General features: G+C 42.9%; 2 protein-coding genes and 7 long non-coding RNA genes across 12 annotated transcripts; 4 read left to right on the top strand and 5 right to left on the bottom strand.

Moving 5' to 3' along the window:
- Positions 1-35,249: 35,249 nt before the first annotated feature.
- On the bottom strand, positions 35,250-57,470 carry pex12 (peroxisomal biogenesis factor 12). 3 transcript variants are annotated; one of them, XM_029159384.3, is made up of 4 exons: positions 57,300-57,470; positions 56,938-57,062; positions 55,646-56,172; positions 35,250-43,053 (listed from the first exon to the last, which is right to left on the bottom strand). In XM_029159384.3, the coding sequence occupies exons 2-4, from the start codon at positions 57,058-57,060 to the stop codon at positions 42,618-42,620; spliced, it is 1,086 nt and encodes a 361-aa protein (XP_029015217.1). In that variant the 5' UTR covers positions 57,061-57,062; positions 57,300-57,470; the 3' UTR covers positions 35,250-42,617. The 3 variants fall into 3 exon arrangements, with proteins under 3 accessions (XP_029015217.1, XP_055366643.1, XP_029015216.1); XM_055510668.1 differs by having other exon boundaries at positions 56,938-57,064; positions 57,306-57,470; XM_029159383.3 differs by having other exon boundaries at positions 56,938-57,470.
- Positions 57,471-64,426: 6,956 nt separating this feature from the next.
- On the bottom strand, positions 64,427-66,168 carry LOC129604431 (uncharacterized). 2 transcript variants are annotated; one of them, XR_008695279.1, is made up of 3 exons: positions 66,033-66,168; positions 64,970-65,071; positions 64,427-64,734 (listed from the first exon to the last, which is right to left on the bottom strand). It is a non-coding gene; the product is annotated as an uncharacterized LOC129604431 (long non-coding RNA). The 2 variants fall into 2 exon arrangements; XR_008695280.1 differs by lacking the exon at positions 66,033-66,168 and adding an exon at positions 65,695-65,853.
- Positions 66,169-66,560: 392 nt separating this feature from the next.
- LOC129604436 (uncharacterized) lies at positions 66,561-69,711 on the top strand. The gene is made up of 3 exons (XR_008695285.1): positions 66,561-67,903; positions 68,100-68,225; positions 68,966-69,711. It is a non-coding gene; the product is annotated as an uncharacterized LOC129604436 (long non-coding RNA).
- A 15,997-nt stretch (positions 69,712-85,708) lies between these two features.
- Positions 85,709-86,991, top strand: LOC129604435 (uncharacterized). The gene is made up of 2 exons (XR_008695284.1): positions 85,709-86,191; positions 86,632-86,991. It is a non-coding gene; the product is annotated as an uncharacterized LOC129604435 (long non-coding RNA).
- A 19-nt stretch (positions 86,992-87,010) lies between these two features.
- Positions 87,011-88,951, bottom strand: LOC129604429 (uncharacterized). Its single transcript, XR_008695277.1, has 3 exons — positions 88,613-88,951; positions 87,553-87,654; positions 87,011-87,298 (listed from the first exon to the last, which is right to left on the bottom strand). It is a non-coding gene; the product is annotated as an uncharacterized LOC129604429 (long non-coding RNA).
- A 189-nt stretch (positions 88,952-89,140) lies between these two features.
- On the top strand, positions 89,141-91,885 carry LOC129604430 (uncharacterized). The gene is made up of 2 exons (XR_008695278.1): positions 89,141-90,283; positions 91,242-91,885. It is a non-coding gene; the product is annotated as an uncharacterized LOC129604430 (long non-coding RNA).
- A 19-nt stretch (positions 91,886-91,904) lies between these two features.
- On the bottom strand, positions 91,905-93,524 carry LOC129604433 (uncharacterized). The gene is made up of 2 exons (XR_008695283.1): positions 92,705-93,524; positions 91,905-92,264 (listed from the first exon to the last, which is right to left on the bottom strand). It is a non-coding gene; the product is annotated as an uncharacterized LOC129604433 (long non-coding RNA).
- Positions 93,525-106,191: 12,667 nt separating this feature from the next.
- On the bottom strand, positions 106,192-125,586 carry col1a1a (collagen, type I, alpha 1a). Its single transcript, XM_029159346.3, has 49 exons — positions 125,337-125,586; positions 123,325-123,516; positions 123,034-123,056; positions 122,770-122,805; positions 121,617-121,709; positions 119,845-119,913; positions 119,714-119,758; positions 119,112-119,165; positions 118,972-119,025; positions 118,845-118,898; positions 118,709-118,762; positions 118,541-118,594; positions 118,091-118,135; positions 117,929-117,982; positions 117,787-117,831; positions 117,387-117,440; positions 116,448-116,546; positions 116,301-116,345; positions 116,088-116,186; positions 115,800-115,853; positions 115,602-115,709; positions 114,841-114,894; positions 114,616-114,714; positions 114,464-114,517; positions 114,285-114,383; positions 113,973-114,026; positions 113,823-113,876; positions 113,577-113,684; positions 113,441-113,485; positions 112,883-112,981; positions 112,675-112,782; positions 112,392-112,553; positions 112,237-112,290; positions 111,807-111,914; positions 111,625-111,678; positions 111,344-111,397; positions 111,096-111,257; positions 110,848-110,955; positions 110,456-110,563; positions 110,285-110,338; positions 109,962-110,069; positions 109,763-109,816; positions 109,553-109,660; positions 109,349-109,402; positions 109,109-109,216; positions 108,694-108,973; positions 108,392-108,582; positions 108,003-108,245; positions 106,192-107,788 (listed from the first exon to the last, which is right to left on the bottom strand). Exons 1-49 carry the CDS (start codon positions 125,416-125,418, stop codon positions 107,642-107,644), a joined length of 4,344 nt encoding a protein of 1,447 aa, XP_029015179.1. The 5' UTR covers positions 125,419-125,586; the 3' UTR covers positions 106,192-107,641.
- LOC114860651 (uncharacterized) lies at positions 123,440-125,367 on the top strand. Its single transcript, XR_003786650.3, has 3 exons — positions 123,440-123,548; positions 124,267-124,344; positions 125,229-125,367. It is a non-coding gene; the product is annotated as an uncharacterized LOC114860651 (long non-coding RNA).
- Positions 125,587-144,179: the final 18,593 nt, after the last annotated feature.

Below are 144,179 nucleotides of genomic sequence, written 5' to 3'. Positions count from 1 at the left end.
GACGGTTCCTGGCCTGAGGGTGGAAAGTGGATGAGACCACCCGCGGAGGATGAGAATAGAGTGTATATATAAAAGCTTAGATAAATTGCAGGTCATTTCTTAAGAAAGATTTAGGGGGCGTTAACAAGGCAGCTACGCATTAAGTACGTCACTGTGTGGGGTCATGACTGGTGTAGGGTGGCTTGGTGGAATAGTACATAAGTATTGCTAATGTCATTACGAGATCAGGGTGAAATCCGGCAGGAACGTTACAGCGAAAATTTGCTGCTCCATCTGTATAGACTGAGGCTTGGTTCAGTATTGGTACTCCAAAGCTAATCCTTCTTTATATAGAGGATTTGTGGACTGGAAACTGAAACTGGAATCTCATCAACAAACAGGATTTAAACCATTCCAGTGCTTTTCCTTTAATTCCAATGCTATGTTCTAATTTTTGTAATAAAATGTTAAGATCAATTGTATCAAATGCAGCACTAACCTCTAATAGGACAAGGACAGAAACTACAGTAGACCATTGTCTGAAGATAAGAGAAGATCATTAGTGACTCTAACCAGAACTGTTCCTGGGCTATGTTTTCCTGACTGAAAATCTTTGTACAGGTTATTTCTACTCAGGTGGTCAGATAATTATTTAGCCACGATTTCTTCAAGAATCTCAGAAATAAAGGGTAAATGGGCCTATAGTTTGCTAGTTTTCCAGGGTCCAGAGGTTTTTTTCAAAAAATGTTTGGCCACAGCCATCTTAAATAAAAGCCTGCGGTACATAGCCTTTATATAGACTGGTTGATTTTGTAGTATATTTATGTATCATATCATATATTATTATATAGGTAGTGAACAATCTGTTCGGGTCAGGTTAAGATGCAGTGACTGTTCCTCAACCCTTGCAGTTTGGCAGGGTCGTTGTCTGGGGAGCATCTGGGATAGACTCCAGGAAACAGACATTTACATTTACTTTTAGCAGTAAAATTGATCATTGCTTATGAGAGAAGTACAGAGAGTAGATGGGTTCGTGTGAGGTGGGGTGAAAGAGTTTGCGTAAACTGGGTTCGCAGAATCCGTGTTCGCAGAATCTGTTGTTGTTAACAATGTTTATCCGAGCTGTTCCTAAGGAAATATTCAAAATGTCACGCCGACCTGGGAAAGGAACTGGGAGGTTGATGGTGGGCCAGATGCAGCTGGAGCTGGACAGATAACACGGCCCAGCGCCAGGACTTTCCAAGTAGCCGAGAAAAACATCTACATGTCCTTATTTGGACATGTGGAAAGATTTTAGGTGGTGGTTAAAAGCAGGCCTTCACAGGCTGGGGTTTTCAGAGCGCTTCGCAGAGGGTCCGCTGGTAGCACACAGCGGACCTTTTCCGACCTCTCAGTTCTCTCTGCAGAGGAACAAGCAGGTGAATTCGGTCTCTGCCTCTCTTGCTATTACTCTTTTGTAATCATTATCTGATTGTTTTAAGTTGACATGTATAATAAATATGTATGCTATTGATTTAAACTTCAAAGATGAGTTCTTGTGAAATCTCTGTCGTGGTTGAAGAGAATAGAAATACACGACAGAAATTTGCGTCACTCCAAGCAGGCAGGTCATAGCTGGGTCTGGAACCGACAGGTGCCCGACTGCACCCAGCCCGAGACGACTCGTCACTGGTGGCCACAGGTGAGATGCGCTTAAAGCTCTTACATGACGATTCTCTGTGTTGGGGGCAGTGTGGGCAAATGTTGGTTACATTAGAAGATTCTAAATTCTGATTCGGCTGTTTCTAGAAAACAATCTGTGTGGGAATAAGCAGAGAGAGGCAGTGTAGAATTTGCTTGTATAATTTGCTGTATATAAATATAACTAACCAACTGCTTTAAGTGTGTGCTGTGCTTTGCTTTCATTGTGGGGAAATAAAAAATGACATGGCCTATTGACCCCTAAATGTTGACTTACATGTTAACTCTTTGACAGACGACGTTGTGAATTAAGGCGCGGTCTCTGAATTGGGTGTGGAGGCGTCAGCCGTGTGCCTCTTCTGTTGTTTACGCTCCAGAGAGAGAGAAGAGTGTGTGTGTATGTGTTTCACTGCTCAGAGCATTAAGCTCAAGGGTGTGTGTGTGAGTGTGCATTGGAGAGACATAGACACATAGTTGACAGACTGCAGTAAAGCCTTAGTTTTGTTCCTATTATTACTATTATTTCAACGGACAGCAGCTAAACTTCAAAACGTTTACTACGTCGGTTGAAGAGGAAGGAATTTTACTGTAACGCTAACGCTTCTAAATTGGCTCAGAGCCGTCAGCCGTGTGCTTCTCTAAGAGCAGAATCAGACTGGAAGTACAAAGACAAACAGAGTACTTACGAGCCTCCATCTGTCTGAGGCTCCGCCTCACCCCTCCCCTGAGTTTTCACCAACTTTTCAGATCAGATGTATGTATGTATAGACTATTAGTGCCTGGTTAGTATTAGGTGAGAATAAATGTTAGTAATACAGTAGGTGAGAATAGAACCACAGGGGTATGCGATATACATGCTAGTGGACTAGTAGTGGTCTGCAGCGTGTTGGTTATACTTTCTGTCAGTGTGTATTGGTGGGATTTAGCTTCTATTTTTTCATTTTCAGTTTCCATTTTTGTCTGGTTCTAGGTTAACTAGGTTATTTGGGCAAAGTTAATAAACATTCCTCCATTTATATCAAAGGTCTTTCTGCTCACGCGTCTGTAGCACCTGCATTCTCATGAGCAAGACCACCATTTGTGACCTAATGTGGGTTAGGCACAGCATGTGACATCACTATCACGTTAAATCAAGTGTTTCAATTATGCTGATTTTGTGTAAACCTAGTAATATAAACAAAGCACATGATCAGCTCCAATAAGACGCTTATAATTTTTCTTCAGCAGTTGCTCTGAAGTGGGCGTTTCTGCAGTGGTTTGGTTTTTCTTTGCATCAGACTTACTCTTTTATTCAGAACAAATCAAAACTCATCAGCTCAACAGTCACTAGGAATGATTATCGGGCCAGTTGCTTAAAACAGAGGTAAAACCAAGATACCCAGAAAGGAGGAGCGTCTAATTACAATTTAACTGGTTAATATTTATGTTGCTTTTCACTAACTATGGGTTGTAAAGACAGGGAACTTACTTCAGTTATGAACACTTAGTTCATAACTGAACAGATTAGTTCAGTTACAAGTATAATTAGGTGTAATTAGGGGTTGAAATCATATCTTCAGTAAAGATACATATTTAATAATGAGATCTGTGGATGGGAACATGTCTCCAGTCGAGGTGTTGATTAAGGAAATTCAGAAATGCTCAGACAAATGGAGCAAGCGGACACATGAATCCACGTCGCCCTGGCCTTCAGAGGGGACATTTGATCTGAGGCAGTGTGCAGAGATGCAGGGTTTTATAAAAACCTATAAGATAAAAGACAAATCTGTAAAGCGAGGCCTTAAACGGGAAAAAGAAAATGCAGTGTTGCAATTGTTTATTAACTGTGCAAAAATGATGGGCAAAAAGACGACTCAATGTGGTGATAATCAATTTAATCAGATCTCTATAACTAAGACTCTTTCAGATGCGTCCCAGATGGATGCAGAAGAAACAAAACCTTTACGGACAAAGAAGCCAGTTCACCCTGTAGCTGATCTAGAAGGGACAGACAGGGCAGTGAAAAGGGATGAGTTGTTAGAACTGCCCGACATTTATTTAAAAACAGAGAAAATCTCAATTGGAAATTCCTGCAGTGAAAGTGATCTGCGTGACAGAGCAGTTAGATCACTGTGGGCTGAGTCAGATGAGGAATCAGTGTGTGTGGGTGACGAATGGGTAAATGAGGTTTCTGATGGACTTCCTCTGCTGTCAAAGGGCAAAGTGTCAAAATCTGCCCTGGCCTTCAAACCGGAACAGAATGATCTGACTGACACTGTGGGACTTTGCAACTTGTCACTAGAACAAATAACTGAGCATGTGATTCATGCTGTTGAGCTGCGTCAGAAGCAGGCAAAGGAGGCAGTGAAAGAAGCAACACGCCAGCAGCAGCGAACAGAGGGGGAGAAAAGAGAGAGGAGGATGGTGTCTGCTCAACCAGCCAGCGTGCCTCAGACCCCACCTACACCACCAGGCATGGCCACACCTCAGGTGATGTACATTCTACCAGGAGGGTGGACAAGACGACCTCCTATGAGGAGAGGAGGGTTCCCTGCAGACAAAGGCAGAGGAACAGGAGGCAGCCACAAAGGAGGCGTGAGATGCTACTGCTGTGGGAAGACTGGTCACGTAAGAAGCCATTGCTTTGCTTGCCTACGAGGCTCACGAGGAGTGCCCAGACCAAAGGGGTCCGCTGATCAATGTGGAGTCCACTCAACTGGGTACTAGAGAGGACCAGACACCTGCAGGATTCATGAACTTTGCTGATGGGCTCCATCAAAAGCCAAAAAGCCAGATGCCTCTGAATCTGTGACTTCACCTTGATGCACACTTTAGTACTTTGAGGCTCAGACAAATATCTAAAATTTGGAAACAAAATAAACAAGTCGGCTGGACAGAATGACTTAGTCCTTAAACCTGCCAAAAGATTCAAAAATTAAAAATATGCCAATTTTACTAGGCATGGGAAAGACCAAGGTATAGAGAATATTTCAAGATAAAGTTCCCAATTCAATCACTCTGCTGACAAATGCTCCACCTGATGCTCAGTGGTTGACGGTGTTAAAAACAATGTGAATGTGAAGTATGTGGATGAAGAGACTGTGTGCACCAGACTTTGAGACATGCCTCATTCCATCTCTCCAACTAACACTAACTGTAGACAGTTGTCTCATCATATTGATAAAGACTCATTCTCATTATTGAGGGAAGGAAGTTTCACTAGACAAGCCTTAATTGGAAGTGCCTCCCACATACCATAAAGTGAGTGAAGTATCTGAGGAGGTCAATCAGCTAAAAAGGGAATGAGGAGAGTGTACATGTTTCCCTCATACAGTAAACAGCAGTTTGATCCCTACAGTATGTAAGCTAGTATAACGCATCATGCTCTCATGTGTTACAGAAAACATTAAACTTCAAGGTGACTAAAACCAGGTGTGCCTTTCACTGCTACTGTGCCAGTTCCCCAATAGATAGAAAAACCAAACCATTCGGAACCTGCAAGGTGTAACTGTTGCAACAATGCTTAGCCTTCTATAGTACTGTATTGTAATGCTACGGGTTGTGGTGCTGCAAGCAGCTACAATTCACTACACTACATTTAGGATTTGCACAGTCCGTCTACTGTTTAAGCGAGGCTGCAGTTTTAATGATCATCTTGACATGTTTTGATGAGGTTCCACTTAGTTCTTATCATCATTATCATTAATATATTCCAGCAGAGCAGAAGACACATTTAGCAAATGTGTAAACCAGGTCTCAGTTAATTTTTTCTTTCCATCCTTTTGCTAAACAGTTAACATAGATGTCATCAGTCTGCAGGCCTTAAACAAATGTGACAGGGCTGTGGTGTTCTTTACGGCATAGAAGGAGAAGGTCTGGGGAAGAGACTGAGTAGCAACAGTGACGGTGCTTTATCCTCCAAGAGGGGTGACTGTATATGGGTTTATAGGGACTTTCTTTAATAGCTTACAATACTTTAGTTATCGTCCACAGCTATTTTGTTATCACTACAAATTCTGACAGTCAAATTATAATTAGATGTAACAATAATTGTGGGGTTGTTTGAATTTCTAGGGTATAGCTTTGCGTTTCCAACAGTTAACTAGGTTGTGTTATGTCCATGTGTCATTTCTGATAGTTTGTGAGGATTCAGCTTATTTAGTCTTTACGTTAATTTTGTCATAAAGTCACTTAATGCATGCATCGCATGCTTCTTGAATTAAAAAGGTTTCCTACAACGCAATGATTCTGTGTTCATAATGAGATTAGTTGGGTTGATGTTATAGTTATTAAGGTCTAAACATTCTTGTTCCTCTATTGACATCCTTAAGTTCACTCAGTTTATTCAGGGATTGATGATATGATCCCTGGTAAGGATAAATACGTAGGATAAATAAGAGTAGGAAATTACTTTTAAGGGTTTTGCTAGTGTTCTTTTATCCATCCATCTTAATTTAATGATTTAATCGGCTTCAAATTCAATGGACAGTTATCTGTCTATTGAGGGGGGAAAATGTATTGTAAAAAATTGTTTTGATTATTGCTTTATGACGGTCCCTAGTAACTGGGGAACTTGTGTGTGTGGCATCTGCTGTGAGAATGGACTATTCTGTTTCTGTTGTGTTTTATCCCAAGTTGGTGAACTTAATCCATGGGAGAAAGGTTGTGGTCGAGTTGGCACAAAATTTGATTTGGTATATACTGTAAATAGCGCTACAGAGGAGTATGATCTTACAGCGGGACTCATTGTGGAGTGATAGGAAAAGTGACAGGAGCAGGTATGTGAGGGAGGAAAGGAGTTAAGGGAAGTCAAGGAGTGAATGAAAAGGAAAGTGTAAATATGACAATGACAATAGAGGGATGAAAAAGTACTGTGAACATTGCATTTCAGTGTGTAGCTTGTAAAAACATGCCGAACGTGTAGACTAACATTGCATGAAGCTTTGCTTGACGAAATAGTGTTCAATGCATCAACCAAGTTTCTATGTGAAACAGATGATTAATATACACAGGAAAGCTGTGTTGTTCCATTTCAGGAAAGAAGAGGACAAAGAAGATCAAACTCCGGATCGCTGATGGGCCCTGAGTGACTCATTTAGCAGAACAAGGTCACAGGCTAGCCTTTCTAAATTATAGTTCTCATAGAGCAAGAGGTTTCTCTCTTAGCTCACGTGCACGATAAAAAAAAAACAAACAAACAAACCCTGAGCTCATGACATGACTGACTGATACTGTATATGCTCTACGGACTGACCATGACACGTGTCGATGATGTTTTATTTTTGTTGATTTTATATAATGAGGGTTTAACCATTTTCATTCTGCATCTCAGTGTGTTGTTGTACACAGGAAGCTCACATTAACAACTTCAGCCCTTCTCTACACAGAGCAGCAGTGGAGAAACTGTGTCAACTAATTTTCTAAACTAATTTTTTTCCCTAACCAACTTCTCTCCTACTTAACCTCCATCCACAGGTTACTTCAGTATCAGAGGAGGGTGTGTCTTATGATCTGCTACAACTGTGGGTTTTTATATTCTCTGATCTTTTGATTTCTACAGCGACGACCTGGAACAAAAAGCAAACTATATGTTCTATTCAGCCTAACCCTAACCCTAGCTCTGTAGGATGGTTTATGCTGCACTATAGTGCAGATCTTTCTGCCTCTCAGCTATCAGCTCTCAGGTCACAGCTGGAGCACCAGTCTGAGGGGGACAGAGGATGGTGCAGCAGAAGTGTGCAGGAGCCCTGAACGGTCCAGAAAAGAGGGACTCTGTGTTCAACGTGAAGGCAAGCTGGGCCAACTGGGTCGCTAGCAGAAAGGCAGGGCATCAGATGAGGTTCCTAGGACAACGCAGAGGGTGCAGTGCCACAGCTTCCAGTACAACCGTGACGGACGAAGGAGGAGTCGATGGAGCCGAAGGAGCTGATGGAGAGTCCAATTATTCCACTTCCAGCTACACTCCTCAAACAATCCTCACCCACCTAATATTGTGGGGCTGCGCTGACCAACACGGCTATAGGGTGTGGGCGGAGCGCCGCCCTTAGCTGCATCGTTGATATACACTGATGTTTGAATTTGCCCGTGCATGAGCTGAATTGCAGATGCTGGATGACGTGGGATCACAGACCTTCATGATTGACTGTGGTTGGTGTGGAGTCTGTGAAGAATCTGTTGTGATAAAGAGGACACTTATGTAGAATGAAAACTGTGAGGTTTGTTACTGAATGTACTTGTTTACAGGCAGCGTGGGAGGATCACCTGTTGGAGCTGAAAGAAGAGCTTAGGTGTTCTATTCACCACAGATTTTGTGAATCTTTAACTTTGCTGTGTCATCTTAATGTTGAAGTTCATGTCTATTTAATATAATGCAGCATGATGAGTCAAAGAGGAGCTTTCTTGGCCGCTCGCTTTCAAGATTGATGGGCATTAAAATGCCCATGAGGAGGGGATTTGTAGTATATTTATGTATCATATCATATATTATTATATAGGTAGTGAACAATCTGTTCGGGTCAGGTTAAGATGCAGTGACTGTTCCTCAACCCTTGCAGTTTGGCAGGGTCGTTGTCTGGGGAGCATCTGGGATAGACTCCAGGAAACAGACATTTACATTTACTTTTAGCAGTAAAATTGATCATTGCTTATGAGAGAAGTACAGAGAGTAGATGGGTTCGTGTGAGGTGGGGTGAAAGAGTTTGCGTAAACTGGGTTCGCAGAATCTGTTGTTGTTAACAATGTTTATCCAAGCTGTTCCTAAGGAAATATTCAAAATGTCACGCCGACCTGGGAAAGGAACTGGGAGGTTGATGGTGGGCCAGATGCAGCTGGAGCTGGACAGATAACACGGCCCAGCGCCAGGACTTTCCAAGTAGCCGAGAAAAACATCTACACGTCCTTACCTCCGCTGGTAGCACACAGCGGACCTTTTCCGACCTCTCAGTTCTCTCTGCAGAGGAACAAGCAGGTGAATTCGGTCTCTGCCTCTCTTGCTATTACTCTTTTGTAATCATTATCTAATTGTTTTAAGTTGACATGTATAATAAATTTGTATGCTATTGATTTAAACTTCAAAGATGAGTTCTTGTGAAATCTCTGTCGTGGTTGAAGAGAATAGAAATACACGACAACTTAATAAGGGAAAGATGAAATAAAGGTAGAACTTCTTTGAGTAATTTGGTTGGGATTGGGTCTAAAAGACAAGTTGACGACTTGGAACATGTAATTATTGAAGTTAACTCCATATGAGTTATAGGAGAAAAGCTTTTTTTTTGCTGTTCTGTCCAGCAGTTCAACAAGCAGCATGATGGACAGCTTTGCTTTTACAAGAGGAGTATGTAAGAAATATATAAACTCTTCTTGATTAATGGTTTATTTAATGTTTTATTTAGTCAACCCTAAGTTGAGTTTTTGATTTGGGTTGTGTGTGCAGGAGAGGGGGCACAACCAGTTGCTGAAAACAAGCAAATCAGTTAAGCAAACAATCGGTGCAAAAAAAAATAAGTAGGGATGTACCTTACGCTGACACATTAATAAAATTCAAGTTTTATTTACAGATTTTATAAACATCCAGTTCATTTGACCATTTTCTAAACCAAGTTGTCTGAAAGTTGGGTCACTACATTCTTTTAGAGCAGAAATGTTTCTCAAGGAGCTTCTACATTATATGTCCTCCATGGGGGACATGGTCTTCACACCTTCTCACAGTCCTTTGTTCAACCGATGAGCCAGTTCTTTACAGGTGTGAAGTGAAGCCTATTGTAAATAGAGGATAGTGCCTAACTTTACTCAGACTGAAGGTTCCTGCACTTTTGGTAATGTTTTTGCTTTAAGAAAAGTCTGTAAGTTAACTTGAAAATACTGAGCAGTCACAATCAGCCGATTGCGGTGACATTTGGCAATAAAAGGTGACATAAATGACACAGAACTGAAAGAATATCAGCTGGCATAACTCATAACACATATGTATGCAGATCTCTGTATTTTGTGTCACTTGAATTTGTGTGGTAAACAAAAGACACCAGAGGCAAGTTTACACCAGGAGTCTCTAGCTGGGAGCTTCTGTGCCTTAACCACTAGGCTGTTGGTCCTCTGAGGGAGACCTACTGTATGGACAGTAACTAAATTCCTTCATACAGCATTATTTTAACAGAGCCTTGATTTGAGTTAAGGATCCATGAATAATTTTCTTTTTAAGCACTTTACAAATATATCTGGTTTTCATGGCTCAGGTGAAGTTGTGTGGAAGTTGAGTCATGTCAACTCTTTCAGTCTGGTGTCCTTCTTGGGGGAGGGTTCATCACACCTACTCACTTTTGTGTCTTTTGTTCACGTAAGGAGCCAGTTCTTTGCAAGTGTGAAGTGAAGTCAAACTGGAGGATAATATGGAACTTCCCTCAGACTGAGGAAGCTTTTGGTTCCTGGTCAGTTGACAAAAAAAGGCCAGTAAATTTAGTGCTAAACATTACAATACAGTAATCATACAATACAGTATAATTAAAACAAATAAAATATCCACGTGGATGTTGACTGAATGTTTGACTAAAGGGCATTGTATTCATAATAGCTGTAATTTTCTACTTGCTTAGACATAAATAACTTTAAGTTCAGTTATAAACTACTTTACATTTAAGACGCTAATTTCTGTTCTCTTTCTCTCTCGCTCTCTGTCTATATATATATATATATATATATATATATATATATATATATATATATATATATATATATATATATATATATATATATATATGTGTGTGTATGTATGTATATATATATATTAGAGAACGTATATATATATTAGAGAACGAGCGAGCCAAGATCCTGTGGGACCTCCAGATCCAGACTGACAGAATGGTAATGGCGAACCAACCAGACATTGTGGTGGTGGATAAAGAGCAGAGGAAAGCCGTAGTGGTGGATGTGGCAATACCAAGCGATGGCAACATCAGGAAAAAGGAACATGAGAAACTAGAGAAATACCAAGGGCTCAGAGAAGAACTGGAGAAGGCTTGGAAGGTGAAGGCCACAGGGGTGCCTGTGGTGATCGGAGCACTAGGGGCTGTGACCCCCAAACTGGAGGAGTGGCTACGACAGATCCCTGGAAAAACATCCGAAATCTCAGTCCAGAAAAGTGCAGTCCTAGGAACAGCAAGGATACTGCGCAGAACCCTCAAGCTCCCTGGCCTCTGGTAGAGGACCCGAGCTTGGAAAGTGGATGAGACCACCCGCGGAGGGTGAGAATAGAGTGTGTGTATAGACACAAACCTCATGCACTTCCAATCTACCTGTGGGCCTGGATTACACATCACTGCTCCACCTGGTGCATGAATGTGCAATTGCAGGTCATTTCTTAAAAAAGGTTTAGGGGCCGTTAACAAGGCAGCCACGCATTAAGTACATCACAGTGGGGGGTCATGACTGGTGTAGCGGGGCTTGGTGGAATGGTACCTAAGTCATGCTAATGTCATGACAAGATCAGTGTGAAATCCTGCAGCAACGAGGCAACGAAAATTTGCCGCTCCATCTGTATGCTGTTGCTTTAATCGGGAACTGAACCTATAACTCCAAGCTTTTGGGTCAAGTGACTTGACCACTCAGGCACAAGAAATCCTGCTTTCTCTACTCTGACCTGCATAATAAGTACTAATGGCTGAAACTCTGTCAAGAAGTACTAAAACATTTAAACATAGCTGAATGTGTCTCAAACATTGAAAATACTGCTAAATGTACCTGACCAGAAAGATTAATATTTTTGAAAGAAAAGTCCTGAGGGTGAATTGAACCCAAAACTTTAAGATAAAGAGTGAAGCACCTTAACCACTCAGCCACAATAGCTGGTAATGTTAACCTTCAACAAGGGCAGGTAGGAGCTAATGTTAAAGATCCATGCACATGCTTTTTTCATGCTCCATTTTTTGCTATCTTGCTAAAGAATTGGACCTTGATGTCTCAATAAGGTGTCTGTAACCTTTCATGCCAAAAAGCGCTGTAGATCGCCCACACGGCCCATCTAAAATGTGTGTTTTTAGCTGTTGCTAGCTTTTGTTTTTTTTTTGGCAATACCTCAATAAAAGCTGAAATATTATAAAAACATTGTCTGTTTTCCCTCATTAGGTATATACATAGAAAAATAGTTCAGTGAAACAGCAATAGTCAAAGCCAACTTTATTTTTAACCAATGCACCAGCACTATATTGCTGGATAAGTTACCGCCACAGTTCAATTAGCGGACCACAAAATGAACGGGTAGGATTCATAGTTATGTTGAAAGCATAGTTTCTGGAGTGGAACAGGTACAGTCATGGGCAGTTGGCTGGGGAGATGTGAGGATCTTTTTTGTCTTCACGTGTTGGAAGACATCGGAAGCAGTGCAGCTGCTGTACAGATGGAGGATGCAGCTGTTTTCCTTGACACCACTCTAGAAGGTATAAAGAATAGAATAGCAGATTAATGAAATGACCATTATTTCCCATGTATCTCACAACCTTTACAGACCTAAACAATAAATAGAGGTAGTTAGATCAGTTTTAATGTTGTTTGGAGCAAACACGTTTTCAACTTAGCTTTTATAGTGCCGGTTTGTTAAATCTTAGCATGATATTAATGACTCAGAAGGCCGGTAGGACAGGGATGTTTACAAGGTCCTCCATAGAACAACCCAGTTGTCCAGCAGGACTTTATTGAAGATGGTCTCCATCACATTTTCCACATAATCTGCTCCAAACCACTAGAGACTACAAATTACCCGTCAACAGACTTAAATATCAAAATAAGTTGACCAACTGCATACAGAGTCAATACATAGACAATAATATAGATCAGATTATGAATACCACAAATACTGAAATGTGAAATGCAAAATCTCTGTCAAAAAAACTGCATCTTGGCCAACAAATGATTATACTGCTGTTAAATGTACATACCTTTGCTTCTGAGGTGAGCACTCTTCTATAAGGTAGCCGCGTGTCAGTTTGAGAAGCAACCTCCTCGCTTTTCGGTAGCTGGCATGAGTCAGCCTGTATAAAAAAAATGTCACGTTTACAGCTAAAGTAGCTGACTAGATAAGCAACAACACACATGTTACCCAAATTCATGGGTCTACTCGGGCTACAACATACACACGACAGGCTCGGTAGTAATTAGAAACACAGCTGACTCTCACAACTTACTAGTGCTAGCCGCTAACGCGCTAGCAGCTATAATGTGAGCTGAGTGAATGACCTCAGTACCATATATCACACGATTCGAACCAGACAAATGCTGGAGAGGCTTGGACTCATCCAAATTGCGTGACAATGCAACGGTTCTAGCAATTAGCATTCCTTACACAGGAGGGAAGCTACATTATAAACAGAGAAACTTCTGGAGTAGATACATCAAATAAGTATCAAGCATGTACTTACGTTTGGGGAAGCAGCAAGTGGGCGCTTCTTCAACCTGAGTGACTTCTTCTTCTTTTGTCTTTTAAATGTCGGGTGGCAACCAACTGAAAGGTGCATTAGCGCCACCTCCTATGGTAGACTGCGCAGTGAGTGGCTTCTTCTTTTGTCTGTGACTGGAGGGACTGAAACGAAATGTTTCAGGTACATTTAGGGGTCTAGGTTTGTCTGGGGGGGGCGGAGCTGGTTCTGTGATTGGACAGCACAAATGCAGACGTATCCAGGCCGCCAAATTTGAAACGATGGTTCTTGAACCGGATTGGATAAACTCTCAAAAATGTGAAATAAGTAGGGGGCGTACTTCTAATACACCAGGAGTGTCTTAATATGTCCCAGGGAGTCAAATAAACGTACCAGAATGTCCAAAAAGTGAATTTTGCATGTGCATGGACCTTTAATTACAAATAAAATCACAGTAGCTGAAATGCCACGTTTCCCAAAGATAAAATAAAAAAAGGAATACTAACTAAGGTTACACTACTACAATTAAAAAACAAAAAGTAAATAAGGATGATCTAGACCAGAGGTCGGCCACCGGTAACACCCACGTTTTTAATGAAAAAAACAAACACTGGAAGCCGCGGAGGGCGGCAATATTATATTATTTGAGAACATACAACATTTGTTTTTTAATCTAAAGAAGACATAAAAGTCAGGGCTCAGAGATTTTATTTTATATTTTCTTGACAGAAGATCGTAGCAATTAGCAGCATACCTATTCAGTCCTCGTTCTCTTTTATATGGAATACGAGCAACGATCAAACGTAAGAGTGATATTATGCCTTGTAAAACCATAAAAATTGTTCAGATCGTTTACAGACGATAAAACATTGTCAAGGCATCGACAAGGACAACTAACTCACTTTTCCCTGCTTCAAACAGCTGCTGTAACTGTGAGCAACCAGTGTGGCATCGCCAGTCAATCTGCAAACGTATTCATTGGTGATTCATATGACACTTTAGGTGTGTGAACTGGGGAGGAGATGGCAGCAGCGACTGAAGAGCGACTGAATAGAGTTGATGTCTTCCCCGCTGACAGGCGCATTCATTTTATAATGCACGTACCTTGGCTGACAATTCAGTTGAAAAACACACTGAATCTTTATCAAACCGTCCCTGAATAACATCTATGAACTGCAGTTTCTTACTTGATTATGATTATTATGGAAGAAGCGCAAATCATCGCCAGTCCAAAATGTGCAATTAATACTGTGTTTACAATAAAGGTAATAAATAATAATAATAGTATTTTCAATTTAAAATGCACTGCATATTTTAAATGAATGTCGAAGTGCTACAAATAAATTAGACCAGAAAGCTACGATAAATACATACGTTTACTCTTGCAGAGTAAACATGTAGAACAAACTACTTGCTGTATTAATGAGTCTTAGACCTGCAGCTGACCTTGCCGCCCGATGCTGCCCAGTCTCCCACGGAGCTTTGTAGTATTTCTCACCTGCTGATTGAGTAGTAGCAACACATTAGCATGTCTAGGCACCTCTACGGAGGAGGGGGATGAATGTGAAGTTTGCCTTTGCGACTGTGAGCAAACAAGCTTGGTCGAACTCAGATCCAAGTCATCTGAGTACAAAACACATCACATATCATTTGATCTCGTGTTTCATTCCAGCGGCAGTCTGGAGCTCTCTGACTGCTGCCCCACGACCCATCCACGGATAAGCTAAGATTAAAAATTAAAAGCAGAGGTTTTTTGTTTTTCTCTAAACGAAAAAACTGTTTTAAATCCAATTCCGTGTGTTTTTGTTAAAAAATATTTTTGCTCAGTTTATTGGTTTGTAAGGCGGTGCTTTTATTCAAATCTGTTTGCCGCCCATAGCAAGAGAAAGGAGAAGCCGGTCATGTGTCTGTGTAACTTTGAAGACCAAAACAAATTACAGTATAAGCAGAGAGAACGACTTTTTCTGTTTTCCGTTTGTCTCTAAACAATAGAACATATTTTTATTTTTATTATATTTTTTTCATATTTTTACGGTTATTAACGTAAAATCTACGACTATTGGAAAACATTCATTACCAAACTGGAAGTTTAAAACCTAAATAAGCGGTGGTAGTCGCAGATGGAATGCGCTCTACGTCTTTACTTGGCCATGTTGGCGTTCAAATTATATTAATTAAACCGCGACGCATAACCACGGAATTATTCTACCACAGGTAGAAATGAACAGTCGGACCTCAGTTACGCTGTAGTGCTTTGGCGGCTTCTAATCAACGCTGCGCCACCTGGTGGTTAAAAACGAGACTAGCGTCCCGATTTTTTCCGGGTGGCTGCAGGATTGAAAATCTTCAGTCAGCGACGCACCCGCTGCACCGTGGCGACGCGCAGGTACTGCAGTCAAAACGCTAGTCACTTTGAACGGCTACCACTGTACATACTATAGGAAAAGCTTAATTTTTTTTTTTTTGGTTCTGTCCAGCAGTTCAAAAAGCAGCATATCTTATGCTGAGTGCCATATTGTGATGGACAGCTTTGCTTTAACAAGAGGGGTATATATAAAATATTAATACTCTTCTTGATTAATGGTATATTTAATGATTTATTTAGCTAATCCTAAATATGTGTGATGTTGCTGTGTTGGTGGACAGGTTAAGTTTCTGCTTTGGGGTGTGTGTGCGGGAGGGGGGGTGGGGGTGCAACCAGCTGCTGAGACCAAGCAAATCTGTTAAGTAAACAATCGGTGCAAAATAAATGAGCAGGAATGTACCTTAGGTTAACACATTCATAACTAAAAAACTGCTGTACTGTGGTTTACCTTGGAGACTAATACTAATACCAATAATAGTGTTAAGGTATGTGCACATACACATATGCATTATTATACATATCCCATACTACCTAATAATAGTCATGACATAAAACACCACAATTTCCATATTTACACATTATTTATATTGGTAGTGATAAGTATCAGTAATACGTACAGTTGGGTTTGGAAAAGTGTCCCACTACAAGGTTAGTAAGGCTGTAGCTTAATATTATTCACCCAAAGGGTGAGGCAGACGTTGGTGCATGAACAATGCCACTTGTGGAAGCCAGGGTGATGTGAGGAGCTCGGCCACTACGCCCATTCAACAAGCAGAGGAAAGAATCCTAGAAGCCAGGGAGCCCACACACCTTTAACTCAGGAGGGCAGGTGTTGCGACCTCCTGAGCTGAAGGTGGAGCCCGAGGAACCAAGGTCCGTAGGCAGCCCGCTAGCAGATGCCCCCGCACCTAGAGTGGGGCCCACCCCCAGTCCACCACCCCTACACACCCCTACATGAGCGGAGCAGGGCAGGCAGACAATCAACATACAGTGGCAGCGGTTCAAAGTGACTAGGGTTTTTACTGCAGTACCGCCGCGTCGCCACGGTGCAGCGAGTGCGTCGCTGACTAAAGATTTTTAATCCTGCAGCCGGCTGGAAAAAATCAGGACGCTAGTCTCGTTTTAACCACCAGGTGGCGCAGCGTTGATTAGAAGCCTCCAAAGCACTACAGCGTAACTGAGGTCCGACTGTTCATTTCTACCTGTAACACACATATATTACACCAGACCTATTTTACTATTAAGTATCTGTTGTGTGCTAAAACATGGGGAGTATGAAGGGCAACAACTTGTTGATGGCTTAGTTATTTTCTGACTGCAAAGTTATAATCGTTCTGTGTGGTTTAAAACAGGCAGCGCCACAGCAGCAACACATTCTTGTTTTCATTCTCCTCAGCTTTTTCGTGTCTTTAAATGGAAGGCGTCTCTTAAAAATATGTACACACCCACCGCTCTAACATCCGATACAACATATTGGCTTCACATAATACCATGATTATGCGTCGCGGTTTAATTAATATAATTTGAATGCGCAAGTAAAGACGTAGAGCGCAGTCAATCTGCGACTAAAGCCGCTTATTTAGGTTTTAAACTTCCACGACTTGTTAATGAATGTTTTCCAATAGTCGTAGATTTTACGTAAATAACCGTAATAATCATAGGAATTTGTTTTACAGCAGTTGTCGATCGTAATTTTGACAGGACGCCAGAAATCAGCAGATCTACAGCGACGCATTACAGCAACATGTTTGGTCCTACGTGTTTACTCTGTGTCTGCAGAACTGCAGTTTGACTTGTTTTGACTGTGCGTGTCATTGTAACTGAGGCTGAGAGCACTTATTCGACCCGTGTACGTTTCAACATTTTCATTTCCCATCCGTCCATCCAGCCACTTTCACCGGCGTTTTCGTTTCTCTTTCGATGAGCGGCAAACAGATTTTAATCAAAGCACCGCCTTACAATCCAATAAAACAGGCAAAAATATTTGTTTTTTACAAAAAGACACGGAATTGGAGTTAATATGTTTTTATTGTTTAGAGACAAACGGAAAACAAAAAGTCGTTCTCTCGTTACCTCTGCTTATAATTTGGTGGAGACATCAATCTCTTACACAAACACGTGACGTGTTTCGGAGTCATGTGTCCAGACAGAGAGTGACCAATACACAAATGTATGGATGTGCAAATGCGGGCTACGAGAGGAACGGGGCAGTGGCGCACTAAATGTAGCGAGAATTTGTTTTGACTGTGCGTGTCATTGTAACTGAATGAGTGGCTGATGTGACTTATTGGGCCCGTGTACGTTTCAAAACTTTGATTTCCCATCCGTCTATCTATCCTGAATAAAAGCACCGCATTACAAACCAATAAACCGAACAAAAATATTTTTAACAAAAACACACGGACTTGAATTTAAAGCTGTTTTTTCGTTTAGAGAAAAGCGAAAAACAATAAAAAACTCTGCTTTTAATTTTTAATGGAAGCTCATCCGTGGACGGGTCGCGGGGCAGCAGTCGTAGCAGAGAGCTCCAGACTGACGCTCAATGAAACACAAGATGAATGATATGTGATGTGTTTCGTACTCAGATGACTGAGTGTCATGTCTCATGTTTGCTCACAGTTGCAAAGGCAAACTACACACCCCTCCCCTCCCCCGTAGAGGCGCATAGACATGCTAATGTGTTGCTACTACTCGATCAGCAGGTGAGAAATACTTCAGCTTCAGGACAAAGCTCCGTGGGAGACTGGGCAGCATCAGGCGACGTGATCAGCTGCAGGTCTAAGACTCATTAATGCAGCAAGTAGTTTGTTCTACATACGTTTTCTCTGCAAAAATAAACGTATGTATTTATCGTAGCTTTCTGATCTAAGTTATTTGTAGCACTTCGACATTCGTTTAAAATATGCAGTGCATTTTAAAATGAAAATACTATTATTATTATTTATTACCTTTATTGTAAACACAGTATTAATTGCACAATTTGGACTGGCGAAGATTTGCGCTTCTTTCATAATAATCATGGATAATCAAGGAAGAAACTGCAGTTCATAGATGTTATTCAGGGACGGTTTAATAAAGATTCAGTGTGGTTTTCAACTGAACTGTCAGCCAAGGTCGTGCATTATCAAATGAATGCGCCTGTCAGCGGGGAAGACATCAACTCTATTCAGTCGCTCTTCCGTCGCTGCTGCCGTCTCCTCCCCAGTTCACACACCTTAACACTAGGACTATTGGGTTTTCTAAATATACCAGTTCCTACTACAAGGTGTTCCTACGAAGTTAACCAGCTGTTTATTTCGTTATCAGTCCTTTCACCTGTACCACATGAAGTCATTGCAGAGCTACAGCCGTGTACCTATGAAGTTAACCAGCTGTTTATTTCGTTTTTCCCTCTTTCATGTCCGTCTGGTGAATGAAAGTGGGCGGGGCCATCCACGTCTCAGAGCAGGGACACTGGGGGAAGGGGAAACGCGCATCAACGTGCAGGACAAAGATCTGCATTTCTCTGCTGCTACAGCCTCGGCTGCGTTGGGTTGTTAGTCTTCCTTTCACCTGTACCATATGAAATGTGTTCCTACGAAGTTGCTCAGCCGCTTTCAGAATCGCCTTTTCCCCTGGTTTGAACAGGGAAAGCATTATTTTTGCACTGTAACGACACCAAAAATTACAAAAAAACGAGACCCATCTAGTTTTAACAAATATGCAATAATAATTATAAACAGAAAACGCTTGAAAGCGTTTCCGTTTTATATTCCGTTTATTTCGTTATTACTCCTTTCACCTGTACCACATAAAGTCATTGCAGAGCTATAGCCATGTTCCTACGAAGTTAACCAGCTGTTTATTTCGTTATTCCCTCTTTCATGATCTGCGTTTCTCTGCTGCTACAGCCTCGGCTGCGTTGGGTTGTTAGTGTTCCTTTCACCTCTACCATATGAAATGTGTTCCTCCGAAGTTGCTCAGCCGCTTTCAGAATCAGAATCTTTTTTATTCACCATGCAGGTTTGAACAGGGCAAACATTATTTTTATTTACAAAAAAAATTAATACGTTTACAGATTGACCGGTGATGCCGCACGGGTTGCTCTCAGTTAAAACAGCTGTTTGAAGCAGGGAAAAGCGAGTTAGCTGTCCTTGTCGATGCCTTGACAATGTTTTATCATCGGTTAGATCTCTGAGCCCCGACTTTTATGTCTTCTTTGGATTAAAAAACAAATGTTGAATGTTCTCAAATAACAAAATATTGCTGCCCTCTGCGTGTTTTTTTCCTTGAAAACGTGGGTGTTACCTGTGGCAGACCTCTGGTCTAGATCATCCTTATTCACTTTTTTAAATTGTAGTCCTGTAACCTTAGTTAGTATTCCTTTTTATTTTTTTATTTTATGTTTGGGAAACGTGACATTTCAGCTACTGTGATTTTATTTGTCATCAACATTAGTTCCTACCTGTCCTTGTTGACAGGGGACAGGAAAAAGGTGACGCGCGTTGGGTAAGAGCGGCGTAAAGAAAAAAGTGCCGTACTGTCTTGCCGCGTGGTGCATTAAAGAAGCATTCCACGTAAAGAAAATTGCCCTACCAACAGCAAGAAATCAGGGTTACAGTAGCTTGTCTGCCACAAATCAAACGCTGCACGCGGGAGGGCGCACCGTTCAGCTTCTTATTTTCGGTTTTAAACTGTCATAATTTGCCATAATTTACTTACGTTCATAACTTCATACTATAACGCGACCAGCGGTTCATGGTCTTGGCGATCCATGCACTAAGTAATACAACGTTGTCATCTCGTGATCACATGATGATGATGAGACGCTGTTTTTCCAATAATTAAAATAAAAAAACTGCTTCCACTCAGACTCGAACCCCGGACAAAAAGTTTTATCGCCATGCACGTTAACCACTAGGCCACCCAAGACCTGATCATTAGTTGTTCTACAAGAGGCTATATGACGTAAGCAACTACGATGTTTTAGGACCAAAAGTGGGAGTCAATCGCCACCTACAGGCCAGAAGGACGCAACACACTCCTCCCGCAGTACAAACCCGCCACTGACGCGGCAGTTTTGAAACCCAAACACGGTGGGGGTAGACACTTTTACCGGCTGCCTCTGTACCCCTAGCGGAAAACCAGGCACCCCACACTCCAACTGCACCACACGCATACAGACTCACTCAAACACAGACGCACACACACAACCACACGTACATCAACACACACACACACGCACACGCACACATACACACACACACACACACACACACACACACACACACACACACACACACACACACACACACACACACACACCATAAACTCTCTCACAACAAACTAGTCAATCATACGTGAACCAATGCACTCTCAGACACATTCTTGCACCCACACTATTCGCTTGATCACATTCGTGGGGAGCGTAGGTCTCTGGCCTGCCGCCCATGTGGCCCCAGGCAGGGACCGCAGCTCCTCCCACACCCCGCCCAACCCCCCTAACAGAAGCAGAGGGCAGCGAAAAAGGCACCCCAGAACCCTGCAACCCAACTTGGACGTGAGTGTGTGGAACTAGAGTGCACTGAAAGTGGGTGACACCTCCAGGAGCATGATCGCTGGCTGAAGATGTGACCCCCGGACAGTGCCACCCTAAATGTCTTTTTTGCAGTTAAAAGTGGGTGGTTATCTCTAAGTATGAGGAACTTTGGGGGAACGCCAATTCTCCAAGGGTCCAGCAGACAGAGCCATCAATGTGAAACAGGCTCGAGCAGTTACCAGAGGGTGTCAGACCGCTAGGGCAGGCACACGCCAACCCCTTAAAAAGGCCCTACTCCGACACAGGACTGCTGGTCTCAGCAGCCACCACAACCCCACTGTAGGGGACCCATGCGGCCAGCCCAGAATCCACCAGCCCTGTTGTCCCGGTTCCTTAGGTAGGCAGGCACTCCCAACCACCATTCACCCCCCCACCACTGTGCCAGACATGACGCAGCACCCGAGCTCCACGCATCCCTACCTGGAAATGGAATCAACCAGAGTATAGTTTTGGTCATTGATTTGACGAAGCAGACAATGTGTCTAAGGTGGTGTAATCTAACAAGCTGTTCAGGTACTGAATATTACTTAATTTGTTTTAGTTTTCCAGTTCATGAGGATAATTTTCTTTGTGACAGAGAGGGCAGAAAGAAGTATGTGTGATGAGTTTGTCTCTAGGTCAAACCCACTTAGATCTCCTAGAAGACAAGTGCAGGGGCCTCTGGGATTGGACAGCTTAACCAGGTTGACAGGTGTTCACATACTATTTGCCACAATTGCTGCACAGGTGAACATGACCAGAATGCATGTAGGAATCTATCTGCTGTGTTATCTGTACAATGAGGGCAAATATTTGAGTTTGTGAGACCTATTTGGAACATCCTTTGTCCTGTATAATGTGTCTTATGAAGAATTTTTTATTGTATTAGTTGCAAATTTGTATTTTTTGTCATTCTGAATAAATTAGAACATATATTATTCCAGAACGTGTAATTAGTGGTGATGTTGAGATCAGCTTCCCATTTAGAGATCGGAAGGCTCACTGTCTGATCTACATTGGAAATAAAAAAAGATAAAGGTCATAAATAAAAAAGATATCTGTCATGGATATCTGTCAGTGACGACCAGCAGCTGGTCGTCACTGACAGATATCATTATTTTCCACCTTGCTTTCCGGTTTTATTTTGACACTCCTTTGTTTAGTTTCCTGTCTGTTCTGGGTTCTGTTTTACCACTCTGTCAAAGGCTCCACCAACTGTCATTCGTCACGTGATCATCAGCTGTTTTGGGTTAATCATTAGTCACCCTATTTAGCCTCAGTATGCACCTTATTCCGTTGTCAGATCGTTGTGAGAATCCCGTCATGCCACGTCCCATCGCTAGTTAGTAAGTTTCTGTTTTTGCTTTGTACTTGTTGTTATTCTCTCCTTGTCGGTTCTTTTGTCAGTTTTCGTTATTGCCGGTGTCTGACCGTGCGATTACTTTATGTTCCATGTTTTGGCGTTAACCAGTCCGGCTATTAAATAAATTACTAGACTGAGTTTGGCCTGGCTGTGCATTTGGGTCCTGCATCACGATCGCGACCCGATGGTCCGTGACAGTACGATCTGACCAAACCTGGACCCAGCCAGCTCCCCGTTTTGCGGGCCTAATTTTGTTTTCGTCCAGCATTTTTTGTTTCCCTTTGCGGTTAGGAGGATCATTTAGTGGCGATGTCCATGTCTCGGTGGCCGGATCTGCCCGAGGACTTCCGGAGGTGCTACGGATGGCTCCTGGATAGAGCCATGGGAGCACCCACCGTCGAGGCTCGGCTGGCGGCTGTTGACGAACTGGAGGACGTGATAATGGAGGACGAATGGTGGCTCGACTACCCCGGGGTGGAGGAGTGGTGGTACAGCTTGGGCGACATCGGCCAGGAGCTGGAGCACGCGCAGGGCACCGCACCCACCAACACACCGGCCTCCCGGCGAACACCAGCCTCTGCACTTCCTCCATCGTCCAAGCCATCAACAGGACGAGCGGCATCCCATGCTCAAAGTCGGTCTCCAGTTCCCGGTTGGTCTCGTAATCTGGTTCAGAAGTCTGTTCCTGCTTTGCTGCGATCTCCTGTTACGACCTCGGCTCCAGCGCTATAGCAGCCGCCAGAGGAGGCGCTGGCTCCATCTGCTGGGGAACAGCCGTCATTGGACTCTGCCGTAACCCCTCTGCTCACCGGAGGGGTTTTAATGGACTCCATCCCCTCTGGTGCTATGACCCAACCACTGACCGTTGTGTTGGCTCCTGGTGAGGGACGCCAGATCTGGAAGGAGCTGAAGGCTCAGAGTGGTCCTGACGTTATTGGCTCGCTTTGGGCTCCCGCCTTGACGCCTGAGTGGGAGGGGCCTGGACCAAGCCATCGGCGTTCTAGCCAGCAGTTTTTGCCCCAGCTCCACCTCTCTCAGCCCCAGCCCCAGCCGCGGAACCACAGTGTGCTCCGGCCCCAGAACCAAAGTCGGCCACAGAACCGCAGTCTGCTCCAGCACCGCAACCGGCTCCTGCTCCCAGGGCCCAGCCCCGTCTGAACCCTGCTGCACCGGTCGCCCAGCCCTGTCTGAACACTGCTGCACCGGTCGCCCAGCCCCGTCTGAACCCGGCTGCACCGGCCGCCCAGCCCCGTCTGAACCCGGCTGCACCGGCCGCCCAGCCCCGTCTGAACCCTGCTGCACCGGTCGCCCAGCCCCGTCTGAACCCTGCTGCACCGGTCGCCCAGCCCCGTCTGAACCCGGCTGCACCCGCCGCCCAGCCCCGTCTGAACCCGGCTGCACCCGCCGCCCAGCCCCGTCTCGTCCAAGTCCCTGTGCTCCAGTCTGCGCCTGTCCCTGTGCTCAAAGGAGGAGGTCGCGCCACCTGGAGTTCCTGCCGCAGTCCCCGCCGACCTCCAGGGGAAGGTCGCGCCAGCTGGAGTTCCTGCCGCAGTCCCCCACGACCTCCGGGAGGAGGTCGCGCCTTCCGCGGTTCCTGCCGCGGTTCCCCACGACCTCCAGGAGGGGGTCGTTCCTGGTGCAGTTCCTGGTGGTCTTGCAGAGACTTTTGTTTTTGTCTCTTTGTGCACAGGAGCCGTTCCGGGAGGTGCAGGAGGTTCTTGCGGAGCATCGGCTCCTGGTGATCCGGCACCGGCCACGTGCGCCTCTACATCTGGTGGCCTGGCACGGATCACGTCTGCAGGTGCAGCTCCCGGTGGTCCGACCAGGTCCGCACAGGCAGCTCCCGGTGGTCCGACCACGACCGTCTTAACTCTTGTCGTCTCAGCTCCTGGTGGGCCGGTCCCGGCCACGCTCGTCTCAGCTCCTGGTGGCCCGGTCCCGGCTACGCTCGTCTCAGCTCCTGGTGGGCCGGTCCCGGCCACGCTCGTTTCAGCATCTGCTATTTTGTTTAGTTTCCTGTCTGTTCTGGGTTCTGTTTTACCACTCTGTCAAAGGCTCCACCAACTGTCATTCGTCACGTGATCATCAGCTGTTTTGGGTTAATCATTAGTCACCCTATTTAGCCTCAGTATGCACCTTATTCCGTTGTCAGATCGTTGTGAGAATCCCGTCGTGCCATGTCCCATCGCTAGTTAGTAAATTTCTGTTTTTGCTTTGTACTTGTTGTTATTCTCTCCTTGTTGGTTCTTTTGTCAGTTTTCGTTATTGCCGGTGTCTGACCGTGCGATTACTTTATGTTCCATGTTTTGGCGTTAACCAGTCCGGCTATTAAATAAATTACTAGACTGAGTTTGGCCTGGCTGTGCATTTGGGTCCTGCATCACGATCGCGACCCGACGGTCCGTGACAATATCGATTTTGGATACTGTCCTTTTCCCTGATATATCAATAAATCACTCTATGGTGGTGGTTGCATGTGGATGGGAGTAATCTGACTTTTTGCATTAAAGATTGACAGTACTTCTTGGTATTCTAAGAAATTGGCACTAGTGGTTTCATAGTGGGACACTAATTCTTCGAAAGAGGTAAACTTGTCTCTTGTGAAAACATGTTTCAGATGTGTTATCCCTTTGATATGCCAAGTTGGAAAGTGTATTGCCTTTTTGTTTTGTATGATGTCTGGATTGTTCCAGAGAGGTGTGTTTTGGCAAAGAGTAAGCGAAGACCCATTAATTTTAAGAAAATCCCACCAGGCTGTCAGAGATGCTTTTATGCTAATGCTCCGGTAGCAACTATGGTGTTTGATTTTGGTGCTGATAAAGGGCAGATCTGCAAGTTTAATAATTCCACAAAATGTTTGTTCAATGTCTATCAAGGAGGAGTCTGCTGGCATGGGTTTTATCCATTTGTGGATATTGTTCAGTCTATTGGCAAGAAACTACTGGTGGAAGTTAGGTAGTTCTAGGTCGCTGTGGCGTCTGGATTTCTGAAGAGTTTTTAAACTAATTCATGGTGGCTTGGTTTTCCACAGAAACTGTGAGATTTATGAGTCAATGTCTTAAACCACACCTGGGCGTAGTCTTGTCTTCTAGACTATCTAGAAGCCCTAAAGGGCTAAATCTAAATCTTTTGCTTTAATAGGGCTATTCTTGCTATTGAATGATAAATTATGACTATCTAATGACTATTTTATAGTTTAGTAATCGCCCACACACAACCTCTAAATCCTTTCAAAATAAAAGCACCAATGTAATTTATTACCTTAAATGGCAAATTTTTGTTTCTGACTGGTAAATTTCTACTAGTTATTAAACTATTACACGGTTAGGTAATTATTTACAAATACTTTCTTCAAATCAAAAAGATAGTCATCTTATTTATGATTGTCAACAATGCACCTTGGTCAACTTTTTAATCTTTGACATCTTTTAACCTTGGTCAACTTTTGAATCATTGTCATGTCTTTAATATTGTCATAGTATGACCTTGGTCATCTTTTTAATCATCATCTTTTTAATCGCCATCTTTTGTCATCGTTTTAATCTTTGTCAACGTTTTCTCGTTTTCATCGTTTTGCCGTAGTCAACTTTTTGACGTCAGCAGCTTAATCAGCGTTTGTCATCGTTGCGGCAGCAGATCAGCTCTCCCACGTAATTTCTCGAGAAATTACTTTTTCTAGTTAGTGGGAGAGCTAAACAGCTCTCACACTATTGAGATCTTCGCTCTTTATTAGTGGGAGAGCTGAACAGCTCTCACACTATTGATATCTTCGCTCTTATTCTTCTTATTTCGCCCCGTTTTTCGGTCGCTTTCATCGTCTCAACGCTTCGTCGTAGAATCGCCGTTCAACTTTCTAAACGTGTGTCGTCTTTAGGGGATGGGGGCTATTACTTTTCACATTTTCAGCTTTTCAACTTTTAACGTTATTCAACGTTTTTCGTCGTTTTTTTATAATGGTCGTCTATGGGAATCATCGTTCAACTTTTTGTCAACTTGCCTCTTTTCGTCAGCTTCTGTCATCGTCATACTTTGGCGTAGAAACGTCATTTCAACGTCAAAAGCGTCTATCATCTTTCAGCGTTCTCCGTGTAAATCAGCGTCCTCGTACCTTTTATAGTTTTCGACTTGTGAGCGTTTAAATATGGTGTGGTTTTTGTTAAATTTTCAGCTTTTCCATTAGTGTGTATTGGGTCAGTTAGAGTGCGTGATGTCACAGCTACAGTGAGAAGGTGCGCTTTTTTAAGACAGAACTTCTGTCTCTAACTCGTCACTACAGCCACAATTTTTATTCTATCAACGTAATTACTTCACTAAATCGTAGTCATAATTGTCTTCTTTCTAATGATGTGTCTGGATATACCCTCAGACCTATACTTTAGTCGCTATCGACCTCAAAGTGCAGAGAGATCCTGAAATTCTCCCATTGACTCTAATGATAATTTTTGGCAGACGTCTGGGGAGAAAAACAGAGGAGACATATTTTGAAATTGCGACTGTGGCTACAAGCTTTTGTCCTTAAACATAAAATTCACACCATTTGCTCTTTGAAGCCTTGGGACTCGTAAAATGAAATAATTGTTATGATAACTATCATGGTTTAGCTGGAACAAGCCTGTTTATACAGGGTGAAACTCTGCTTTTACAGAGCAGAGTGAGCCTGATTTTCCCGCCTTTCGTCTCCATGGCGACGGCGCAGCTGCAGATTTCACTGACAGCTCAAACTCCTGATGCTCAGTGTAGACAGCAGTTCCACGCTTATTACTGATTACTCAACTACACTATTGGATTGTGTAGTAATTAAGCACACACTTCCTCTAAATCCTTTCAAAATAAAAGCACCAAGCCAAAAAATTAGCTTTAATAGCAATATATCTGCTTTTAGATGGGTAATTATGACTGTTTAAATATAGATTAACAGTTTAGTAATGACCCACACATGCTTCCTCTACATCCTTTCAAAATAAAAGCACCAATGCCAATTATTAGCTTTAACTGCACTGTTCTTGCCTTTGAATGGGTAATTATGATTATTTAAAGACTAATTGACAGTTACGCTATTACCCCCACACATTTCCTCTAAATCCTTTCAAAATAAAAGCACCAATTACAATTTATTACCTTTAATGGCAAGATTGATTAGAAAGTTTGTGGTTCTGAATACTAACCAATCGTTAATGAGACTACTTTAGAGTTCAGTAAATAGCCACTCAAACTTATTAGGGTGCTTTTATTCTGAAAGGGCTAAATCTAAATCTTTGCTTTAATAGGGCTATTCTTGACTATTGAATGATAAATTATGACTATCTAATAACTATTTTATAGTTTAGTAATTGCCCACATACAACTCTAAATCCTTTCAAAATTAAAAGCACCAATGTATTTATTACCTTAAATGGCAAGATTTTCGCTTCTTGACTGGTAAATTCTACTAGTTATTAAACTATTACACAGTTAGGTAATTATTTACAAATACTTTCTTCAAATCAAAAAGATAGTCAACTTATTATGATTGTCAAACAATGCACTCTGGTCAACTTTTTAATCTTTGACATCTTTTTACCTTGGTCAACTTTTGAATCATTGTCATCTCTTTAATATTGTCATAGTATGACCTTGGTCATCTTTTTAATCATCATCTTTTGTCATCGTTTTAATCTTTGTCAACGTTTTCTCGTTTTCATCGTTTTCATCGTTTTGCCGTGGTCAACTTTTTGACGTCAGCAGCTTAATCAGCGTTTGTCATCGTTGCGGCAGCAGATCAGCTCTCCCACGTAATTTCTCGAGAAATTACTTTTTCTAGTTATTAGTGGGAGAGCTGAACAGCTCTCACAGTATTGATATCTTCGCTCTTTATTTTCCTTCTTATTATTATTATTTCGCTCCGTTTTTCGGTCGCTTTCATCGTCTCAACGCTTCGTCGTAGAATCGCCGTTCAACTTTCTAAACGTGTGTCGTCTTTAGGAGATGGGGGCTATTACTTTTCACGTTTTCAGCTTTTCAACTTTTAACGTTATTGAACTTTTTCCGTCGTTTTTTTTATAATGGTCGTCTATAGGAATCATCGTTCAACTTTTTGTCAACTTTCCTCTTTTCATCAGCGTCTATCATCGTCATACTTTGGTGTAGAAACGTCATTTCAACTTCAAAAGCGTCTATCATCTTTCAACTTTATCAGTGTAAATCAGCGTCTTCGTATCTTCTATACTTTTCGACTTGTGAGCGTTTAAATATCGTGTGGTTTTTGTTAAATTTTCAGCTTTTCTATTAGTGTGTATTGCGTCTGCTAGAGTGCGTGATGTCACAGCTACAGTGAGAAGGTGCGCTTTTTTAAGACAGAACTTCTGTCTTTAACTTGTCACTACAGCCACAATTTTTACTCTATCAACGTAATTACTTCACTAAATCGTAGTCATACTTGTCTTCTTTCTAATGATGTGTCTGGCTTTACCCTCAGACCTATACTTTAGTCGCTATCAACCTCAAAGCGCAGAGAGATCCCGAAATTCTTCCATAGACTCTAATGATAATTTTCGGCAGACGTCTGGGGAGAAAAACAGAGGAGATGTATTTTGAAATTGCCACTGTGGCTACAAGCTTTTGTCCTTAAACATAAAATTCACACCATTTGCTCATTGAAGCCTTGGGACTCGTAAAATAAAATAATCTTTGTGATAACTATCATGGTTTAGCTGGAACAAGCCTGTTTATACAGGGTGAAACTCTGCTTTTACAGAGCAGAGTGAGCCTGATTTTCCCGCCTTTTGTCTCCATGGCGACGGCGCAGCTGCAGATTTGACTGACAGCTCAAACTCCTGATGCTCAGTGTAGACAGCAGTTCCATGCTTATTACTGATTACTCAACTACACTATTGGATTGTGTAGTAACTAAGCACACACTTCCTCTAAATCCTTTCAAAATAAAAGCACCAAGCCAAATAATTAGCTTTAATAGCAGTATTTCTGCTTTTAGATGGGTAATTGTGACTTTTTAAAGATAGATCAACAGTTTAGTAATTACCCACACATGCTTCCTCTAAATCCTTTCAAAATAAAAGCACCAATGCCAATTATTAGCTTTAACTGCAATGTTTTTGCCTTTGAATGGGTAATTATGATTATTTAAAGACTAATTGACAGTTACGCTATTACCCCCACACATTTCCTCTAAATCCTTTCAAAATAAAAGCACCATTTACAATTTATTACCTTCAATGGCAAGATTGATTAGAAAATTTGTGGTTCTGAATACTTGCCAATCGTTATGACTATCTAATGACTATTTTATAGTTTAGTAATCGCCCACACACAACCTCTAAATCCTTTCAAAATAAAAGCACCAATGTAATTTATTACCTTAAATGGCAAGATTTTTGTTTCTGACTTTGTTGTTGACAATTTATGATTGTCAACAATGCACCTTGGTCAACTTTTTAATCTTTGACATCTTTTCAGCTTGGTCAAATTAGGAATTTTTTTAAATCGCCATCTTTTGTCATCGTTTTATTCTTTGTCAACGTTTTCTCGTTTTTATCGTTTTCATCGTTTTCATCTTTTTGCCGTAGTCAACTTTTGGACGCAGTCAACTTTTTGACGTCAGCAGCTTAATCAGCGTTTGTCATCGTTGCGGCAGCAGATCAGCTCTCCCACGTAATTTCTCGAGAAATTACTTTTTCTAGTTTAAATTGTTTCTCCTTCTTATTGATTTCACGTACATTCCAAGTGCCAATCTTCAGTGGTGTCATAACTTACCTGACTGCTGTGGATCACTAGTCTTGTGTGTATGTAGTGTGACAGACTTTAGGTGTGTGGCCAACCTTAAATAAGTGTGTATTTTGAGTTGTGTGTTAACTATGTATGTGCATGTGTTTCCCCTGTGCAGTAGATGTTTGTGTGTGGCTGCTGGAGGGCTACATAGCTGGCTGACTACGTGGGAAAAGAATAGGAAAGAGAAGGATGTACACAGTGTGGAGTGAAAGTAAGTGATGGAAAAAGAGTAAAGTGAAGGAAAATTAAAGTAAAAGGAAAGTGAGTGATTAAGCATGACAGCACAACAGTCAGCCGCTCTCCTTTGAGGATCTCCTTGGGGAACTGATCGTTGACGCTGTAGTCAGTTCCCTTCAGGTGTTTGCCTCAGCTCTTAATCAGTTCCTTCTGCTTAAAGTAATGAAACATGAAACGATGCGTCGAGGGCGCTGGCCATCCGGTCGTCTTCCTCCAAGTCGGTGGGAACGATGAAACGCAATGTTGTCCACTACGTCCGCTGGGAGATTCATCTGTTCTTTAAGAAAGTTTTTAACTGTGGTTGCCGTGTTTTCCTTCGCCTGCTCGGGAATCCCCGAGAACACCAGGTTGTCCCTCATGCTGCAGGTCTGCAGATCGATAATGCCTTATTTTATTTTATTTTTTTCGGCCGCTAGCTGAGCCACATCCTCCATCAGGGACTGCACCGTTCCCTTCAGGGGCTCGTTCTCGGTGGTGAGAGAAACCACCTGCTGCTGGCTAAATTCCAGGGATTTGCGTAGGGCCATAAACTCTTTGTGGATGAGTTCCACTAGCGCCAGACGCGCGTAGAAGCTTGTTATTTTTTTTCTCTATGGACTCCAGGATGTCCGTGATGTTTTTGTCCACCGAGCTAGCTTCAGGTGACTCAGGTGAGTAAGACAGATATTTTGTTTTCCATTAAAAGTCACACTTTATTTACCAGCATGATTAACCTTGCTCTTGTCAAAGAATCCTCCATTTGCAGCAATTACAGCATTGCAGGCCTTTGGCATTCTGGATGTTATTTTGTTGAGGTAATCTGGGCCTTCTGACCCAATGAGCAGAAACATTGTACCATTACTACACTACAGTGACAGTTGCTGGAAATGGGCCTCTATACACCCAAGTAAATATTTCAGCAAAAATCAGACATTTGCAGCTAGAATAGTAATTTACCACATTAGTGATGCAAAGAGTGAATTTATTTATTTGCAATTTGAAATTGTAAAAAAAAGTCTTTTTTTTTCAAAAATAACGACATTTCTTAGTGACCCTAAAGTTTTGAACGGAAGTGTAGCTTGTTGTTTAAAATACATCAAATCCTGGATGTTCCAAAATGTCCTTCAACTAAATTCATATGAACAAGAAATTCTTATCGTTCGAGAAGCTGACACAATGGTGCAGAACCCTTAAGATCAGGCTTAAACCTTCCTTTTTGAATAAGCTTAGAGTTAGAGATGGTTCAGGTCACTGACAATCATTGTTAGTCACAGGAACCATCTCTTACTTAAGCTGCAATAGACATAGACTGCTGGGGGACTTAATTTACACACTTAGCTAATCTGTTTCCTTCTCATCTCATCTCTTGTATCCAATAACAATAACATAACCTCCCATCATTGTTTTTTGTTTACCTAACCTTTTCTCTATCTCTCCAGAGTACTTCTCCCTGGTCTCTCTCTCTCTCTCTTCCCCATTCTATCCTCACCTACAGGAATCATCAGACTCAGAGTTATGTGTCTGTGATGGGCAGCTGTAGATCCAACCATCCTGCCTGTTTCCAGTCTCTGGTCCAACCATCCTGCCTGTGTTCTGTTGTTGCTGTGCTGTTCTCAGCGGATCACGGGTATGCGCTTCCTCAAAGGGGTGTGGCGATCAACTTCGCTTGCGACACAGCCCTAAAACAGAGCGTTGTGGATGAGAGCTTAAAACACCATTTTCAGACGGGCCGTGTGGGCGATCTACAGTGCTTTTTGGTATGAAAAGTTAGACACCTTACTGACACATCAAGGTCCAATTCTTTATCATTGTGTAGCATGAAAAAAGTGTGTGCATGGACTTTTAAGCTACTTTCAGCAATTCTTCAGCAATACATTCTGCATGAAGGCATTCACTGTATATTTTCTTATGTAAATGCTTTATTTAGTTACGTATATTTTACGGCATCTAGTCCTGAATACTTTCAGCCACAGAAACCATTCAACTTTTCACATTCATATCTTTCATACTTTTCAAATTATTAGGCTTTTTTCAACTTTTTATTCCCATTGAAATTAACGGGAAACCATTTTAAAAATCCTCTTCAGCTTTGTCCATTTTCAGCTTTAACTACTTCAACATACTTATACTTTAAGCTACATACACTTTTTAAACTACAAAACAATCTTCAACTATTAATCTATTGTTCCAATTTTTCATATTTTTAACACTTTCTGAGTTATAGCAGTTTAAATACAAGGTCATTTTTGTTGAATTCTCAGATTTTCCATTAGTGTGTATTGTGTGAGGTAGAGTGCGTGATGAGTGTGTAGCAATCCACGTCTGGACTGAGGTAACCTAAACTACTTGTGAACTTAACTCCCTCATTGAAAAGCCTCTACGTCCTTTCCATTCCCCAGAGATGAGGAACCCGTGAATGTGACTCTTAACGTAATTAACATACATATGGAACACAGGACTCTCTTACATTCCCACAGGAGACTGGCTTCTATCACAACAGGCACCAATTGGTGCCAACATCTCACATGCCCATATCAAAGAACCATGAGCCCACTTTGTTGATCTACCTGTAAATCACACAGGATTCCACCTCTGCTTATCATGCCAAAAGGATAGGCTGTCACATTTATCACCGAGAAGCTGTCTCTCCCAGAACTGGGACCACCAGCCATTAAATGTGGAATGTGCTCATTAAGAGAACAAGAAACTTCATTTGGACACAAGTTCTGGTTCAGATGCACCAGAACTTACAGCTTCCATGAAACTGATGCCATTGTATTCTGTGGACAAAATGTTATCATTTGATATTAGATTGGTTTCTGTGTGATGTTTTATGCCTGATCTACAGATTTGCCAAGAAAATTCCTCAAGTTACAAAGGGACTTTAACTTATCACCATGCTTTCCTTTGTATGAACGTACAAAGTTGAAATACAGATACTCACATTCTTTACTTCTTTTAATCTGTGCAACATACACATAGACTATGTCCACCAGCTACAATTAGGTCCTCATTATTGGATTACATTTTTAGTGTTAAAATTGTTTAATTAGTAATGTCTAGATTAAGCCATTTATAATTTGATTTTGCTTGCACTTATTATTTGTATATGTTTTAGTGTTTACTTGATGTTACATAAGACAAGACCAGTCACCATGTATAACATTTCATTTGTTACAGCGTTTTAAGGGACCACGTATAAAACCTTAATATTCTATGCATTTAATATTGCTGTTTAACCATTCTGACTTTCCTGCTTATTTGAGTACCAAAGTGATCGTTACATGTGTACTGTGTTATGGTGTGATGGAACTTTGAGCTTGATGAAAAGAGGAAAGCTTAGTTATCGCAGAAATCAGTTTGATTTCTGATCTGAAGAGATGGAACTCTTCACCACTGGTGGAACTCATTTCTCCGCCCTGAAGTGACCACTGCCCCAGGGGTATTTAAACCAGTGACATCCTAGTTGAATCGGATTTCCATTTATCTTCAAACCTTATCTTTTTGCGTCACATTATTTTTCTTTAATTTTCCTTTGTTTTTAAATTTGTAAACTTAAGTTAAACTTAGAAACACGAACGAACAATGAATCTTGTTACGTTAGAAAGTCATCAAGAAACTCTGTGAAACGGAAACTATCACAAACAGTCTTTAATTGACTCGCTATTATGGTTGACTGTTACTTTGCTGAACCCGAGCTGTCATCATCAACGCGGGCGACGATTCCTGGCCCAGAGGCCGTAGCACCTGGACCAGAGAGGGCACGCCTGCTCAACCAAGCTGGTAACGGGAGACGCTGCACAGCGGCCTACAGCTCCAAACTAAGGTAAAACAAACATCTCTAATCCTCTGGGAATTCTGGTGTTTCTCAAAGCGCTAAAATTGAATAACCAGTATTTCCATATTGTGTTATTCATATATCCAGCAGTGTTAGATTAACAAAAAAATTAAAAGGAATCTGTTTTTTTGTGCATTGTTCCTCAGATTTAAGCAGAGGTCACTGAACCGCGACAAGAATTCACGGCATAAGACTGATTTGGTTTTATCACGAGAAAGTTGTTATTGTTGTTCATAACTGGTAACTCATTGAATTGACATCTGGCATTGACTAGATTGATACAAGCGTGGTTTCAGCTTTAAAACAAACCTGGTGCCCCAACTTCTAGGAATATTAATGTTTCTGCATTAATATCAAACTATTATTTTGAATCCGCTACAAGTGTGAGAACACGTTTTTTTAAGACAGAACTTTTCTATTTAACTCGTCACTACAGCCACAGTTTTTACTCTATGAACATATTTCTTTTACTAAGTCGTAGTCAAACTCTAGTCTTCTTTCTAATGATGTGTCTGGTTAAGCCCTCAGAGCTATAATTTAGCCTTTATCTGCCTTAAAGTGCAGGGAGTTCCAGAAATCCTCCCATAGACTTCAATGAAAATGTTTCGCTGACTTCTGGCGAGAGTCGTAGAGAACTGGCATTTTTTTAATTGCGTCTGTGGCCACAATTTTTACTCCTCAATCATAAAATTCACACTGAAGACTTGGGATTCATAAAGAGCAGTTATTTTTGTGATAACCATTACGCTTTTGCTGTAACATCCCAGTTTACACTAGGACTACTAGGTTTTCTATATATACCACCTTCACCTACTAGGTGTTCAAATGATCTGCTCGGCTAGCTGACACCCTGAATTATCTGTGAACACCTGTTTTTGTTACGTAAAGAGGGCCATTACTGACGCACTCCATGGGGTGGGATGCATGGGCTGGCTTACCCTTCTAATGCTTGCAAAGCTGAACAGTTCCTATGAGTCTATGAGTGACATCCACTGTTACAATGTTCCACCGCTATGTGCTTGGATTTACAACGTGAAAGGACGGGTGTCATTGTTGCGGTCTCACCGAAGGAAGCAATAAAAGACATAAACAATACAATAAGACAGTTTCAGATCTTTCTCAAACGTGGTTAAACTTTGTTTATTTACAAAAAAAAATAAATAAAGTTCACATATTGTTTGCACTGTAACGTCACCAAAAAGTACAGAAAATACGTCAGTACACCCATCTAGTTTTAACAAATGTGCAATAAAAAATTAAACAGAAAATGCTTGAAAGCATTTCCATTTTATATTCTGTTTATTTCGTAATTACTCCCTTCCTCTTGGGACCTGGTGAACACATGCCTGTACATAACTTTTTGGGTTGTATTACCATAGTAGTTAGTTCTGCTTAATTGAGACATTTTGCCTCAGCATTTATACGTATGTGCATTTCAAACGAGGGTGCGTACAATGCTTGATTTGTCTCATGGCTCCTGTTGAAAAAAAAGGATCTATTCCCACAGTCCGTCATTCACTCACAGAAGTAAGTACATGCTTGATACTTATAATGTGTTTAAATGTTAGTTTGTCTGTTTAAAATGTAGTAACCTATGTGGGAGGCAAGTTAGCAGCTAGCTATGCTAACGGCTACAGCCAGTCGACAGAGCCTTTGTCCCCTTCAAATGTGCTCATGTGGGCTCCTGCAGCCACACACCTGTGTGGAGAAAAGCTAATGGCTATCGTCATTCAAGCAGCTACAGGCAGGAAGCGGTGGGTCTAGCTCGCTGTAGTAAGTACGTGCTTGATACTTAATATGTTGGTTGGTCTGTTTAAAATGTAGTTACCCACATGTGAGACAAGCTAATGGCTATTGGCATTGAGCGGCTACAGGCAGGTAGCGGTGGGTCTAGCTTTTGGCCCTTTTCTGTAATCGCATACACCTGGGGGGAACAGCTGATTGTTATCGCCCTTCCAGCGGTAACAGGCAGGGAGCGGTGGATCTAGCTCGCTGTAGTAAGTTTGTGGTTGATACTTGTGATGTCTTGATATGTTAGTTGGTCTTTTTAAAATGTGGTAACCCACATGTGAGACAAGCTAATCGCTAGTGTTGCCAACAGCTACAGCGAATCAACCGAGCCTCTGTCCCTTTCAAATGTGCTAATCTGAGTTGGTGCAATCACACACCTGTGTGCAAAACTGCTAATAGCGATGGGCCTGCAATCAGCGACAGGCAGGGAGGAGGTGGTGTATGGTGCTGCCGCTCCTATTTGTGTGTTGCGTTAGCTGTTAGCATGCCATTAGGCCTTTGCACTGTAGAGCTACAGCTGGTCGATCGCTACAAAAAGAACCTGCAGATGAACGCGGTTATGTTTATTACCCCGTCCTGTGTCACAGCCTAAATCAACTTGTGATTTTGGGTTATGTCATTGTTCTATCAAATTCTAACATGATTACTTGGAATGATTACTGTGTTGTGATGCAAGCTTAGTTGCTTATTAGTCACATCTCTACAAAAACTGCTGCTTATCTGGTCAGTTACCTATAGCTTGTACCATGGCGACCCGGGGCCGGGTCGCGGGGGCAGCAGTCAGAGCAGAGAGTTCCAGACTTCCCTCTCCCCAGACACTTCCTCCAGCTCTTCCGGTGGGACCCCAAGACGTTCCCAGGCCAGCCGAGAGACGTAGTCTCTCCAGCGAGTCCTGGGTCTTCCTCGGGGCCTCCTACCGGTGGGACATGCCCGGAACACCTCCCCAGGGAGGCGTCCAGGAGGCATCCGAACCAGATGCCCGAGCCACCTCAACTGGCTCCTCTCGATGTGGAGGAGCAGCAACTCTATTCCGAGCTCCTCCCGGGTGACAGAGCTCCTCACCTTATCTCTAAAGGAGCGCCCAGCCACCCTGCAAAGGAAGCTCATTTCAGCCGCTTGTATCCGTGACCTTGCCCTTTCGGTCATGACCCAAAGCTCATGACCATAGGTGAGGGTAGGAACGTAGATTGACCGGTAAATTGAGAGCTTTGCCTTTTGGCTCAGCTCCCTCTTCACCACGACGGACCGATACACCGACCGCATTACTGCAGCCGCCGCACCAATCCGTCTGTCAGACTCACGCTCCTTCCTTCCCTCACTCGTGAACAAGACCCCAAGATACTTAAACTCCTCCACTTGGGGCAGGAACTCTCCTCCAACCTGGAGAGAGCAAACCACCTTTTTCCAGTCGAGAACCATGGCCTCAGATTTGGAGGAACTGATTCTCATCCCAGCCGCTTCACACTCAGCTGCAAACCGCACCAGCGCACGCTGGAGGTCCTGGCCTGATGAAGCCAACAGGACAACATCATCTGCAAAAAGCACAGATGCTATCCTGTGGTCCCCAAACCAGACCCCCTCCGGCCCCTGGCTGCGCCTAGAAATTCTGTCCATAAAAATAAAAAAAAGGGCAGCCCTGCCGAAGTCCAACATGCACCGGGAACAGGTCTGACTTATTGCTGGCAATGCGAAACAAGCTCCTGCTCCGGTTGTACAGAGACCGAACAGCCCTTAGCAAAGGGCCCTGGACTCCATACTCCCGGAGCACCCCCCACAGGATGTCAAGAGGGACGCGGTCGAATGCCTTCTCCCGATCCACAAAGCACATGTAGACTGGTTGGGCAAACTCCCACAAACCCTCAAGCACCCTGCTGAGGGTATAAAGCTGGTCCAGTGTTCCACGACCAGGCCGAAAACCACATTGTTCCTCCTGTATCCGAGGTTGACTATCGGACGAATTCTCCTCTCCAGTACCCTGGCATAGACTTTCCCAGGGAGACTGAGAAGTGTGATCCCCCTATAGTTGGAACACACTCTCCTGTCCCCCTTGTTGTGAAGAGGGACAACCACCCCGGTTGTCCAGTCCAGAGGAACTGTCCCCCTCGTCCACGCGATGTTGCAGAGGCGTGTCACCCAAGACAGCCCCACAACATCCAGAGACTTGAGGTACTCGGACGGATCTCATCCACCCCCGCTGCTCTGCCACTGAGGAGCTTACTAACTACCTCAGTGATCTCAGCCTGGTTGATGGGCGAGTCCGCCTCTGAGTCCCCTGCCTCTGCTTCCTCAGCAGAAGGGGTTGAGGAGATCCTCAAAGTACTCCTTCCACCGTCCAATAACATCCCCAGTTGAGGTCAACAGCTCCCCACCTCCACTGAAAACAGAGTTGGTAAAGAACTGCTTTCCCCTCCTGAGGCGCCGAACAGTTTGCCAGAATCTCTTTGAGGCCGAGCGATAGTCCTCCTCCATGGCCTCCCCGAACTCTTCCCAGGCCCGAGTTTTTGCCTCCGCAACGGCACGGGCTGCAGCACATTTGGCCTGCCGGTACCCATCAGCTGCCTCAGGAGTCCCACAGGTCAACCATACCTGGTAGGACTCCTTCTTCAGCTTGATGGCGTCCCTTACCTCCGGCGTCCACCACCGGGTTCGGGGATTACCACCATGACAGGCACCGGAGACCCTGCGTCCACAGCTCCGAACGGCCGCGTTGACGATGGAGACAGAGAACATGGTCCACTCGGACTCTATGTCTCCAACCTCCCTCGGAATCTGGTCGAAGCTCTCCCGGAAGTGCGAGTTAAAGGTCTGTCTGACAGAGTGTTCAGCCAGGCATTCCCAACAGACCCTCAAAATACGTTTGGGCCTGCCAAGTCGTTCCAGCCTCCTTCCCTGCCAGCGGATCCTACTCACCACCAGGTGGTGATCAGTTGACAGCTCAGCCCTCTCTTCACCCGAGTGTCCAAAACATATGGCCGAAGGTCAGGTGAAACGACTACAAAGTCTATCATCGACCTCCGGCCTAGGGTGTCCTGGTGCCATGTGCACCGATGGACACCCTTATGTTCAAACATGGTGTTTGTTATGGCCAAACTGTGCCTAGTACAGAAGTCCAATAACATAACACCATTCGGGTTCAGATCAGGGAGGCCGTTCCTCCCAATCACCCCAACCCCGGGCCTGGCTCCAGGGTGGGGCCCCGGCTGCGCCATACCGGGCGACGTCTCTGGCCTTGGTCGTCCGCCTTTCATAGGGGGGTTAGTGAACCGCTCTTAGACTGGCCCGTCGCCCAGGAGCTGTTTGCCTTGGGAGACCCTACCAGGGGCTTTTAGCCCCCGACAACATAGCTCCCGGGGTCATTCGGGCACACAAACTCCTCCACCACGGTAAGGCGGCGGTTTAGGGAGGAGCAAGGACCAATACAATTTACAGTAAATTTAATATTGTCTTTTCGATACTGTAGGGCACATCCCAGTTACGCACATGCGAGGAGGCTATCAAACAGAGAAATCACTGCAGACTGTTGATACACAGACATCTCCTGCCCAGCTCAGTATGATCAGTCTCCTTTAAAGCTGAACATTGGCAGTGAAATAAATTAACAATTAAATAAATACATATATAGATTAATTATTAATTTAACTTTTTTCATGATTTTTTTTTCAGAGCTTTATTCTTTGCAAAAAGTGCTGGAGTTACTCGGGCTAATCCATGGAGACAAGTCGGATTTGGAACATTTGTCTGACAATGATGATACTGTCTTGGATGCTGATTATGTACCCACACCATAGGTGCAAAGCAGCAGTTAGGATGGCAGTAGTGATGAGGACCCCATTCCAGAGCCCATTGAGCATAGAAGGGGACATAAACGTCTCCATGGTAAAAAAAAAATAGTTAGCCAAGACCCAGTGATATTTGTTTATCTTAGTTAATTAGGACTTAAGGGTCATGTGAAGGATATATTTAGACATTGCAACATTCAATGTTTGTAGCAAAATGCTAATTTACAACACAGATTCAGGGACAGAGTCAGGGACAGTTTCAGATTATGATACTGCCAAATCCCACACCGCCAGACATGGCCACCAAACTCAGCAGACAATACTGAGCATGACAGACATGGCAAAATAGTTCAGTGGGGTCCCACTGAACTATTTTGAACAGTACATGGATAAAGATTTTATGAAAACTATTTCAGATTGCTCTAACGCTATATCACTGTCAAGGAGTGGGGATCTACTCAATACTTCAGTAGATGAGATATACCATTAATTTGGTGCCTGTATTTTGATGTTTTGCGGTCCAATACCCAAAACTCAGGATGTACTTGTCTTAAACCTTGAGATTTACTTCCATCACTAACACATTCGCCCGCGATAGATTCTTCAAACTGAGGCAATCAGTAAAAGTGGTGATTGATGATGACGTGCCAGAAGACTTGAAGAAGAGGGACAAATTCTGGAAGGTTAGGCCTTTTCTGGATTGGATTCTGCAAGGCTGCAGTTGCTGCAGAGATGTACTGCTTGATCAAGTGTAAGAAACGGTCTGGGTTTGGGAAGCTTAGTCATTGCTTGTCTGTGTCAAACTGAATTGTGGCACGAAGGTCAAATTATGAAGAAAGCTATACATGACTGGTACAGTAATGAAGAACAGGGTCGCTGCAGCAGTGCAGAAATTACCCACTGACAAAGCCATGAAAAAAGCAGGAAGAGGTACCTCAACAGAGGTTTCCACTGAAGATGGAAAGATGTGTGTAGTCAAATGGTACGACAACAAACCAGTACTATTGATGTCTGTTGTTTACAGTGCACAGCCTGAAGACACCTGTCAACGCTGGGACAAGAAATTGAAACAATATATGGCTGTCTCGCGACCAAGCATTGTCCGTGAGTACACCTTTAAGATGAGTGGAGTTGACTTGGCTGACAGAATGATGAGTTACTATCACGTGAGCACTCGTACTGAGTACAGCGCGCATGCTAATGCACTTCACGGATCTGGCTTTAGCCAACAGCTGGCTACTCTACCGTAAGGACCTAAGAAATATGTGGTCAAGAAGACAATGCAGAGCTGTCAGAATATGACAACCATTCAAAACAAGGGAAGACATGTTCATGTACTGCTGTTCAGGTTGGAAATAAAGACATTTAATTAAATTCAGACTGTCCATTTTTTGTGTACACCATGTTTTTTTCTAAAACTACATCACTACATCAAAAGATGATGCTTAGTTTTCATACTTATTCCATAAGCCCAAATAGCAGAGAGAAAACAAAAAAAGACTAACAAATTAGAGCTTGGGTCTTATTGGTGCTGGGCAACAATTAAACTCCTTAATCACAGTACTTGCATGAGTTTTTTGCGATAATAATTGCGATTAATGTATCAATATCAGAGGCATTTAGTAACACCCATTTTAATTTTAAAACTACTATTCTCAGTTGATACATGTATCGCCGTAAATTTTACAGTCCATTCTTTTTCATATAACTTGTTTATTCTTCCTGTGATGGTGCGTCATGAGGGGGGCTAACAAGTGCCGTCATTCGTTAAGATTTGTTACTATTAACGTTCAGACCGACATCTTCCAACACTAATCCGCCTGCAGTTTGTACGTAGCTAATCACTTACCTATGGCATTTGTTAGCTTGCCTTGCTTTTGTTTATACTTCTCCCACACGCTACATCCAATGTAGTCTGCCGAAGTCTCCCTCCGCTGTTTGTTCAGGTGGGTGATTTGTTGGTGTCAACAGTGTGTATTGCATTTAAGTGATACCTCAGACTTAAAGTACTATAGTGATTCAGCTAATTCATATTCAGCTGTGTCCACGAACTCCACCATTCGGAATAGAATTAAATTGATAATGTCCACTTAGGACACCTTTATTCTGTTTGGTTCTAGTTCAGTAAGAGCTGCAGCGGTCTTAGGCCCCGCCCCCAAAGGCTTTGTTTGGTTGAGAAGCATATCGCAGGCCAGTATTGATTAACAGCTCGCTCCTGAGACCTACAGTTTGTCTGCATGAGTATTCAGACCCACTGAGCAACGTAATTTCCAAATATTAATAATGAAACTAAACTGTGTTAATGCACGATTAACGCGTTAACGTGCAAAGCACTAATACATACATATATGTGTGTGTGTGTGTTTACAGATGAATGCAGCATGATTGTAGCAGACAAACTGATCAGGAGGGCTGGTTCTTTTCTAGGGGTGCAGCTGGACTCCCTACATGCTGTAGCTGAGAGGAGGATCTCTATCCTAAACAACACAATTGTTGTCCCCTACACAGTGTGCAGTGACGCACCTTCAGCCAGAGGCTGATCAGTATCAGATGCTCCACAGAACACCGGAGATCCTTCCTGCCGGTGGCCATCAGCCTGTACAATTCCTCCTCTCAACCAACTTTTTAATGTTGGTCATCTGTTAAATCTTTGACATTGTTTTGTCGTTATCAGCGTTTTGAGCCTTTTCAGCAACATAACTGCTCTCACACGGAATTTCTCTCAAGAAATTACTTTTTCTAGTTGGAATAGTGTATCTGCCCCGATTAGTTTACTACATTCAAGATATGGAGAAATATTAACTGCAGTAATTCAAAATGGAATTTAACATTTTTATTAGCAAAGTAAGTTTATTACTGAACTGTTTAAACCAATTTTTTGTGACAGTGGTTACACAATAAACCTTAAACCTCCTCTGGGTATATCTTAATGAGGTGCTGCAATTCAGTGGGGTAACCAGTGACCGGGCAGCAGTGGTTGGCCTTTACATAAATATAGATGCAGTGGTAACAGAAGACAAAGCCAGAGGTTGACAGCACCGCGGCGTTACCGCATGTCCTCCTGCACAGGGAACAGTTGTTGTTCTCAGACCTAAACTGCATTTCTTTCCTGTGACTGGATGAAAAAGATGAAAAATCCATGCAGCTGTACTCCTGCAGGTGCAGAGGGGGCAGAGGAACTGGCAGGGAGGTCAGAGTTTTTACAGCGCTCTGGTTCTCAGCGGAGTACCACCAATCTACAAACTGCAGGAAGAAGACGCCCAAGGACAGGGAGGTAGATAGGGAGGACGCCAAGACCCTCGTAGCTTGTGACACCAACCACCACATTCTCTGCAACAGGCTGCAAACAGAAAAGCAATTTATAATACTAGATGTCAGACTTATGTTCATCTTCAAACAACATATGTAGATCTGCCCACTTCAAACATGAGGGAGCTAAACTAGCTAGTATTAGCTACACTTGACGGTCATTCTACACTTCTACAGATACCACATATCCTGATTCCTGGTATACTGTAATCAGGGAGCAAATATTTATATGCAGAACACTCAACCAAAGTAGCACTGAAATGAATAATGCACCAATGGTTTACAGTGTTGGGAGACCTCGTGTATAATCTGTTATTAACAGAATTATTATTAAGGTCCCAGGTGCTCAAACAAAGGAGGTACTGCAGCCTGTATGTAATGTCTTCATCCTGATAACACATAATAAACATTTAAATAAGCCACAGGTTGTGTCACCTGTGCACCACTACTCTAGCTGTAGTTGTAAATCACATCGCTCCTCAGAAACAAAATGAGCAGGGTGAATCTTTGGAGATCCTATGCTGAACGTTTCCCCAGGCAGGGAAACTTAGACTTTCAAGGAGTTGTTGTGAAGATCTTAAAAGTGTCAGTAACACAATTAGAAGACCTCAATAGTTATACTATTGATGACTGTGAAGCTGAATTGCAAAGGTATTTATCTTACATGGCCAAACCCTCAACGGAAACTCACCTGGCCCAAGAGGTAATAGGTGATTTGGCTCTACTGTGCCACCGCAAGGCGCAGCTGAAGGCTGCAGAGTATGAAAAGAAGCTCTTCCTTGTGTGCAGTGGCTACAGAGCTGAGATGGAGACCGTTTCGCACCTCGAGCAGAGTCTCTGGGTAATGAAACAAGAGCTGTAGCAGCTCCGGGAGGACAAGGAGAGATTGCAGCAGGACCAGGGCGCCCTACAATCTAGTCTCCTTGCGGCCCACCAAGAACTTGAGAAAGCAAGGAGGAATGGCCAGAGTGATCAGGTAGATATGGCAGCCAGTCCAAGGAGACCAGATCTGACCAAGTCAGGCTTAGGTGGTGAGAGTAGGCTAGCTCCCAGGAAGGCTGAGAAGCCCCCGCCTATTGACAGCCAAACAAACCGATGCAAAGCTGCAGATGCCCCAAGCATGCGCAGTGGCTCTCGCCCAAAGGCTAGAGACCCCCCAGCCACCTCCTTACGAGCACCGGCTCAGTCCAGCCACTTGTGTAACCAGTGGGATAGTCAACTGCAAAGGTTTTCAGACCACTACAGTGGCTGAGTACAGGAACACTAGTACTCCACTGCACCGGAAAGCATCCAGAGCAAACTTGATTTACTCCCCCTCATGCACTGAGGACAGGGAAGCCCCCACTCTGGGGAGGGAAACCCAACCTGAGAACCAGAGTGACAGGGACAGGTTAAGCCCCTGTGGTAGGAGAAAGCACCCCGTCCCAAACGCAGGAAGCAGTGTCGGGTTTACCCCAGTTACAGCAACCAGTGGGAGGACACAAGCTCAAGTGACTCTGATAGTGCTTATCCTTCCCAAAACTTAGGTTTGCGCCTACGCCAGCTTGAATCCAGGCCAGGCGCCAAGCTGGGGAACCATACCTGGCAACCCCGCTGAGACGTCCGCCTGGAGCCTCCACCGCAGCCAGCAGCTGAACCAACATGGACGTCATCACAGAGAACGGGCCTGATCACCCATCTACTCCCAGCCACCCGGCGGGGAACCGCCAGCTTAATCATCTCACCTGCTGCCGCCTCAGTTGATCACAACGCGATCACCGCGCCGCACACCTGGACCGGACCACAACAGCGTACAACACATGCACGCAACGCCGGATTTTCTCACCAGGATTGAGCAGTAAGGCAGAAGCATTCTTTTAAGTCTGAGCATAGTAGAACTATAGGGTATCAGTAATTATTTTATTGTTGGGTTGTTTTGTTTTCATGTTGCTGACCACGCGATCTGATCACTGTGTATTTCCGGGATCACGTGACTGTAACGCTAGTTACTGGAGGTGCATATTGGAATGCTGAAATCTGTGATTTTGCTATCTTAGGCTTGATTTATTGTGGTACTGTGCGGTTGCTCTGTTTCTGCTGTGACCACGCCAAGCACACGATTCAACCACTGCAAGCTTCCGCGATCACGTGGCTATATCACCGAATATAGGCCCACGTGTTTGTGAGACCGCAAGCCTTGTTCACGCTAGTCTCACTTCACACTCCGTTACATGCTTCTTTTCCTGGCGCACACCATTCAAAGGGCTCACCGGCACATCTGTGCCATCTCACCACGTCCCTAAAGGGGGGTGCGCTTTCCCTTCTCCTTCTTCTCTATCTCTCACACACACACACACACACACACACACACACACACACACACACACACACACACACACACACACACACACACACACACACACACACACACACACACACACACACACCTTTTATCTCAGGTAACGCGCATACACATACAGTACTTCCAGACGAACACACCATAAAATTAAGTTGTGATTTGCTGAGTTATTCAAGATATTGTTGATACTTGGGTTAATATTAATCGGGTTAATAATTAAAGCGTTCATAATTTAATTGGTCGTTGTCTGTGATTATTTGTATATAGTTTTACAGCACTGGTAAATTGAGTCGGCTATGGTACGGAGCTCATCCTTCAACCAACTTAAATACAATTGAGACAGTATTGGCAATTCCAAATTGGTTATTGGTTCCTGGTAACAGGGTGTTGCCCCGTAAATTAATTAATTATTAATTCAGTTAATAATTATTAATCAATAATAAATAAGTGTTTCACTTACCAAACTATAGACTTTTGTCATATAGTTATATATTTAAGCTAATAACCAACATTTGTGAATCTAAATTATAAACATAATTGGTATCTCCACTCAGGAGTTATAAATTCAATTATTATAATTTGTGCTCCTCACATATCCCCAACAGCAGTTTCACTCTCATAACACGGATGATTATCTGACTATAATCATAAAAATGGAGACGTTACTAAGGTTCATAATTCATAGTTTTAAATAGTTCCTTCGTTGTTTCACTTGTCTGTGAGAGACATTTATTATAACATTTAACCCAGTAATCCAAAAACTGGGCAAAACGCTTTCTGTGTCATAGTCATACTTGTCTTCTTTCTAATGATGTGTCTGGTTAAGCCCTCAGTCCTATACTTTAGTCTGTAGCTGCCTCAAAGCGCAGAGAGTCACTTTTTATGCTTCTGAATAGTTAACTGTGACTAGATAATGAGATTTTTTTTATTGTTCAGCAATTGTGCACACACCTTCTTCAGATCTATTCAATATAAAAGCACCAACCCAAAACTAACTTTTATAGCAGAATTTCTGGTTTTGAGTGGTTTATTATGAGTAGTTTATAAGACTATTTTACTGTGTATTAAGTGTCCTCAAACATCCAGGGATCTGTTGTAGCCATTCCTCCAGTTTAGGGGTCACTGCCCCCAGTGCTCCAATCACCACAGGCACCACTGTGGCCTTCACCTTCCAAGCCTTCTCCAGTTCTTCTCTGAGCCCTTGGTATTTCTCTAGTTTCTCATGTTCCTTTTTCCTGGTGTTGCCATCGCTTGGTATTGCCACTTCCACCACTACGGCTTTTCTCTGCTCTTTGTCCACCACTACAATGTCTGGTTGGTTCGCCATTACCATTCTATCTGTCTGTATCTGGAAGTCCCACAGGATCTTGGCTCGCTCGTTCTCTACCACCTTGGGAGGTGTTTCCCACTTTGACCTTGGGGTTTCCAGGCAATACTCTGCGCAGATGTTCCTGTGTACTATGCCAGCCACTTGGTTATGGCGTTCCATGTATGCTTTCCCTGCCAGCATCTTACACCCTGCAGTTATGTGCTGGATTGTCTCAGGGGCCTCTTTGCACAGTCTACACCTTGGGTCTTGTCTGGTTTGGTAGATCTGGGCCTCTATGGCTCTGGTGCTCAGGGCCTGCTCCTGTGCAGCAGGGTTGAGTGCCTCTGTGCTGTCCTTCAGCCCAGCCCTTTCAAGCCATTGGTAGGATTTGTTGAGATCAGCCACTTCAGTTATGTTCCGGTGGTACATCCCGTGTAAGGGCTTGTCCTCCCATGATGGTCCCTCTTCCAGCATCTCATCCTCTGTTCTCCACTGAAATTCACTCAGCACGTCATCTGTCGGGGCCTTATCCTTGATGTACTTATGGATCTTGGATGTTTCATCCCGGATAGTGGCTCACTAGTCCTCGGCCTCCTTCCTTGCGGCTAGCGTACAGTCTCAGGGTGCTGGATTTGGGGTGGAACCCTCCATGCATGGTGAGGAGCTTTCGTGTCTTAACATCTGTGGTCTGTATCTCTTCCTTTGGCCACCTTATTATTCCCACAGGGTATCTAATCACTGGCAGGGCGTAGCTGTTTATTGCCTGGGATTTGTTCTTGCCATTGAGCTGGCTTCTTAGGACTTGCCTTACTCGTTGGAGATATTTGGCTGTTGCCGCATTCCTTGTTGCCTGTTCAAGGTTGCCATTTGCCTGTGGTATTCCAAGGTACTTGTAATTGTCCTCAATGTCTGCTATTGTTCCTTCTGGGAGTGAGACCCCTTCTGTCTGGATTACCTTGCCTCTCTTCGTCACCATCCTCCCACATTTCTCGAGCCCGAATGACATCCCGATGTCCGAGCTGTAGATCCTGGTGGTGTGGATCAGTGAGTCGATGTCTCGCTCACTCTTGGCGTACAGCTTGATGTCATCCATGTAGAGGAGGTGACTTATGGTGGCCCGTTCCGGAGTCGGTATCTATAGCCAGTCTTGTTTATTATTTGGCTGAGGGGGTTCAGACCTATGCAGAACAGCAGTGGGGACAGTGCATTTCCTTGGTATATGCCACATTTGATGGATACTTGGGCAAGTGGCTGTCACGATCTGGGTTTTGTTTCTTGTTGTTTCCTTGTTTTATTTTGGTTCCAGGTTCCATTTCCGGTTTTATTTTGGTAGCACTCCCGGTTTCTGTTTCTGTTCCTGCTTTACTTCCTGTTTACCCGTTGTCACAGCTGTTTCCCTGTCAGTACCGGTCTTCATTACACACACCTGTTTAGTATCAGTAATCTAGTCACGTTGTATTTAACCACCACCAGTGTCCCCAGTTCCCCGCCAGATCGTTGCTTGTGCGTATCCGTCATAGTTCCCAGTTCCTTTCCGGCCGTGTTTTACGTTTCTTGTTTTCTGGACTGCTGATGCCGAGCCTGCCTAATTCCTGCCTGTTACCGACCTTGCCTGCCCGACCACGATTCAACGCCTGACGTATTATTGGAATAAACTACGCTCGTTAACACCAGAAAAACCTTGTGTTGTGCTGTGCATGCGGGTCCTTCATCTGCCGTCCGTGACAGTGGCTTCCCATTGGCTTCAAGGGTGGTTCTCCACACCCTCATCGAGTTTGCAATGAAGGCCCTTAGAATTCTATTGATGTGATGCTCCAAGCATTCAGTGATCCATGTGTGTGGCATTGAGTCATAGGCTTTCTTGTAGTTGATCCAGGCTGTGCACAGGTTGGTGTGTCGCATTCTGCAGTCTTCGGCGACTGTTCTGTCTACCAGGAGTTGGTGTTTGGCTCCTCTGGTATCCTTACCAATGCCCTTCTGTGCTTCGCTCATGTATTGACCCATGTGCCCATTTATCTTAGCTGCGATGATGCCTGACATGAGCTTCCATGTTGTGGAGAGGCAGGTTATTGGCCGGTAGTTAGATGGGACTGTACCCTTTGAGGGATCCTTCATTATCAGGATCGTTCGCCCTTCGGTTAGCCATTCAGGGTGAGTCCCATCCCTTAGCAGCTGGTTCATTTGTGCTGCCAGGCGCTCATGGATTGCAGTGAGCTTCTTTCGCCAGTAGGCGTGGATCATGTCAGGGCCAAGTGCTGTCCAGTTTTTCATACCTGAGACTCTTTGTTGGATGTCTGCCACTGTGATAGTCACTGGATTCTGTTCAGGGAGGTTGCTGTGATCTTCCCTCAGATCCACCAGCCACTGTGCATTGCTGTTGTGTGATGCCTCCCTCTCCCATATACCCTTCCAGTACTGTTCAGTTTCCAGCCTTGGTGGGTCTGCTCTGTTGTTATTACCCTGCCATTGAGAGTACACTTTCGCAGGTTGTGTTGCGAACAGCCAGTTTATTCGTCTGGCTTCGTTATCTCTGGTGTATCTCTTTAGGCGGCTGGCCAAGGCTTGTAGCCTTTGCTTGGCAGTTTCGAGTGCTTCAGGTATGGGCATTTGGCTGTACCTGTTGGGCATCCGTCTTTTCATTTCACCTCTCTGGGCCTCTGTCATTTGGCTCACTTCCCTCCGAGCTGCCTTGATTTTTGCCTCCCACCTTCGTTTCCATGGTGGGTATTGTTTCTCATGGCTCCCATGGTTGCTCTTATAGCCAAGCACCTCTAGGATCACTGATGCTGAAGCGTATATCAGCTCATTGGTTTCTGTGATTGTTGTGGAAGGGATCGCTCTCAATGCTGCATTCACATCTTCCATGAGACTTAGCCGTTGTAGTGGGGTTCGGGTTGCCTGTTAAATCTTATGAACTTAAGTGAAGTACCGTCAGAAAGTCTCATGGAAGATGAGATGCTGGAAGAGGGACCATCATGGGAGGACAAGCCCTTACACGGGATGTACCACCGGAACATAACTGAAGTGGCTGATCTCAAAAAATCCTACCAATGGCTTGAAAGGGCTGGGCTGAAGGACAGCACAGAGGCACTCATCCTGGCTGCACAGGAGCAGGCCCTGAGCACCAGAGCCATAGAGGCCCAGATCTACCACACCAGACAAGACCCAAGGTGTAGACTGTGCAAAGAGGCCCCTGAGACGGTCCAGCACATAACTGCAGGGTGTAAGATGCTGGCAGGGAAAGCATACATGGAACGCCATAACCAAGTGGCTGGCATGGTATACAGGAACATCTGCGCGGAGTATGGAATGGAAACCCCAAGGTCAAAGCGGGAAACACCTCCCAAGGTGGTAGAGAACGAGCCAGCCAAGATCCTGTGGGACTTCCAGATCCAGACTGACAGAATGGTAATGGCGAACCAACCAGACATTGTGGTGGTGGATAAAGAGCAGAGGAAAGCCGTAGTGGTGGATGTGGCAATACCAGGCGATGGCAACATCAGGAAAAAGGAACATGAGAAACTAGAAAAATACCAAGGGCTCAGAAAAGAACTGGAGAAGGCTTGGAAGGTGAAGGCCACAGTGGTGCCTGTGGTGATCGGAGAAACATCCGACATCTCAGTCCAGAAAAGTGCAGTCCTAGAAACAGCAAGGATACTGCGCAGAACCATCAAGCTCCCTGGTCTCTGGTAGAGGACCCAAGCTTGGAAAGTGGATAAGACCACCCGCGGAGGGTGAGAATAGAGTGGTATATATATAATTACCCTACCTATCTTCTTCTATATCCTTTCAAAATAAAAGCACCAATCCAAATCTTTAGCTAAAAATAACATTATTTCATCATCCATCCATCCATCCATCCATCCATCCATCCATCCATTTTCATCCGCTTATCCAGGGCCGGGTCGCGGGGGCAGCAGTCTAAGCAGAGAGTTCCAGACTTCCCTCTCCCCAGACACTTCCTCCAGCTCTTCCGGTGGGACCCCAAGACGTTCCCAGGCCAGCCGAGAGACGTAGTCTCTCCAGCGAGTCCTAGGTCTTCCTCGGGGCCTCCTACCGGTGGGACATGCCCGGAAATCCTCCCCAGGGAGGCGTCCAGGAGGCATCCGAACTAGATGCCCGAGCCACCTCAGCTGGCTCCTCTCGATGGGGAGGAGCAGCAACTCTACTCCGAGCTCCTCCCGGGTGACAGAGCTCCTCACCTTATCTCTAAAGGAGCGCCCAGCCACCCTGCAAAGGAAGCTCATTTCAGCCGCTTGTATCCGTGACCTTGCCCTTTCGGTCATGACCCAAAGCTCATGACCATAGGTGAGGGTAGGAACGTAGATTGACCGGTAAATTGAGAGCTTTGCCTTTCGGCTCAGCTCCCTCTTCACCACGACGGACCGATACACCGACCGCATTACTGCAGCCGCCGCACCGATCCGTCTGTCAAACTCACGCTCCCTCCTTCCCTCACTCGTGAACAAGACCCCAAGATACTTAAACTCCTCCACTTGAGGCAGGAACTCTTCTCCAACCTGGAGAGAGCATACCACCTTTTTCCGGTCGAGAACCATGGCCTCAGATTTGGAGGAACTGATTCTCATCCCAGCCGCTTCACACTCAGCTGCAAACCGCACCAGCGCACGCTGGAGGTACTGGCCTGATGAAGCCAACAGGACAACATCATCTGCAAAAAGCAGAGATGCTATCCTGTGGTCCCCAAACCAGACCCCCTCCGGCCCCCTGGCTGCGCCTAGAAATTCAGTCCATAAAAACCGGTGACAAAGGGCAGCCCTGCCGAAGTCCAACATGCACCGGGAACAGGTCTGACTTATTGCTGGCAATGCGAACCAAGCTCCTGCTCCGGTTGTACAGAGACCGAACAGCCCTTAGCAAAGGGCCCTGGACTCCATACTCCCGGAGCACCCCCCACAGGATGTCACGAGGGACGCGGTCGAATGCCTTCTCCAGATCCACAAAGCACATGTAGACTGGGTGGGCAAACTCCCACAAACCCTCAAGCACCCTGCTGAGGGTATAAAGCTGGTCCAGCGTTCCACGACCAGGCCGAAAACCACATTGTTTCTCCTGTATCCGAGGTTCGACTATCGGCCGAATTCTCCTCTCCAGTACCCTGGCATAGACTTTCCTAGGGAGGCTGAGAAGTGTGATCCCCCTATAGTTGGAACACACTCTCCTGTCCCCCTTTTTGTAAAGAGGGACAACTACCCCGGTTGTCCAGTCCAGAGGAACTGTCCCCTCCTCAACGCGATGTTGCAGAGGCGTGTCACCCTAGACAGCCCCACAACATCCAGAGACTTGAGGTACTCAGGATGGATCTCATCCACCCCCGCTGCTCTGCCACCGAGGAGCTTACTAACTACCTCGGTGACCTCAGCCTGGGTGATGGGCGAGTCCGCCTCTGAGTCCCCTGCCTCTGCTTCCTCAGCAGAAGGCATGTCGGAGGGGTTGAGGAGATCCTCAAAGTACTCCTTCCACCGTTCGATAACATCCCCAGTTGAGGTCAACAGCTCCCCACCTCCACTGAAAACAGAGTTGGTAAAGAACTGCCTCCCCCTCCTGAGGCGCCGGACGGTTTGCCAGGATCTCTTTGAGGCCGAGCGATAGTCCTCCTCCATGGCCTCCCCGAACTCCTCCCAAGCCCGAGTTTTTGCCTCCGCAACGGCACGGGCTGCAGCACGCTTGGCCTGCCGGTACCCATCAGCTGCCTCAGGAGTCCTACAGGTCAACCATACCTGGTAGGACTCCTTCTTCAGCTTGATGGCGTCCCTTACCTCCGGCGTCCACCACCGGGTTCGGGGATTACCACCACGACAGGCACCAGAGACCCTGCGTCCACAGCTCCGAACGGCTGCGTTGACGATGGAGACGGAGAACATGGTCCACTCGGACTCTATGTCTCCCACCTCCCTCGGAATCTGGTCGAAGCTCTCCCGGAGGTGTGAGTTAAAGGTCCGTCTGACAGAGGGTTCAGCCAGGCGTTCCCAACAGACCCTCAAAATACGTTTGGGCCTGCCAAGTCGTTCCAGCCTCCTTCTCTGCCAGCGGATCCTACTCACCACCAGGTGGTGATCAGTTGACAGCTCAGCCCTTCTCTTCACCCGAGTGTCCAAAACATATGGCCGAAGGTCAGGTGAAACGACTACAAAGTCTATCATCGACCTCCGGCCTAGGGTGTCCTGGTGCCATGTGCACCGATGGGCACCCTTATGTTCGAACATGGTGTTTGTTATGGCCAAACTGTGCCTAGCACAGAAGTCCAATAACATAACACCATTCGGGTTCAGATCAGGGAGGCCGTTCCTCCCAATCACGCCTCTCCAGGTATCACTGTCGTTACCTACGTGGGCATTGAAATCTCCCAGAAGAACGATGGGGTCCCCAGTTGGAGCGCTTTCCAACACTCCCTCCAGGGACCCCAAGAAGGCCGGGTAGTCCACACTGCCATTTGGCCCGTAAGCACAAATGACGGTGAGTGACCTAACCCCCACCCGAAGGCGCAGGGAAGCGACCCTCTCGTCCATCGGGGAAAACTCCAACACATGGCGACTAAGCTGGGGAGCTATGAGCAAGCCCACACCAGCCCGCCGCCTCTCACCGCAAGCAACTCCAGAGTAGAAAAGGGTCCAGCCCCTCTCAAGGAGTTGGGTTCCAGAGCCCAGGCTGTGTGTGGAGGTGAGCCCGACTATTTCTAGCCAGTACCGCTCGACCTCCTGCACAAGCTCAGGCTCCTTTCCCCCCAGTGACGTGACATTCCATGTCCCAATAACCAGATTGGTTATCTGGGGATTGGGTCGTCTAGGCTCCCGCCTTCGACTGCTGCCCAATCCACTCTGCACCGGCCCCCTACGGTTCCTCCTGCGGATGGTGGGTCCACTTGAGGACGGCCCCACGTCACTCTTTCGGGCTGTGCCCGGCCGGGCCCCGTGGGAATAGGCCTGGCCACTAGGCGCTCGCATACGAGCCCCAACCCCCGGCCTGGCTCCGGGGTGGGGCCCCGGCTGCGCCATACCGGGCGACGTCTCTGGCCTTGGTGGTTTGTCTTTCATAGGGGGGTTGTGAACCGCTCTTAGTCTGGCCCGTCGCCCAGGACCTGTTTGCCTTGGGAGACCCTACCAGGGGCATTTAGCCCCCGACAACATAGCTCCCGGGGTCATTCGGGCACACAAACTCCTCCACCACGGTAAGGCGGTAAGAACCGTCTTACCGTCACTGTAAGACGGTTCAGGGAGGCATTTCATCATTATTGCTTTCAACTGGTTTATTATGACTAGTTAAAACTATTTTACTGTTATCAATTACCTGGACACGTTTTCTCCAAAGCTTAAACTTTTTTACTCTGCAGCTACTTTCGGGTGTATTAAATGTTTCCACAACTTTAAGCTATTATTTGAGTTATAAGCTGTTGCTTGTCATGTTTTAGACTGTCGATAATGGCATTAGCTTATGTTGCTAATGTTAGCATATGTATTAGATCTGCTGGCAGCAACTAATTCAGTAATACTAGTTCAATTTGTAGGGAATATTCACCGCTGCTGACTTTTCTTAGATGAAGGTGCAGATTCTACTGCTGACGGGGGAATGTGTGTGTTACGGATCATTAGTTTTCTGCAGCATGTAAACAAAGCAGCAGTCCAAACTAGCTTTAGGATGCTAAGGACAATCCAGAAAAAACAGCTGGGACAGAACGGTGAAATGAGCACTGAGTAAGTAATATACTCAACTGTTTGAGTACAGTTATGAGCTGCTGCTTATTGTGTTTTGTACTGTTAGAAGTAGCGCAAGCATATGCTGCTAACATCAGCCTTTGCATTAGCTTGAGTGGCAGCAACTCTAATAGGAATAAAACGATTAATTTCATCATTCTTTATAATTAAAGAATAATGACAGACCAAACCACCAAAAAATAAGTTAACAAAAAGATAACTTAAAATAAATGACACAAATTATATATCACACATTCCTTCAGGTGTGTATCAGCGGGCTGCGTATTGTCACAGAGACGCTTGGAAGGGACAGTCGTCTTGTTTTGTCAGCCACTAACAGCAGATTCAAAATAAAAAGCTGCTAAACGACCTAGAAACTGTGTCTTTATTCGAACACACTGTTAAAATATAACCTTTGGTTAAAAATGTAAAGCAATGCCTGAATGTTTGTCTGTTAGATTCAGTTGTGTTTTTTGCAGTGCAGAGATATGATGCATCTCTGCCAAAGCCAGCTCTCAGTTCTCTGCTGCAGGAAGCTTCGCACTGCTCCATACGGTGTAACTTGTTGGTGCTGTACTCTGGCTCATACAACTAACCACAAATATCAGACTGTGCTAATAATCTAAAGCATGACCTTCGGCCACTGAATATTAGTGCTGTACGCGTATGCTTGAAAAAAACAGTGGCGGACAGAGCAGTTTCGCTCCAGCAGGCTGGCGTTGCCCCCCCTCTGAGAGACCGTTGCTGGGGCAGGTACAGAGATAACCATAATAATCTGCCAGGCTGTCTTGGAGGAGGAATAAATTATAATTTCTCTGCATAGAAAATATGGACTGATCTGAGTTTCCCTTCATTCTTACATACTACCCAAGGTCATTTTGATCAACCCCCACTGAAAATCAGTGAAGTTGTCTCTCTCATCTAATTGTAGGCTATATATTAATTGTATATTTATTGTATTATTTTCTCCAGCATGACTGGTAATCGTTTTTGCAGGATTAATAGTCTCCCACCTATTAGTGTTGCCAACATACCAATAGCTATAGTAAAGTACTTATGCCAGCCAGGAAGCTAAAGTAGATCTACGCACATTTCTACAGTCACATACACAATACTTCTGAATGTTTGCATAGATAAGTACTTACAACATGTTTTTGTGTGTAAGTAACCTTTGTACATAAGGCCCCAGGTGAGAGATACATGCTGAGAAATCCAGGTGTGTCACAATAATGAAGAAGAATAACCTGAGTTAGCTAAAACATACCTTTTGTTAAAAGGGCTGTCATGGCTTGTGGTTTTGAGTTCCATTTCTCTAATATCCTGGGCATTAAGCCGTGCCAGTCTCACCCTGGCCAGCCACAGCAGAGGACTATGCGTCTTGGTAATTCCAAAGACAAAGAGCAGCTGCTGGCAGAAAACCAAGGCTTGCCAGGCTGAGCTGACATATGGATATGCTGCTACAGCTGCCCGGTAGAGCCTCTGGCTCCTGGTGTGTGCTAGTTGAATGGAGAAATCCTCCTCATCTCTCTGCTTTGCCAACGTTGCTTCCAGCTTGGTTTGCAGGTATGGCACAAGACACAAAAGAAGAAGCGAGCACCAGTGTGATTTCCTGTGGATCCCTAGACGAGCAGTAAGTCCTGAGACTCTTTTCAGGCCGTAGAAGTTCTCAGAGAAGGAAGCACTACACTGAGAAAGGAAGTGGTTCTGAAGGAGGAGGTCCAGCATCAAGTAAAGTTCATCGAAGAATTTCCACAGGAAGCCAAAACGGGATGGATTAAACTCTGCCAGAACCTTGAACAATAGCCAGCAACAGGTTTGTTAGAATCAAAGCTGGACGTTATTTGCAGACCATTATGAAACAATTTCCTATTTATGTTGTCTTTTTGTCTCTGCCCTGAACCTAGTATCTCACCATGGGTTTTGTTGTTGTGCAAGTCTGACTTCTAGTGGAAAACATTCAGTCTTGCAGACATGCAAGTATTTAAATGTTATGTAACTGCTGTCTACACAGGCACACTGTTAAAATATAAATATCTGATTTTTTTATTACTCCAAGAAAATGTCCCTAAAATGACCCCCTGTTATTTCTACAAGAGCACAGAGGAAGGTTAAATAATGTTTATCTGTTTATCTTTTTAGACAGAGGAAGATCTCTGAGTCTGTGGCCTAAACTGCCTGTAGCATGTAATGACATGATAGTAAAACACTTTCTTTGTCATTACTTAAAACAAAGAATAAAGGTTAAAGCTGCCTGGTAGCACCCCTGCATATACAAATCAATACATCTAAATTAAACATCTGTTTATTCAAGTTTTTAAACTGACAGCAATTAAATCAAACAAACTGCTGTACTTTTAATGCAAAGTCAGTACAATACTATTACTTATGCAAGCGTAAATAACATGGTTTATAAGACAATGATAACTCCTAACGTTAAGTCGTTTTATTTCCTGAGAAGGAAGGTATGTGGTAGTTGTTGCTTTTATAGGTTTTTATTATAAATTCGGAGGTACCAGTTTTAATCTTCAGAAGACCTGTATTTAACGCAGCTCTCACCTTTACAGCGTGTCTCAGCGCAGGTTTCACCGCCTCCATCAGAGACTCCTGGGCCAGGACCTCAAAGACCGACGGAAGCTCATTCGCAGCGCTGGAAGTCAGGTGAGCTCCGGCCTCTGCCATCGCTGCGGCACAACACAAGGATGAAAGCTAAATGCGTTGCACACCGTTGCAGCTAACAATGTGGTGTGTTCTACTGACAAAATACATGTCACTGGGTGATGAGTGTAAAGCCTGAGTCACCTTTGCTAAAGATACGAGTCAACTAGCTTTCTAGTTTTATAGAATTATAATGTCGTTTAAGGTATTACGTATTTGTTGTTACAATGCATTCATGCAACCATTAGCTGCAGACGACATACTTTCCTTTTGCGTTAGTTTGTTGCAACTGACGTTTCCCAACACTCCAGTATCAAACGCAACACGGTCACTTTACTATTTTAAAAACACGCTAAAACATCACCGCAACAACCGAAACACTGCTTATTGAACATTTGTTTTTGACCATTGACTATGTTTACTACACTTCCGTACTTAGTCTACGTTCGTTCCGATTACGTCACGACGCCCCGTCGTATTTCCGTTTCATCATCATACCGGACGGATTTTTGTGTTAAAAAAATCAGGTATATAAGTCATATTATTATTATTATTATTATTATTATTATTATTATTATTATTATTATTATTATTATTATTATTATTATTATTATTATTATTATTCACTAATCATAGCTTTGCCTAAAGGAGCTTTAAATGTGTCCATCAGTGACAACGTCCAGCTTGACCTTAACTCAGATACGCTCCCTTTACCATCAAAGAAAACTTCAAAAAAGCTGCACGATATCTCCTAATTGAAAATAATACAAGACACACAAGTGCACTGATTGTGTTGAAGTGCATCACATTTCTGTTTTCTATCTTCCATCTGGCTCCCATGCAATCTCAAAAAACAAACTGTTGACATGTTAAAACAATATAAATATTGAAGTCAGTCAAAATAAATAGGATGCAAGGAGAACAGACACCATAATATGATCAAAACATTAGATCAGCTTCTACAATTCAGTGAGTAAGAGGAAACATTTGGTGGCCACAGAGGATTAGATAATTAATGACATAGCTGGCTGCTGTAATGGAAAAAAATTTGCCTTTGTGCTATTTCTTATCCAACACAGTCGTCATGTGCTGGTTAGGTGCAACACTGAACTGAACATTCTTACACAAACAACTAATCTCTTGTGCCCTGTCGTACATCAAGTCTAAACATCTGATGTTCCATTTGACTGACTAATAATTTATGATATATGTTTGTCTTTTACACCCGGACTCTGGCTCCTTCCTATCTGACTCCCCACCAGACCCAAGGCTGTTAAAGCGAATGCATCTTGTCTTGGAAGCTCGGTGTTCCTTCCTTTGGATAACAAGACATGATGATGCAGAAGTGAGAAAGCAAACATTCTCACTTACAGCGAGATAAGGTGGCACAAACAATTCCATTGCTGCAGAGAGACATTCCACCAGAGCCAGAGAAAGGGGTTAAAAGGCAGAAGCAACTTGAGGATCGGGGGCTCTTTGCATCACACCTTTGTGGTGTGTGCACTGATCTCCCCAGCTGGTTTTTGGTTAGTTGATGTGCACGATCAACATCCATGCTTTTTATTTGCTTTCCCCATTATTTTTATTTTCTTTATTATTTCAATAAATCGCACAAAAGGACAACTCTCTCATCTGCTTCTTTATGGAAAATTTCCACCACACTGCACAGAGGTTCTCCATCATTAACATCACCACTTTGTTTTTTACTTCATCTCTATCTATTACTGCCTGTCCTGAGAAAACATGGAGACATTGACAGTACAAGATTGATCTGTCTGGATTCATTGCCCTCATGTAAGTCACAGAGAATGGAATTGCACCAGTACATATATTGATTTGACTTTGGGAAGTGTAGTCTGTTATGTAAAATATAAATTTCAGTTGTTGTTAATATTGATTAAGTGGAATGGGGACAGAACTAAGAGAAAAGTATAAATGTTCCAGTGAATTTGACAGTTTTGCTAAAAATCCATTTTTGATTCAGCTTGTCCTAACAGATGTTCCCTGAATTTAATCTTATTGGTTCCTAAGCACCTTGATTATATAAATATATTTAGATGCTAAAAAAAGGGTGAAACAAAAATAAAAGATTTCAAAACAAGGATTTTACTTTTGAGCTTGATGATAACTTAAAAGCTAGTTCGCAATATTGATAGAAAGGTCAAATGAACTGTGCTTCCCCTATACAAAGGCAAGTAAATAGAAATGTATGTGACATTAAAGATGCTTCTATGAGTGTTGTATTGAGTGTTGTAAACATTCATTGTAAACAAAAAAGCTCCATAGGAGCATTGAGTGTTGTAAATATTCAATGACCCACATATATATAGTACCTGTCAATACTGTATGTTAAATGTTTTCCCTTACTCAGAAAGCATGCATAATAATGAGTATCTTTTCATGAAAAATGTGAATAACCAGTACAGACATTGTTACACAGAACTACACGGTTTTGACCGTATATACTTTAATTGTTAACTTTAATAATCAATCACTGTTTCCACTAAGTTATTCTCCTTTTCATCAGACGTACTGTACCAAGCACTATTTAGTTTTCCAGCTTTAGAACATTCACCAAATTTATTTTTAGCTCAATCGGTCACATCCAACATACTTTAAACAATATACTATAAAAATGCACAACAAATTAACATTTTGTTTACTTTTATAATTTACAGCTTCTTCTCCACCAGTTGTGAGCCTTTTTGAGGACACCCGTAGAATTCATGCACCAAGCTCTCCACTTTTTGTGTTTCTCCTCTGAATGAGTTACCCTCACTCCTGCTTCAGTCCAGGAAAATGTGTCTCCTTTTCTGGACTTTCTTCTTTCTTTGTTTCTTGTGTTCAACCCTGCTTCATTCCTGCTCCCATCAGTCAAGTGCTTGCAGTTGTGTCCAAACCAATGTGTTTGTTACGAGCATGCTGACTTAGTGGACTGTCATGCCCTTGGCTTTGAACATGTTCCCAGGGGCCTTCCACATGGCACATGGCTGCTGGAACTTGTAGAAAACAATTTGACTAAGATTGGCACCCGAGCATTCACTCCAGTGAATGACTATGGTCCCTGCATGTGCTAGTACTTAGCAACAGTCAGATACAGAAATACAACCACAGATAAAAATAAATTGATGTTTAAACACTTTTAAATAAATGTTTGAGGAAGGCATGTCTGATATATTTGAACATTTATAACCCACTTAATGACCCTTTGCTAGGTTTTATTGTTACCATAGGATGAAGCAATTGGTTTGTAAAAGATTGTAGATAAGATGTCAGGTGGGTAAGATCTTTGACTTTTGTTTTAAAGATTGCTTTAAAAATGAAGATTGTGTGGGGTAGTCATAGTCTATATGCAAACACATCAAAAGGATTTCTATTATTGATATGTAATAAAGTCAACATGTGAGATGGTGTACAAATGAGAGTATGAAAACTAGTAGTCATGTACACTGAAAACATTTCCTTGTTCGCTTTTCATTTAACTGAGAGGCAGGTGAACTGTCATCTAAAGAGAAAGTTAAAGAATGAACTATTTAAAATTGTTTGTATTTGATAACAGGCATTTTTCTCATTGTCCTTCCTGGAAAAGCTTGAGCTCAGTTGGAACCAGTTGACTACTCTTAGTGTTGATTTCTCTGTGGTCTGTCGGCTCTGAAAGAACTCCACCTGGAGCACAACAACATGCATTTCATATCTGGAAACAGGTAACAGCCACTGTTCTAAAAGAACAAAGAAACAAACGACCATACAGTAGGTGAGGATTACAATTTAAAGGAACACTTCACAAATGAGGGTTGACCAAAAACATGTCGAGTAGTATCTATAACTGAAGGGACACTCAGATTCCTCCATATTTTCTATGCAGAGAAATTATCATTTTTTCCTCTGCATCAATCTGCCAAGATGATGTAAAACAGGTAATTTTAAGCTGCCCTGGCTAATTGCCATGGGCTCACAGACTACAGTGTTTCCTGGTTTTCACTGTACCGGCACCAGCAACAGTCAGGCTGAAAGGGGGGCAGAGCCAGCCTGCTAAAGATCAACTGGTGTGTTTGCCATTGTTTATCTTTGCATAGGTGTACACCACTAATATTCAATGGCCAGTTTCTCTTGGATGAAGTTGCAGATGGGCTCTCATTTTTGAGAGTTTATCCAATCCGGTTCGCTTCACATCGTTTCAAATTTGGCGGACTGGATACGTCTGCATTCGCTTTGACCAATCACAGAACCAGCTTCGCCCCCCCCCCAGACAAACCTGGACCCCTAAATGAACCTGAAACATTTTGTTTCAGTCACTCCAGTCACAGACAAAAGAAAGAGAAGACACTCATTGCGCAGTCTACCATAGGAGGTAGCGCTAATGCACCTTTCAGTTGGTTGCCACCCGCCATTTAAAAGACAAAAGAAGAGGTCACTCAGGTTGAAGAAGCGCCCTGTTCCTCAAGACGTTATCCACTCACTGCTTCCCCAAACATGATTCTTATTTGATGTACAGATGGAGCGGTTCATTTTCGGTGATTTCAGTCGACTGTCAGTCACCTTTCTGACGCTGATTACACACTTATCACACCCTCATCAGCCGACTGTCAGCAGCCCCCCTCCTTGGTCTGTTTGGGGAAGGTGTTAAAAATGTTAATGAGGCCACCCCCATTTTAGCACCAAAGATGCAATTGCAGGGTAAAACCAAAAGGTGGAGCTTTAGTATCTGACCTGTAGAGTTAGGTTCAAACAGCAAGTATAGGCACAGTTCTGAGAACCGGACATAGATCTGATAACGTCAGTTCTACACTGTTTGCTAGGGCAGACAGACAAACAGACAGACAGACAATAGTCTGTCTAAACAGTCAACTAAAAAGTTGAGAAAACTCGAAAAGTTGACTTCATTTCAGAATTGAATGTTGCACTAACTTTTCTTTAATCATAGATAAGCATCGGCAGCCCATGCTGCCAGCTGCCAAACTACCTTCTGGAGGTTTATCAGTTACTGGCTGTATTGGGTTGAATTGGACTTCACAAAAGTACCTAATGAAATTATTAAATTCTCATTCTATTAATTATTCATATTCACTTGAATGTAGTGTGTGTCAGTCTGCCTGCTTCAGGAGCTGTTTTAAATTAAAAAAAGAACATTTCAATGTTCTAATCAAGCTTAGATGAACATAACAATAGAAAGCCTCTTTTCAGACAGAACGACCAATCCACAGCACTAGTTAGACTGGTTTCACACCACCCCCTTCTCCCCAAAGCACCAGAGTCCTGCAGTGCTGTTACCTGATGTGATGTAACCAGATACATTTGTGAACTACCTTATCCATCCATCACTTATAAGAGCCTAGTGGTTAAAGCACACAACTTCTCACCCACAGTTTTTAACTAAACTGTTTTTGTTGGTTGGTGGTTTAAAATAAGAAACCTTTATATCCTAAAGCCATAGACTTAACACTTTCTTTTTAACAAGTTTTATTTACAGATTTTATAAACGTCCATTCATTTGACCATTTTCTAAACCAAGTTGTCTGAAAGTTGGGTCACTACATTCTTTTAGAGCAGAAATGTTTCTCAAGGAGCTTCTACATTATATGTCCTTCATGGGGGACATAGTTTTCACACCATCTTACAGTCCTTTGTTCAACTGATGAGCCAGTTCTTTACAGGTGTGAAGTGAAGCCTATTGTAAATAGAGGATAGTGCCTAACTTTACACAGACTGAAGGTTCCTGCACTTTTGGTAATATTTCTGCTTTAAAAAAGTCTGTAGGTTGAATTGAAAAGTATTGAGCAGTCACAATCAGCCGATTGCGGTGACATTTGGCAGTAAAAGGTGACTAAAATGACACAGAACTGAAAGAATATCAGCTGGCATAACTCATAACACATATGTATGCAGATCTCTGTATTTTGTGTCACTTGAATTTGTGTGGTAAACAAAAGACACCAGAGGCAGGTTTACACCAGGAGTCTCTAGCTGGGAGCTCCTGTGCCTTAACCACTAGGCTGTTGGTCCTCTGAGGGAGACCTACTGTATGGACAGTAACTAAATTCTTTATACAGCATTATGTTAACAGAGCCTTGATTTGAGTGGAACCTTTAAAGCTCCCTGATCATACAGCTTTTCACTCTAAAGAATATTGGACTTTAATGTCTCAGTAAGGTCTCTGTAAATTTTCATTCCATAAAACTCTTTAGATCGTCCACACTGCCCCTGTCAATATGTTGTTTTCACTCCCCATCAGCAAACGCTGTGTTTTCTGGGCGTGTCGCAAGCGAAGCTGCTCGCCACACCTCTGTGCGGAAGCGCATACCTTTTTTGTTGTTGTTGTTTTTTGGCTCCATGGATACGAGCCACCGCACGGTTAGGATACAATAGGTGGCAGTAGTGCGACGTTGAGAATACAATCCACCGCAATCCTCCACAGAAGAAGAAGACCCGCTACAGGACTGCACGACGTTAACCAGCCAGCTGGTTCGTAGCGTAGTAGAACCATACGTCTACGATCCCGAATCTGACCCTGAAGCTGAAGAGGAGGCTGTTGAAGTCGCCACATTTCGGCTGATGCAAGATGTGTCTCATTGGTAATGTCGCATTTACTTCAATTTAATTGATTTATGTAATTTGCAAAGTGACTAGCGGTTGCTAATGCGTATGCTAAATGGCGTGTGCAGCTTCAATATTCACAACACGACTTACCTGGAAAACTCTCGTTAATAGATAACACTACTTTAGCTCACGTTATACAAATAAATAAGTTTGAGAGCATAGCTGAAATAATATAAATACATTTTACATTTACACATTTCACTGTTTTGTCTTACTCGTGCTGCTGCTCTGACATAATTTTATTTAAAAATGTGCATTAATATTTAGAGCAATCACTGCATGACCTACCTGGGAACAAAAAGCATTGGTTCAAATTATATATTGACCTAACGTATTTTTACTGCTTTTAATTGTTTTTTGTCATTCTTGTTAAATCTGACAGTAATATGTCTCTGTATCTGAAGTTGTTACAGGTATCTAATCTACAGAGGCTAGTGAGCTGGTGCTGAGGATTCCTAGGGTGAAGAATCTGAGTTGCCATCTCTTCATGCTTTGGTTGTAGATGAAGGCAGAGTTTCCTGATGGATAAAACACTAAAACACTCATTGTATGATGGATGTAAACCACCTGTGGAATAACTCCTTTACCATTTGAGTAAAAATTTGTTTTTGTGAGTGCAATACTCAAAGAATTTTTTTATTTTTTATTTATATATAATTTATATGCTTTTTATTTATGGCCGCTTTAACTTTATAGCTTACCATATTAGAAAGAGAAAAAACATGTAATTTCAATACTATGATTTCCTGAATAAAAGTGTTTTCCCTTCAGAAACAGAGTTCAGTGAAATACATAATAGTTAAAGCCAACTTTATTGTAAACCAAAAAAATGCACCACTACTCCAAAGCTAGAACAAACTGTTACCTTCACACTCCAATGTGCAATGTATAGGTTACTGAGTTAATTAAGAAGTCTGGGGGTTTGAGGACGAAGGAGAAGCTTTTGCAGGGCCTTGCAGACGAAATGCATGAAAGTAGGGTAAACAGGGAGATGTGGTGATCCTTGTTCTCATCACTATTTGGAAGACTGAGCGGAAGCAGTCCTCTACCAGATGGAAGCTGTGGCTGTCCTCACCATCACCTCATCAAAACAAAAAGGTACTGCAATCAGAATTGTAGATTAGTGAAATGTTCATTATTATGTAGGTCAAAACCTTCTCTAATGTAAGAACACACAATACCAGAAAAAAAATTAAACCACACAAGAGGACAGGCCTGTCTGTGCTAAAACAACAGATAAACAGTTGTTACAATTCAAATATAAAATCTAAACAGTATATACCAATTAAAATCTTCTATTGCCTATCTTACTGTTGGTACATACAAACTTACATACCTTTACTCCTGAGCTGGGCAGCAGATGTCCGTGTACCAACAGTCTGCAGTGATTTCTCTGTTTGGCAGCCTCCTTGCATGTAGGTAACTGGGATGTGGCTCCCTACAGTATAGAAAAGACTGTTACATTTACTGTAAATTGTATTGGTCCTACAAATATAATGGCTATGGTACAAGCTGTAGGTTACTGACCAGATAAGCAGCAGTTATTGTAGAGATGTGACTAATTAGCAACTAAGCTTGCAACACAACACAGTAATCATTCCAACTAATCATGTTAGAATTTGATAGAACAATGACATAACCCCAAATCACAAGTTGATTTAGGCTCTGACACAGGACGGGGTAATAACAAACACAACCGCGTTCATCTGCAGGTTCTTTTTGTAGCGATCGACCAGCTGTAGCTCTATAGTGCAAAGGCCTAAAGACATGCTAACGGCTAACGCAACACAAACAGGAGCGGCAGCACGTCAACAGGACAAAAGCTCGATCCACCGCTTCCTGCCTGTCGCCGATCGAAGGCCCATCGCTATTAGCTGTTCCCCACACAGGTGTGTGATTGCACCAACTCAGAGTAGCACATTTGAAAGGGACAAAGGCTCGGTTGACTCACTGTAGCCGTTAGCGACGCTAGCGATTAGCTTGTCTCACACGTGGGTTACTGCATTTTAAACAGACCCAACTAACATATTTAGATATCACAAGTATCAAGCACAAACTTACTACAGCGAGCTAGATCCACCGCTTCCTGCCTGTCGCCGCTGGAAGGGCGATAACGATCAGCTGTTCCCCGCAGGTGTATGAGATTACAGAAAAAGGACAGACGCTAGACCCACCGCTCCCTGCCTGTAGCTGCTCGATGCCGTTAGCCATTAGCTTTTCTCCACACAGGTGTGTGGCTGCAGGAGCCCACATGAGCACATTTGAAGGGGACAAAGGCTCGGTCGACTGGCTGTAGCCGTTAGCATAGCTAGCTAGTAACTTGCCCCACACATAGGTTACTACATTTAAACGGACAAACTAACATTTTAAAACATTATAAATATCAAGCATGTACTTACTGCAGTGAGTGGATGACGGACTGTAGGAATAGATCCTTTTTTTCCAACAGGAGCCGTTAAACTAATCCAGCATTGTACGCACCCTCGTTTGAAATGCACATACGTATAGGCAGTGTTTCTGGCACCGGTCCGTTAAAAATAAAAGTGACCCACAAATCCTCACTTGTTGATCCCTTGTTAAAGTGAATAGACTTTGGTGTTGGTTAGAACACCCAAGAACCGAACTATTTCTATGGGAGGACTTGGGCGCTGCCGTGCTGGTCTGTTCACGGTGAGTGAGAGGGGGGAAATGGCGGAAGTCCAGTTTTGGTTCGGGATCATTGTGGGGGTGGTGGTTCAGGATTTGCAGGGAGAACTTCCGACCAAGGTGACGACAACTGGGACACGGCCTCAGAGTAGGTCGTGGTCTGTTTTCATTGGGTGAGAAAATTTACGTTTTCAAAATGTGAAAAAAGCAGGAAATGCATTTCTACCGTGCTCAGTGTGTGTATATGTGACCCATAGAGTCATAGGAACACTCCAAAATGTCTAAAAAGTGGATTTTGCATGATATGAGCCCTTTAAAGTTATGGATCCATGAAGAATTTTCTTTTTAAGCAGTTTACAAATATATTTGGCTATTATATATTATATATATATATGGCTCACGTGAAGTTGTGTGGAAGTTGAGTCATGTCAACTCTTTCAGTCTGGTGTCCTTCTTGGGGGAGGGTTCATCACACCTACTTACTTTTGTGTCTTTTGTTCACGTAACGAGCCACTTCTTCGCAAGTGTGAAGTGAAGCCAAACTGAAGGATGATATGGAACTTCCCTCAGACTAAGGAAGCTTTTGGTATTTGTCAGTTGTCAAAAAATGCCAGTAAATTTAAAGCTAAATATTACAATACAGTAATACATACAATACAGTATAATTAAAACAAATAAAATATCCATGTGGATGTTGACTGAATGTTTGACTAAAGGGTGTTGTATTCATAACACCTGTAATTTTCTACCTGCTTAGACATAAATAACTTTATATTCAGTTATAAACGACTTTACATTTAAGACGCTCATTTCTGTTCACTTCTAATCTGCCTGTGGGCCTGGATTACACATCACTGCTCCACCTGGTGCATGAATGTGCAATTGCAGGTCATTTCTTAAAAAAGTTTTAGGGGGCGTTAACAAGGCAGCCACGCATTAAGTACATCACAGTGGGGGGTCATGACTGGTGTAGGGGGGCTTGGTGGAATGATACCTAAGTCATGCTAATGTCATGACAAGATCAGTGTGAAATCCTGCAGCAACGAGGCAATGAAAATTTGCCGCTCCATCTGTATGTACTCCAGAAGTTTCTTTGTTTATAAAGTAGCTCCGCTCCTGTGTAAGAAATGCCAATTGCTAGAACCGTTGAATCTAACAGCTACAGCGACAGAGAGAGACAGTGTTGCAAGGTGCTGACACGCAATTTGGATGAGTCCAAGCCTCTCCAGCATTTGTCCGGTTCAAATCGTGTGATATATGGAGGTCATTCACTCAGCCCACATTGTAGCTGCTAGCTCGATGGTAGAGCAGTGTAGCGGCTAGCGCTAGTAAGTTGTGAGAGTCAGCTGCGTTTCTTATTATTACCGAGCCTATCGTGTGTATGTTGTAGCCCGAGTAGACCCATGAACTTGGGTTATTGCAAGTTCTATCTAAGTCTAACGTGTGTTGTTGCTTATCTAGTCAGCTATTTTAGCTGTAAACGTGACATGTTTTTTTTTTTTATACAGGCTGACGCATGCCAGCTACCGAAACGCGAGGAGGTTGCTTCTCAAACTGACGCCACTGCAGGCTGTGGACAAGCGGCTACCTTGTAGAAGAGTTGTTGCTCACCTCAGGAGCAAAGGTATGTGCATTTAACAGCAGTATAATCATTTGTTGGCCAATATGCAGCTTTATTTGACAGAGATTTTGCATTTCACATTTCAGTAGTTGTGGTATTCATAATCTGATCTATATTATTGTCTATGTATTTACTCTGTATGCAGTTGGTCAACTTATTTTGATATTTTAGTCTGTTGACGGGTAATTTGTACCTCTAGTGTTATTGTGCAGATCATGTGGAAAATGTGATGGAGACCATCTTCAATAAAGTCCTGCTGGACCTTGTAAGCATCCCTGTCCCACCGGCCCTCTGAGCAGAATTTGAGCAACCTGACAGAAAGGAGGTAATTAATGTCATGCTAAGATTTAACAAACCAGCACTATAAAATAAGTTGAAAACGTATTTGCTCTGTGGTGGAAATTTCCCATAAAGAAGCAGATGAGATAGTTGTCCTTTTGTGCGATTTATTGAAATAATAAAGAAAATAAAAATAATGGGGAAAGCAAATAAAAAGCATGGATGTTGATCGTGCACATCAATAAACCAAAAACCAGCTGGGGAGATCAGTGCACACACCACAAAGGTGTGATGCAAAGAGCCCGTGATCCTCAAGTTGCTTCTGCCTTTTAACCCCTTTCTCTGGCTCTGGTGGAATGTCTCTCTGCAGCAATGGAATTGTTTGTGCCACTTTATCTCGCTGTGAGTGAGAATGTTTGCTTTCTCACTTCTGCATCGTCATGTCTTGTTATCCAAAGGAAGGAACACCGAGCTTCCAAGACAAGATGCATTCGCTTTACCAGCCTTGGGTCTGGTGGGGAGTCAGATAGGAAGGAGCCAGAGACCGGGTGTAAAAGACAAACATATATTATAAATTAGTCAGTCAAATGGAACATCAGATCAGCACACGACGACTGTGTTGGATAAGAAATAGCACAAAGGCAAAATTTTTCCATTACAGCTCCAAACACCATTAAAACTGATCTAATTACCTCTATTTATTGTTTAGATCTGTAAAGGTTGTGAGATACATAGGAAATACTGGTCATTTCATTAATCTGCTATTCTATTCCTTATACCTTCTAGAGTGGTGTCAAGGAAAACAGCTGCATCCTCCATCTGTACAGCAGCTGCACTGCTTTCAATGTCTTCCAACACGTAAAGACAAAAAAGATCCTCACATCTCCCCAGCCAACTGCCCATGACTGTACCTGTTCCACTCCAGAAACTATGCTTTCAACATAACTATGAATCCTACCCGTTCATATTGTGGTCTGCAAATTGAACTGTGACGGTAACTTATCCACCATTATAGTGCTCGTGCATTGGTTCAAAATAAAGTTGGCTTTGACTAATGCTGTTTCACTGAACTATTTTTGTATGTATATACCTAATGAGGGAAAACAGACAAATGTTTTATAATATTTCAGCTTTTATTGAGGTATTGTCAAAAAACAATAATTTAGGTTTTTCACAGGCGGTCTAAGTCCAACATAGGTGCCTTGTCCCTCAGGAAACACTGTCCTGATCCAGACCAGTGAAGGCGGGATGACTTGGACTCTCCGCCCTAGAAGTCCCTAGCACCAGCTGACAAGACTTCTAGGCTAGATACCTGCAACAACTTGAGATTGCTACTACATTTCCATTAGTTATATATTAGCACTTGATATATCATACACCTTACTAAAAGCAATTAAAAAAATATTAGGTCAATATATATTTAGAAACAAAACTATGTTTGTAATCCAGAGTTCCCAGGTACATTATGATTAATCTGTAAATAGTAAAATGTTCTAAAGTTTTTTATGAATTTCTGAGATACTGATTTATTCCATGCATGTTTAATTGTCTGATATACTGTATATTAAATGTGTTCTGTAATGAATACACATTCAATCATACTGACTCCAGTCCTGGATCATCAACCCTACATAACAGTAGGTTTGGCAACTGGTTCAGGTGTCTTGAGGTAAGATTTATCGAAATTTTAATTTATTAATGAAAGTAATAAACACATGCAATATCTTGAAAGCAATAGTTGCTGTCACACCATGCCTCTGTAGGCATTCACTGTTCCTACATTGGCACTTAATTACAGACAAATACAGCAAAATATAAGCTGCAGCTGAAGATCCCCTTATAGAAAAATTATTTTTTTTACACAGCAGCAGAACGAGAAAGAAAGAAACATGTAAAAATGAGTTCATATTAGTTTATCAAGCTATGCTCCCAAACAAGCTGTAGTCGTGTTATGAATATTCTGTTGTATTAATTCAGGCTGCTAATTTGCAACCATTAGTATCAGCGTTAGCAGCTAATCAAGTTGCATATTATATAAATCAATAAATTAAATTAAACGTGAATCTGCCAGTTAGACGTACCTTGCGCCAGTCGAAGTGTAACCACTTCAACAGCCTCCACTTCGACTCCAGAGTCAGATTTTGGATCAAACGTATGGTTGAACTCCACTATGAGGACGAGGTAGCCAGTTTTGCTGTTGGATTCAGTGACCGTGACGTTTGATTTGTATTTTTTCTTCATGACCAACAAACCGGAAGACAAGTAGAGATAGCATTATAAAATACATTTATAACAGAGATTTATTATTTATTTTATGTTATTATAGTCATATTGTCGTATTGGATTGGCTGGAGGAGGGACTGTGTCTCTCGGCTGGCCTGGGAACTGTTTGTTGACATCAGCAGCTTCGGCAATTGACAACAAACACTAGCTCGCACTAGTGAGCAAAGACGCATAATAATCTATAATATTTAAAAAATGAACTACTCTACATTTAACTGGCAGCAGATCCCGGTTGCCCACATCATAGCTCCTCTCTGCACAGTTCAGTTTGCGGGAAAAGAACGCACATGGATGCACCTTACCATTCTGTTCGCTGCGTTGTGACAGAACTGCCCCAAACCCCGGTGCTGGAGGCATCCGTCTCCACTATTAATAGCCTCTGAGGATCGGGGAGACAGAGGATGGGCGCGGACGTAATTCGGGACTTCAGTAGCTCAAAGGCTCCCTTCTCGGTCGCCGACCAAACAAACAGAGCCTTAGAGGAGGTGAGGGCATTAAGAGGAGCCGCCACCTTGCTGAAGTTCATCATGAAACGCCTGTAAAAATTGGCAAACCCCAGAAACCGCTGCAGCTGCTTACGATCCCTCGGCTCCGGCCAATCTGTCACAGCCGCCACTTTGCCCGGATCCATCGCCAGCTTCCCTGGTTCCGAACAAAACCCTAAGAACGAAGTCTTAGCTGTGTGAAATTCACATTTCTCAGCCTTCACGAATAGTGAAGTCTCATCAGAACTGCTCTCACGTGCACCTCATGTTGTCGCGGGTCTTTAGAAAAAATGAGAATATCATCTAAATAGACGAAGACAAACCTGTTGACCATGTCAACAGAAGTACAGGTAGAGGTGGAGGAGTAGCAGCAGTTTATAAATCAGATTTATTAATTACTCCTAAACCTAAACATAGTTATAACTCATTTGAGAGCCTCACTCTGAGCCTTTCTCACCCAGACTCTAAAACTCAGAAACCAGTTGTGTTTTGTATTGTTTACCGTCCTCCTGCTCCATATTCAGAGTTCTTAACTGAATTCTCTGAATTCTTATCTGACTTAGTTCTTAGCACAGATAAAGTCATTGTAGTGGGAGACTTTAACATTCATGTAGATGTTGACAGCAACTGTCTCAGCACTGCTTTTAACTCCTTAATAGACACTATTGGTTTTACACAGCAGGTAAATCAACCCACTCATCGTTTTAACCACACCCTAGATCTTGTCCTGACATATGGAGTTGAAATTGATAATTTCCCCAAAACCCTCTGTTATCTGACCATTTCTTATTAACTTTTGAATTTAGCACAACTGACCCTATAACAGCTGGAAAGAAATGTTACTATAGCAGATGTTTATCTGACAATGCTGTTGCCAGATTCAAGCAGATGATTCCATCATCTTTTGCCTCAATGTCTTGCAGATACACAGAGAACAGTCACCTTAATCCTTATGAACAGGTTGACTGTCTTGTAGATGATGCTGCAGCTTCTCTACGTACAATGTTAGACACAGTGGCTCCTCTGAAGAAGAAGACAGTGAATCAGAGGAGGTTAGCTCCGTGGTATAACTCAGACATCCGCAGTCTAAAGCAAAGGACTAGACAACTAGAAAGACAGTGGCGTTCCAACAAAATAAATGTAAACTGCATTGCATGGAAGGACAGTCTAATGAAATATAAAAAGGCACTTTGTGCTGCTAGAAAAACATATTATTCCTCCCTAATTGAGGAAAACAAAAACAACCCCAGGTTTCTTTTCAGCACTGTAGCCAGGCTGACAAAGAGTCATAGCTGTATTGAGTCTACTATCCCCTTAAATCTCAGCAGCAATGACTTTATGAACTACTTTACTAATAAAATTATTATCATTAGAAAAAACATTCAGCAGCGACTTCTTCCAAATGACAGAAAGCACTGTCTAGATCCATTAACTTTAAATTTATTAAATCCTCTGTCTTACCTAGACAGCTTCTCCCCCATAACTCATATGGAGTTAACCTCAATAATCAACTCTTCCAAGTCGTCCACTTGTCTTTTAGATCCAATCCCAACCAGATTACTCAAAGAAGTTCTACCTTTAATCAGCTCATCCATATTAAATCAAATCAACCAATCTTTACAACTAGGCTATGTACCACAGGCCTTTAAGGTGGCTGTGGTCAAACCTCTATTGAAAAAACCAACCCTTGACCCTGGACAACTAGCCAACTATAGGCCCATTTCAAATTTACCCTTTATTTCCAAGATTCTGGAAAAAATCGTGGCTAAACAATTATCTGACCACCTTAGTGGGAATAACCTGTATGAAGATTTTCAGTCAGGATTTAGAAAACATCATAGCACAGAAACAGCTCTGGTTAGAGTCACTAATGATCTTCTATTAGCTTCGGACAATGGTCTAGTTTCTGTCCTTGTCCTGTTAGATCTTAGTGCTGCATTTGATACAATTGATCATCACATTCTATTACAGACACTAGAACATAGAATCGGGATTAATGGAACAGCATTGGGATGGTTTAAATCCTATTTGTTGAACAGATTCCAGTTTGTTCATGTTAATGATAAATTCTCCACACGCACAAGGATTAGCTATGGAGTTCCACAGGGTTCTGTGCTGGGTCCAATTCTGTTTAGCCTATACATGTCTCCTCTAGGTGAGATTATTAGAAAGCATTCTATTAATTTTCATTTTTACGCAGATGATACTCAGCTATACATGTCCTTGGAACCAAATGAAACAGATCAACTAGTCAAAATTCAGGGTTGTTTAAAAGACATCAAATCCTGGATGTCCCAAAACTTCCTTCAACTAAACTCAGATAAAACCGAGATTCTTATTGTTGGGCCTAAAAATCTGAGAGAGACACTATTGAGTCAGATAGCCACCCTGGATGGCATAACATTAGCTTCAGATTCTACTGTGAGGAACCTTGGTGTCATGTTTGACCAGGATCTCTCTTTTACATCATACATTAAACAAATCTCCAGAACCGCCTACTTCCACCTTAGAAATATAGTTAAAATCAGAAGCATCCTCTCTCAGAGCGATGCAGAGAAACTGATCCATGCATTTGTTACCTCTAGGCTGGACTACTGTAACTCCTTACTCATAGGATGTCCTAACAGCTCCTTAAAAAACCTACAGCTCATTCAAAATGCTGCAGCCAGAGTTCTGACAGGACTTAGAAAGAGAGATCACATTTCTCCTACATTAGCTTCTCTGCACTGGCTGCCTGTAAAATGTAGGATAGAATTTAAAATTCTCCTACTCACATACAAAGTACTCAATGATAAAGCTCCTTCTTATCTTAAAGACCTTATAGTTCCTTATGCTCCCAGCAGAACACTTCGTTCTCAGAGCGCTGGGCTACTTGCGGTTCCTAGAGTGTTTAAATGTAGAACAGGGGGCAGAGCTTTTAGCTACCAAGCTCCTCTCCTCTGGAACCAGCTCCCTCTTCAGGTTCGAGAAGCTGACACACTCTCCACCTTTAAGATTAGGCTTAAAACCTTCCTTTTTGATAAAGCTTATAGTTAGAGATGGTTCAGGTCACTGGCAATTATTGTTAGTCACAGGAACCATCTCTTAGTTAAGCTGCAATAGACATAGACTGCTGGGGGACTTAATTTATACACTGAGCTCCTCTGTTTCCTTCTACCTCCTCTGTCCCATAACCTCCCATCATTGTCCCATGTTTAACTAACCTTGTCTCTTTCTGTCCAGTAGTTGTGCTTCTCTCCTCTCTCCCCCCCACCCCCACTCTTTCTCCCTCTCTGTCCTCACCCACAGGTATCATTGTACTCAAAGTTTGGTGTCTGTGATGGGCAGCTGCGGATCCAACCATCCTGCCTGCATCCAGTCCCTGGTCCTACCATCCTGCCTGTGCTCTGTTGTTGCTTGTTGTTGCTTGTTGCTGTTGCTGTGCTTTTCTATCTCTCTATCCTCTCACCCCAACCGGTCGAGGCAGATGGCCGCCCACATCCAGTCTGGTTCTGCTGGAGGTTTCTTCCTCGTTAGAGAGGGAGTTTTTCCTCTCCACTGTTGCTGTCAAATTAAATGCTTGCTGTATGTGGGATTTGTTGGGTTTAGTTGTGTGAGGTTTTAAACCTTACTTTGTAAAGTGCCTTGAAATAACTTTGTTGTGATTTGGCGCTATATAAATAAAATTGAATTGAATTGAATTGAATTCCATACTTTTCAACTTGTCAGCGTTAAAATATCGCGTGTTTTTTGTTACATTTTCAACTTTTCCATTAGTGTGTACTGTGTGAGCTACAGTAGAGTGCTTGATGTCACAGCTAGAGTGCGAGAGCGCGCTTTAAAGACAGAACTTCTGTCTAAAACTCATCACTACAGCCTCAATTTTTACTCTCTAAATCATAGTCGTACTTGTCTTCTTTCTAATGATGTGTCTGGCTATACCCTCAGACCTATACTTTAGTCGCTATCAACCAAAGCTCAGAGAGATCCTGACATTCTCCCATAGACTCTAACGATAATTTTCGGCAAACGTCTGGAGAAAAAAACAGGAGGAGACATATTTTGAAATTGCGACTGTGGCTACAAGCTTTCGTCCTCAAACATCAAATTAACTCCAGTTGTTCAGGGAAGCCTTGGCATTCATAAAATGAAAATATTTTTGTAATAAGTATTATGGTTTTGCTGGAATAAGCCTATTTATCAAGGGTAAAAGTCTGCTTTCACAGAGCAGAGTGAGCCTGATTTTCCCGCTTTTCGTCTCCATGGCGACGACGCAGGTGCAGATTTGACTGACAGGTCAACTGCTGATGCTCAGTGTATAGTGCAGTTCCATGCTTATTACTGATTAGTCAACTACACTATTGGGTTGTGTAGTAATTAAGCACACACTTCCTCTTAATCCTTTCAAAATAAAAGCACCAAGCCAAATGATTAGCTTTAATACCAACATTTCTGCTTTTAGATGGGTAATTATGACTATTTAAAGATAGAATAACAGTTTAGTAATTACCCACACATGCTTCCTCTACATCCTTTCAAAATAAAAGCACCAACGCTTCGAACCGTCTTCCAGGCCTTCGTCAATGAGGTTTTGGGCCCTATGATTAATCGCTTCGTATTCGTCTACCTTGATGACATTCTGGTTTTTTTCTAGCACGGAGGAGGAACACAAAGCTCATGTCCGCCAGGTTTTGAAGAGGCTGCTTGAACACCGTCTCTTTGTAAAAGCAGAGAAGTGCGACTTCCAAGTCAACACTGTATCGTTTCTCAGATTTATCGTGTCCCAGGGCAAAACCAGGGCGGTGGAAGAATGGCCGGTACCCCAGTGTCGGAGAGATGTTTAACGCTTCCTGGGCTTCGCCAATTTCTATCGTCGTTTAACATCTCTCCAGACTCCTTTTTAGTGGTCAACTGAGGCGGAGTCCCCCGTGTACCCGTGCATCGCATGCCGGACCCAACTGAAGGACAAAACAGCAGAACTAGTGTAAAGTAATTAGAAAAGCCACAAGTGTGCCGAAATAAATAAATTGGGGAAAAGTCTGAAAACATTTGATTATGGTCACAGGTCACAGAGATAGGAAGTTGTTCTAAATTGAACACACCTATACACATACACATGGCAGGAAATTTGCAGCAATGAAGGGATGTACTAGCAGTTTGCCCATCTAGTCGAAAGCATAGAAAGTATGACAGAGCAACCATAATACCTCCAATTGTAAGAAAACCTGATTCCATGACCTTTCCTATCTGTATAGTACGGGGGGAGGAATTGGAGCAGGTAACAGGAAGAAGAACACCAAAGATGAAGGATGCGGCAGGATTGGTGAAATGCAGCAAAGAAACATGGTACCCAAGAACAGCAACAGGTAATGTGACAGCCACCATCAAAATATGCATCACCAGCCCAAAAGCCCGCATGAAGTGCGCCCAAGTACTTTCAAACGGAGCACATGTAATTTATGAGAAAAACCTCACTGCAATCGTTCAATATAGACTAATAGATTTTGCTGAAGGCACAGCTCCATTAAGGGACATCTTCTGGACGTGCAAAAACAATGCCACAATAATGCCTCAATCACCGAGAAATTGAACGGGCATATGTGCCCCAGTAATTCTGACTTGACAATTGACGCTAATCACCCAGAAAACTGCACCAGCTAGTACCCGACCAAAAAGAAATGCACCACAGCAGTACACCCTAGCCAATTGGACATGGACGTACCACCCAGCAGAAGTCGGTGTAAAATAAATAAGTAGGGATGTACTTTAGGCTGACACATTCATAGTGTAACTAAACAACTGCTGTACTGTGGTTTACCTTTGAAATTAATATTAATACCAATAATAGTGTATGTGCACACACTCATACAAACATATACATATATCATATACATACACTTATGCATTGTTATACATAATCTCATAATAAGTAACAATAGAACATCACAACTTCCATATTCACACATTATTAATATTGATAGTGATAAGTACCAGTAATACTTACAGCTACGGTTAGAAAGCCTGTTTATCAGCTCAGGTGTTGAGTGTCCCACTGCAAGGTTAGTAAAGCTATATCCTAACATTGTTCACCCGAAAGGGTGAGGCAGATATTGGTACATGGACAGTGCCACTTGTGAAAGCCAGGGTGATGGGAAGAGCTCAGCCGCTACACCTGGCCAACGAGCAGAGGAAAGAATCCTAGCAGCCAGGTAGCCCACACACCTTCAGTTTCAGGATGGCAGGTATTGCGACCCAAGCTGCCCACACAGAACCCCCTGGGCAGGGCAGCAGCAGCCACACAGACAGCACCCGAGGTCAGAGTGGATCACCGTGGGTCAACGTTGTCCGCCCCATGAGAACCAGGGGCAAACACTCCCCCCAGTCGGCGGGTCGGCCTGAGAGAGTGAAGCCCAAGGACCTACAGCTGTTGGGGAGCCCGCTAGGAGAAGACCCAGTGCCCAGAGTGAGCTTAGCCCCAGTCCATTACCCCCACACGAGTGGAACGGGGGCCTACCCGATCGGCCCGACCATATCCAGGGTGGCTATCTGACTCAGTAGTGTCTCTCTCAGATTTTTAGGCCCAACAATAAGAATCTCGGTTTTATCTGAGTTTAGTTGAAGGAAGTTTTGGTACATCCAGGATTTGATGTTTTTTAAACAACCCTGAAGTTTGACTAGTTGATCTGTTTAATTTGGTTCCAAGGACATATATAGCTGAGTATCATCTGCGTAAAAATGAAAATTAATAGAATGCTTTCTAATAATCTCACCTAGAGGAGACATGTATTTATTTATTTAGAAAAGAGCGGAGAGTAACGCCGTACACACACAGCGGCAGCCAACCTCAGTAACCGGAAGTGACGCGATACGCTTAACGTCAATCAGCCAAAATCATATAAGTCAAGAAGTGCCAAGCGCACAATACAACTACTCATTGGATTATGTGTATGTATCAAAGTTCTGTCACAATAGAAAATACCTTCACATAAATTAAATTTCCATTACATTTCATCCCCTTTGAATATATGAAGTTATCCAGCTGGGTCATGAAGATGGCAGCAGCCCCACACTTGTCCTGGGAAGCCTCATTTCCTGTGGCATGAACAGCTGTTGAATACCAAGAGAACGGGGAGCGCAATGCTGTGAGAGAACGCGAGACTCTACGAGAACAGCACGAGAAATTCAACAAGGCGGCGCGACACCGGTAGTAAACAACAGCGCGACAAACTATCTGCCAATTAAAATAAATAAATAACTACCTCATTCTACGAAAAACAATCAACCATCTTACCATTCTGGGTAACACCGAAGAAGGTTTCAAGTACATCGACGAGTGCTTCGAGCGTCTGGTAATGGGGAAAAAGGACACGGCTCCAAACAAGATATCCCGTCCGTCTGACTCACCTGAGTCACCTTAAGCTAGCTCGGCGGATAGAAACATCACGGACATCCTGGAGTCCATTGAAAAAAAATAACAAGCTTCGACGAGCTTCACTTACTTTGCAAAGTGCTCATCATGCTTAATCACTCACTTTCCTTTCACTTTAATTTTCCTTCCCTTTAATCTTTTTCCATCACCTACTTTCACTCCACACTGTGTACATCCTTCTCTTTTAACACACAACTCAGAATACACAGGTACTCAAGATTAGCCACACACCTAAAGTCTGTCACACTACATACACACAAGACTAGTGATCCACAGCAGTCAGGTGTTATGAGTCTCCTCCCAACCTCAGAGGGCGGCACTGAGCAGCTGTTTCCTTCCGGGAACATCATTACCTGGGGGACTATTTTAGTAGAGGATGGAGACTCATCCAGTTGTCAGTGTGTCATGGTGGACTCTCTGTTTGCATCTGGCTTCCTGTATGACGGTTGGTTTTTTGTTGAGTTTGGATTGTGAACAGCCCTGCTACTCCTAATTTGGCTACGTTTGTAGAGATGTGCAGAGCCTTAGTCTGTCGTTTGTGAAAGTCTTGTTACTCCTGGTTATATTATTGCCTACTCAGTGCTGCGACCTATTGTGTCCTGTTTTGTAGCAACTTCTGTTTAGTGTTATTCCTCTGTTTAGTTAGTTTGGTCCTGCTTTGCAGTGCTCCTCAGTTTAGTTGGTGAACCTTTTTCCTACTCTTTAGTGACCCTCTGTTTTGTGTAGTATAATAAATATATTGTTTGTATTCTGTCATCCTCGCCTGTTACTGCTTGTGGGTTCCGTCCTGTTTGGTCTTGGGGGGTTTGTAACATCAGGTAAGTTATGACACCACTGAAGATTGTCACTTGGAATGTACGTGAAATCAATAAGAAGGAGAAACTATTTAAAATATTTAATCATCTAAAAACCCTACAAGCAGACATTTCTTTACTACAGGAAACTCAAAACCCATAACTATAGATTACACTCTGGCATCAACAGAGTTTCCACATGCTTACTTACAATTCTAAACAAAGATTGGTTGCCATCCTGATAAATAAAAAGATTAACTTTACTAACGATACCATTGTAGATCCAGAAGGGAGATATATAATAATTAATATCTTAATAGGAAACATTGAATATTGCATAGCTAATGTGTATGGTCCTAATGTTAACGACCCCTCTTTTTTCACAGCTTTTTCATATCACTGTCTGCTCACTCTGGTTCCAAACTTATAGTAGGAGGGGACTTTAATTTAGTATTTAACCCAGAGTTTGACAGGCTAAGCAAAGCTGTGAGCAACAGGAACTGGCAATCAGTAAAGACCTTAAAACCTTAAAACAGTACATGGATGACTTCGGTCTCTGTGACACATAGCGTTCTCTTCATCCTACATGTGGTAAATTTGTAGCCAACCAATTAAAAAATAATAAAGCGAAACAAATCATCCATTCAATAACTAATGGAAATGGAAATATGAAATGGAATATTACTCATGATCCCCATGAAATAAATGATACCTTTAAAAACTTTTATCAAGAGTTATATATGTCCCAAATAGATCCATCCGCCATAGAGGAGTTTCTGAATAAACTAGAACTGCCAAAGCTAAAGTAAGAACAATCCACAACTCTAGACTCATTGTTATCTTTGGCAGAACTACATGAAGCTCTGCAGGAGATACCCAATAAAAAAGCTCCAGGACCAGATGGATTTCCCACCTATATTTTATAAGGAGTTCTGATCCATGCTGGCACCCAGCTTTTACAAAATGGTAGTTGAGATTAAACAACAGCATTCATTACCCACAAATATAAGATAAGATAAGATAAGATAAGATAAGATAAGATAAGATAAGATAAGATAAGATAAGATAAGATAAGATAAGATAAGATAAGATAAGATAAGATAAGATAAGATAAGAAAACCTTTAATAGTCCTGCAGTGGGGAAATTACTTCTCACAACAGCAGTACAGATAATCCAGAATACAGCTACAGAACAGTTGGCACAGTACAAAGCAGTACAGTACAGTTGGAGTGAGTATGAGGTCATTGCAGGGTTATTGCACAGTAATGGGTATAAGATTTGTAACAATATACATCATTGTTCACAGATTTACACAAATATTGTGCAGAGCAGGTTGCTATTTAAACCACTGATGCAGTGGGTGAGTGACTGCAGTGGGAAGTGGTCAACAGTTCTGATTGTACAGTCTGACAGCAGCAGGTAGGAAGGATCTACGATATCTCTCCTTTACACAGCGAGGGTGGATCAGTCTGCTACTGAAGCTGCTCTCCAGAGCAGTGAGTCCTCCAGTGGGTGAGAGTCCTGGTCCATGATGGATGTCAGTTTAGCCAGGACCCTTCTCTCACCTACCTCCTGCACCGTGTCCAGAGTGCAGCCCATGACAGAGCTGGACTTCTTGAAGATCCTGTCCAGTCTCTTCCTGTCCCTCATTGTGTGTCACAATTCATGTCATTTCCTGTTTTAACCTGAAAGGACTTCCTGTTCTCGTCTCAGCTGTTCACATTCCGGTTCACTATGCACACCTGACAATAATCTAGTAATCAGACTCTGTATTTAAGCACCACCTCAGCCCACAGTCAGACGCCAGATTGTCAAGTCATCGTACTACTATCCAGCGTTCTAGTGATTGTCTCTTGTTTTTGATCCTGCTTACTCCTGACCACCGATTCCCGTCTGACCCTTGTGTGTACCTTCGCTTGGATATCGACCTTTGCACGACCGTCTGACCAGTGAGTTGTCTAGTCCTTACCTGTACCGTCGCCGAGCTTCCCTGTGTATCGAACCATTGCCTGCCTCCTGGACCTGATCTTGCCTGCTCCTTGCCTGTACCGAAAGACTGAGCCATTCTGTGTATGACCTGGACCGATTGACACTGTTTGTGGAATAAACTCTGATTCCTTCCTCTATACTCCTGTGCGCTGTGCATTTGGGTCCTCCTCCGTGTGTTCTGACAGAACAATCTGGCCAGACTTGGACCCAGCCAGCGCCAGCCTGCACCCAGGTTTGTTACAGTTTTTCTTTGTTGTTGTCTGTTCGTTCGGCTCCGCGCATAACCACGCATCGGAGTGATGGAGTTTTTTTCCCAGAGCTTACCGACAGGACATTCGCGGCGATTTCCAGAGGCTAACTAAGGAATATGCAGAAGCAGGCAGTCCCAAGGTCCGGCTCGGCGTTGTAAATATGGCCATTGAAATCCTGGAGGACAAGTTTTGGTGGCGTGAGTACCCCTGAGTGCAGGCACTCTTTGACGGGCTCCAGCTGATGCGGAGGGATTTGGCACGCATGCTGCGCGCACCGTCTGCCCGTGTCTCCGCAGCCGTTCCTGCCGCCAATCCAGCAGATCATGTTCACGTTCCTGTCACCGCTCCGGCGCCTCCAACCCAAGCTCCCAATGCCGCCGCCTCCGTTTGCCATTCGGACCCAGCTGCAGAGACCCAGCCCCCACCGGACGGTCAGCCGCAGGCGCCCCAGACGACGTCGGCACGGTTCCGGGGTCCAGGGCCCAGAGACCTCGGTCGCGGTGGCCGAGCAGCTCTCCTCTCCGGCAGAGGATTCCCTCGGTTCCCCTACTGACTGTGTCATGTCAATTGCAGGCATACCCAATAGCGTCGCACGACGGATCCACCTCCACTGTTCTCCCCCGGTTGCGTTCCTCTTTTCCCACCTAATGGACACTGCTGATTTGACAGCAGACCAGGGCACAAGGGAACAACTATTTGAGGAGGCAGCTGCCCTCATCCTGAGGGAACCTGCCCTGCGTGCGGCCCTGCAACTACCGGGCCTGCAGCCAGCAGCCACGCCAGATCCCATGTCTCAGCCAAGTCAGTTTTGTCACGCTCAGGCTCCAGTGCAGCCCTGTCACGCTCAGGCTCCAGTGCAGCCCTGCCACGCTCAGGTTCCAGTGCAGCCCTGCCACGCTCAGGTTCCAGTGCAGCCCTGCCACGCTCAGGTTCCAGTGCAGCCCTGCCACGCTCAGGCCCCAGCCCCAGTCCAGTCGTGCTCTGCTCAGGCCCCAGCCCCAGGCCAGTCGTGCTCTGCTCAGGCTCTAGCCCCAGTCCAGTCGTGCTCTGCTCAGGCTCTAGCCCCAGTTCAGTCGTGCTCTGCTCAGGCTCTAGCCCCAGTTCAGTCGTGCTCTGCTCAGGCTCTAGCCCCAGTCACGTCCAGGTCCCAGTCCAGTCGAGTCACGTCCAGGTCCCAGTCCAGTCGAGTCACGTCCGGGTCCCAGTCCAGTCGAGACACGTTCGGGTTCCAGTCCAGTCGAGTCACGCTCAGGCCTTGTCCCTTGTCACACCCAATCAGGCCCGACGTCTACTCCGTCGAGCTCGGCAGCTGCAAGCAGCCATGCCAGCTCCAGAGAGGACGCCGTCTCAGTTCCTGTCGGCCCTGTAGAGGTCGTTCCAGTTCCTGTTCCTGTCGGCCCTGTAGAGGTCGTTCCAGTTCCTGTTCCTGTCGACCCTGTAGAGGTCGTTGCAGTCCCTGTCCCTGTCGGCCCTGTAGAGGTCAGGCCAGGAGGAGGTCGCGCCGGCTGCAGTTCCTGCCGCAGCTCCCGCCGACCTCCAGGAGGAGGTCGCGCCGGCTGCAGTTCCTGTTACAGTTCCTGCCAGCCTCCAGGAGGAGGAGGCTCGGCTCCGGCCGCACCTGCATCGGTTCCTGGCGGCTCGGCTCTGGCCGTACCTGCATCGGTTCCTGGCGGCTCGGCTCTGGCCGCACCTGCATCGGTTCCTGGCGGTCCGGCGCCGACCACGTCTGCATCGGTTCCTGGCGGTCCGGCGCCGACCACGTCTGCATCGGTTCCTGGCGGTCCGGCGCCGACCATGTCTGCATCGGTTCCTGGTGGTCCGGCGCCGACCACGTCTCCACGTCTGTCCTCGTCTCTGGTTCCGGCCTCGCCTCCACGTCTGTCCTCGTTTCTGGTTCCGGCCTCGCCTCCACGGCTGTCCTCGTTTCTGGTTCATCTGCTGGATTCATCTATTTTTTTTTTTTCCACACGTAGCAGATGAAAATTGTCCAGTGCGACGATCGAGTCCGGGATAAGTGACGTCAGCCAGGTCTCTGTGAACAGCAGGATACTGCTCGTTCTGTACTTGAGCTGGTGCCGTGTGAGCGCCGCAAGCTCGTCCATCTTGTTGGGGAGAGATCTCACGTTCCCCATGATGACGGAGGGGACAGCGGGCCTGAAGCGTCTCATTTTCTCCCATCGTAGTGTTCCGGCGCAGCGCCCACGTCGGGTCTTCACCAGCAACTCAGCGGGGATCTTGTGTTTGTCTCTGGGCAGAACTATGATCAGCTGCTCCGCGGTGTAAACAATGCGCACTCTGGCCCCGACGCACATCGTAGCTTTAAAAAACGGCGTTTGTACTGCGCCAAACTTGAAGTGAAGAAAGTAATAAATAGAAGTAAGAGGACAGGAGCTGTTGTGACCAGCAGCCAGCTCAACCAGCGCCCGATAAAAAATATATATATATATGAATCCTGGTTCCATAAGCCTGCTCCAAAAACCAGGAAAATACACTACACTCCCATGAAGTTATAGACCAATTTCACTAATAAATGTAGATCTAAAAATAGTGTGTAAAGCACTTGCTAGAAGATTAGAAAAAATCACTCCATATATAATTCACTCTGATCAAACAGGCTTCGTTAAAGGTGGACAGTCAACAAACAATATGAACAAATTAATTATGTCACCACCCATAAACTAGTGTGAGCCATCGTCTCCTTAGATGCAGAAAAAGCTTTCGATAGAGTGAACTGGAAGTTTCTTTTAGCCACTCTGCAGAAAAATTCGGCATCGGGAAATCATTCATAGAATGAATCCAAATATTATACAGCTCAGCTAACGCCGCAGTCCGAACAAACAACCAGATCTCACTAAGGTTTAATCTGCATAGAGGGACAAGACAGGGCTGCCCACTTTCCCCATCACTATTTGCAATATTGATTGAACCTCTAGCCGCAGCTATAAGACAGCATGAAGGGATTACTGGAATATCGACCAAATCAGTAAATCATAAAATATGTTTATATGCTGACGATGTGTTACTGTTTCTCCTGGAGCCACAGATGTCTCTTCCTACTGTACAACTATCAGTCTCATAGATGAATTCTCAGAACTTTCAGAATACTAATATTAACTGGACCAAATCTATAGTGCTACCACTTAACCTTAAAGTGACTAACATCTCTTCTACCACACTCCATTCAGGGAACATAAATACTTGGACATTGAATTGTTGTGTAGGCTATCAGAGCTTATTGATCTGAATTACAATCCATTATTAAAACAAATAGAAGCCAACCTCAAAAGATGGCAGTCCTTACCCATTTCACTTATGGGAAGAATTGCCACCATAAAAATGAAGATCCTGCCAAAAATTAATTACATATTCTCAATGAATCCAACTCAGCCAGCCCAGCTGTGGTTTAGGACATTAGACTCATACATCTCACAGTTTCTGTGGAAAACCAAGCCACCACGAATTAGTTTAAAAACTCTTCAAAAATCCAATTGCTGCGGCGGCCTAGAACTACCTAACTTCCACCACTATTTTCTTGCCAATAGACTGAACCATGTCCACAAATAGATAAAACCCATGCCAGCAGACTCCTCCTGGATAGACATTGAACAAACATTTTGTGGAAATATTAAAGTTGTAGATCTCCCCCTTATCAGCACCAAAATCAAACATCATAGTTGTTACCAGAGCATTAGCATAAAAGCATCTCTGACAGCCTGGTGGGATTTTCTTAAAATTAATGGGTCTTCGCTTACTATTTGCCAAAACACACCCCTCTGGAACAATCCAGACATCATACAAAACAAAAAGGCAATATACTTTCCAACTTAGCATATCAAAGGGATAACACATCTGAAACATGTTTTCACAAGAGACAAGATTCCCTGTTTTGAAGAATTAGTGTCCCATAGAGATGTCCAACTCGAGACCTCCTACTCGACTCAGCGTCGATCTTTTGAAGCGGAAGTGTCGTCAAGCAGAATCTCGAGCGCGTTCCGAATCACGTGACCAATGAGAGTGAGAGGTGTCGATACATCACGTGACTGCCAAGCGGCTTAAGTGCACTTTGAACGGACGGTTGTTTTAATATGGCAGAGCTTTATAAACCCGGCAAGCGGTCCGGAGATGATCTATAAGATGATAGATGATCTATAAGATACACAGGTTTCACATTACAGACATCTGTAATGTATTTATGACAAGTTCAAAATGTAATTAAAGACTAAAACTACATTTTGACAAGTCGCAATTCCAATACAAATATCTTTATTAGTCAGACATCAGTGCCGTGCAAACGGCTCTTCTCCAAAGAGAATGTGATTTAAGGAGTCATATCATGCTTTTCATTCTAAAAAATATTAGACTTTAATGTCTCAGTAAGTTCTCTGTAAATTTTCATCCCATAAAACCCTTTAGATCGTCCACACTGCCCCTGTCAATGTGTGGTTTTCACTCTCCATCAGCAAACGCTGTGTTTTCTGGGCGTGTCGCAAGCGAAGCTGCTCACCACACCTCTGTGCGGAAGCGCATACCTTTTTTGTTGTTGTTGTTTTTTTTTAAATTGGCTCCATGGATACGAGCCACCGCACGGTTAGGATACAATAGGTGGCAGTAGTGCGACATTGAGAATGCAATCCACCGCAATCCTCCACAGAAGAAGACCCACTACAGAACTGCACGACATTAGTCAGCTGGTTCGTAGCGTAGTAGAACCATACGTCTACGATCCCGAATCTGACCCTGAAGCTGAAGAGGAGGCTGTTGAAGTCACCACATTTCGGCTGATGCAAGATGTGTCTCATTGGTAATGTCGCATTTACTTCAATTTAATTGATTTATGTAATTTGCAAAGCGACTAGCGGTTGCTAATGCGAATGCTAAATGGCGTGTGCAGCTTCAATATTCACAACACGACTTACCTGAAAAACTCTCGTTAATAGAAAACACTACTTTAGCTTACATTATACAAATAAATAAGTTTGAGAGCATAGCTGAAATAATATAAATACATTTTACATTTACACATTTCACTGTTTTTGTCTTACTTGTGCTGCTGCTCTGACAATTTTATTTAAAAAATGTGCATTAATATTTAGAGCAATCACTGCATGACCTACCTGGGAACAAAAAGCATTGGTTCAAATTATATATTGACCTAACGTATTTTTACTGCTTTTAATTATGTTTTTTGTCATTCATGATAAATTTGACAGTAATATGTCTCTGTATCTAAAATTGTTACAGGTATCTAGTCTACAGAGGCTAGTGAGCTGGTGCTGAGGATTCCTGGGGTGAAGAATCTGAGTTGCCATCTCTTCATGCTTGGGTTGTAGATGAAGGCAGTTTCCTGATGGATAAAACACTAAAACACTCATAGTATGATTGATGTAGACCACCTGTAGAATAACTCCTTTACCGTTTGAGTAAAAATGTGTTTTTTGTGAGTGCAACACTCATTAAGAATTTTTTTAACTTTATTTATATATAATTTATATGCGTTTTATTTATGGCCGCTTCAACTTTATAGCTTACCATATTAGAAAGAGAAAAACATGTAATTTCAATACTATGATTTCCTAAATAAAAGTGTTTTCCCTTCAGAAACAGAGTTCAGTGAAATACATAATAGTTAAAGCCAACTTTATTGTAAACCAAAAAAATACACCACTACTCCAAAGCTAGAACAAACTGTTACCTTCACACTCCAATGTGCAATGTATAGGTTACTGAGTTAATTAAGAAGTCTGGGGGTTTGAGGACGAAGGAGAAGCTTTTGCAGGGCCTTGCAGACGAAATGCATGAAAGTAGGGTAAACAGGGAGATGTGGTGATCCTTGTTCTCATCACTATTTGGAAGACTGAGCGGAAGCAGTCCTCTACCAGATGGAAGCTGTGGCTGTCCTCACCATCACCTCATCAAAACAAAAGGTAGTGCAATCAGAATTGTAGATTAGTGAAATGTTAATTATTATGTAGGTCAAAACCTTCTCTAATGTAAGAACACACAATACCAGACAAAAAATTAAACCAAACAAGAGGACAGGCCTGTCTGTGCTAAAACAACAGATAAACAGTTGTTACAATTCAAATATAAAATCTAAACAGTATATACCAATTAAAATCTTCTATTACCTATCTTACTGTTGGTACATACAAACTTACATACCTTCACTCCTGAGCTGGGCAGCAGATGTCTGTGTACCAACAGTCTGCAGTGATTTCTCTGTTTGACAGCCTCCTTGCATGTGGGCAACTGGGATTTGCCCTCCTACAGTATAGAAAAAACTGTTACATTTACTGTAAATTGTATTGGTCCTACAAATATAATGGCTATGGTACAAGCTATCGGTAACTGACCAGATAAGCAGCAGGTATTGTAGAGATGTGACTAATTAGCAACTAAGCTTGAAACACAACACAGTAATCATTCCAACTAATCATGTTAGAATTTGATAGAACAATGACATAACCCCAAATCACAAGTTGATTTAGGCTGGACAGGACGGGGTAATAAACATAACCGCGTTCATCTGCAGGTTCTTTTTGTAGCGATCGACCAGCTGTAGCTCTAAAGTGCAAAGGCCTACAGGCATGCTAACGGCTAACGCAACACACAAACAGGAGCGGCAGCACGTCAACAGGACAAAAGCTCGATCCACCGCTTCCTGCCTGTCGCCGATCGAAGGCCCATCGCTATTAGCTGTTCCCCACACAGGTGTGTGGTTGCACCAACTCAGAGTAGCACATTTGAAAGGGGAAAAGGCTCAGTTGACTCACTGTAGCCGTTAGCGACGCTAGCGATTAGCTTGTCTCACATGTGGGTTACTGCATTTTAAACAGACCCAACTAACATATTTAGATATCACAAGTATCAAGCACAAACTTACTACAGCGAGCTAGATCCACCGCTTCCTGTCTGTCGCCGCTGGAAGGGCGATAAAGATCAGCTGTTCCCCACAGGTGTATGTGATTACAGAAAAAGGACAGACGCTAGACCCACCGCTCCCTGTCTGTAGCCGCTCGATGCCGATAGTCATTAGCTTTTCTCCACACAGGTGTGTGGCTGCAGGAGCCCACATGAGCACATTTGAAGGGGACAAAGGCTCGGTCGACTGGCGGTAGCCGTTAGCATAGCTAGCTAGTAACTTGCCCCACACATAGGTTACTACATTTTAAACGGACAAACTAACATTTTAAAACATTATAAATATCAAGCATGTACTTACTTCAGTGAGTGGATGACGGACTTTAGGAATAGGTCCTTTTTTTCCAACAGGAGCCGTGAAACAAATCCAGCATTGTACGCACCCTCGTTTGAAATGCACATACGTATAAATGCTGAGGCAGTGTTTCTGGCACCGGTCCGTTAAAAATAAAAGTGACCCACAAATCCTCACTTGTTGATCCCTTGGTAAAGTGAAGAGACTTTGGTGTTGGTTAGAACACCTAAGAACCGAACTATTTCTATGGGAGGACTTGGGCGCTGCCGTGCTGGTCTGTTCACGGTGAGTGAGAGGGGGGAAATGGCGGAAGTCCAGTTTTGGTTCGGGATCATTGTGGGGGTGGTGGTTCAGGATTTGCAAGGAGAACTTTCAACCAGTGTGACGACAACTGGGCCACGACCTCAGAGTAGGTCGTGGCTGTTTTCATTGGATGAGAAAATTTACGTTTTTAAAATGTGAAAAAAGCAGGAAATGCATTTCTACCGTGCTCAGTGTGTGTATATGTGACCCATAGAGTCATAGGGACGCTCCAAAATGTCTAAAAAGTGGATTTTGCATGATATGGGCCCTTTAAAGTCATGTTCTGTGGAAAAATAAAATGAAATAAAGGTCTTTGATTAAACTAACTGACAAACATGTCTCCTCAATGTAGTAATAAACATAGTTGCAGAAGAACAAATACAGCTCTAATAACATCGGACATCAAACATGTTTGCCACATCAAGGCCACTTATACATTATTATCCAGAGAGAAACACAATTACACACCTTTGATTAAATAAGTTTTATTTGACAATAAAACATAGACTGTGATCCTGAACAACCACGTATCAGAGAGGGTTTGATGGTCAGTCTGCTCAAGCAGTTCTCACGCACAACCAGCAGATGCCGTTGTTCTGACTGTGTCATGATGGTGTCGAGCAATGTGTCGATTTCAGCCCAACTGTGTCATAGTTGCTCAGTGATTCATGAGGCTTCGATTTCGCCATCTCTAGTGTCCCACTGTGACGGTCACCCCGCCACAGTGAGTTTAATGTGTTACCTTTCTGTGTTCTGGGGATTCCTCCTCTGGGTGGAAAGAGCGGGCGCCACCTAAGCAGGGCTTAAAGGGCCCATATCATGCAAAATCCACTTTTTAGACATTTTGGAGCGTCCCTATGACTCTATGGGTCACATATACACACACTGAGCACGGTAGAAATGCATTTCCTGCTTTTTTCACATTTTAAAAACGTAAATTTTCTCATCCAATGAAAACAGCCACGACCTACTCTGAGGTCGTGTCCCAGTTGTCGTCACACTGGTTGAAAGTTCTCCTTGCAAATCCTGAACCACCACCCCCACAATGATCCCGAACCAAAACTGGACTTCCGCCATTTCCCCTCTCTCACTCACCGTGAACAGACCAGCACGGCAGCGCCCAAGTCCTCCCATAGAAATAGTTCGGTTCTTAGGTGTTCTAACCAACACCAAAGTCTCTTCACTTTACCAAGGGATCAACAAGTGAGGATTTGTGGGTCACTTTTATTTTTAACGGACCGGTGCCAGAAACACTGCCTCAGCATTTATACGTATGTGCATTTCAAACGAGGGTGCGTACAATGCTGGATTTGTTTCACGGCTCCTGTTGGAAAAAAAGGACCTATTCCTAAAGTCCGTCATCCACTCACTGCAGTAAGTACATGCTTGATATTTATAATGTTTTAAAATGTTAGTTTGTCCGTTTAAAATGTAGTAACCTATGTGTGGGGCAAGTTACTAGCTAGCTATGCTAACGGCTACAGCCAGTCGACCGAGCCTTTGTCCCCTTCAAATGTGCTCATGTGGGCTCCTGCAGCCACACACCTGTGTGGAGAAAAGCTAATGACTATCGGCATCGAGCGGCTACAGACAGGGAGCGGTGGGTCTAGCGTCTGTCCTTTTTCTGTAATCACATACACCTGTGGGGAACAGCTGATCTTTATCGCCCTTCCAGCGGCGACAGACAGGAAGCGGTGGATCTAGCTCGCTGTAGTAAGTTTGTGCTTGATACTTGTGATATCTAAATATGTTAGTTGGGTCTGTTTAAAATGCAGTAACCCACATGTGAGACAAGCTAATCGCTAGCGTCGCTAACGGCTACAGTGAGTCAACTGAGCCTTTTCCCCTTTCAAATGTGCTACTCTGAGTTGGTGCAACCACACACCTGTGTGGGGAACAGCTAATAGCGATGGGCCTTCGATCGGCGACAGGCAGGAAGCGGTGGATCGAGCTTTTGTCCTGTTGACGTGCTGCCGCTCCTGTTTGTGTGTTGCGTTAGCCGTTAGCATGCCTGTAGGCCTTTGCACTTTAGAGCTACAGCTGGTCGATCGCTACAAAAAGAACCTGCAGATGAACGCGGTTATGTTTATTACCCCGTCCTGTCCAGCCTAAATCAACTTGTGATTTGGGGTTATGTCATTGTTCTATCAAATTCTAACATGATTAGTTGGAATGATTACTGTGTTGTGTTTCAAGCTTAGTTGCTAATTAGTCACATCTCTACAATACCTGCTGCTTATCTGGTCAGTTACCGATAGCTTGTACCATAGCCATTATATTTGTAGGACCAATACAATTTACAGTAAATGTAACAGTTTTTTCTATACTGTAGGAGGGCAAATCCCAGTTGCCCACATGCAAGGAGGCTGTCAAACAGAGAAATCACTGCAGACTGTTGGTACACAGACATCTGCTGCCCAGCTCAGGAGTGAAGGTATGTAAGTTTGTATGTACCAACAGTAAGATAGGTAATAGAAGATTTTAATTGGTATATGCTGTTTAGATTTTATATTTGAATTGTAACAACTGTTTATCTGTTGTTTTAGCACAGACAGGCCTGTCCTCTTGTTTGGTTTAATTTTTTGTCTGGTATTGTGTGTTCTTACATTAGAGAAGGTTTTGACCTACATAATAATTAACATTTCACTAATCTACAATTCTGATTGCACTACCTTTTGTTTTGATGAGGTGATGGTGAGGACAGCCACAGCTTCCATCTGGTAGAGGACTGCTTCCGCTCAGTCTTCCAAATAGTGATGAGAACAAGGATCACCACATCTCCCTGTTTACCCTACTTTCATGCATTTCGTCTGCAAGGCCCTGCAAAAGCTTCTCCTTCGTCCTCAAACCCCCAGACTTCTTAATTAACTCAGTAACCTATACATTGCACATTGGAGTGTGAAGGTAACAGTTTGTTCTAGCTTTGGAGTAGTGGTGTATTTTTTTGGTTTACAATAAAGTTGGCTTTAACTATTATGTATTTCACTGAACTCTGTTTCTGAAGGGAAAACACTTTTATTTAGGAAATCATAGTATTGAAATTACATGTTTTTCTCTTTCTAATATGGTAAGCTATAAAGTTGAAGCGGCCATAAATAAAACGCATATAAATTATATATAAATAAAGTTAAAAAAATTCTTAATGAGTGTTGCACTCACAAAAAACACATTTTTACTCAAACGGTAAAGGAGTTATTCTACAGGTGGTCTACATCAATCATACTATGAGTGTTTTAGTGTTTTATCCATCAGGAAACTGCCTTCATCTACAACCCAAGCATGAAGAGATGGCAACTCAGATTCTTCACCCCAGGAATCCTCAGCACCAGCTCACTAGCCCCTGTAGACTAGATACCTGTAACAATTTTAGATACAGAGACATATTACTGTCAAATTTATCATGAATGACAAAAAACATAATTAAAAGCAGTAAAAATACGTTAGGTCAATATATAATTTGAACCAATGCTTTTTGTTCCCAGGTAGGTCATGCAGTGATTGCTCTAAATATTAATGCACATTTTTTAAATAAAATTGTCAGAGCAGCAGCACAAGTAAGACAAAAACAGTGAAATGTGTAAATGTAAAATGTATTTATATTATTTCAGCTATGCTCTCAAACTTATTTATTTGTATAATGTAAGCTAAAGTAGTGTTTTCTATTAACGAGAGTTTTTCAGGTAAGTCGTGTTGTGAATATTGAAGCTGCACACGCCATTTAGCATTCGCATTAGCAACCGCTAGTCGCTTTGCAAATTACATAAATCAATTAAATTGAAGTAAATGCGACATTACCAATGAGACACATCTTGCATCAGCCGAAATGTGGTGACTTCAACAGCCTCCTCTTCAGCTTCAGGGTCAGATTCGGGATCGTAGACGTATGGTTCTACTACGCTACGAACCAGCTGACTAATGTCGTGCAGTTCTGTAGTGGGTCTTCTTCTGTGGAGGATTGCGGTGGATTGCATTCTCAATGTCGCACTACTGCCACCTATTGTATCCTAACCGTGCGGTGGCTCGTATCCATGGAGCCAATTTAAAAAAAAACAACAACAACAAAAAAGGTATGCGCTTCCGCACAGAGGTGTGGTGAGCAGCTTCGCTTGCGACACGCCCAGAAAACACAGCGTTTGCTGATGGAGAGTGAAAACCACACATTGACAGGGGCAGTGTGGACGATCTAAAGGGTTTTATGGGATGAAAATTTACAGAGACCTTACTGAGACATTAAAGTCTAATATTTTTTAGAATGAAAAGCATGATATGACTCCTTAAAATACCACGACCAGGAAGCGGAGGAGGCCAACTGTGCGTGCCTGGAGGGGGAATCTACCGCTTATGATTTTATTATTAGGCTTATGTTGGGGATTTGCTTAATGGGAGTTACTGAAGTTGTTACGTTGTTTATTGTGTAAATATTATTCATGTTTAATCTTGTATTTGTATCTAGTTTAGTGGTTGAGGTTGATTGGCGGTTTATTTCTGTTACCTTCTTTGAGCTGTAGGCTAGCCTGTGTCTTTATAAACCCCTGGTTTGTGTGACATGGAGGTCAGTTATGTTTGGTTTAAGTGGTAGTTGCTGTCTGTTTAGTTGACCGCAATTTAAGTTAAAGGGCCCGTTTAGAACTGTTATTTAGGTTGAATTTTGTGACCCTGGAGTTGTAGTATTGTTAATCTTGAGTATTTCTTAATAAATTATATTTTTTGTTGGATTCATTCCTGGGTTCCTAAGACTTACTGCGCGGTCCCTCACACCCACTATGAAATCACTAGTGCCAATTTCTTTTCAAGATCTAAGTGGGCTTGATCTAGAGACAAACTCATCACACACACTTCTTTCTGCCCTCTGTGTCGCAAAGAAAATCATCCTTATGAACTGGAAAACTAAAAAAATGAAGCATTACTCAATACCTGAGCAGCTTGTTAGATTACACCACATTAGACACATTTTCTGCTTCGTCAAATCAATGACCAAAACTATACAGTACTCTGATTTATTCCATTTCCAGGTAAGGATGCATGGAGCTCGGGTGCTGTGTCATGTCTGGCACAGTGGTGGGGGGGTGACTGCCTACCTAAGGAACCAGGATAACGGGGCTGGTGGATTCTGGGCTGGCTGCATGGGTCCCCTGCGGTGGGGGTGTGGTGGCTGCTGAGAGTAGGGCCATTTTGAGGGTCGGCGTGTGCCTGTCTCCGGGGAGCGGAGGCGAGCCTCCCTGCCGGTGTGCGGGGGCGGACCTGGGGGTGGAGACCTGGGTGACCTGTGCCCGGAGGGGTCCCTCTGGGGGTGTCTACCTGTGAGGATGGCTGTGGCTGTGCTGCGTGTGGTGCCTGGGCATTAGTCTTGCGGTCCCCGGGTCTCGACTATATCTTCCTGGCTGGGGTCTGTGGGGGGCGGTGGGACGGGTAGCAGAGCTAGTCGGGAACCTGGCTCTGCGGACCCTGGTGCTTTGCTTCCCAACTACATTTCTCCACATTCATCCACTTAGGTCTGCAAGGGGCGTCCTGCTGATGGAGGGACCGGGGCTACCGGGAAGTGGTTCCGTGGGATGCTCTGCAGTTTTAATTGCATTAGTCATTCACACTCGTCCAGGAATCTGGGGGCTCCCTCCGGGGGGGCCAATGGACGGAGCCTTCACATTGATGGTTCTGTCTGCTGTACCCCTTGGAGAATTGGCGATCTCCCAAAGTTCCTCATATTTAGCCACATACACATACATTTAGGGCCGGGGGTGGGCTCTTTCACTGGGACCTGGGGCTGAGGCCAGTTGTGGCCTCACCCATTGGCCCTGGTGGAGAGATCACCACCCAGTTTTAACTGCAAAAAGACATTTAGGGTGGGGGGGGGCACTGTCCGAGGGACACACCGTCAGCCAGCGGTCGTGCTCCTGGAGTTGTCACCCACCTTCAGTGCACTCTAGTTCCACACACTCACGTCCAAGCTGGGTTGCAGGTTTCTGGGGTACCTTTTCCGCTGCCCTCTGCCTCCCCCGGGCTGGGGGAGACCTACCCTCCCCACGAATGGAAGTACTGTATGTGTATGCGCGTTACCTGGGATAAGAGGTGTGTGTGTGCGTGTGTGTGTGTGTGTGTGTGTGTGTGTGTGTGTGTGTGTGTGTGTGTGTGTGTGTGTGTGTGTGTGTGTGTGTGTGTGTGTGTGTGTGTGTTGATGTACGTGTGGGTGGGTGTATGCGTCTCTGCTTCTGTGAGTCTGTATGCGTGTGGTGCGGTTGGAGTGTGGGGTGCCTGGTTTTCCGCTCGGGGTACATTGATTGTCTGCCTGGGTGCTCTCTTTTCTGCTGACCCCCACCAATTTCTGGCCTTGTGCTGCGGGCCTGGTGTGGTGCCAGGGGATGTGGTCGGGCTGATGGGATAGGCCCCGCTCTGCTCCGCTCGTGTAGGGGGGTGGGCCCCACTCTGGGCGCGGGGGCATCTTCTAGCGGGCTCCCTACAGACTGTGGGTCCTCATGCTCCACTCTTTCAGGCAGACCCTCCCAATGGGGGAGTGTTTGCCCCTGGTTCTCATGGGGCGGACAGCGTTGACCCACGGTGGCCCACTCTGACCTCGGGTGCTGTCTCTGTGGCTGCTGCAGCTCTGTGGGGGGCTCTGTGTGGGCGGCTTGGGTCGCAACACCTGCCCTCCTGGAACTGAAGGTGTGTGGGCTCCCTGGCTGCTAGGATTCTTTCCTCTGCTTGTTGAATGGGCGTAGTGGCTGAGCTCCTCACATCAACCTGGCTTTCACAAGTGGCATTGTCCATGCACCAACGTCTGCCTCACCCTTTGGGTGAACAATGTTAAGCTACAGCATTGTAGTGGGACACTCAACACCTGAGCTGATAAACAGGCTTTCCAAACCCAACTGTAAATATTACTGATACTTATCACTACCAATATCAATAATGTGTGAATATAGAAATTGTGGTGCTATATGTCATGAGTATTATTAAGTAGTATGGGATATGTATAACAATGCATATGAGTATGAATATGATATGTGTATGTTTGTATGAGTATGCGCACATACCTTAACACTATTATTGGTATTAGTATTAATCTCCAAGGTAAACCACAGTACAACAGTTGTTTAGTTATGAATGTGTTAGCCTAAGGTACATCCCTGCTTATTTATTTTGCACTGATTGTTAACTTAACAGATTTGCTTGGTTTCAGAAGCTGGTTGCACCCCCACCACCCACCCCCCTCCCACACATACACCCTAAAGCAGAAACTTAACCTGTCCACCAACACAGCAACATCACACATATTTGGGATTAGCTAAATAAAACATTAAATAAACCATTAATCAAGAAGAGTATATATATTTTATAAATACCCCTCTTGTTAAAGCAAAGCTGTCCATCACAATGTGGCATTCAGCATAATATATGCTACTTGTAAAATTGCTGGACAGAACAAAAAAAAAGACAAGTAGTTGAGAGTTCACATCTACTCACTACCTATGTTCAGATAATGAGCATATCTTTCACTATGAGAAAACCTTACTAAAAGACTAAAAGACTCAACCTTCTGACAAACATGTCATCATTGTTTAGATACAAACATTGCAATTGTTTTTGTTGTTTTTGGAAAAATACTGCATTTAATCATTGAAACATATTTTGCTGGAGCCTTGTTAGCTGTGCTATAGCCTTGAAGTTTTCTCCCTTCTGCCCTGCAAGAAATAGGGAGTACCGGTGTGTAGCATCCTTATCTGATGAGCCCAATGCTTGCTTTGTGCAGGAAATATTTCCCACGTACTTTGTGACTATGCACCTCCCAGAATGCAATACATATTATGAGCTGAATCCTTGTCTTCTCTTCAGTGAGAGGAAGTTGCCTTTGCTGTAAACTGCTCACTCCTTGCAAGTAAAATCCTGAAGAAGGTCTCAACTGATTGTGTCTGCTTTATTTAGGTTTACAAAGGTAACTAACAATTTCCCTAACATAATTGGGGGCTCGTCCGGGATCCCAAGATCCTCGCTTTGCCGGGACATAGAGTTGGCGACTAAAGTCTATGCACAGCCAGGTTTGGAACCTGCAGAAAATCCTGAGAGGTGAATTCCTGCCCAGGTCAGACGTCGGCTGGTGGTCCGACGAGGTGAGGTGACAGGATCCTGAACCAGAGCCAGGACACAGATCAGGCGAGTATGAAAAGAGTAAATCCTAAGGTATCTTAAATTCCGTGAGTGGTTCACGAGTTAAAAGAAGACTTCAGAAAAGTTCCGGGACGAGGTCACGAGGTAAAAGAGGACCAGGTCCTCGTAAAATAGATTAATGATAGTTTGTCTGATTGAAGCAGCGGCAGAGTGGAAACCTGATGGTGTTAACGTAAACTCTGTGATCAGCTGGAATAAATCAGACTATATAAATAGTAATAATAATAGTTATTGTTTGTCGGTCTCTAAGTGAATTTTAACTTCTTAGAGGAAGTCTCAGAGACTTTTTGTGTTGTGTGTCTGATTGAGATCAAAATTGAGAGGTTGGTTTACTGAGACAGCTGTGTTCGCAGGAAACTAGTTCCTGTAGAAGCCTGGCACAGTCGATGATCTCTGTAAACACTGTGACTGATCGTTGATCTCAATCCTCGTAGTGAAGCAAATTAAACACTAAGGGTGAAAACCTTGAAGGTGATTCCAAATACATGTCTAAAAGACATTCTCAGTTGACTTTAATAATATATATATAACTTACCACAGTGGAAAGAGAAATTTGGATTTGATGGAATTTTAAAAAAGTAGAATTGTGTAAAACATTTAATGGATAAAATAACTGTGATAACTGAAACTGTTTAAAGAAAGAGATGGGGAATGTACTGTAATAAAGGGACCAGTTAAAAATTCATACTATATGCATAACAAGATTTTGAATTCAAAATAAACACTAAAGTGGTGTAAAACTATTGAATAAATTAAGTGAAGACATAAAAAATATTAATGGAATGATAGAAATATAATAGAAAATATATAATAGATATAATTTAATAATTGTTTCATATTAATATAAAAAATAACCTATAATAGAACAATAATATATATATTTCTATGTGCTTAAATATAAATAAAAAGGCATGCGTCAATTAAAATATAGGAAAGAACAAGCTCATTGATTAATTAGATGGATGTGGAAGTGGTGCACTTCAATAGTCTATGTTCAGATATTGAATACAAATCAATGAAATGAAGCAAAAGCAACAATGTTTGTTGTAGACAGTGAAGATTGCTATTGGCAAGATAACAGTGGACAGAGAGGACGTGACAGAAAAAGGTTTAGAGGACATGGTGGATGACCATTTAGGGTGAGAAAAGTGAGTGACGTTGATGAGGAAGAACCTCAAGTAAAAGTGTACTTATGTGAAAGACTGCATGATTACCCACAAGTTAGCCTAACTATATTTATCAAAAAGGAAAACCTGCACATGAGGTTGTTAACAGAGTTTATGATTGGAATCCAAAATAAAAGTGTGAATACAGCTCAATGACGGTGTGAAAGAGAATAGCTCTGAACTGGACAACCCAGACTGTGCCCACAGCCCACCTTAGAGGAAATCAACAATCAGCAACAGTGTGCTTTAAGTTTGGCAGAGAGACGCTGCCCATACTGCACGGCTGAGGCCACAGAGCAGCTGACTGTCCACAGAATGATTCTGATGGGGCAAAGTGATGGGCGAGAGGCCGGTTGGGTTCCAGTACCAGTGTAGATAACACTGAGGATAGAGGTGAATGCACACACACCGAAGACCGAGCGCGAGTCACCGCTGGCTTCGCGCGCCGGCCCGGAAATCTGTGCAGACGCACACGCGCCGCCTCGCATGCATATTAATGTGCATGGGTACACACGATGCACGTGTCCTGGAGGAAGAATGAAGATGCAAGTGGAGGCTGGGAGACTTTGGAGGCAGCGAGAAGAGAGGGATCATGAGAGGAAGTGGGATGTGAAGGGGAGCGATGGAGGCAGAGGCTCCACCAGATGGCACTGTTGTGTGGTAGATTTATTTCTCCATCCTCTCTTTTCTAGGTCTCGTTTCTATCTCATGTTGTGTCTTCCACTCTCTTCTCCCGTTCACTCTCTCCTTCTCTCCCTTTTTTGTACCTCCCCTGCTCTCTCTCTCTCGCTCTCTCTCTCTCTCTCTCTCTCTCGCTCTCTCGCCTTCTTTCTGTGCGCAGCATGTACGATGGGGCCAGTTATACAGCTGGGAATTGAACACACAGAACTGTAGTGTTCCCTGAATCGAAGCTAGGTGCTTGAGAAACCCAGAAAGCTTATCCAAGGACAGTGTCTGTTTGTTTAATTGACTGCCACCTTCCCACACACACACACACACACACACACACACACACACACACACACACACACACACACACACACACACACACACACACACACACACACACACACACACACACACAGATGATGTCACAGCTAACAGCAATGAAGAATGCTTGCTAAGAAATGCTCACAGCTAACTGCAATGAAGAACGCTTGCAACGCATTATTAGTAATGCCTTTTGTAGCATCCCAGTTCCCCCAGGTTCACAATTTTGGTTTGCGCTTACTTACAAAGGTCAGCAATGCACGTACACCAGGCTACAATATGGTTATTTTAAAAGCCCGACTAGTTTCCGACTAGTGTATGCCAGCAAATCTTGCCAAATTTAAACCCCCACACAGTAGTCAGATATTACTGTACGTAGATGATGTTCTGGTGGCGTCACAGACTAAAGAAGAATGCAGGAAGGATACTGTAGCACTTCCTTCATTTCGGCCAGAGAACAGTCACAAGGTTAATAAAAACAAACTGCAGCTGTTGAAGAAAGAAGTTAAATATTTAGAACAAAGGGGACAAAAATTGACCAAAATAGAGTGTTCAAAAGTAGAGAACCTAGACCAGATTTACAGGACAAACCCATACCTGGTTCTGTATTTGTCTTTGTGGATGGACCAAGCACAAAGTCTGAAACTAGAAAAATGCAAAGTGGCTGTGTGGTTCTGACTGATAGTGAGACCTTGAAAGCAGAACCGCTACCCCCACACTACAGAGCACAAGCAGCAGGAATAATTGCACTCACTAAGGCATGCAAACTCAGGTCAGATAGTTACCATTTATACTGATAGCAGATACGCACAATGAACTATTCATATATTTACCAGTCAGTGATTTAATGAAAAATTTGTTAAAAGCAGTACAACTACCAGCAAAAATAGCCATTTGATGCACTGCACTCTCAAAAGTAAAAAAAAAATTGACTCAAAGGACAAACTGTTAAGTTATTATTATGTTTGATGAGGGGAAGCCTATCCTACCAACATCCCTCTATAAATGGGGAGCAATATTGAGCCATGGGCCTTGCCATGTCTCAACGGGGGGGGGGGGGGGGGGGGGGGGGGGGGGGGGGGGGGGGGGGGGGGGGGGGGGGGGTATGGATAATAAACAAATACTATACTGCTTATGGATTTACAAATTATTCAAAAAAATTTTGTTCCCGATGCATCACATGCGCTAAATATAACCCTCGAGGAAATATTCCACAAGCAAGAAGAAGAACATTCCCTATAGCAGAATATCCATTTCATTGTTTGCATATTGGATTTTTGTGAATTAACTAGGTGTCAATGTAAAAAGTATTGTTTAACAATTATTAACCTTTTTTCCAAATGGGTAAAGGTGTTCCCCACAACCACTAATGATTCACTAGCTGTAGCAAAAACTCTAGTAAAAGATATAATACGATTTGGGATACCAGATCGAATTTATAGTGAAAACGGACCACACAGATTTTTCCTACCTGCTGCTATCAGACTATATAACCAGAACTGTTAACTTCCTATTGCTACATTAACTCACCTACTGCATCAGTGGTTTATGTAATAATCTCCTCTGTGCACCATTTGTGCAAATCAGAACAATATTTAAATTTATACAACCCTTCCAATTCTTCCACATGTCAAAGGTGTTAAAACATCACAAGAAATGTTTTTTTTTTTCTAAAAAATGCTTTTCAAGATGTGCCTTGCCCACAGGAGGGACCATTGCAGATTGGTCACTGGGTGTTCATCAAAGTCATAAAGCGCAAGAACTGGACCTCACCCTGATGGGCCCACACAGAGTGATGCTGACAACACCTACAGCCTGCAAAGTTAAAGGCATCTCTGGGTGGATACACAACACACACTGTAAAAGACAACAGGTACAGGCAACCGAGTAGTATTGTCCGTGAGAAAAAACCCAACCGAGGGAGGGGAAAAGTCTGCCTACAAAGGGGGTCAGCAGCATTTAGAGCACTGATCGTCTCAACGGCAGTGAAGAAACCAGCAGTACCTTCTCTCACTCAGGGGACATTCTCATAAGGAGGTACTATGAGGGGACACTGTCCAGCCACGGGAGTCGTACTAACTGCCCTTGTACTGTTGATTGATGCTAAGCCACTCCCCAACCTCAATGAGGATGAGGAGAGACCTCCTGACCAGTATCACGTTAACTTGTGGTATTGTTAAAAGAAGACAGAGCACTCGGAACTTTACTGGTTCAGTGTGTCTCTTATTATGATGGTCCTGATTCATGGGGACTCTCCCACAGTCTGATATCAACTATGTTGGTAGGCACACAATCTATGTGCATCTTCCACCCAATTGGGTAGGTTGCTGTGCTCCTGTTTATGTTTCAGATGGCTCCTACGCAATAACACCACAGCAGACGACTTCCAAGGGACGACTACGGAAGCGAGAGATCGACCTGAAGGAAAGTGATCGGATCTGGGGATCAGACGTTCCCATGGACAAAAAGCTCTGGACTACAGGCCAGAAAGTGGCGCTATCCCTATTTCCATGGTTGGGGGTAGGAAAATTCATGCTAAGAGTTGAAACCATAAATTACCGTATGACCCTGTTCTTCAATGTCACGGTAACGGCCCTTGCCAGTATAGATCGTCGTCTCACCGCCCTAACACTCCGTGAGTTACAGGACCGCCTGGTGTTAGATCTGCTCACTGCAAGCCAAGGTGGAGTGTGTGCAATAGTAGGCCCCAAATGCTGCACATACATCCCAGGAGATGACCAAGACGCAAAGGTCACCCAACAGGCACTCTGTGACCTACAGAACATATCCAATGTGCAGGCGGCTGACGTAATGAAGGACAAATCCTGGTTTGATTGGTTCATGTCTGGCACAAGGGCTGACATCCTGAAGATCTTTGGACCGGTTCTCGTGATTCTCCTGGTTCTGATACTGATTGTGTTGTGCGTAATTCCCTATTTGAGGGCCAATATCATCAGGCTGGTGAATCAAGGCCTTTGCAGGGTGTGCGCAGTCATGCACTCTTGACAAATACACTATACACCTTCAAAGCTTGATAACTGTGAAGAGAACCTCCACGATGTCAACAAAAATGGACGCTAAGCGGTAAATATTGTGCTTCTGTGCTTTTGACCCTGCCTACGATGTTGTAACATTTATTCCATGTTTTATGACGACTGCACTGAAAATCGCAAAAAGTTGTGCTGTTCAAATGTATACATGATTGTTTAATGAATGTTTCAATGTTAAACAGGAGGGAAATGTTGGAAGAATACTGCATTTAATCATATATTTAATCAACATATTTTGCTGAAGCCTTGTTAGCTGTGCTATAGCCTTGAAGTTTTCTCCCTTCTGCCCTGCAAGAAATAGGGAGAAAAAGGGTGTGTAGCAACCTTATCTGACGAGCCCAATGCTTGCTTTGTGCAGGAAATATTTCCCACGTACTGTGTGACGATGCACCTCCCAGAATGCAATACATATTATGAGCTGAATCCTTGTCTTCTCTTCAGTGAAAGGAAGTTGCCTTTGCTGTAAACTGCTCACTCCTTGCAAGTAAAATCCTGAAGAAGGTCTTAACTGATTGTGTCTGCTTTATTTAAGATTTACAAAGGGAACTAACAATTTCCCTAACAGTTGGCTCTGCCAGTCTTTGCGTTTCTCTTCCCCTCTCTCGTGCTCACAGCCACACAACCTTGTCTGGACCATGCCCACTTGCTGGTTTTCCCGTCTGGTTGCAATCAATTTCACTCTACTGTGTCTTCTCCTCTGCCACTGCATAAATCCTCACCCTTCTTTTCTCTGCTCCTGCTGGTTCATTGACTGTTATGCGCTTTGTGTGAGAGCGAGAGATTCCTGTCATGAGTGCAAGGTACAGAAGTGATTTTGCTGGTCATGCACTTGTCGTGCTTCCTGCCACTTTTCCAGTAGAGATACTCAAACACTATAAACTGAAGACAACATGGTTTGCTTCAGTGGACAAATTATAATCACAAAATAGCACAAGCAATTCAAACCATGTGAAAACCTAGCGAATACACACCACATTAATGTGACTTTATATTAAAATACACAGTGTATTTCCGCGATCACGTGACTGTAACGCTGTTACCGATCTACGTGAATCTAAGAGATGCACATTCAAGTGTTGTAATCTGTGATTGTGCTAGCTTAAGTGCTTTATTGTGTTACTGTGCGGTGCTCTGTTTCGGCTGCGACCATGCCAAGCGCACGTTTCAACCATTGCACGCTTCCGCGATCACGTGACTATATCACCGAATATAGGCCCACGTGTTTGTGTGACCACAAGCCTTATTCACGCTAGTCCCACTTCACACTCCTTTACACGCTTCTTTCCCTGTGAGCGCCAGACACGCGCGCTCCATTCAAAGAGCTCCGTGAGAACCGAGAACCATGCCACCTCACCACGCCCCTAAAGGGGGGCGTGCTCTCCCTCCTCCTTTCTCTTCCTCTCTCTCTCTCTCTCTAAACACACACACACACACACACACACACACACACACACACACACACACACACACACACACACACACACACACACACCTCTTATCCCAGGTAACGCGCATACACATACAGTACTTCCAGACGAACAAACTATAACATTAAGTTGTGATTTGCGAAGATTATTTAAGTTAATATTAATTGTTTAATAAAGCATTCATAATTTAATTGGTCGTTGTCTGTGATTATTTGTATATGGTTTTACAGCACTGGTAAATTGAGTCGGCTATGGTACGGAGCTCATCCGGTCCCTGGCAACAGGGTGGTGCCCCGTAAATTAAGTAATTATTAATTCCATTAATAATTATTAAATCAATAATAGTTAAGTGTTTCACTTACCAAACTATAGACTTTGTCAAATAGTTATATATATTTAAGCTAATAACCAAGTTTTGTGAATCACAAATTATAAACATAATTGGTATCTCCACTCAAGAGCTATAAATCCAATTATTATAATTTGTGCTCCTCGCATATCCCCAACATAATTGGTGCAAACCTGTGAGGTTAATCAAACTCAGCCCTTTCTGAGACTAGGTGGTGTTGTTAATTCACTTGGCACTACCCCCACCACTCACATTGCCCCAACAGCAGCAACTGAGTAGATGAACCACAAGTATACTGTATGCATGTGAATTGTGTTTTTAAAAAATAAAAAAGACTAACTGGTCATACTACATTGCCTGTAGGTGTGAATAGTTGATAACCTCTGCATGTTGGAACTGTGATAGACTGGAAACCCTTCCATGCTGCACTATCCAACATTTGACAGTATCTCAGTGACAGTGGGAAAGACTCCAGCAATCTGCGTCTCCTATGTGTGTATGTTCAGGTAAAAGTAGTCATACTGTAAGTGGTCATCTTAAAGTCAAATTAACATTGTGTCATAGTCTAGTGTAGCCAGGTGATAATGGCAGTGCAACGATTGGGTCTGTCAGCAGAGGATTTGGTGTTTGCTGGGGTTCTCTGGTGGGCGTAACGAACGCTGGGGGTTCACTGAGCGTAACGCTGCAGCACTAAGACACGAAGTGTGCGGTGGAGATTGACAAGAATCAAGGGAGGAACTGACAATACCTCAGCAGTGAAGCACACAGTGTACACCAAGGGCAATTTGACAATGCTAAAACAAACTGTGAGATCCCACGTGATCTGTGTTGGTTCAGAGTGGTCCAGGGAAAGTGGGTACGGCGTCCTGTCAACATTACTCTGTGCCGTGACAGGCGCATGGACTGGCCAGTGATGTATTAGAATGTTTTTATACAAAGCTGTTTTAACATCACTGACGTTAAGTATGTGTGTTTTTTTGTTGTGGTCAGGAAGAGCCAGGTTATTTTATTTCTTTCATAGACGGTTCAGTCTATACCTGTCCGGTCATAAGTGCTGGAGTGTAACTAGTACTGAGATGGTTTGTTTATCATTTATGTAATCAAATCAAAATTTTATAAATTGGGATAAAAGAACCCAGAATTTATTGTTATATGCTGGGCTGACTTTGTTTCACCAGGCCACAGTAGTATTATGGTTTATGATTCAATAGGATGCCACTAAATGCTAACATTAGTATATAAGCAAGTACATGATATCTACATCTTATGATCCTATTAGCAAGTACAACTGTACCTCTTGGGAAATTTGTTTTTATTTTTAACTGTAACTGTAACTATAATTTAACATTTAAATTATTATTAAGTTTGTTATTAGTTATTTAAAAAAAGCTAGTTGTGCACTGTGCATTACCTTATATCTCCTCTTTACACTGCTTTTGCCTGGCTTCATCTCATCAACATCCCTCTTATGTTTACCCTCAGTGTGCTGTCCTGCAGAGGGGTTTCCTCTATGCAAACACAGCCTTCTCTATGTCTGAAACTAGAGAGGTCAGCATTCCACTGCCTCTAATAAAGACCTAAATTCTTGCAGAAATAATCCAGTTATCCACTGGGAGTGCAAAACTATGGTGCCTCCCTCAAGTTGGACAATCAATGTCTTTGTGAAGCCAAATGGATGCCAACAGGTTTAGCTCAAAGCAGCACCTCAGTCCTGATGTCTGACCTGTGCAGATGGTTTGTCTTCTGGGTTAGGTTGAGTAAAGGAAGAAAAGAACTCATCATACACAGTTGCCATCTTCATTGATGGACTACAACAGCAGTTGTGTTTTCTTGGTGGTTTATGGACATCTTAATTTTCACATTGGAGTAAATGGAAGGGACATGTTACCAGCATGGACAAAAGCAAGGACTCCACCAGTCTACAGGTAGGCTATCATTATTTTATCTGACGCAGATATACATTTTGCCCAGTTGTTGCTAAGGGTGTGTGGTCAACAGTACTGCAAGAATATTGCATATTTTTTTGTCATGCACTCAGCGTTGGTCCTTTCACAAACTGTCAAGAATGTTTTTTAATGATTTAGTATGTAAAAACTGCTTGAACAGAATTTCGGCAGGCAGTCAGTGAGACAGTCAGGGATTCAATGTTAGACCACTTAACATGCTTTATTTCAGCATTCAAAATAATTAAAAACATCTCAATTTATTATACATGTACAAAATAGCTACAGATCTTTGTGGTGTTTTCCCCAATGTGTGTGTCTGTCTGTTTTTTTCACAAACTCTTAGCTGATGACTTTCTGTCTGATGCGCATTTGAAAAAAAATACTAAAAATTGATTTAAATTTTTGAAAACATTCACTCTTCACACAAGAAAACAATAAACAGACAGCCGTGTGAAGGAGAGAAGAAGAATTTAAGTGACAGAAATGGTGGAAGAGAAATTCCAAGGTAAACACCAAACACCATAGTGTGATGAAAAGATCCACTTGAACTTGAGCTTAGAAACAGGGCTAGACTTTGACAGCTCTTTGCCACCACGACCTAGACTGGAGATTCAAGAAGTATGCCTCATTATGGACACCAAGAGTAAAAACTTATTTTCGCACCAACAAGGTACAGCCATGGCAGAGTTACCTCAACACAGTACAGCCAGGACTCCTCAAATAAAGAATAGCACCGTACATTTAATCTGTGATTGCGTCTGCTAATGTGTCAATAAACCTTGACTAATCCAATCAATGTCACAACCACTAGAGGTTTTACTTCAAAAACACAGGGATCTTCTTTTTGTTTGAAGCTGGAATTATTGCTTCTCTGAGGTAGCCATAGAGTTCTTTCAAAAAAAGAGGTTTACCCATGTTTCTGTGCTGGTGGTTTTAATGTGATTTTTTCGAAATGGGAGAAACAGAAACAAACAAACGAAGCGGCTGCAAGTACTGACCAATCACAAAACAAACAGAAAGGAATGGGTGAGGTGTCCTCCATGTCTGGGGCTAAGGTAGAGGGGAGGGGTGGGCAGAACAACAGAGACAAACAGCTGTCAGTTTCACCGTTTATTCGTCAACACCTGCAACGTGGTACAAAGAAATTCTGTCTGTTGGTACTGTCCTTTCATTCTTCTCACCGCAGTGATGTATAAAAATACAAAAGTCATCTGTGTGTTGTTTTCTGTAAACTCCAGAGGGGCCTGGTTTGGCAGGATGAAGAGGGGAAGTGAATCTTTTACACTTTACAGAAGCATATATTATTTTCTTGATGCCAGTGAAACAAAATGTCTTCTTTAAAGGATCCTTGGTGTTGGTGATGGTAAAAACAGTCAGAAACAAAAAAGTAGTGGTCCCAAACACGACAATGCAGATGCCTCCACATCACCGCTATCTTGTTGAAGTGCAGGTTCTAGGCAGAGTGGACTTTCAGAAAAACAGCCAAATGGAAAGTTGTAGAAAAAGAGTGAGGGTTCAGATTTTCACGAAAATGGCATTGGAGGAATGTTTTGATGGGGCTTTTTTTTTAGCAAGAGATGACTGTTAGAAAAAATAAAACACACACACGCACACAACAACAATATCAAGTCCAGATTTCTCTTTTTACAAGAAACAGACGGGTCCAACTTCAAAGCCAAACTCTTGGTCTGGAGCACCAACGTCCATAGGAGCAATATCAATGATAGGGAGGCGAGATGTTTTTGATGTCTTGTAGTCAATGATTGTTTTGCCCCATGTACCGGTGTGTGACTGGAAGTAAAAAAAATGAAAGTACAATTACAATCAAAAATTTTGCCTAATCTCTAGTGATTTAATGACATTAACTGAAAAATAGCTACAGTTATCATAATGTATATAAAATGTACTGCATATGTACTCATTTTTGTTCAGCATCACAGCCATCAGAGGCATTCTAATTAAGCTCTATAAATGGTGTGAGAATACTGATTTAAAGATTTCATACCGTGCATCCATCCTCGAGTACACTGTAGGTGAAGCGACTGTTGCCCTCAGCTCTGATCTCAATCTCATTGGAGCCCTGGAGGAGCAGGGCCTTCTTGAGGTTGCCAGCAGAGGTGTCCATGTAGGCAACACTGTTCTTGCAGTGATAGGTGAGGTTCTGAGATGCCTCAGTGGACATGAGACGCAGGAAGGTAAGCTGGATGTTGACATCTTCTGGCTGAGAGCCCTCACTGCCATACTCAAACTGTATTTGTAAAGTAAAAAGAACGTGAATCACGTTAGGGTTTGCAACTTCTAACAGAGGAAGTACAAAGGAAGGGTTTGTGGTTGTGGACAATGAAGAAAAAGTGTGGAGGTGTAAGATAGGGGTGAGCGGTTTTGCACACTTACCTGGAAGCCATCATTCATTGCCTCTCCGAACCAGACATGCTTCTTCTCCTTAATGTTCTTGCTGATGTACCAGTTCTTCTTGGCAACCTCACGCTGAACTGGTGACACACAAGTCTCACCAGTCTCCATGTTGCAGTAGACCTTGATGGCATCCTGAGTACAGCCCTGATCAGGGTCAATCCAGTATTCACCTAAAAAAATAAAAGAGCAGGAAGAAACATGTAAGAGTAAGCAGTTTATATCCTGGAAAAAATGACCTATGAAAAGCTACACTCCTCCAGACTCTTGCGCAATGGACTTACCGCTCTTCCAGTCAGGGTGGCACATCTTTAGGTCACGGCAGGTTCTGGCAGGGTTCTTGCGTGTTCCATCTGGGCTGCGGATCTGCTCAATCTGCTGGCTGAGGCTCTTTAGGGTGCTGTCAACCTCCAGGTCACGGTCACGAAGAACATTAGCATCATCAGCACGGTACATACGGAAGGGATCAGGGGCCTTCTCTTGAGGCTGGGAGATGAAGCCCATGTCAAATCCACCACCAGGTGCACCAGGTGCTCCAGGAGGTCCAGGAGGTCCAGGAGGACCCTAAAAAAGACAAAGGGATACAGAATCAGTCATATAAGTTGAATATACACAAGTTAAAGTCTGTTGCCATTTCTAAATTTTTTGTTCACAAAGTAAATGTTAACTATAGAAGGATATAGAAAGAGAGCTACTTACAGCAGGTCCCATTTCTCCAGAGCGTCCACGAGGTCCAGGAGGACCAGTAGGTCCAGGAAGACCAGACATACCATCCTTACCAGCAGCTCCAGCAGCTCCAGCAGGGCCCTACAATTGATGCAGGGGAAATATTAAAATTCATATACATCAAAGTTATAAGGAAAAAATAGATATAACTACAAAAACACCAAATGCGAATATTTAAATCAGCTCAGAGCAGCTAGAGTCTGCTCAACTCACTCTAGGTCCAGCAGGTCCAGAAGTACCAGCAGGTCCTTGCTCTCCACTAGGTCCCTATGGGTTAATAATAATTTTAGGATATTAATAATATAATTAGGTTTTACATTTTACATTTTTTTTGAAGGTATTCAATGTAAAGAATTTATTGTGTATACAGAATGAACAGAACAATGTCAGTTTAAGTGTAATAGTAAAGTAACTTACAGCAGGTCCAGGAGGTCCCTGCATGCCAGTAAATCCTCTGTGTCCCTTCATGCCTCTCTCTCCAGCCTCTCCAGTCTCTCCCTTGTCTCCACGAAGGCCAGGAGCTCCCTGTTATGTGGAGAAAGTGATCAGTTCAATCAATTTACATTTTGTCTTCTTTTGTTACATTAATTGGAGTGATCTATTCATAGTTCCTGTATTTTTACTTACAGCGGGACCACGAGGTCCAGCAGGGCCAGCAGCACCAGCAGGGCCAGCAGGTCCCTGCAACGTATAAGAATCATTTATGTACAGGACGTTAGCTGTAAAACCCAACCGTTGCTTGTAGATCTTACAATGGTGGTTAACTTGCAAGAGCATGACTAGCCTGGCAACTGTACAAAAAAATTGGAGTTGATTTGTCACTCACAGTCTCGCCACGGTCACCAGACTTTCCAGCAGGTCCAACAGGTCCAGGGGCACCAGGGGGTCCAGGGGCACCAGTGGCTCCACCAGGGCCAGACTCTCCACGATCTCCCTGAAAAACAAACAAAAAAAAATTCCAATATTATCATAGTACTAATGTCACACTAATTATAATTTAGTTAGTAAATTATAAAATTTCATCAAATTGACATTTACAGGATTTAATTTTTATTAGTGAAAACAGAATTGTTTGGCTCGATTTTCTGTGACAGGCAAAACAACTTAGCGCTACCTATTGAATGCTAGTCATTTACTGATATAACTTACCTTGGGTCCAGGAGCTCCATCACGCCCAGCTGCTCCCTCATTACCAGGGGTTCCCTGAAATCAAAACACATGCAGCAGGAGTAAGAAAGACATTCTAGGTCGACTTATATACACTCAGTAGACAAAGTTGGACACACAACATGTTTTGGGAAGATGGTTATTTGCTCACACCTCACGTCCTGGCTCTCCAGGGGCTCCAGCCAATCCAGGTGGTCCCATGGGTCCAGGAGGTCCACGCTCACCAACGGGGCCACCAGGTCCCTGCTTTCCAGCCTCTCCCTGTTGGTGACACAATCATCCTACTCAGAATTGCTTTTCTAGTTTCACACTAACTATGTATAGACCTACTGTTAAAGTGACAGGAAAGTGCTTATTGTGTCTTAGAAAAAAGTAGTTTGTCTGTTTTGCTGGAACCAACAGTTACATCATCAATCAGAACTAGATTGCCACAATTGTTTCTTCTTCTCAGTGGTTTTTGTATATATTGTAATTACAAATGCTTTATTGACATTGTAGCATAGTTTTGCAAAGAAGAATATATGTAAAGTAACACAGGAACTCACAACAGCGCCAGGCATGCCAGGGAAACCTCTCTCTCCTCTTTGTCCTGGCAGACCAACAATACCACGCTGTCCATTAATACCCTGAGGTCCAGGCAGACCAGCACTACCCTGTATAGAACAACAGGGGGAAATAAATACTAGTTTGATAATGACATGCACCTGAAAAAAGTGTGTGATCTGTGATGGACTAAGATAAAAATGTATCATTATAGTAGTATTATGAATAATTTGCGCAAAACACAACTTACAGAAGCACCCTCAGCACCAGGGTTACCCTTCTCTCCAGCAGGTCCTGGTGGGCCAGCAGCACCTATCTCACCAGGGCGTCCAGCAGGTCCAGTCTCACCACGGTTTCCTTTGGGTCCCTCTTTGCCAGCTGGTCCAGCAGGTCCAGGAGGACCAGAACTACCCTGTGTAGAGAAAAATATGATTAGTAATATCTATTGTGGACCTTGTGCTATAAGAACAACCAGAGTTTAGAACATAAAATACTTACAGAGGGGCCAGGAGGTCCAACTCTGCCAGCAGCACCAGGGAATCCAGTAGCACCCTAGAAAGACAGATATCTACATTACCTAAAAAAAGCCTTATAATGACATCAGTCTGTATGGTAAAGTCAGGGGCACGGATTACGAATGCTCAAATCAAATCAAAGAAACTTTTTTTTATCCCCAAGGGGCAATTTAAGCTTGTGATATGTTTTAGACTAAAGATAGAGTCAATAAGATTGATATAATTACAAGGGACTGAAGGAGTAGAATAGAAGCAATGACTTACAGGAGGACCAGCAGGTCCACGGGCACCCTTAGGACCAGTATTCCCTACAGGACCCTGAAAAGACACAACATAGGTTCAATCAACATAGTAGAATCAGTAAATTGTTGTGTAGCCATAGAAATTAATGATATTCACTCTATGGTCTGTACTTCACTAGGACGCAAAATTAAGAGTGTAAAAACCTGAGGTCCAGGGGCACCAGTGGGTCCAGCAGGACCAGGGGGGCCGGCATCTCCTTTAGCACCATTATCTCCAGCCTCTCCTTTAGCACCAGGCTGTCCATCAGCACCCTGAATTGTAATGGTGGTGTGTGGAGAAAGAGAGAGAAAATATTTGTCAGCAAGTTTGTTGAAGACTAACAAACCCCAGATAGACACAGATATGAAAAACATAGAAATGTTTATTCATAAAAAATGTATAAAAATATATTTTTTTAAATTAAAAGAGGGCCAGTCCTCATTAATACAATTATCAGTGTCTCTATCTGTCACGCAAAAGATGGGGGTGGTGAGTGTTTAGATCTTTTGTGATTGTAGGACAAGCCCCACTGTAGGACAAACAGAGGCTTATTTTTTTCTTTTAAGCTTTGGGATTCATAGAGATATTATTTACAGGGGGTCCAGCAAAGCCAGCAGGTCCAGGTGGTCCGGCTTCTCCACGCTCACCCTAAAGAAGAGGAATTAGTGTTGAACAAGGATTGCAAAAATTCAAGGTTAAAGCAACTTATGAATCTTAAGCAGAAGTATAAACAGACAAACAGTACTAACAGGGGCTCCACGAGCTCCAGCGGGTCCAAGAGGTCCAGCGGCACCAGGCTCGCCCTTGTCTCCAGGGGCTCCAGCAGGTCCTGGAAGTCCAATTGGTCCAGTCAAACCACGAGCACCATCCTTGCCAGGAGCCCCATCAGCCCCCTTAGCACCTTGATCACCCTAAATTATTGCAAGGAGAGGAGTGTGTTTATAAGAGGACGTCTGTAATTACTAATGATGTGGTAATACTGAAAAGATATTTAAAGGACATTGGAGACTGCTGATCATAATGGTGACTCACTCTGTCTCCTCTCAATCCTGGAAGACCAGCAGCACCACGCTCACCAGGCATTCCCTGTAGTCCAGGAGGACCCTGAGCCCCAGGCGCACCAGGGGCACCAGCATCTCCCTAACAAAAAGAAGAAATAATCATGAGAAAAGGGCATGAAAAAATATGGATTTGGAAGAAGTAAAATTCTGTATATAGCTTATCAGTTTTTAAAATCTACCTTAGCACCATCATTTCCAGCAGAACCAGGGGATCCACGAGGACCAACGGGTCCAGCAGCACCAGGTGCACCACGCTCACCAGGGAATCCTCTATCACCCTAAAAAAATCCAATGTTAGAGCTAAGTTAGTTTTGTGAATAAATTGTTAAAACAATCATCCCGATTTATTATATTATTGTATTAATTTGTTATTAATTTATGTATCCGATCCCTCAACAGAGGAAATAGCTACTTTGGTACTTTGGTACTATGGTCTGCACTTTTCTACCTTATTCATACTGAAAGCATCACTTTGTATTCACAATTTACACACACAAGCATACACACATATTCTCACACTGATGGCAGAGCTGCTATGCAGTTTAAGATGACACGCCACAGGCAACTTGGGGTTCAGTGTCTTGCCAAAGGCCTGCCCTACCTCTTGATCAACTTCCACTCCTGGGTGGAGGTTTTGAAAGATTTTATCCTACACTACATGATTTTTATCTGTTGTGTTGTATTTGTTAGATGTTATTGGTAATAATCCTATACTTTCATAAAACTTCACTACTTACTCTAGCTCCAGCAGGTCCAGGGGCTCCAGCTTCACCGGGAAGACCCTAGTTAAACAGAGAATACAATAAACAATGATTTATTCATTAGAAAACCTCAATCTGCTTAGAGAGCGTATAGTCATATTTGATTTAGTACCTGCTCTCCGGGCTTTCCAGACTCACCAACAGCACCCTGGGGTCCTGGAAGACCTTGGAATCCAGGAGATCCAGCAGGTCCCTGCTCTCCTCTCTCACCAGCAGGACCCTGAGAAAAATCACTTAGAATGAGCAAACAAAAACAAATAGAAATAATGCATTGTATTGCTTGACATAATTTGAGTTTTGTATTGCGAAGAGTAGGTGGCAAACTACAGGTTAAGTAGTAATTGTGAGTTTTACTTACAGCAGGTCCAGAGGCACCAGGAGCACCAACATCACCATCTTTACCAGGGGCACCCTAGGTAAGGGTGGTAAGGTTTGGAGAAACAGGTTTCAGCATCTATAACTTTTATAACACTGTAGAAAAAAACACACTGTAAAGCAAAACACTTACAGTAGGACCAGTGGGTCCCATTACTCCTCTTTCACCAGGCTTTCCACCCTCACCCTGAAAACAGATGTAGAGAAACAGTATAGATTCAGTTCAATTCAGTTTTATTTTTATAGCACCAATTCACAACTAAGGTTATTTTAAAGCACTTTACATTAAACTGTACAGCAAGTCTCAAATTGTAGCCACGGTATTATTAAAATACGTGCACCAGTCTTTTATAGTTTGGCTAACAACAGTTCTCAATAAACACATGTGCTAGTAAGTTACTAGCACATTAAAAACAAAGAAACTGTATGAAAACATTTTACTTACAGCAGCTCCTTTTGGTCCAGGGAATCCCATTACACCAGGCTGGCCTCTAGCTCCAACAGGGCCAGGAGGTCCAGGACGACCATCTTGACCAGGAGCTCCCTAATGAGGACAAATAAAACTATAAACAGAAAACACCAGCGTTTTGATTCAGAAAATTCAAATACTACATTTGGACCTACAGCAGCTCCTGTCTTGCCATCAGGTCCAGGACTGCCAGGGCTGCCAGTCATTCCCTAATGTTAGAAATCAGTCAGAGAAAGGTTTGTGCAATGAATAGTTCCTCATAATTATGAGCTAGTACAGTATTAGTACAGTTAGTACAAATTTTCACCTTAGCTCCAGGCAAACCAGGTTCACCAGTGCGGCCAGGTTCACCAGTGGCACCTTTTGCTCCAACAAGACCTGGGGCACCACGCTCACCAGGGGCGCCCTATGAGATACAGGAAGAGTGAACAGCACAATTAAAAAAAGGGTGTTAGACAAGCAAGGATTAACTAAATTGAACAATCTCAAGTATCTTCATGTTTGTAGGTTCAAAGAAACAAGCTTTACTCACTTTAAGCCCAGCAGGGCCATCAGAACCAGGGAAACCACGACCACCAGGGGCACCCTATAGGGCAAACGAAACACAATATATTTAGCTCTGAAAACAGACATTGCAGCTTGTATGTCGGAACATGAAGTTCTTAAACCATGAATTAGTTTGTTGCATTACTATGATGCTCTATAGTGCTGATATGATTACAGAATAGCAGGATATTTCAAAAAGCAAGTAACATTCCTTAGAGTATTTGAGTGACCACACTGTTGGTATTATGTTATTTTTGAACTGAACCTGTAGAGCTGTGTTTTTTCTATCTGAACCCCTATATTCCAATCCAATTATGCACTAAGTCTATCATTAGTTACCTTGTGTCCAAATACCTACCTAATTCATAATTAGTTATACCTGCAGAGGGCACTGGTGAGTTTATTATTATTATTATTATTATTATTATTATTATTATTATTATTATTATTATTATTATTATTATTATTATTATCATTACTACTACTTCTACTACTATCCATGATAGATAGATAGATAGATAGATAGATAGATAGATAGATAGATAGATAGATAGATAGATAGATAGATAGATAGATAGATAGATAGATAGATAGATAGATAGATAGATAGATAGATAGATAAACATATATGATGTACAGTTTCTACTGAGGTGTGATTCTGTCTCCAATGCCAGAACCTACTACCTAAATGTAACCTTATAATATGTCACCAACTTTAAAAAGTCTAATTTAGTGTGAGATACATACACGCTCTCCAGGTGCTCCACGAGCTCCTGCAGCACCAGGCTCTCCTCTGGCCCCTCTCTTGCCCTCCTCACCATGAGGTCCCGGGGGTCCCTGAACTCCTGGAACACCCTGCAGAACAAACACACAGATAAAATAAGACATAGAATGTGTATAGATAGCTAGACCTACTCATTACACTGAGTATGCATGTGTACTTACAGCCTCACCCTTTGGACCAGCCTCTCCCTTGGCTCCTGGGGCACCAATTTCACCCTGGGGGCATCAAACCAAATACAAATATTGTAAATATGAAAGATAGATACAGTATAATATATATTAAACAGCTGTCAACACAAATTAAATTGAACAAAAAGCCATGACATATATCATATTATGGTTTTGCTGTATGCAGATTTTACTTGTAATATATTAAAGGATAGTTTCAATTAAAGACATGTATGACAATAATATTTTGCCTTTGGCTTGTTCAGAGATAACTTTACTTACAGTGTTACCCTTGGGTCCAGCGGCACCAGCAGCACCCTGAGGTCCTGGGGGTCCACGAGGTCCAGGGAAACCAGGAGCACCAGCAACTCCTGCAGCACCCTACAGGTGGGAGCACACAACAACAACTGAGTTGCATGCTGCTGTACAGTTCTGGCAGCAATAGTATCTCAATTCAAGGTAGCTATGAAACACCAGCTCTGAGGAGATACCTACAGGGGCTCCCTTGGCTCCAGGTGCACCATCAGCTCCTGGGTTTCCCTAAGAGGTGAAAAGAAGGTAGTCATGATTTTTGGCCTTATCAATATAAATGAACAGCAAAAAGTGCCAGACATCTGACAACAGTCATAGGCAAAAACTTACAGCAGGTCCAGCTGGGCCAGCAGGTCCAGGGTTTCCAGCCTCACCACGGGCTCCAGCAGGGCCCTCGGGTCCACGAGCACCCTGAGGTCCGGCGTCACCCTAGGTAAACAGTAAAAGACGTACAGAACATAGTGAAGCAACACTCTTCATTTGCGCTGGAAGACTTGCAGGGAATGATAGAAGTTATTTTTAATAATGGGAAACTGGTAAAGGTTCAGTGTATACAGATGCACACGATGAAACATTAAAATGTTAGACTGGGCTGCAAGTTGTTTCATCCATCCATCCATCCATCTTCTTAACCGCTTACTCCCTAGTGCGGGGTCACGGGTGGTGCTGGAGCCTATCCCAGCTGGCTACGGGCGAGAGGCAGGGTACACCCTGGATGGGTCGCCAGTCCATCACAGGGCAACACATAACCATTCACTCACACACTCACACCTACGGGCAATGGAGAGAAGCCAATCAACCTAATGCACGTCTTTGGACTGTGGGAGGAAGCCGGAGAACCCGGAGAGAACCCACGCAGACACGGGGAGAACGTGCAAACTCCACACAGAAAGGCACCAGGGCCGCCTCCGGGAATCGAACCCAGACACCTTCTTGCTGTGAGGCGACAGTGCTACCCACCGCACCACCGTGCCGCCCCAAGTTGTTTCAATACATTAAATACCTACAACCCCAAATTCAGTATTGGAACATTGTACAGTTGATGACCTTGACATGACCCTTGTTGGTTTGAGGGTCAAATGAAATGGTCAGCTGGTCAGCTGATTGGGATGCAAGTATATTGCATCCCAATCAGGCCAGTATCATTCTCATAACCCCCACTGTATCGCACTAGAAAATGTAGAGAGTACAGTGAACAAGAAAAAATGTGACATTTAAATTAGCTATTTTGGAAATTTATGGTGTGGACCATGCTCGTCCTAGTTTTACCTTGGCTCCAGGGCCACCAGGGAATCCAGCAGGGCCAGCGGGGCCAGTTGGACCCTAAGAAGAAGGAATCGGAAATTTAAAAGATTTGCAATAATAAGCTAAATATATAGATCATTCACTTTATTATGCATACAAGATGAATACAGTAGATGTAAATGTTGAGTTGATCTGATTTATCAGGCTATTTTGCAGTGTGTGCCACCTTCTATAGTGGTAATCAAACGTGTAGATAGAATAGAATATTAAGAAATGTAACATTTTAAGGGTCCTAGAAATAGAGATTCTCTACTACTGATTGTACCTCTACTGCTACTACTACTACTACTACTACTACTAAATACGCTTAACATCCTGGCACCATCCTGGGAACAAAGCAATCATTAGGGAAAGAAAGACTTACTGGAGGTCCAGCGGCACCAGCAGCACCATCATTACCACGAGCTCCCTGCACCATAAAGTCAAACATAATTGATTTAGTTTAGTTTAGTTCCTTGACTAACTGAATCACAGAGTACAGTACTAATAAGACTGTGTGGACTCACAGCAGCTCCATTAGCACCAGTGCGACCTCTCTCACCGGGCAAACCACGAGGTCCCTGAGATAGAGAAATGTCATCAGTTAACAGTCAACTATAAAAATTATAAGATAGTCATTTGTATTGAAGGGAAAATACAGACTGAAGAATGGACGCTTATTTACTTACCATAGCACCAGGAGTTCCATTCTCACCAGGGGCACCAGACTCTCCCTAAACATTAAAAAACATGACACATGAGGCAAAGAAAAAGAAAAAAGCTCAATATTTTTATAGTAATAATTATTACATTACACTAATGTGTAATCAGCTTTAGATTATATACAAAAACAATAGCCCTGTTTTACAAACCACACTGTCAGCATTGTGGGAAACGCAGAAGCATATTTGAATCAGTTGCAGGATCCAAACTGGTAACAAATCTTACATACTTTGATTTCTAAACATTCATATTAATCCCCACTGTGACTCCTCTATCATTAGTGCAGAATTTGAATCATTTCACCTGCTTTGTGTTACTAGTAATAGTAATAGTACTAGTACTACTGGTTCTTGTTAAAGCCAACAGTACAGCAGGGTAGTATATAAAAAGCATAAAAATAAAGGAGAAGTGGTTACCTTGGGTCCAGCAGGGCCAGTTTCTCCCTTAGCACCATCCAGACCACTGAATCCCTTAAGTAAACGAGACACAATACATTAGTAAATTAGACAGTAGTAGACATCAATATCATTAATATCATTGCTCAACTGTTGATTTTAAACTTGGAAGCTTAGGTTATGACTCACTCTATGTCCCTTGATTCCAGGCAAACCAGGGGTTCCTGGGAAACCACGAGCTCCCTAAATGAAAATAATGACAGCTTAATTTTATAACTGTGGTTTCCTTATTATCTTTGATGTTTACAATTGCATGGCATCTTACTTGTGGGCCAGAAGGTCCGCGCTCACCAGCGCGACCAGGTTTGCCAGACTCACCCTAAATAAAAGAGAGGTTGGTTATTAATTCACCTAAACTAGGAAATCAATATTAACAAACCCCGCAGACATACATCCTCTCCGTTCTTTCCAGGGGGGCCAGCGGGGCCACGAGGACCCATGGGACCCTATAATAAAAGACATACAATGTGAAAATAGTGGCAACTAGGTCCAATATAAGTATTTGTTTCCCAGTACTATTCTTAATACTTACAGCAGCTCCAGCCTCTCCAGACTCACCAGGGGGGCCAGTGAATCCCTGAGGTCCCTATACAAGCAGACAAAAAAGGCCTTCAACATCTTTGCATTATTTCTACTGCTACTACACTATTGCTAGACTATGGTGTTTTGCTATTATGATAACATTTGCTTAAATACACTAGTATTAGAAACTGCTGTGGGGCATCTTCACTTCATAGCTACTGTCAACTATTATTTTAGGGAACAACGTAGATTTCAGTAGCTACTGTGGTGAATTTCAGAAACTACTTTTATTTTTGTTACATTCAGTGTTTAATCACTGCTGATTACTCATTACTCATTCCTCCTTGTCCATTATGTTTGTGTTTTATCTACAATTTGCTTCTTTTTTGTTTTTCTTCTGACCAAATATACAGGTATACAATTATTTCATAGGTAAGTATTAAACATAGAAATACAAGCAAGTGCTGTATACTTTTATGTCAGCTGTATCCTGATGAGAAGGCAATTTTATGAAAATGCCATGATGTATGAAGTCACTATCCTCTTCTGCTCTGGCCCTATAATTTTAGATTGTAAACCTTTTTGTATGAGGAAAAAAGATATGTAACTTACACTAGCACCAGGAGGTCCAGGGGGTCCACGGGGTCCCATTGGGCCCTGTCAGTCAAACACTCACAAGATCAGATGCTACATTATCACAGTTCACTGAAAAATAATACAGTATAATGTGTGTGTTTATCTACCATGGGTCCAGGCACAGGCATAGCAGGGGATTTCTCATCAAAGCCACCAGACATCTGAGGGGAGAAGTTCTGAAAAAAGCAGAAGCAATAGCCACAGACATTTTCTATTAGAATAAAAGGTGATCTTATTTTTTAGTATAATAAAAGAAAGTCATTACATAACACAAAATGATTCACTATTTTTATTAAATTTCCACTTTGTCTGAGCTAGTTTACAGAAGTCAATAAAGAATGTCTCACAGAAAGTGTTTTTGACAGTAAAAAGTAACCATACAAAAGATATACAAGACAATAGGTACATTTATAGACCATCAATGAACTTTGAACAGTGGTGTCAGTGTATATTACTCCATGGTACACAGAAGGATTCACTGTCAGGTTGCTATTGTACTTCAGGAAGACCTGCATTTACTGGCTATTCAAAACAGAGTGGAATAAAGGAAAGGTTGTACGTAGAGTCAACATTAAATAAACCTTTTAAGTCCGAACCGCAGAGGCATTTTTGCATAGAGAGGAATCATGTATTTTTACTTTACTTATAAATTATTTAATTTATTATAATATATCTGAATGGAATTCCAAAGATGTAACAATAGAACAGGGGTAGCCAACCCTGGTCCTCGAGAGCCACTGTCCTGCTGGTTTTCTGGCTAACTGACACACCTGATCAAGATAATCATTAGAGAAAGTTGGAAAACAAGCAGGACAGTGGCTCGAGGACCAGGCCACCCCTGCACTAGAATATAGTCAATTTGGATGATTTATATATTGAGCTAAGTTAACCACAACAGTCCATTACAATGTCATATTTTGGAAAAAAACAGCCAGAATGACTGTCACCTGACCTTTTGCCCTCTTAGAACACAGGTCACTCTTGACTTAAATAAGGTATACATTAAAGCAATAATATTTAATAATTTAAACTATGTGCAATGAATTTGCATTAATGTCAGGAATACATTTTATTAAAAAAAACTAATTTAAACTTTTAGTATTCTAAGCTTGTCATTGAGATCAAATCACTAAATGATAATGAAATCAGAGCACGTTTAATATCAATTTTTCAAGAGAGGATAAAGCCTTGTTAATTCAATTTAATTCAATTTAATTGTACTTATATAGTGCCAAATCTCAACAAGGTTATGTCAAGGCACTTTACAAGGTAAGGTTTAAGACCTTACACAACTAAACTCAACAAGTTCCACATACAGCAAGCCTTTAATTACAAGCCTGTGGGTTTGAAATGTTTAACTATAACAGTCTCTTCACCAACCACAGGGTTTCTTCATAAATTGATTAATTTCTTTGGGTCTCTGATAAAAATCTAGAGCCCGTTATACTGGCACATTATACTGATAAACATGACACCCTTGACCTCTTGAACCCAGACTGAAAAAACAAAATACCATTTTATAGGATTCATCATCAAATGTACTTTTTTTGAACTGTAGAACTGTCTTGTACTTTTGTTGAGTGTAGAGTTACAGATCTCAGATACTCCTGTTCTTACACTCCACACTAATAATTTTTTCAGTCATTCATCAAAAACCTTGTCTAAAAATTTTTGAAAACAAAAGTATCTACAGAAAAGTCTTGGAATTATCAGTAGATGGAGCTACAGTATCACTGCTGGGAAGCGAAAAACACTGGCCGTGTTTTCATATGTCAGATCACAGAAAATACATTTAGTTTCATTAGTTGGTTGGCATCATGTGCAACATAGCATTTCAGACATGACTGACACTTCTTTTTCATCAATTTTTACAACTTACTCCACCAAGGCCAGGAGGTCCAGGGGGGCCGGGAGGTCCAGGCAGTCCGGGCTGGCCAGGCATACCATCTCTACCAGGGGGGCCAGGAGGACCCTGCAGAAAGAAAATGAAAAAAAGGGGATCAGTCACACTTGTTTTAAGGGTGACTTGAATGCAGAGCTGTGATGCTAACCTGAAGACCTAAACAACCTCATTAAGTAATTGTTACATGATCTCTTTTTGATCCTACAGTGATGAAAGCAGTAACAAAGCAAAGAGAGATTTTACGTCCCTCTGGGAGTGATCATGTGACCAACAAAAAATTGACACGTGACAGGTGACATCAAGGATACCTGGTAACTGGGTAAGCACCTGAATGACAGTTGCAAAATGATACAGAGGATGGCAATTAATTTTGTATGAAGAATTATATAATAAATATACCTTAATGACAATTAATAAAAGTTACCAGACCTAAATAAATATAATTACTTAAGCAACTTAACACAATAAAGACCTTTTTGTACTTACAGTCACCTTTAATTAATAAATGATTTCCATATGGAAATTACATCCTTATATTATAAGGATGTAATTATTATATAAAAATGTTATATTTTTATATTCCTAAACGTTGTTATTTCACAAATACAAATACAAAAGTGTTCTAATTTTAGATGACCTGCATGTTTGTAGGTTTAACTTTGACTTCAACTTTTTTTAGTCTGAGTAAAAAGAGAAACGAAACTAAAGCAAATGGCTTGCTTTCCATTAATCAACGCCCTTTTTTATGATTGGCTGAAAAAGTTAGATATTGGCCATGATGGCTGCATGTGCACTGCAAAATTGAATGCAAGTTCAAAGTAACACATTGCCAATATGCAGTTAGCATTTTATACTACATTACATTTTACACAAGCGACAAGAGACAAATTTACACTTCACTTAAATTATGTCATTGCATGTATCTAAATTAAATGGCATTTAAATTACACTGTCAATTCCTGTGATTATACTGTAGCTGCGTTAGCACTAATATGAACACAGAGTGCTAGACCTCACAAGCATTATGTGGCCTTTTGTTGGATCAGAAACCAAAATAACCACAAACAAGTACTATAAGTCCTTAAGTACTTGGTCACTAAGTACTAAGAAGAAAAAGCAGTGAGCATACCCTGTCTCCTTTGGGCCCACGCTCTCCCTTGGGTCCCTGTTTGTGAAAGAAGGTCTCATTAAATTAACACGTTATCCATAGATAACTGTCTGATGTTTGTACGAGTTTTTTTTTTTTTACAACAAATATGTTATAAATGACAATAAATTATTGCTTAACAGTTAATTGAACAAATCATAGTTCCAAAGTGTTGTTTAATTACAATATAGTAATAAAAAATGGGGGTTTATTCAATAATAATCAGTTTTAAAAACATATATTTACCTCCACCGGTCCCACCGGAGAACCTGCAGATGAATGTATCAAAACAGATTTAAGGTTAAATCATAAGAAAGAACAAACAATGTCTTACAATAATAGAATTGAAAATGACAAGCTTCAAATTTCTCAGACGTAATTGGAAATTATTTCTAAAAGAGTGTGAGTGTGTTTTCTTCTTTTTCCTAGCTAGTCATGTGAGACAGGTGAAACTTGAGCAACAATAGAAGTCTCTGGATGTTTTAAAGTAGACATCATTATAAAGACAGCTAAAGGGAGGCATATAAAGACGTCTACCTTCGTCTGGGCAGATGGGGCAGCACTCGTCGTGGGGGATGATTGGGTTTGGGCAATCTGCTGTGTCTTCGCAGATGACTTCATCACACATCACTGTGCCACTGTCACATACACAGATCTGACATGGCTCTGGCTTCCACACATCCCGGTCTGCAAACACCTGGCCGTCCATGGTGCAGCTCCCGCCTGTACCTGAGGGGGGTGACAGAGAGAACAAGAGACTCGTGAGTTCCTGTCATGCACACATACAGTCAGGTGCAGGACGACGAATTTCATTTCAAAAAATTACTTTTAGTTTAAATTTTTTTTAATTCTGCTCAAATATATATACACACACACGCGCGCGCACATGCACACACACACACACACACATCGTGTATTGATCAAATTAATCAACCATACTTAGGATGAATATTGTAATGTGACAGATTGTGTGTTTAAGATATTTCAGGAAGTATAAAAAGAAAATTTTAAAATGAGAAAGCACAATGACGAATTTGAATGTTTTTAACATAAAGCTATTACCAAAAACAAGCTTGATAACTAAATGTTGTGAAATTCTGAAAAGTGAACTGCGGCCTCAGACTTGATTCAGAAAGAGGATAGAGAGGTGACAAAAAGGGCACTGACATGTTAAGCTTAGGTGACATGGTACTTTGTTCGCGCATAAGCAAAATGGGTCCTCAACTGACTGATCTTCACAAAAATAAAGAGCCTTTGCTGTAGCACAAGGTCACTTTTTCCAAGCTCTATACCTGCTCCTGCTGTGCCTGGTGTGGTGGGTGTATCAGCAAAATTCACTCTAAACTGAGGGCTCCTTTTAGGGCTTATACATCTCCCAGCGTGCCAAAGTGCTGAGCTCACAGAGAAAAGCAGCAGTGCTTTAGACTGTCAGCTTGGCAGCTGTTGGTGGAAACACTCTGCATGTGTTTGTAATTACAGGGAAAAAAAGAATGGAAAAAAGCAGATGAAAAAGGAGGAGGGAAAAAGAAGGCGGTGTGGAAGACGTGGCGGCCAGATGTAAGTGCAGGTCGATAGAGACACCTCTGTGTGGCGCTGTGAGCCCGTTCAGAGGTCAAACCACATCTACAGATAGACAGACGGTCAGACTGTCAGATAGACAGGTAAGAAAGTACCCATACTTTCCAAACAAGAGGAACATCTGGAAAAACTGAATTACAGCTTCTTGATTTGTTCTTTCCAGAGTTCAGACTGTAAGCTTCTAAGTGATATATAAATGTGTCTAAAGACCAAGCAAGGCCATTGCTCTTCTGAACAGCACAGAAGCCTTTTCTGTTTCATCAGTGTTTTTCTGTATAAATATATGTTGTTAGTGTTTGTTCCAAAGCATACAGCTCATGCACAAGTTGTAGAGGTCAGACAATTCCAGGCATGACCAAGCCTGTTCGCCTCTCTCTCTCTCTCTCTCTCTCTCTGTCTCTCTCTGTCTCTCTCTGTCTCTCTCTGTCTCTCTCTCTCTCTCTCTCTCTCTCTCTCTCTCTCTCTCTCTCACCTGGCCAACTCAACATTTGGCCTGAGGCAGCAAATTATTCTGCCACATTGGTCAGGCCTGTAAGAAGCTTTACATGTTTACTCACATCTGCTTCTAGCAGAATTACATTTGCTAGAAGCTGAGGAATCTTTTCTGCTGATGCTTGAGGCCAATGTGTCAACTCCAACCATACATATAAAACAGAAGTTTCCCTTGCATTTGACTCTAGATTGACTTTAGATGGCTGTTGAAGAGGCAAATTTGAACCAAATTAGTAAGAAAAAACAGTGGATGAAAGCTAGTGAAGGTTATAGAGACAGACAATCACAAAGAGAAAGACATGCTTTCTTGAGATGCTTAATGCATGATATTTAGCTGTCAAACATTTCCTTTTTTTCCCTCCTCTGTCTAGGTTTCAGCAGCCATCCACCCGAGAAGAGAGAATCTAATTTCAAAAACCAGTTAGAAAAACAGGACAAAATAGAGGGTTAAGAAGCTCCAGTAAAGTGATGAAACTTACGATCGTCCTCGCCCTGCGCTCTGACCAGGAACACTGCTGCGCTGAGCAGCAGTGCCAGCCGCAAATCCACAAAGCTGAACATGTCTAGTTGCCACTAGACATGTAGACTCTTTGAGGCAAGAGAGGAAAAAGTTGGAGGTGTTTTCTCTTTCTGCTACACTCCACTCATATACGAATGTTTGGGGCAGGGTCCACTTGTCTGTTCACAGTCCTCCTGACCCCAGCAGAAAACTCCCTACTGCCTACAATCACTTTCCACAAGGGTTTTTATATGAGAGCCTGAAGAACTGGGAGGTGCTGGGGCCTGGACTGAGTGGGGAGGCACCCTCGTTGTCCTCTGCTTCTACTCACGTTTAGGGAAGAGAAGAATGGACCACTCCTTCAACAAAAAAAAATTAACTAAGGAAAACCAGAAAGACTAGAAGAAGAAGAAAAAAACAGCAATTACCTCCTTCCATAATTCCATGTGTTACAGTTTGGAGACCAGAGAAACCAAAGGAGGGCTGGAGCAAAAGGAAACCTGATCCTTAGGAGCATCTGAGAGTCATAGGAGGATCTTCTTGTCCAGCAGCTCATGGTTCAATGCAGATTTTATTTCTAGGTCTGATCTACTTCCTGACTCACTTTGATCTTTGCGTTTATCTCTTGTAGTGTGACTATATTTGTGAATTTTTTGTTTCTAGTTTTACAATATATTAAGTGTGGTTTTGCTTTAGGTTCTTGATACCATGTACATCTGGGAAAATACTAATAATCTGTTTTTAATGCAAAAAGGGTAAGTTACTCATAAAATAGAAGAACTCTGGAACTCTGAAGTTTTTAAGATGGTAGTCTTATTTTAAAACAATCTTCAGGAGAGTATGTAAAATCTTAGATACTATATAATCTATAAATGGTTGTTTGAGCTTCGCTCAAGTATTTTTATCATTTTAGCTGTCTTCATTTTGTGCTGGACATTTCTGCGAGATAAGGGTTTAGTATGCTCTTGAAGCCTTCCCACTGCCTTTGTGTTGACTTTCAATGTATTTATGCATAATGCTTCAACTTAATTATTAATGAAAAATATTGTGTGTTGCAGATTGTTTTGAGAAAATGTTCAAACCTCTACGGTATGTCTCATGCTAGCTTAGCATGCAAACAAGTTGTGTGGTCTGGATTTGACTTAAATAAATAAAACCTCATTAAGGGAGCAAGTTTTTACAAGAAAATGGAAGATTTAAAGCTACATTGATATCTATCTGTACAAAGTTGGTTAAAAAAGGAGATAGAAAGTATACATATCCCAGGAAGGAATTTAAAATGCATTCTGGAAAATGTAGGATCCACATTGTGAACTGAAAGTCAAGCGTCTCTGTGATCATTCTTGTGATCAAAAAGTGTCCCCCAAACAGTTCTACAACTTTATGAAGTTGCAGTACTAAATTTGTACCAGAATTTCCCTAAACTGCATCTGGCTGGTCTTCGGCACAAAACTTAAATCATTCCTAGATTTAGTGAGAAGGTGTAAGTAAGAGTGACACTCTTCCCTGTAGTGCTGACTTCTACAGATTCAGGTCTCAGGAAGCACACTGGCATCACAGCACATCTGCTATACCATGGTGTGTCTTAGTCCATGGTGATTTTGTAGTTTTGGAACCAAGACACATTCCACTAATTATTAGAAAAGCACAAGGTCTATAAACTTAAAGGAACTGCAAAATCCTTTCTTTGGAGCGCTCTTATCATTATGTGAAAAGTGGAATAATAATTTTTTATGCTGTCTATTCACTTGCATGAACTAAGCAATAAACTTATTTATTATTATTATTATTATTATTATTATTATTATTATTATTACTGCCTGAGTGATGTCATTATTTATTAAACAATAAGTGAAAACCCATTATAAAGTTGTAGGGATCTGGCTTGTCACTGCATGCTGCCCATTTTACATTAGTTTGTAGAGATATAAATGTAGTTATTCTTTAAGCATAGTTTTGAAAATCATTGTCAAAATTATCACATACAGTGGGAAAAAGAAATACAGGACAAAAAGTAATAAAGGTGAATGTGTGCATGTTTGACTGAGTGAAGCAACTGATCATAAAAATGGCTTCACTGTCTCTTATGAAAGAAACAGATGTTAGCATTTTTTACAGTGAGCCCCTGCAGTTGGCTCAAACTGCCTGTTTTGAAATACCTGCACAATTGTGGGGTTTGCAGACATCATGATTGTTATTGGCTGTAAATAATAAAAGCCCTTTTTAGCACCTGCATTTCCCCCCAGTGCAAATAAAGGTTTATATGTGCAAATCTCTGGTTTCCCCAACCCCCCCAAGTGGCTGGGTGTAGCGCCGGCCAGGCTGCAGGTGAGCTGTAATTAGGCAGAAAGCAGACATTATGGAGCAGATGAGCTGCGAGGAGCAGGAAAGCAGCAGCTTTCTGCCATCTGATCCAAGAGCAGCAGACACGTTGCACAGTCTAAAGCTGGCCAAGCAAGCCTTAAATTCACTCCTCTCACTGTCTCCAGATCTTTCTTTTTCCTTCTCTCTCTCTCTCTCTCTCTCTCTCTCTCTCTCTCTCTCTCTCTCTCTCTCTCACTAAGCCCCCCCCCTCACACACACACACACAGCAGATACCTTTGGATTATCCATGTGCCTGCCTTTTTTACAGGGAAGAGGATGGAATGCACTGTCTTTCAGAAAGAAATAGCAGCACAAAGGAAGACAGGGAAGAAAGTGCCAGCTCATCATTCCTGATTTATCCTCCAGTTCCGATCACACATTTTGCTTTTTGTCCTTTTTAGATTTCATCTAAGCAGCGCATCGATAAACATTAAGACAAGGTTATATTAACAGTATTGTCACTGCAGAATGTGATTTTTTATTTCATTCAGAATACTGATTTGTTGGATTTAGTGTTGTATGGTCTTAAATCTTACCTTGCAGTGCCTTAAAATAACTGAGATAACTGCTGTAATTTGGTGCAATATAAATACAACTGAATTGAATTAAAACTGTGTAACAGCCTGTAAAAATGTCAGTTGTTAGTAGATTCTTTGTTTATATAGGATAATAATAATAATGTAAAGTAGAATGTAGAGTCAGGTTGAGGTATTGTAGGTTTTTACTGAAACAAAAACACGTAACATATTATAGATACAAACAAAATATGTATTCTTGTGATAATTCTAATGTAAACCGTGCTATGTTTAATATGCCTGATATTATTTTTTAACTGTACATTACCTTTTTGTTACATTTTAAAAAGGAAGAACTGATAGTTTGTCTGATTCAGCTGTTTTTCAACAAAGTTTCTTTGTGGAGCTTTAATGGTTTGATTTACTTTTACCACTGCATATAAGACTATAATCAGAATATTGTTGTTAATTCTTAATGTTAATTCTTAAGATGCAAAACTTAATTCTTAATGTTCTTCTTAAGATGTAAAACTTCATTATTTAAAAACTGATTTTGAAAAATACACAGTTAAATACACTGTAAACCCGGACATAATGTCTAATTAAAAAACTGAGTACGATGTATGCAAATTATCGAGTTCATCATCCTAATTTGGAGTAGAATATGTTTAAAATTGAGTAGTAAATCTAAATCAAGCAACTTAAATTATAGTAAAATATGAATATATTTAAAACTTCTAAGTTTTGGCGGTGATCTGTGTTTATATCTTCAGGGAGACAGGATTTGAAGCTTTGTGATTGGCCTTGTCCCTGCTTTCGGCGTCTTGGATTTCACGTTTTCAACCATTGCCTGTCTGGGCTTCTTTTTGTTTTCGAGTCTGTGTTTTTTTGTTTCGAGACGTGAGCTTTGCAACGTGATGGATTCTGCTTGGCCTGGCTTGTCCGAGCACTTCTGAGTTTCAGTTGCCACCCTTGAAGCCAGGTTAATGCTCTCTGAATTGAGTGTCATTATCATGATCCTCATGATCTATTCCCTGACTCTGCCTCGACCCTCATGATGGGCTTCATGAAGGAGGGATCAAACTGTTCCAAGCAGTCAGTCTCCTGTTCCTGTGTCTTAGTTCACCGGTTTTTGCCTTCACCTCCGCCCCAGCAGGAGAAGTTCCACATCTTGCTGCCACAGCAGCTTAAGCCCCACGTCCTCTCTATGCACCAGCTTTTGCCTCTGCTCCTTTGGATCCTGTTCCCCATCCTGTTACTACGGCTGTTCCCGGTCCTATACAGTTCACCTTCCCAGCTGCTCTGCTGAACAGATTGGCAGACCTGGTAAAACCCGGCCGTCACTATTACCATCTACAGGCCAGGAGTTAGGCCTATCAGGGAGCAATGAAGATTCCCAGATTCCTGGATTAAGTGAGGCTCTGGGACTCTCTGAATTCTTTCCCGAGTTTAACTTCATCGGCCATCCTCCTAGTGACTCAGCTCCTGGTGACTCAGCTCCCATGACTGGCGACGATGTTCGAGCCCCGTTCCCTCAGGTAGCTCGAGTCACAGCTTCGCAGCCAGCTCCAGTCATGGCTTCACAGCCAATTCCAGTCAGCCTCAGCCTCAGCCTCAGCAAGCAAGATGTGCAAGCTCAGCATTCTAGCCCAGCTCCAGCCCTAGTTCCTGGTGGTCCGGTGATGACCATTTCAGCCTCAGTTCCTGATGGTCTGAAGATGATCACTCAAGTCCTTGACCCAGGCGGTCCAGTGAAGCGGACCCCTCCAGGTCTTGTTCCTGATGGTCAGGTGATGACCATTCCAGTCTTAGTTTCTATTGGCCCGAAGATGACCCCTCAAGTCTATGACCCAGACGGTCCAGTGAAGTGGAGCCCTCCAGCCTTTGTTCCTGATGGTCTGGTGATGACCATTTCATCCTTAGTTCTTGATGGTCCAAAGATGACCACTCAAGTCCATGACCCTGGCAGTCTGGAGAAGTGGAATCCTCCAATCCTTGTTCCTGGGGGACTGAAGCTTGGTTCCCGGTGGTCTAAAGATAACCTCGGTCCTGGTGGTTCAGCGGTGACCACGTCTTCCCTCTTGGTCGCTCCTGCCTCGCCATTATTGCCTCATTATTGGTACTGCCTCTTTCGACGCTGACCTTCCAGAATTTTGACTTTGTTCCTGGGCACAGAAATTGCCCAGAAAGGGCCCCACTCTTAGTTATTGTTTCTCACTATTCCCTGTTTTATTTCCGGCCTGTTTCTGCCCAGTCTTGTTCCTGTTTCAGTTTACCAACAGGTTTTTCATCAGGCATTCGTTTGGTTTTCCTTTACTCTATAAGATATTACAACACTTATAAGATGTTAAGTGAGGGCCATGTTTTCACCTATCTTTAACCCAAGTTAAATCAATTTGGTAATTAGTGCACAGAACGTAAAGTTTTAAGTGGAGTAGTCTAGCAGATAAGTTAACACTATTAAAGAATTTGAGATAAATGAACATTGCATCCAGTCTCTATTTTTTAAGTTGAGTTCACTTAAGTTTAAATTTACCACCACTACCGTTATCTTTTAACACTATCTATCAGTGCTACATGAGAAGTCAATAGCTTACCATAATTATGTGAGCTAGACGCACCATCAACATCTCTACACATTCCAGCAGATATTCTATAGGATTCAACAAAATATTGAAATCTGCACCAATGTATATCATTTAAACCAGGCCAAAGAAGAAACACCAACAGACAGACCATAGTATCACAATAATTGTAGTCCATATGTTAGGATTATGATGTAGAAATGGGTCCCCCTGTAACAGCAATGTTGGTTGTAATGCAGAACAATAAATCAATGAATGTTAGGGTTAGGATTTTTCCGTTTGTCTAGTCTGGGCTAAATCTGTTGTTTTCATGGACCTGATGACTGAGTTATTTTTTAAGCCTGAACTGTAATGTGACCCAAATTAAAGAGTACAAAATTGTGTGCATTTTTTGTCTTTAGCTCTATAAAGCTACAAAAACATTTTGATTCCTAGAAAGGGCTCATTAGCAGGCACTGCATGAACAGAGCTGTCAGATGTTAGTTGTGTGCTGATTGGCTAGTTAAGAAGAGACAAAAGTACAAACACACGTCTTCACAGGCACAGTCCATACAATAAAGCAGGATTTAATTAAAGCACATTGCAAAGCTGTATAGCAATCAAATCTGAGTAATCACTGAGGCAAAAAAGTCAGACTCTGTAATTTCAACAATTTGCTGCTAGAGCAGAACTTAAGAGGAAAATAAAAATGTTTAAGATTCCAACACAAAAGGAAGCACAGAGAAAATGAGGTAGACACAAGTACTTAGGCAAGAAATAACTCTTGTTATTATCATTAATGAAATTCTTTGACCACCTTCTCTGAAAAAAGCTGTGACTTATTGTCTGATTGTGACATTGGTAGCAATACTGTGACACAGACAAAGAAACAGATATAGACTAGACTGAGTATATGATTTCATGTACTCAGTTTATTACTATTAGTCTCTGTCTGTTGTCAGTGCTGCAATATTTGTTTGTTCATGTTTTTTTTTATTTTAGTTGATTGGTTTTTAATCCTGTTTTGCCTAGTCCCTGTGGATAACTCTGCCTGTGCTACGGACTAGCTGTTTTGAGCAGTAACTGTCTGACCATGTTTTTGCCTGCAGTTTTAGACCAGTCAATATTAAAATTCTCTTTTACTAGAGCTCTGTCTTCTGAGCGGTGCATTTGGGTCCCTCACCCCTGCCGTTCGTGACAGGTGGTAGTATAATTATGCTATGCGTATGCTTCTTGGCAGAAGACTTTTTTTTATTTTACAGGTTTAACAGGTTTTTTAAAAGGTAGATGGTAAATGAATATACTGTAGCAAGAATAAATAAAAAATCCTGCTGCATCAAAATAATGTTGCATTTTAATAAAGACAATTACCCCAAGTACACAACCATAACTTCCATGAAGAAAGCTAGGACACTTAAATATGATTGTTAAAACTAATGTTTTAATAAAGGCTAATTAAAGGTTAAACTTACCAGTGTCATTCACAGCTGCCCAGACAGTGTTGGAGTGGTTAGACTTTTAAATTTTGATCAGGCACTTGCCATAAAGGTGTAATCATTGTGGCTAATCAGCATTTTTACCACTGGTTTTGAAACAGACATTCACCTATATACTTAACTGGGTCAGCTGGCAACCAGGTGTCCTAAGCCCTTATCTTTTTGTTACACCCAGCTATTTCCACCCTGGGAAACAGGGAAACTTGCTTTAGTTTCCAAATGTGTTAAAAAAGCATTACTTCAAACGTATACTGTATAATTCAAAAGGCATCACAAAACTCTAAAATTAGGTCCATCTTGGCTTATTGCTTATTGGTTCCCTTGAAAGGAAATTGTACAAAAAGCCGTTTTTTAAAACATTTCCCTACAAATATGTTTTTATCAGTTTGGATTCAGATTTGAGACAATGAAAAAAGTGTACCGACAGAAACAGTGAGAGTGTATAAAAACATTTTGGTTTTGGTTGACAGAATTTTAAATCAAGTCAAGAAGTGTTTTATTGTCATTCAATTTATTGTAATTTTATTGTCAACCATATACAGTTCAGTACACAGTGAAATGGAATAAAGTTCTTCCAGGACAAGTTAACATCATAAATTGTCTAGAACTAGCTAGATAACTAGGAGACATAAATATTAGACTAGATCAAACATGACAGATATACATTTTTAAGTTAACAAAAAAATCTAGTCATAAATGTGCAGACAAGAGCTACAGAATGACAACACAATAACATGACATGTTTCAGTACTTTTGTAGTAATATGGTAGTGAGTTGAGGTAGTGGGGGGAGAGACAGTAAACATTTATACTTTGTGCAAAATCAAGTGGTAAAAATGTTGTGCAAGGAACACTTTCAGTTCAGTCCCTTTTTGTTAAAGTATGCCTTGTGGAAAGAAGCTGTTAGACAGTCTGGATGTGACTGCTCCAATGCTTCAGTGCCTCTTTCCAGATGGCAGGAGAGTAAAGAGTGTGTCCAATCACCCACATTGCTGGTGGCTAACAATTGCAGCATGTGGTGTAGATGTCTTTGATAGAGGGAAGAGAGACTGTGTCAGGATCCTGGCTCTGCCAGCCATTCTGATGTCTTACTCTGGACCACACCTTCTCCCTCACCGTTCCATGCCTCTGCCTTGGACCATGCCCACTCCCTGTTTCTCCCTCAGAAGACTCATGGCAATCAGTTCAATGTCTCACACCTGTGCCTGCCCTCTGCTCCCTTCATATACCTTCCTAGCCCTTCACTCTGTTCTGGGTCATTGTCACCACTCCATGTAGCTCAAGCCGTGGTACTGTCTCCACTACCTTTATTGCTGCCAACATTTCTTGTCAACTACGAATATGGACTATCGATGGGTGCTGTTGCTGGTTAGTCACGAGTTGCTCGGCATAGAAGACGTGCATAGGCACCTGTCTATTGTTTATGCTTTGTAGTAGCTTCTTTTTGTTTATGCCTTAGCCACGTTTGCTCATGCCATGCCTTAGCCACGTTTAATCATGCTGATGATGTTTCTAACTCCCAGTTTGAAACTCTCGTTTTGTTTATGTCATGTTGCTAGTTCTCGTTTTGTTCAGGTCATGTTACTAGCCCACGTTTGTTCATGCAATACCGCCAGCTCTTCCTTGTTCTTGTCATGCCTTAGCCTATGTTTTGCTAGTTCTTCCTAGGTTGCTTTGTTTATTCATTATTCAGTTGATGTTGAGTGTTTTTTGTCCTCCTGGTTTCATCTTGGTTTATTTCTTTTAAGGCGTGTTTTGTGTTAAAGTTTTGATTAAAAGAGACTGTTTTTCTATTACTTTGGTTTCCCTGGCTCTGACTCAGAGCCATGGTAAGGAAGGAGATTACCTTACTCCTCTTCAGGGCATCCACAACTCACAACCTGTATCATAGGCTTGATTTGTTGGAACAGGCCAATGAAATATTTGTTAATGAACCATGGCTATTGTGTATTGAGGGGTTCTGTGACCTTACTGTGCATTTGGTGGCAGCTAGGGTGGGACTCGTCTCTCTGTTAAAACAGTGGCATTTATTGCCTGCTACCACTGTACCACAATTTGCTCCACGCTCTGATATGGATTCATTGTCTCGCCCAAGTTACTCTGCTGCCCCACGGATTGTTTCATGCCCTGCTGCAGCAGCCCCATGGACTGTTTCATGTTCTGCAGTTGGAAACATTCAGGCCTATACCAGGGTTAGGACTCCATTCTCGAGTTTTGTTTTTCGGGCCATCTTCGGATGGAGTGCTCCCCAGGATACACGCATTCCTCTGCTTCAGACTCCAAATTGTCCCAATCAGAGGCCCGGGCGGGCTGGAAGGAGTTGAAGGCCTAGGGCACCCCGCATTACGTACCTTCCTTCTGTCACTCAGCTCCTGACCCAGTCCCCACACGGCTCACCCATGCTGCAGTTTCTGCTTCACACCTGGCCTCTGCAACCCCTGCTTCACGTTCCTCTGCTGCGGCTCCTCGACCTGCCCAAGCTTCAGCCACCGGTCCACAGCCTGCCATATCACCAGCCCCATGTCGTTCTCCAGCTCAACACCCACTCCGGTTTACATCGGCACCATCCCTTGCTGCTACAGCATCACCTCCACGTCCTGACCAAGCCACAACTTCGCCACCGGTTCTTCAGTTCACATCAGCCCCAAGTCTCTCCACAACAGCTCCTGCGCCACATACTGCCCAGGACCCACAGCTTGCCTCGGCAATGATTCTCCAGGCTGCTTCCACCATGGCTCATCGTCCAGTCTTTGTTGTGGCACCTGCCTTACCCCGCCAACACTCCAGGAGGGAACTGGTGGCGGAGGTTAAGTGGCAATAGGAGGTGGCCATCCTTCTATCCACCTCCTCTGGACTGTTGGATTCTAATCCTGCCACCATCTATGCTCCCCCGCACCTCTTGCCCGCTTTGCTTCCTGGTGGTCCGGAGGAGGCCACGCACGCTTCGCTTTCTGGTGGTCCAGAGGGGACCACGCACGCGCATGCTCGGCCGCCATGGAGGTCCCACCTCAGACGATGTCAGCCAACTCAGGATGTTCAAGCGGTCCCCGGGAAGGGGGCCGAGCCAAGTCTATGTCTCCACGATGTATCCAAGTGGTTCCCAGGAAGGGGGCCGAGCCAAGTTCACGTACCCAGGGGGGCTGGTCTTTTGTTTTGCTCCCTTCATATACCTCCCCAGCCCTTCACTCTGTGATGGGTCATTGCCACTACTCCGTGTTGCTCAAGCCATGGTACGGTCACCGCTGCCTTCATTGCTGCCACCATTTCTTGCTAAAACAGACATGGAGTATTGATGGGTACTGTTGCAGGTTAGTCACACGTTGCTCGGCATATAAGACGTGCAAAGACACCCATCTATTGTTAATGCTTTGTAGTAGCTTATTTTTGTTCACGTTTGCTCGTGCCATGCCATAGCCACATTAGCTCTTGCCATGCCTTAGCCTACATTTTGCTAGTTCTTGTCATGCCTTAGCCTACGTTTTGCTAGTTCTTCCTAGGTTGCTTCGTTTATTCATTATTTGGTTCATCTGGAAAAAGTGGTGAGAATTGGTGGTGGAACCTTGACCTTCCTCAGTAAGAAAAGAAATGTTTGGGCTTTCTTGTGCAGGGAGCTGGTGTTGAGGGACCAGTTGAGGTTTTCCTCCAGGTGAATACCTAGGATTTTGGTGCTCTTTCTGCTGATCTCTACAGAGGAGCTGTGGATGTTGAGGGGAGAGTGGTCATTCCGTGTCCATCTGAAGTCAACACTCCTCCTTTCTGTTTTAGCAATGTTCAGAGACAGGTTGCTGTCTTCACACCATTCCATTAGCTTCTGCTCTTCCTCTCTGTATGCTGACTCATTGTTCTTGCTAATGAAACCCACCATGGTCATGTCATCAGCAAATTTGATGATTGGAGCTGTGTGCTGCTACACAATCGTGAGTCAGCAGTGTAAACAGCAGGGGACTGAGCACACAGCCCTGGGGCCCCAGTGCCTGATGTGGGTGCATTTAGGATGCATAAAAATTATCACAGTGAAGACTATTTTTCAGTTCTGATTCCAAGATTCCAATTTTCCTTTGTATTTGTGACATTACTTTTATTTACTCTTTTGCTAAACCATTTTAAAGTTACATGCAAATGATTGAAAACAGGGTAGTGTCTGAAAAACTAAAGGCCCTCTTTTGCTGTAGCTAATATCAATATGCTGTCCATGGCAAGGTTGCTGAATACCAAAAAGCACACCGCTAAGCACACACTTGACTTAAGTTTGTTTCAAGCCCTGTGGGTAAGACAGAAGCGTACGTGGCTACATGTGCACGTGTTAACAGACTAAAATAGAAGTAGTCATTAGTCGTGTGTTAGTGCTTACTAACCGTCTGTCTGACTGTTTGTCGTTCTGACTTTGGGGACCTCTCAATGGGACATTGTCTGCCTGTGTGTTTGGCTCTATTTGATTAATATGATGACAAGATTTGGGCTGTGTTTGTGTGTAGAAGCCATTTAACACAAAGTCACATTGGCAGGCAAGGTGGAGCCGCACACACAAAGTGGTTCTAGATTTTGAGCTGATCTGATTTGATCTGTTGGCAGTTAACATGCATTGCAGTCTGCTGCTATAAGCAAAAGTGACTTTATTGAGTCATCAGTGTATGTGTTTGATGTGAAAAATGGCAAACCTGACATGTATGTAGTGACTTAAACCGTACTCCACTGTACAGTAGCAGCTACTTTGATGTTGTTCTGTTGCCGACTTTGCGCTTCCTCTGTGGTGTGTGTAAAACCTGAATACACAGCTGTCTATCATCAGACACAGCAAGACAGCCTTTTTGCATGTGTAGGTGAGAGAGAGGGAGAGCACAACAGAGGATGAAAAGCTTAGCCTACCTGCTGCTTTCTCATTACTGCATTTGGTGTGTGTGTGTGTGTGTGTGTGTGTGTGTGTGTGTGTGTGTGTGTGTGTGTGTGTGTGTGTGTGTGTGTGTGTGTGTGTGTGTGTGTGTGTGTGTGTGTGTGTGTGTGTGTGTGTGTGTGTGTGTGTGTGTGTGTTGGGTCCTTTATGGACGGAAGCTATTTTGTTTGAAGTTTATTCTACTGGCAAGATGGCAGAAGAGAAGGGTTTAGTACGCATAGTATGTGTACACCCACAACATGTCTTGCGCTGAAAGTGTGTATAACTTGTTATAGAACAACAACTTTTGTTTTAGGTCCACTGAGTCTGTCAACCTGTTTGCAAGTTCCCTGCAGTAGTGCAACAATATATTATTCACATTTTGATTATTAATAGAAATATGGTAATTCAAATTCCACCCTTTGTATTATTAGAAAAAAGACCAACTTTTATTTTGTGTTTTCCAATTATTAGATTTATCCTGACCTTATCTGGTTCTGGTATTACCTACACTAAATGTCATGTTTGTACATAACAAAATGACAATGAAAATGTCTTTTCTAGTGATTTTCCACATTTGCATGTCAATGGCGTTTCTTCTCTCCCAGAGATTCTCCCTCTTTCTGTATCTTTTTTATCTTTAGCCTCAGAACTCTGTATTTCCAGGTGCATTGTGTCTTGACTGTGTGTAACAAATAAATGGTTGTAGGAGTTTCATAAAACAGGTGAGGGAAAAAGAGAGAAATATAATAGAAAGAAATTAGGATATATGAAATCCCTTAAAATGTATGACTATAAAGAGCTAGACTGCCTGTTATTAAAACTTTCTAAAATGAGAACTTTTTATTAAGAGCTGAATCAAAATAGATCTATAAGGATCTTTCTGGCGTTAGAGAAATACTAACAAAGTTGAAGAAAGAGGTTAGGTGTGTAGAAGGGATGCTTAGTGTATATAGTCTGTCTTTTTTGTTGCCAAAAGCAGATAATTGAAGGCTAGCCTTACTCTGGTTTAGGAAGCAGAAGTAGGCCAGAATGTGCTGCAGTGAGCAGAAGCACAGTTGAGAGAGAGAGAGAGCGAGAGAAACAGAGAGAAGCCACGTCCACATATATGATTCACACTTCTGTAATGTTTTGTTTTATTTATGCCACTGTTTCTGTGAATTCAAACTAAACTCAGAGCTATGTTTTTTTTCCACAAATAATCCTGCTCATACTATTTATTACCCCTCTCTCTCTCTCCTGACAGAACAGTGCCGGAGGCACTAGTTGTAATATTGATAATCCTGAAATATATAGTACTTTACTAAAATTACAAGGTGCAGTAGTAGAATCTAAAGCATTAATGAACTAGTATTATACATTAGGAGGATACTTGGAGCCAAATGCATCCAAATAGACGTAAAATGCACCTGAACGAACAACTAATTTCCTTAAACTATACAATGTGCACATGCTATGCTAATTCTGTTTACTTCTGAAATACTTGCCTTGTTTGAGGATATCTCACACCAAAATATACTTAATACTGTTGAGTTGAACACAAGAAAAAATATGTAATACAGTAGAACTATGATGTGGGATCTGTATTCTCCTCTTGTGATCTATGATGGAGGTAACAAAGAGGCTTTCATTGTTTGAAATATGTAGAGAAAATTAGAGGGGATGACAATAGGAATTAGTTATTGGTAAAAGATAGCTTCAATTAAAAAGACTACTTTGTTTTTTGTAATACTTTTGTGTTTCTTAGCACGAAAAGTATATCAAACCCATCCCCCTCTCAACTGACAGACAAACACACAGGGCAGACGGGCTGAGCATGGAAACTATGAGCACTGCGGTGCTGCCAGACAGGAACAGAGAGAGGAATGGCCAACAAAAAGGAAAATATACAGAAAGATATTCTATTTTATTCAACACTGTTGTACTTTTTAAAAAAATACATAAAATCATAATTGCCTCAGATGCCACACATACCTCACAGCGTCACACGTCTTCTAAGCTATGTGCGTCTGTGTGTGTGCACGCTATTGGGTGGGGCTTGTGCAGTAAGTTATGTGACAAGCTTCGTATGTGAATCAGTTAAAGTGAATGTCATTAGGCAACAAATCCAAGTACAGAAGAGTAGCCACAATTTTGAATATGTTCACATGTTCTGGAGATCTGTCTAAGATCTGCCCAGATCTGTGCACTTCAAATGATATGACTGCACAGGTGTCTGTCTGTCTGTCTGTCTGTCTGTCTGTCTGTCTGTCTGTCTGTCTGTCTGTCTGTCTGTCTGTCTGTCCTATCTATCCTATCTATCTATCTATCTATTATATGGCTCACTGGATAGCTATATACTGGATATGGCTCAATGGATATAGCTCAGGTGGTAAAGTTGCAAGACTTGCAAAGGGGGGTTCGAATCCCCGGTAGGGTGGAGTGAGCATCCAGTGTGGGCCCTTGGGCAAGGCCCTTCAAGCTACTGCCTACCTCATATGATGAGAATGCGTGAGCCACATGAGATACTGGCTCAGACGTCACCAAGGTCTGTGTCAGGTGTTGGGGAACCAGAGCATCTTGGCGAGAAGTGGGCTACTGGAACAAGAAAGAAATGGCTGAGATGCGAGAACAAAACTCTGTTGGAATGCTACTACTCAAGTAACCCTAGTCAGAGGGGTTATATGGGTTACAATGGGAACGGAGAAACGGCGAAGCAACTAGTAGCTCAGTGTTCCAACATCCACAAACAACAACTGCTATCACAACTTGAGATTGACGAGGAACAACACAAATGCTATGGCAAGGGGGAGCCAGGACGCCAGGTCAAAAAGGAGATTTCACCATCTCCCCAACTGGAAATTGGGTACAAAACCCCAATGAGCACAGACACGCTGAGCGAGTCAGGGACTGAACTGAAGGATACGATCATGGCGAGATTGAACAGGGGACCCCGAAGACAACTACAACGGCTAAGTGAAGTACCATCAGAAAGTCTCATGCACGATGTAAATGTAGCATTGAGAACGATCCCTACCAGAACAATCACAGAAACCAATGAGCTGATATACGCTACGGCATCAATGATTCTAGGGGTGCTTGACTCTCATGGGAGCCATGAGAAATATTACCAACCATGGAAACAAAGGTTGGAAGCAAAAAACAAGGCAGCTCGGAGGGATGTGAGCCAAATGAGATACAGAGGCAATGAAAAGACCGATGGCTAAGAGGTACAGCAAGATGCCCATATCTGAAGCACTCAAAAATGTCAAGCCGCCTAAAGAGATACACCAGAGATAACGAAGCCAGACGAATAAACCGTCTGTTCGCAACACAACCTGCGAAAGTGTACTCTAAATGACAGGGCAATAACAGCAGAGCAGACCCACAAGGCTTAAAAACTGAACAGTACTGGAAAGGTATATGGGAAAGGGAGGCCTTATCGCAGCTAAGATAAGTGGGCACAAGGGTCAATACATGAGTGAAGCACAGAAGGGCATTGGTAAGGATACCAGAGGAGCCAAACACCAACTCCTGGTAGACAGAACAGTCGCCCAAGACTGCAGAATGCGACACATCAACCTGTGCACAGCCTGGATCGACTACAAGAAAGCCTATGACTCAATGCCACACACATGGATCACTGAATGCTTGGAGCTGTACAACATCAATAGGACTCCAAGGGTCTTCATTGCAAACTCGATGAGGTTGTGGAGAACCACCCTTGAAGCCAATGGGAAGCCACTTGCCCAAGTATCCATCAAATGTGGCATATATTAAGGAGATGCACTGTCCCCACTGCTGTTCTGCATAGGTCTGAACCTCCTCAGCCAAATAATAAACAAGACTGGCTATGGATACCGACTCCGGAACGGGGCCATCGTAAGTCACCTCCTCTACATGGATGACATCAAGCTGTACGCCAAGAGTGAGCGAGACATCGACTCACTGATCCACACCACCAGGATCTACAGCTCAGACATTGGGATGTCATTCGGACTCGAGAAATGTGGGAGGATGGTGACAAAGAGAGGCAAGGTTATCCACACAGAAGGGGTCTCACTCCCAGAAGGAACAATAGCAGACATTGAGGACAGTTACAAGTATCTTGGAATACCACAGGCGAATGGCAACCTTGAACAGGCAACAAGGAATGCGGAAACAGCCAAATACCTCCAACGAGTAAGGCAAGTACTAAGAAGCCAGCTCAATGGCAAGAACAAATCCCGGGCAATAAACAGCTACGCTCTGCCAGTGATCAGATACCCTGTGGGAATAATAAGGTGGCCAAAGGAAGAGATACAGACCACAGATGTTAAGACAAGAAAGCTCCTCACCATGCATGGAGGGTTACACCCCAAATCCAGCACCCTGAGACTGTACGCTAGCCGCAAGGAAGGAGGCCGAGGACTAGTGAGCGTGAGAGCCACTATCCAGGATCAAACATCCAAGATCCACAAGTACATCAAGGATAAGGCCCCGACAGATGACGTGCTGAGAGAATGTCTCAGGCAGTGAAGAACAGAAAATGAGATGCTGGAAGAGGGACCATCATGGGAGGACAAGCCCTTGCACGGGATGTACCACCGGAACATAACTGAAGTGGCTGATCTCAACAAATCCTACCAATGGCTTGAAAGGGCTGGGCTGAAGGACAGCACAGAGGCACTCATCCTGGCCGCACAGGAGCAGGCCCTGAGCACCAGAGCCATAGAGGCCCAGATCTACCACACCAGACAAGACCCAAGGTGTAGACTGTGCAAAGAGGCCCCTGAGACGATCCAGCACATAACTGCAGGGGGTAAGATGCTGCCAGGGAAAGCATACATGGAACGCCATAACCAAGTGGCTGGCATAGTATACAGGAACATCTGGGCAGAGTATGGACTGGAAACCCCAAGGTCAAAGTGGGAAACACCTCCCAAGGTGGTAGAGAACGAGCGAGCCAAGATCCTGTGGGACTTCCAGATACAGACAGACAAGAATGGTAATGGCGAACCAACCAGGCATTGTGGAGGTGGACATAGAGCAAAGGAAAGCTGTAGTGGTGGATGTGGCAATACCAAGCTATGGCAACATCAGGAAAAAGGAACATGAGAAACTAGAGAAATAGAGAAGAAGAACTAGAACTAGAACTAGAGAAGAACTGGAGAAGGCTTGGAAGGTGAGGGCCACAGTGGTGCCTGTGGTGATTGGAGCACTGGGGGCAGTGACCCCCAAATTGGAGGAGTGGCTACAACAGATCCCTGGAAAAACATCCGACATCTCAGTCCAGAAAAGTGTAGTCCTAGGAACAGCAAGGATACTGCGCAGAACCCTCAAGCTTCCTGGCCTCTGGTAGAGGACCCGAGCTTGGAAAGTGGATGAGACCACCCGCGTGGGGGTGAGAGTGAGAGTTTTTTATATATATATTTATTTGGAACCAAATGAAACAGATTGACAAAATTCAGGGTTGTTTGAAAGACATCAAATCCTGGATGTCCCAAAACTTCCTTCAACTAAATTCAGATAAAACTGAAATTCTTATTGTTGGGCCTAAAAATCTGAGAGAGACACTATTGAGTCAGATAGCCACCTGGATGGCATAACATCAGCTTCAGATTGTACTGTGAGGAACCTTGGTTTCATCTTTGACCAGGATCTCTCTTTTACAGTACATCATACATTAAAAAATCTCCAGAACCGCCTACTTCCACCTTAGAAATATAGTTAAAATCAGAAGCATTCTCTCTCAGAGTGATGCAGAGAAACTGATCCATGAATTTGTTGCCTCTAGGCTGGACTACTGTAACTCCTTACTCATAGGATGTCCTAACAGCTACTTAAAAAGCCTACAGCTTATTCAAAATGCTGCAGCCAGAGTTCTGACAGGACTTAGAAAGAGAGATCACATTTCTCCTAAATTAGCTTCTCTGCACTGGCTGCCTGTAAAATGTAGGATAGAATTTAAAATTCTCCTACTCACCTACAAAGTACCTAGTGATAAAGTTCCTGCTTATCTTAAAGACCTCATAGGTCCCAGCAAAACACTTCGTTCTCACAGCCCGGGGCTACTTGTGGTTCCTAGAGTCTTTAAATGTAGAACGGGAGGCAAAGCTTTTAGCTACCAAGCTCCTCTCCTGTGGAACCAGCTCCCTGTTTAGGTTTGAGAAGCTGACAAACGCTCCACCTTTAAGATCAGGCTTAAAACCTTCCTTTTTGATAAAGCTTATAGTGAGAGATGGTTCAGGTCACTGGCAATGATTGTTAGTCACAGGAACAATCTCTTAGTTAAGCTGCAATAGACATAGACTGCTGGGGGACTTAATTTATAAACTGAGCTCCTCTGTTTCCTTCTACCTCTTCAGTCCAATAACCTCCCATCATTGTTCTATGTTCAACTAACCTTGTCTCTTTCTCTCCAGTAGTTGTGCTTCTCCCCCGCTCGCTCTCCCTCTTCTTCACTCTGTCCTCACCTGCAGGTATCATTGGACTCAAAGTTTGGTGTCTGTGATGGGCAGCTGCGGATCCAACCATCCTGCCTGTATCCAGTCCCTGGTCCAACCATCCTGCCTGTGCTCTGTTGTTGCTTGTTGTTGCTGTTGCTGTGCTTTTCTCTCTCTCTATCCTCTCACCCCAACCGGTCGAGGCAGACGGCCGCCCACATCCAGCCTGGTTCTGCTGGAGGTTTCTTCCTCGTTAGAGAGGGAGTTTTCCTCTCCACTGTTGCTGTCAAATTAAATGCTTGCTGTATGTGGGATTTGTTGGGTTGTTGGGTTTAGTTGTGTGAGGTCTTAAACCTTACTTTGTAAAGTAAGAGATAACCTTGTTGTGATTTGGCATATATATAAATAAATTAAATAAATAAATAAATAAATAAAAATAAATAAATAAATTTATAACAATAAAAATGGAATTGAATTGAATTGAATTAAGCTAAAAATATACAAAACCACTTTTTGTCATGAATTTTTGCTGCTGGTGCAGTGTCCAGCCAAGTGTGTTTCTCTGCTTACGTATCTCTCCCCCAAAAAATGCTGCTCAATTTATGCTTCCT

Source organism: Betta splendens, chromosome 8 (genome assembly GCF_900634795.4).
Source record: "Betta splendens chromosome 8, fBetSpl5.4, whole genome shotgun sequence".
In the NCBI taxonomy this organism is placed as follows: Eukaryota; Metazoa; Chordata; class Actinopteri; order Anabantiformes; family Osphronemidae; genus Betta; species Betta splendens.
This window is presented reverse-complemented; position numbering and strand designations above follow the sequence as displayed.

What these genes read in the sequence shown, in the direction of transcription:
- col1a1a (XM_029159346.3), bottom strand. Translation starts at nt 125,418, where the DNA reads ATGTTCAGCTTTGTGGATTTGCGGCTGGCACTGCTGCTCAGCGCAGCA. An exon ending in CTGGAATCAAGGGACATAGA is followed by an intron (nt 118,595 to 118,708) that starts GTGAGTCATAAC and finishes CGTTTACTTAAG; the next exon opens with GGATTCAGTGGTCTGGATGG. An exon ending in CTGGTGGCCCTGGAGCCAAG is followed by an intron (nt 116,547 to 117,386) that starts GTAAAACTAGGA and finishes CTGTTTACCTAG; the next exon opens with GGTGACGCCGGACCTCAGGG.
- pex12 (XM_029159383.3), bottom strand. Translation starts at nt 57,060, where the DNA reads ATGGCAGAGGCCGGAGCTCACCTGACTTCCAGCGCTGCGAATGAGCTT. An exon ending in CGCTGAGACACGCTGTAAAG is followed by an intron (nt 56,173 to 56,937) that starts GTGAGAGCTGCG and finishes CTATTGTTCAAG; the next exon opens with GTTCTGGCAGAGTTTAATCC. An exon ending in GACAGCCCTTTTAACAAAAG is followed by an intron (nt 43,054 to 55,645) that starts GTATGTTTTAGC and finishes TTCTGTTTGCAG; the next exon opens with CCTGTTGCAGAGAATGTGGT.